Source organism: Scomber scombrus, chromosome 17 (assembly GCF_963691925.1).
Source record: "Scomber scombrus chromosome 17, fScoSco1.1, whole genome shotgun sequence".
Lineage (NCBI taxonomy): Eukaryota > Metazoa > Chordata > Actinopteri > Scombriformes > Scombridae > Scomber > Scomber scombrus.
Genome location: NC_084986.1, coordinates 7,287,635 through 7,399,988, shown reverse-complemented (window position 1 = coordinate 7,399,988; position 112,354 = coordinate 7,287,635). Strand labels below are relative to the sequence as shown.

Sequence of the window (112,354 nt, the reverse complement as noted above, 5' to 3'; positions counted from 1 at the left end):
GTTGAATACTGACAAATAAGCCGTTTTCTTATCTTTTTGAGACATATTTCAATCATAATGAAGAGAATGAACCTTTACTTTATTCAACCTAAGAGGGAAATCTAGGCTTTTCAAAATGAAACCTATTCTCTACATATTTATAAATATTCTTATTATAATTAAAAATGCAAGAAGGCTTCTGATCTAGTCTGAGTCATAGATAAACCTTTAATCACAGGTGAAGAACATAACTAACAGATATCATGTAAAAGAGTCTCAGCTATTTGTGTTGCTATTGTTTTGAATCCCCCAAAAATTAATCTTACGGAAATTACATATTACATATTGTTTGATCTCCATTTCCTCCCCACTTTCTTCCCGTTCTTGACCCTTTGCTGAGCATTTTCCTTTTTCTTGAGTTGAAATGATGAGTAAATCAACCGATTAGTTGATGGATAGACAATTAATTGGCAACTGTTATGATAATCTTTTAATAGTTTCAATCATTTTTCAAGCTAAAATTTCAAATATTGTCTGGTTCCAGCTTTTCTGATGTAAGGGTTTGTCAATTTAAACTAAATATCATTGGATTTTTGACTCGTTTAAACAAAAGAAGACACCAATACTAAAAATAATCATTAGTTGCAGCCTTTAATATATGAAAATATAAATATTTTAGTCAAAAAATGACCTGCATCTTAACACGTCTCCATATATTTAGTTATTTATTTTTACAATGTGACCTTTTCTCATTTGTTTCCTTCTGCTTTCCGCCTGTCTCTGACCTTTTCTGAGTATTTTTCCTCCGGTGCTTTCACTCATAGCACTGTCTGGCACGTCTGCGGAGACACACACACACACACACTTAAAAAGCAGTGTGAGGCACACAGACATCATCTCCTCCATCTACATATATATTAGAGGTTTTGTGGAATAATTAGACTTCCTCTCATATTGAATAAGTGCTTATGTGTGTGTGTGTGTGTATATGTGCAGCACCCACCTGCCCCTCGGACATCAGTAGCCTAGATTGCTATCGCCACAGCTAACCGTGAGTAGGTAATATAATAAAAGTGCTAGCCTACTTTTTAATTTGGCTCCTCTCGCTCCGGGGAATTGGGAGTGTATTACCAAAACATTAAGCAGAAAATTAAGTTTTAATATTTGTCCCCTGGGGGGTCCACGAGAACAGTGCATTATTAAACGCAGAAGATTTAACAGGGTCCTGTTAAAAAAAAAAAAAAGAAAAGCCAGCACATCTGGCACATAGACAGACAGACAGACAGACAGACAGACAGACAGACAGACAGACAGACAGACAGACAGACAGACAGACAGACAGACAGACAGACAGACAGACAGACAGACTTACTACAACATGTAGAGACGACTCGCATCATTTGTTGTGCTCTAAAGCCCATTTTACATAACAGGCTTTTTGAGTTGTTAGTCAACTTCGCCTGCCTGAGCGAAGATAACAAACTGTGCTTTGTTTCAGCTCCGTTTCAGCCGGCGGATTAAAGCTCTGATTCCAGCGTCCGCTCCACCATGTTTTTATTGTTTCTACCACTTTACGATAATCTATAGATTTCACTACACAGAATCCGACTGTTGTGTGTGTGTGTGTGTGTGTGTGTGTGCTGCTGTGGCTGCGTTATCCTCTTTAAAACAAGGGAGTCAGGGCATTTAAACACAATCACAGGAACAGATGCATCACCTCGTTAAGTTAATCCCATCTTTTCTATAAGGCTGATCCCTCCTGAAGCTCAATCTATCGAGCAATTACTGGTTTAAACTGCACCAAAACACGACTAACCGCCTCGCCGGTTCAGCGTAGAAGAGTCCGTCAATCTATATTTATCTCCCAGCATCCTCTATCACTTTTACCCCTCGACCCCGCCCCGCCCCGCCTGCCCTGCCCCGCCTGGCACAGCGGTGATGTCGACATGTAGAGTCCTGCCGGCCATCTGTGCCTGCTCCACCTCGGCTGTGCTCAGCAAAGAGTGAAATAGAGGAGAGAGAGATAGAGAGATGAAGGGCGGGAGGAGCTCTCTCTGTGTGTGTGTGCCACGAAACATCAGCGTTATGTAACCTCTGAGCGTGCCCTGCCCGGCTCCGGGAGCACACACACATCACATCCTAACACATCACAGCTGCACTCGTTTTCGGGGGGCTCGTCTTTTGGAAAAGATGCAAACGCTCCTCTTGCTTCTGCTGCTGCTGTCTAACGCCTGTCTGCTCGTCCACACGCCAAAAATATTCACTCTCATCTTCGGTTAGGTTTCAGTCAGTCTGCCATGTAATTGTATTTTTTTTTAAGGATATTTGGCTTCACTTAAGTGATTTCCTCTTACTGCCTTATGGAGCCAGGTTTAGCTTTTTACGCCTAATCACAGAGAGTGAACAGAGAAAGCGAGAGAGAGGCACTTCTGGGTTAGACGGTGTTCACTTTGATTGGTCATGGATCCACAATTAAGTCTCTTTTAAGAGCTCCGTAGTGCTCGTTTTTTGGGTTCGGGGAAAAACACGTAAAGAAAAAAAAACCCTAATAGCTTCCAAATCACGGAGTAACTAACGCCTCTGTTTGGACCTCTTGTTTTCCAGATAGATTCAGCTCATGGGAGAATTCAAAGCCCTGTAAGATGTTGAGTGCAGCCAAATGAGAATTGACAGTTGATTTTAAAGGGAATTAGGTCCTCTGAATAGCCATGATAATGATGATGAATGCCCCGCACCGTGGAGAAACTGGGAGTTGGACGAGAACCAACGCCTGCCGTTCATGCCGGGGTTTTTTTTGTGTCTGAACCCCCTGAAGTGTTGTCTCTCTGAACTTCTCTTTTCATGTCTTGCTTTTCAAGGCTTTTTCGAGGCTTTTGGATACAGAAAAGTGGGCTCTATTTGTCGTAATATTGTTATAAACTTATGAGAAATACCAGTAATATTTAAATGTCCTATATTTCATCTAAAGGCTGGTTGACAGAGGACCATTTGAACAACATTCAAACACACAGACTGGATGCACACAGGCAGAAAAGGCAGGTTTTTAACATCAGTGCACAAATGCATATTTTATGGCCAAGAGGCACAACCACACAAACAAGTTCATATGTTAAAAAAACAACAACAACAGGATTTTTCTCTCTCTTCCGGTGTTTCGCGATCGTCCTCGCTCACTCAGTCAGCCAGTGACCGCCGAATGACCTCACTGCTGAAGTGGGGCAGCGACCTCGGGGCTGGGAATCGGTTATTTCTGTGCCACAATGATACTGTGCCACACTCTCACAAGATGAGCGGGAGCGTGGCGGATTTGACTGGCATTACAAAAAGGGGAAGAAAAAAAAAAGAGAGGAGGAAAATGGGGCTAAAATGCAGCCTTTTTTAAAAAGAGATAGATTCCCACTGTAGCTACCGGATGAATGTAAAGCAGCGTGGCTTCATCACAGTAAATCAATTAATCTGGTTGAAACTGTCCCGAGCTTCCAAAACAGATGGCATCAGGATCACAGCTAAGTGATGTTATACAGCATGATATCAGAGCTGCTCTCTCTTTAATGGATAGAGTTGAGCAGTCATTCGCTACTGGATGGATATTTTTTTGGGGGGGGGGGGAATTGTCAAATAACATCTCTAAGAACTACTGTGTATGTAAAGCTTTAAGGTTGACACTTAGTGTAGTGAGGACTGTTTAAATCCTGCTACAAATGACAAATAATCTGATACATTTTCATATCAATCAACACAACAAAATAGACTATTGTACAGCGGAAAGAAAACATAATTTCCTGAGATTGCAAAATATCTTTAGTATTAAAAGATGTGAAGATAAACAGGAAGTTTATATGCACATATGACATATATATGCATGTATATATTTTATTTCCCTCCTCTTTTTTTTTTTAGGTTTTGCAGGTTTTTCTAGTGGTGCAGATAAGATCACCCACTGTGTATTTAAAGGTTTAAGGTGTGGTGAGAGATGACTGGTGTTAGAGATGGTACTTGTAGTTTATATGCTGCTACAAATGTCAAATAATATAGTCAATTAAATTCACAGCAAAAAAAAGAGTAAAAGGTGCACAGATAAGCAGGAAGCTAAGCCCCTTTTTCTCCTTTTCTTTTTAGGTTTTGCAGGTTTCTAGTGGTGCAGATAAGACCACCCACTGTGTATTTAAAGGTTTAAAGTGTGGTGACAGATGACTGGTGTAGTAGAGATGGTGGTTGTAGTTTATATCCTTCTACAAATGTCAAATAATATGATATGCATATCAATCAGCAGAGCAAAAAAACAAAAAAAATCATCATACACTTGAACGAAGACATCATGTGTTTCCTGACATTGCAAAACAGTTTTTAAAAAAAGAGCAGATAAACAGGAAGATACGGCCCTTTTCCATCTTTGTTTAGGTTGCAGGTTTCTAGCGGGGCAGATAAGATCACCCACTGTGTTTTCAAAGGTTTAAGGTGTGGTCACAGAGGATTGGTGTAAGAGAGATAGATGGTGGTGATAAATGTTTAAATCCTGCTACACATGTCAAATACGCTAAATTATCATATCAATCAACACAGCAAAAAAAAAAAAATCTTAAAGATGTGCAGATGAACAGGAAGTTAAGCTCCTTTTCTTCCTTTTTTTTAGGTTTTGCGTGTTTCTAGCAGGGCAGATAAGTTCACCTTCTGTGTATTCAAAGGTTTAAGGCGTGGTGAAAGATGCTACAAACCTCAAATAATAATATGACTATCTTTACTCATCAACACTGCATAAAAAAGATGCACAGATAAACAAGAAGTTAAGCCCCTTTTCCTCTTTTAAAAAAAAAAAGAAGGTTTTTGCAGGTTTTTAGCAGTAGGCAGATAGACGATGCTTTCATGAGCGAGAGGAGGGTTGAGTCACATGACCGTTGTTGTGGTAAAAGAGCAAGGATTGCGTGAACGTTTCTTCAAGGCCGGATGAGTCGAGCGGAGAAGGTCAAGGAGGGTAGGACTGAAGGCTGGAAGGAAGTTAATTCAATCACATTGATCGGAGGCTGAAGCCAAGCCTGCAAATCGTTTTTAATGGCAGCAAGATAACAAGAGGAGGGGGGGTGGTTAAAAAATTCAGTGACAGTGATAAATAAGTCCTGATGTGTTATTTTGTCCCTTGTGATTAGACTATTCTGCTTCTTTAGGCCTTTACTCAGTCATCTCAGTGTTACCTCTGTATAAAATGACACAAAGACTAATCAATGGTCTGCTTGGTACCGCTCACACCCATTTCCTCCTCCTTTTCAGGTTGTTAAATCAGCCTCTTGTCTCAGGTTTACAGTCCAGATAAACTGTGTCATGTTACAACTGTGCTGTACAGAATAACCCAGATACTCCACCCAGGCTGCAGCGTGTGAATGGATTTTGTATTGTGTGTGTGTGTGTGTGTGTAAAGGAGACGAGCTTGAGGTGTGCGAGCTGCTGTAAAAGCGCTGATATCAGCTCTCTTGACGGCTGCAAGTAAGTTCAAACATGCAGCAGTGTGCTAAAAAAGAAAGAAGAAGAAGTGCACCATTTAAAATGCTTATTGTGTTAGCTTGCAAATTAAGATGTATCCCAGCTACACACACACACACACACACACACACAACATGGTCTGATAAATCCTACCCAGCGTGACCCAGGCTTTAAAAGAGCCTCTTGTTTTATTTAATGTTCAACACCGTGTTTATTGGCCGGACTGAAAGAGAAGCACATCCTGAGAGAGAGAAGTCGCTGGTCCACAACAACCTTTCTCTAAGTGTGTGTGTGTGTGTGTTGAGACAGTACACACACTCACACTGTCAGAGCACAAGGTTTTCAAACAGTTTTCTTAGCGGTGAATGACACGGCTGATTCGGTCGACCCATCCCTCCTCCTCCTCCCTCCCCTCCTCCTCCTCCTCTCAACCCCTCCCCTCCCCTTCCCTCACCCATCCCTTTTGTCCTCCCCCTCCCCCTATGCAGGGCTCACTCGTTGCCCAGGAAACAGTCCCAATTGTGCTGTTAACAAAGGGAGTAGAGGCTTTCTTGCCTCCCGGGAGGTGGTCCCCCCCCCCTCCGCCCCTCCGCTCCTCCGTCCCGCACCCTGACCTCCTCGAACCCTGCTCTCCTCCTTCTTCCTCCTGCTCTCCTCCCTCCTCCTCCTCCCTCCAAGTGATGCATCACTTGTCGTCATGGCGCCGCGCTTGGATATTTGGAGAATTGGAATGGCAGCAGAGGAGAAAGGAGGGATAAAGAGGGGAGGGAGAGAGAGAGAAAGAGGTGGAGAAATGTAGGAGGGGAAAGAGGGTGAAGGAGGGAGGAGGGGGATGATGATGGGAAGAGAGGTGACTAGGAGGTATTTCTTTAAAAAAAAAAGAGCAAATCAACACAGACCAGTTGGCCACGGCGGGTTTCTTTGTAAGCAATTCATCAATCACAGCATCTCAGCAGCTGACTCAAAGCCTTCATTAAAAACTAATTACTTCAGCATTAGGATCGTGCATGCAGCTACATTTGGGTGCACTTCAGTGGATCGGGGGCCATATTAATAATTAATATCACGCCCATCTTGATCTTATTCAAAAACACGCTGTATAATCTTTAAAAACTGCACAGAGTTGAAACTAAGGTCAATGCTGTTTTTTTTTCTTTCTCTTAGCTCTTCAAAGGCCGACATTTAGGATATTTTAAGTTTTCACCCAAGAGAAAATATCTTAAATAAGACAAGTTCATGTTTCTGTTTATATTAAAGAGCAATATCAAGTAGCATCATATTATATTATGTATTTACATATTTGGATCTTCATTTCAGTTTGTAGTTTTACTCTTTTTACCAATTTAGACCAGTTTGTCTAAGAGCATGAATGTAAGCATGGCAGCAAACTAAAAGTTTGTCTTTAATACCAAATTCATCAAAAGACCAGTAAAATATTTGATCTATTCTAAAATTTTAGGAAAAGCACAGATGTTAATAATAGAAGTAATAATTAAATGTTGCTGCTTTAGTTTCAGGTTCCTGGTGTTGTGTTCACAGTCAAACTGCTTATTTAGACACCTGATTAAAGTCAGTACTGATGTTATTAGTAGCACTTGTGCTTCCTCTATTTTTACCAGTCAAAATATCTGCTGTGAAAAGGGACAAGTTGATTAGAGCTGAACTGTTTTGGAAAAATATCTATCATTTTGACTGACACTGGAATTGTGATATGATAATATTTGGATTAATTGATCAGCCCTACTGTTGATGCTTGCTTATCATTTCAGAATAGAATATTTCCAATTGGACGATTATCAAAATTGTATTAAATCAACCAACATTGTGAATCTCTTACTGAATTAAGTTTACATTCATTATGGTTGGAAAAAATACAGTTTAAATAACAGATAACTAAACTAAGAAGAGCTACAATCACATCTAACCAGACATTCAACCAACCAATCAGCCTGAAATCTCTAACTATGATACTTTAATGGATCCAATCAGATATACACATAGTAAGCAGTTGACTGGTAATTTCAGGTATTGAAGGATTTTAAAAAGATAGTTACTGTACCTTTTCATAAATGTGACCATTTATTGTTTCTTTTTTGACGGTTGAATAAACCCCCCGAGTGTGAGTGAGCGCCAGTTATGTTGCATCATGAGAGCTGTCGTCTGTTTCAATGTCTTCAGATGGGAAGTCCTGCTCAGGCGAGTCCGGATCTAGTTTTTCTTTGGTTTTATCTTCCTCATCTCTTGATTTGTACTCGTGAAGTGTGTTGTAGTGAGCTGTCAGAGCTGTCAGGAAACATTTCTCCCTCCTACAGAGCTCTGACCACCAGTTTCTTGTCTCATTGTGACAGTTCATGGTGATATAGAGAAACCAATCAGGACTGCAAATTACAATTATCTTCATCTTGTATTAATCTGCAGATTATTTGCCCAATTAATTGATTAATCATTTTTTCGCTTGTAAAATATCAGAAAAACAGTGAAAAGTGCCCATCACGTCATATTATTTACTTTATCTTACTGTAAAAAGAGGAAAAGCAGCAACTGCTTCAAATTGAGAGGCTAGAAGCATCAGATATTTGTCATTTCTGCTTGATAAATGACTTCAGTGATTTATTTATTATCAAAATAGTCACCGATTGTTGCTTTAATGTTACTGATATTTAAAAACTGCACAAAACAAAACAAAGCAGCAGTTATAAATCCAATTTACCCCCCTCTATGGATGATTTGTTGAGCCCTCATCTGGAGCTGGTAGAGTGTTAACTGGTGTGTGTGTGTGTGTGTGTGTGTGTGTGTGTGTGTGTGTGTGTGTGTGTGTGTGTGTGTGTGTGTGTGTGTGTGTGTGTGTGTGTGTGTGTGTGTGTGTGTGTGTGTGTGTGTGTGTGTGTGTGTGTGTGTGTGTGTGGTCTATTTCCAGATTGGCATATTATTCCACATTTTCACAGATCAAAAAATCCCATAACAAACTCCCATGAATACATAATGACTGTAGCAGCAACAGCTGGGTTTGAGGTTGAAATTACATTAGCATAGCATACCACCACCTCTTCCTCTCCCTCCCTCCCTCCCTCCTTCCTCCTCCTCCACCTCCTCCTCCTCCTCTAGGCCTGCCCCACTCCTCCTCTCTCAGACTTGTGTATTACACGCTCGATTCTCCTTACACGGCTGACACTGGGGGTGGAAAGCACCACCATGACAAACCCCTGGCCATTCATCGAACCAGCAGATCACCAGCTGTTTCCAGTGTGGCCATTAACAGCAAATCCACATGGAGACACTGGAACTGGAGTGTGTGTGTGTGTGTTTTGGCTCCTCGGTGGCCCCCAAGATGGTGGTTGTTTGGGCTGCGGGTAAAGGTGTGACCACCAGCAGTTCAGTCGTGCCCACACTGGCTCACATGACGGGCTTGACTGTAATAAAACGGCTGACTGGATAGATAGGAAGAAGAGGAGGGGGGATGGATGGATGATGGAGGAGTGTAAAAATAGCAAAATGGGAAGCGTGATGAATAGGCAGAGGGATGAATGCGAGTAGATCACCACTTCTCGTAGCCTATATATTTATTCAAGCATCTCCCGCAGCAGCATCCCGTGACTCGTAGTACACTAACAGTACATTGCGTCCTATCGAGCGTATCGGTAGCCAGCGGGGAATCAGAACGAGGAAGTCGGAAGAGAGAAGAAGAAGACGAGGCAAGGCTCACTTTAGCTGCATTAAGATCATGTTTGACTGGTTAAGTGATGCTGACAGGGCACCGCTGATGAAGTAATAGATGTCACAGGACACTGCAGCCCTGGCAACCAAACGTGGCAACAGGGAGGACGATCAGTACAGTGGCACCTTTTTCTACAGGGAGGGTGAAATTTAGGAGTTCTTTTAGTGTTTTTGGAGTGTTGTTGCTCCAGAGAGTGTCGAACAACACACTCGAGTTTCCTTTCTCTCTGCTTTGATACTGAAAAATGAATCCTTAATGTGAGTTTCGTATGTTTGTATAATCGTATCAAACCTTTTCTAATACTTCCTTATTTCGATTTTGATTTCGTCATCTTTTCTGACAAGAGCTCAAACTTGTCAATCAATCAGTGTTGTCGTTTTCTTTCAGTGATGTTTGGGTTCCTGTAGTTGTTGGGTTATTCATCCATAGGTAATGAGGTTTTATAATATTCACTCTACATGTCGTCTGCTCTTTATTACACAGTGCTGCTTTAAAATCTATTCTTTGATATCATTCAGTGAATTTAGTACATTATATATATATATATATATATATATATATATATATATATATATATATATATATATATATATTGATATATTGCCCAGCCCTATCAAATAATTAATCAATGAATCATGAAAATAATCTGTGTTTTAAGTGATAAAGAAAATAACTTGTTTTTCTTTATTTTCTACTGTATTATATTAAATTCAATTAGATACTAAGTATTTGGTAATTTCAGCTACTGGAAGGGGAAGGATGTTTCATAAGACCTGTAATCAGGCATATGGCATTAGTAGTCTCCAAATATTTGTAAAAAATGTTGTTTTTAATAGGTAAAATTTTGATAAATCACAATAGTCAGTTTTAAAATAATGAAAAAAGCGAAGTGAAGGGTTTAATTGTGTATGTAGCAGACTGACGTCACTATAGGAGGAGTTTTTTTAGCACAGTGTGATTGATGGTGAACATCTGCAGTAATATAGCGAGGTGGATCTCTCTCACAGCAGTCGTGTTTACGCTTCACGCTGCGAGCGCCTTTTTATTACTGTGTCATCCTACAGCTGTGCCCAATGAAACGTGATGACTCCATTTGTACAGAAAATTACACGATCCACTGACCGGTTGATCGATCCCAGTTATGACAGTAGTGTAAGTCACCTAAAAGGAGTCACTTAATGGATCCTACATGTATGTATGTGAGAGTCTGTGTGTGTGTGTGTGTGTGTGTGTGTGTGTGTGTGTGTGTGTGTGTGTGTGTGTGTGTGTGTGTGTGTGTGTGTGTGTGTGTGTGTGTGTGTGTGTGTGTGTGTGTGTGTGTGTGTGTGTGTGTGTGTGTGTGTGTGTGTGTGTGTGTGTGTGTGAATATAAATCCTCTTTCATCAGCCATCTCTCGCTGATTCCCCGAGCACCTTCAACGCCCACCTGTCTGCCTCATCATCACTTCCTGTCTCTCATCCACAGCAGCAGCGATCGTCCCGTCTCAGCCAGCCAGAGGAGTGATATGGATAAGGCAACAACAAAAGCTGTTAGGATGTGGCTTCTTTGTGCTGCGAGGGCTAAGCCTAACATCCATTATAATCCTTTTTTTACATAAAGACATCACATGTGGGTGGCAGGCGAGACTCAAATATGCTGTCAGGGGAAGGGATACGCACCAGATTTTATAAACATATGGTGGGAAACACGTCACCAGAAGATATTCCTCGGATCATGCACAATGATTTCATTTCTAAGGCTGCAGTATTACAGCAGCCTTCAATTCAATTCAAATTTGAATGAGCTTGATTGGTATGACAGGTCACAAATCTTATTTGCCAAAGCTGAACAGAAGATGACAAATAAATAAACAATATGAAAAAACATATCAAATACTAAGATTTTCAATTCATTTTTCAATAAAAAAAAAATCCAATCTTTCCTTGGATCATGCAGAAAGATTTAATTTCTAAGACTGCAAATTCAAATTCAAGTTCAAACAACCTTTATTGACACGACAGTTCAGAAATCTATTCTGCCATTTTTGTATAATGTCGACTGTTTAGAAGCCAATCACAGCTGCTCCTCCTTTAACTCTGCATTAGTTTAATATTTTCACTCTTAACAGCTCCATGAAAAATATAAACAGAGCGTAAGTGTGTTTATTTTAAAATGTATTCTATTAGTTTATTTGTCAGGGACAGTTCGTAATATTAATAAACATTACTGTTAAATATGCCAGAATTAGCCCAAAAAGCCAGTTTTTCTTCTGTTTTATTTATTCATTGTATTAGTTTATTTGTCAGGGACAATGCTTTTTTTTAAAAAGATTTATTTTTATGGCTTTTTGCCTTTATTTTGATAGTAGGTGGCAGAGAGGCCAACTGAAACAGGGGGACAGAAAGAGAAACAGATAGAGAGAGAGAGGGGGGAATGACCTGCAGCATAGGTCCCCTGCCACAAATTGAACCACTCAGCTACCAAGACGCTCGGACAGTGCATAATATTAATAAACATTACTGTTAAATATGCCAGAATTCACCCAAAAAGCTAGTTTTTAATCTGTTGTGTCAGGTCAGGTGTGAATTAGCAGCCAACAAAAATCAAGAAACACTTCAGTTACATTAAATATAAAACACATAAGTGAAATAAGTAGTACAATAAAAGCAAAGCAATAAACAAATAAACAGTTACAGATCAGCTTCACAAGAGCAGACATAAGCAATGAGACAGTTGGTTAAGTTTTAGATATCTCCAATTTAACTTGTCTTTCAGATAAAAATACTTCCCTTCAACAAACATCACTTAACTGGAGACGATGTGTTCCTTTATTTAATCTGAACTCAACAAGCTGAACTAAATGTTTCTTAACTTGTTTAAAAAACCACACGGACACATCCTCCTTAAAATCCACCCCTCTAACAAACACAAATACCCCCCCTGCCTCTCCTCTCCTCTCCTCCCTCCCCCCTTCTCCCTGTCCTTGTCTGTCATACTGACCTCTGTCTTTAAATTTTGGGGGAGGGCGATAAGCGTGTGTCAGGCTGACTTGGGTGTGGCTGTTGGCCTCTCTCTGCAACACACACACACACACACACACACATACACATACACACAGTAATGTATGCAAATTCACACATACAGGAACATGTGATCACACACTCCTGGACACACAGATTTGTATATGTATATATACTTTCTCACTCAGTATTCCTACACACACACACACACACACAAACACACACACACACACACACACACACACACACACGCACACACACACACACAGAGTTTGCATATTAACTACGTTTCCCGCCGCTCTCTTGACGCCTCTTGGCTCACTTTTATATCAGACTATTATTGTGTGTGTGTGTGTATGTGTGTGTGTTAGCATGTATATAATATACTTCCGTTGATACTTTTGCCCGTGTGTGTGTGTGTGTGTTTGTGTGTTTGTGTGTTTGTGTGTGTGTGTGTGTGTGTGTGTGTGTGTGTGTGTGTGTGTGTGTGTGTATTACTGCAGTGTCAGTCAGTCAGTCACAGCGTGGTCCTCCTTGCTACACAAAGGCCTTGTCAGCAGCAGTACCAGCAGCCCTGTGTGTGTGTGTGTGTGTGTGTGTGTGTGTGTGTGTGTGTGTGTGTGTGTGTGTGTGATGGGGGTTGTCGAGCTTGTACTGCTCCTCCTTTCTGGAGATTGGAGGGAAGAATCAGAATGGAGGAGGAGGAGGAAAGAGGGGTGGGGTGGAAGGAAAGGGGGGTTTTGAAAATTATGGGGGTGGAGGGGATTATTAGGAATGGGGCCAGTGTTGTTTTTATGGACTCATCTCCAGAAACTGTCAGACGACATGCTCCACTGCTCTCTTTGTGCCCCACTTTGGCCCACATTTTGAAGTTTGGACACTCAGGACTTGTGTTGATCCAAATCTGTTTCAAATGTGCTGCTGTATTAAAATCACTCTCTTTCTTCTTCTTCTCTCTCTTTGTGTGTAGCCCTTCCATCCCATGGTGAACCTGCAGTGCTCTCCGGACCTCAGGATGTTCCTGTGCGCCCTCTACGCCCCGGTGTGCACAGAGTACGGCCGCATGACGCTCCCCTGCCGCCGCCTCTGTCTGCAGGCAAAGAGCGACTGTTACAAACTGATGGAAATGTTTGGTGTCAGCTGGCCAGAAGAGATGGATTGCAACAGGTTGGGACAACAGCAGTGATTGCTTTTCCCGCTCTGGATTTATTATTTTAGCGGGAACGGCCATTCTACGTTTAGTAATTTAAGCAGATTTTCTTCTTCTGGGATTATTAATAATGTAGCAAGCATGTAAAACATCATTTGATCTGTTCACCACAGAATAAAACAGAAAAGGCTTAAAGGGGTCAGGTTAAATGAGGTACACAAAATTCTGGCTGCATAACCAAAATGTGGCTTTCAGGCTTTGATTTTATCATAAAAATTGAAAAGCACTTCGTGTGTTGTGTTCATGAAGTAATAAGAAGCTCCGACATTGACATTTGATATCTGACTGCTGAACCATGGCATTCATTTCAACCATTATTGTCACAGAAGCCAAATTATAATAATTTATAAAAATTAAAAGTACTCAGCCAAATCAGAAAGTTTCTTTATGAAATATGACAGTAAACTGAATATTTTTAGGTTTTGGAGTATTAGTCGGATAAAATGTCACTTTGGACATCAGGAAATTTTGTTGGATATTTTTGATACTTTAATTCAGTAAATGATACAAATAATGCCTAACTAATCTGTAAATTAACCAATAACCAGCCAATCATTTATTTTAATACAAAATGTTAACAAGGACTAAACTGCATTTCCTAATTGTCACAAAATGTGCTCTGGAAGACAAACGTAATTTCAAAGATTTTGGGCCTCCTGGTGCCTTAAGGGTCTTCCAGTAAGATGCTGGTCACGTAATTTAAAAGTCTCTGGTTCAAGTCCAGATGGTGACCTTTGTTATACATCATGTGACCACCAATCTTGCCCCTCATTTGCTGTTAGCTCTCTCAAAAAACTTAAAAAACAATGATGACACAGTGATAATGTTGCTTTGACTACGAAAAGAGAAAGTGACTGATTGTCAATAATGTAATGTTCACTTGTTTTGTTATAAATACAGTTTCTATTAAAAGCTTCAAGCTCCAAAATGAACCAGATCGTCTCTTTGTCTCCACCCAGGTTGCCGGACTGTGACGAGTCCTACCCTCGTCCCGTAGACCTGCTGTCCAGCTCAGACTCCACCGAATCCCCGATCTCCGTCCAGCGAGACTACGGCTTCTGGTGTCCCCGAGAGCTCAAAATCAACCCCGAGCTCGGCTACTCCTTCATGGGGGTCCGCGACTGCTCCCCTCCCTGCCCCAACATGTACTTCACGCGCGAGGAGCTGACGTTTGCCCGCTACTTCATCGGCGTGGTGTCCATCGTCTGCCTCTCCGCCACCCTCTTCACCTTCCTCACCTTCCTCATCGACGTGTCGCGTTTCCGCTACCCGGAGCGCCCGATTATATTCTACGCCGTGTGCTATATGATGGTGTCCCTAGTGTTCTTCCTCGGGTTCCTGCTGGAGGACAGAGTCTCCTGTAATGCCGCGAGTCCTGGGAGGTTCAGGGCTTCGACGGTGACTCAAGGCTCACATAACAAGGTCAGAAAGTCTTTCCTGTACTTTGAATCCTTTACTGGTTTATTTCATCGAACATCCTGATAATAAATAATCCTCGATCTGGTCTTTCTCTCTCTCTTTTCCAGGCCTGCACGCTTCTCTTCATGGTGCTGTACTTCTTCACCATGGCCGGCAGCGTCTGGTGGGTCATCCTCACCATCACCTGGTTCCTGGCGGCCGTTCCTAAGTGGGGCAGCGAGGCCATCGAGAAGAAGGCTCTGCTCTTCCATGCCTGCGCCTGGGGGATCCCCGGGATCCTCACTGTCACTCTGCTCGCCATGAACAAAATCGAGGGAGACGGTATCAGCGGGGTTTGCTTCGTGGGGCTCTACAACCTAACGGCGCTACGCTGGTTCCTGCTGGTCCCCCTGGGACTGGATGTAGTGGTGAGGAAGACTATAATAAAACAAATAGGACTGCAGAGATTCACTGTTTCCTCACAAACACAAACACTCTTTAGTACTATTGATTCTTGTTGCTTCATGTTTCATTGGGGAAATTTTATTAAATTTTTTTTTCATTTAACCTTTTAAAAATAGATGATATTTAATCTTTATTTAATTAAAACTGTTTTGGCTCCCAGTTTGAAAGATTATAAAACAGAAGATACAACCTCTCAACTGACTGTGATCTACTTAACAAGATGATTGAAAACCAGTAAAAACCAGTACATCTCTCTCTCGTAGGTTGGTGTGGCTCTGCTGCTGGCGGGCATTGCGGCACTGAACCGAGTCCGCATGGAGATCCCACTGGAGAAGGAGAACCAGGAGAAGCTGGTGAAGTTCATGATCCGTATCGGGGTCTTCTCCGTGCTCTACCTGGTGCCTCTGCTCACCGTCCTGGCCTGCTACCTCTACGAGAACAGCTACAGAGCCGTCTGGGAGACCACCTGGGTCCAGGAGAAGTGTCGAGACTATCACATCCCCTGTCCCTACCAGGTAACGCACCCGACTCTGTTATAACCAAGCAGACACACAGACGGAGACGCTCTTTAACACAAACTGGGAATTTAGTGATGAAGAGAGAAGGCAGAGCAGCTGGAAGAAAGATGATGGGAGCCAGATGTGTTTGGATACAAATACATTAGACAGCAGTGACCCTGTGTGTCCTGAATATGACTCGACTGTGTGTGTGTGTGTGTGTACGTTAACACACATTGACGTACTTTCACAGTCACACATGACACTGTGTAGCAGTAACTCTAAGGCTGCTTTTCTTTTTAAGGAGCACAGAAGCTGCAGTTGCCTCCAGCAGCTGTACAAACACACTGCAGCTTCATCTGATAGAGCTGTTAATAATTCAAACAGCTATATATCTCAACCTCCTCCCTCCCTCCCTCCTCTTCTTCCTCTCTGCAGTTCCTTTCAGCCAGGTATCACCTCCCATGTGAGCAGCTGCCGTTGCACATCTGTTTTTACCGCTCCATTTTCACAGTGGAATTTTTTTGTGGTGGTTGAACAGAGAGTGAGAGAGTGTTGCAGGCGTGCAGCTGTGCGGACACTTTGTGAGCAGTTCTGTCTGACTAAGTGTACAATTTTTAAAAAATTCAATTTGAGATCATTTTAAATCTTTGCAGCTGGAGACACATTTGAAGTATATCCTCTTGTAGAAATCTGATTTATCAGGTTTTATAAAATGCAGACGATGCCGTGACAAGATGCTACCGATATGCACTGAGGAGGATTCACATCAGATGTATCGTCCTTAATCTGTCACGTAAACTCTGCATTGTGTAAGAGAGCAGTGCTGTAATCCAGTGTGTGTGTGTGTGTGTGTGTGTGTTTGCTGGGACAGGATGGGGTCAGCAGGGTCGTGATGGTTACAGCAGATCTGAACTCGAGCTACATGTGCTGAGCAGCTGCGTGCAGCACTGTCTTCTTACACTATAAACCACTCTACTATTTTACATGCTTCCAGGTTTCAAAAAAATGTACACACACCCCACCTCCGACACATACACACACACACATAGAGAAGTCCCTAACATGCATCAAAAGATAGCACAGACTCAAAGTGCCTTTCTATATTTATCTTAAAAGCCTTTCCCTGAGGCACGAAGCTCTACTGTGCTCAACAGCCCCTGAGTGATGCTCAACGCTTCCTCTGCACAAAACAAACACACACACAAACACACACACTTGTCTTTATATTCTTGTAAGGACACTCGTTGACATAATGCATTCCCTAACCCCCTACTCTAACTTTAACCATCCATGCTGAATGCTTAAACTCAACTATTTAACTGAAGCTCAACCCAATCTTAACCATAACCTTATAGTCCATGGGCCAGATGGGACCAGATGTCGGTACCACTTAAGGTGGCAAAGGTTACGTATAATTTTTGAAAACACCCATGACTGTAGATGATATTTTGGTATAATAACCTTTCCTGAATCAGAGCTGTATTACAGTTATCAGCTGTTGAAGTTAACCTCCCCCTATACATTTTATTTTATAGGGGGAGGTGCAGATCATCGTTTAGGCTCATGTTCAGGATATTTTTCAGTGTTTCAAAATATTGTGTTTGATATCATTTTAAAGGGGACACTCTATAAGCTTATTATAGTATATTCAAGCTTATTTATAGCTTATTCAAGTCCTTTTTGTGAATCTTTATGACAAGTATAAAGTGGTAACTGGAGAAAAACAAACCTTTAATCACACATATTTAAAAGAAAATCCTAACCCTCAAATTAGCCTTTGAAGTTGTGACGACTGACAAAAATGTCCTCACAATGTAGAAATGTCCTCACAACCCACAAATGTCCTCACAACCCACAAATGTCCTCACAACCCATTAATGTCCTCACAACACATAAATGTCCTCACAACACACAAATGTCCTCACAACACACAAATGTCCTCACAACGCTGGTTTTCAGCTGAATATATGGTTCTCTTAAAGATATAAAGACACACACATACATACAGCCATATGCTGCGCTGCTTTCACTGCGATTAATCAAAAGAACAAGAGACGTCTGTTTTTTACGTCTGCTTCAGGTTTAATAAACTACATTCAACTATTTTTAGCACTCAGGTTTTTCTCTGAGCTTTTTAGCTGCTGTGTAAAAAGACAAGGAAACGCAGCAGAACTTCTGCCATCCATCCAGTCTGTAAGCAGCATGTTGGTCGAGTCTTTCGGCCTCTTATCTCTCTGCTGTAATGAGTGTATCTGTAGATCACTGAGCCTTGGGGGGCTCTCTCTCTCTTTCTCTCTCTCTCCCTCTTTCTCTCTCTCCGCCCGGCTCCGCTCATAATGAGGCCATCATGACTACATCTGTGTATGTCTGCATGAGTGCCTGTGTGTGTGTGTGTATATGTATGTGTGTGTGTTACAGAGGCAGAGGCAGCAGTTAATAGTATATCTGTGGCTCTCGGCATGGCTGCTGTCGGTGGTGCGGTGACTCTGCACGGCGTCATCCTGCTGTTTTGTCTCCTAAACTTAAAAGCTGGAAATAAATGACCTCACTCTGTAATTAGTGGTCATGAGTATCAACTTAAGATATTTACAGCACATATTCAGACAAACATTTTTTGTTCTTCGGGCTGCTGCGGCTTCAGTACATTTTAATTTGAAATGAAGTAATGGACGCTACATTAAAAGTCTCAGCTTTAAGTTTAGAGCTGAAGAACTTCCTGTGAATGACGTGACCATACCTGGGTGTGTTTTATTATATTTTTGGATGATTGCATCGACTCTAACAAGACATTATATTAAATCTAGGGTTAGAAATAGTATCTCACTGTCCTGCAGCTTACTATAAATCAGTCTTCTTCTGTACAAGTTGCCTTTCATGTATGAACACACACACTCACATGCACATATTCCTCCCTGTAGGCCTTCAGTGGGCGTATTAGCAAACTTCTTCCTCCCACGTCTACCGAACGCACTCATGTGATTGATCTGCTCTCTCGATCACACACAAATCTCCAGACTCTAACTGATAACCTTTTCTATCTCTCTCTCTCTCTCTCTCTGTGTGTGTGTGGGTGTGTTTCTTGTAGGTCGAGAACACCAGCCGTCCCGATCTTGCCTTGTTCCTGATCAAGTATCTGATGATGCTGATCGTAGGAATCCCTTCGGTGTTCTGGATCGGCAGTAAGAAGACCTGCTTCGAGTGGGCTAGCTTCTTCCACGGCAAGAGACGCAAAGAGTACGTACTTTAAAAACAGCTCCAGATTCAGGATTTTGTGCTTCACACTTAAAACTTTAAAAGGGGAGTCAGCCATAGTACGGTATTACAGAGACAGGGTTTTAAAAATATGATACTAAATATTTTAGCAGCCAAAAAAGGTTTCTTACATAAGTTTTTGTCCTGGTATTTTTAGCTCAAGCAGAAGGCAGAACATTTTGTCTCTTTGTAGTGATAATTAGATAAAAAAATAAAAAAAACTCCTTTCAGTGCATACTTTGTTCAAATCAGTTGGGAATAACACGACTATTTTTAACGCTTCCAACAGGAAAAACTAATAAAGAAGGTTATATAAAATAATAAAACAATGCAGCCTGTAAACAGACTGACAGCGTCTTGTTGAAATATAATCTCCACTTTAAATACAAGTTAATTAAAATAGAAAGAAAGAAAAAAAAGATACTTGTTGGATTTAACAAATGCTACTGAAGTCCTCCTTTACATTCGAAGCTCCATCTCCATGGTAACGCTTCCACTGAAACAAATGATCATTAACGAGCATTAACGGCCCCCTGTGGAGTCTTCTTGTAAACACACTACAAGTTATTTTTACATTCAGTTTCTCATCAGAACAAACTGGGGGAATCCATCCAAGTTGAACAAATGAGTCGAGTCGTTTTCCTTTTCATGTAAAACATTTTGAAAAGCTGATTTTTATTTTTTGAATATCCTTGGCTGAGACCGCACTTGCAGACTTGTGGACTTTATGAGTGCTGAGCGGTGTCCAAACCACAATTCACCAAGTTGAAGGCAGAAGGAGTCTCAAGTGGACTTTCTGCAATCAATCAATCAATCGATCAATCAAACTTTATTCATTAAGCACCTTTCATGCTAATGTAATTTTAAAGTGCTTCACAGTTGATTGACAAGCTGATAATGAGACAGAACAAGTGTAGATCGAGGACAACATAAAGAAAAGGAATTAAAAAAACGATGAAGGAATAAAAACAAAGAACACATTACAAAGAAAAAAACAAAAAAGAAAAAGATTACTCATAATCCTTCAGGAATCAGCTACAAAGTGAGGATGTAAAAAAAGTATAGTAAATAATAAAGAACTCAATAATTATCATAATAATATCTATAGCAATAGGCTATAAAATTGTGATATTTGATGACATTTGCTTACTAGAACTTGGATTTTTATATCATAATCTGCTACACTAGATGGGCAAATGTTGCTTTTTGACCATCTACAATGTGAAACTCCACAGTTTTAATGTGAAAATAACATCAGCTTAATATAAATATTATATATATAATATTAGTGTTCAGCAGTAAAATGGGAAAATCCCACTGAGCTTTCTAATCACATTTGTTAACAGTAGATTAAATCAGCAGATATCAGAAAAACACTGAATTACAGCATTGAGGAGGAATTTCAATTAGTCTCCATGGAAACACAACAAGTCTTAAGTCCTTCTCAGAGCCTCTGGTAGGCCAGCGCTCTCACAGACTTGATGTGATGACAGCAAACAAGTCACAGCTGAGTCCGCAAGTCCAGAGGGTTGACGCCTCAGTTTAAGTCCATGTGTAATGGCAGTCTTCTTCTTCTTCTTCTTCACATTTATTTGTGTGTTACTGCCACCTGTAGATCAGTGCAGTGATGTGAAACTGGAGGAACAATCATCTTTGCGTCTTTGTGCAGAATATAAATACAAAGGGATAAACTCCACAGATTACATTTTAACCCTTTCATACTGTTCATTTTTACATTTTAGAGCAATAAAAACACCATATACACATTTCCTTTAGTCCTAATGTGACCCATAGTATACAAACATGGAAATAAAATGCATCATACACAGACTTTATATTTTCCATTTTTCTCCTCTCGTTTCTCTTATAGTTCAAACTTTTAGACTTTGAGGTGTTTAAACTGCAGAATTTGATCGTACTCTGCGGCACACAGTGGATAAAAAGTGTCGGGATCGAGGTCACATGATGATGATGATGAAATGATGATGTCGTCGTAGCCGGGTGTGTGCGTGATTGCGTGTGTGTGAGGCTTCGTGTGGCTCGGTGGTGAACACAGGCCCTTCTCTACACTCACTCCCCTCCCCTCCAAATTCAGAGCATTAACCCCCTCTCCCACCGCCTGCTCCACACACTCTTCCATCCTCTTCTACCACACCCGACAACCCACCACCTTCCCCCTCTCCCTCCCCACCCTCCTACGTCTCTCCCTGCCCTACCTACCTCCATCCCCCTCCTCCTCCTCCTCCTCCTCCTCCTCCTCCTCCTCTTCCTCCTCCTCCTCCACACCCTCCCTGCCCTCCTCCTTTCCCTGCTGCAGCGGGATGGTCAACGAGAGCCGACAGGTGCTCCAGGAGCCCGACTTCGCCCAGCTGCTGCTCAGGGACCCCAACACGCCCATCGTGAGGAAGTCGCGGGGCACGTCCACCCAGGGCACCTCCACCCACGCTTCCTCCACGCACCTCGCCATGTTGGACGAGCCACCCAGCGCAAGCACCAGCCGGGCCGGCTCGGTCCGCAGCGCCCGCTCCAAGATGAGCAGTTACCACGGCAGCTTGCACCGCTCCCGAGACGGCAGGTTGGTTTTCCAGCAGTCGCCAAAAAAATGTTACTTATGAAAATGTTGATGATTACAAAGGGGGTACCATCTGATGTCAGACCTTTAAGATTTAGTTCAGGAGGGTTTTTTCCTCATTTTTTAACATTTAACATGTTACTGAATTCATATATTGCTGTTTTTAATTCTTTGAAATCAATATTTTTTATATTTAAAAAATAATCATGATGTGCACATAAGCTTAAATGGTGTCACAGTACCAATTAAGCCCATGCCAGACTTTTTACTTTTGACTTTTTTCATAAAATATCTTTATTCTATATTCCAAAAATGTACATGAACTAATGAATACATTTTAAAATGAGAGATAAATGTTGCTTTATAAGAAATGATCTCCCTTATAAATCATGTCAGTATCCATGAAAAACACCTGAACTTAGATGTTGGTGCTTAATGGGTACACTTACCCTAAGAAAAGTAATCAAATGTAATACGTTACATTACTTTGATTAAGTTATTGAAATAGCTACATTACTTATTACGTTATAAATAGGGAAACTAGTCTGTACTAATCTGTAACCTATTACATTTCCAAAATACCATTCCCAACCCTGGTCACCACCTCCACCTTCCTTTAACCTTTACATACTGTTCAGGTTCAAATTTGACCCATTTTTTCCATTTAAGAGCTGTAAAAACACCACATAAACATTTCTTTTTAGCTGGACTTTTCCTAATGTGACCCACAGTATAAAAATGGGAAATAAAAAATTCAAACATGTTTGTTGTATTCATCATATTCTATAAAATATTCTCCTGGACCATAAAATATGATTGTGAATGTGTGTAGAGACTAGTGAGTCAGAAAATGAACAGTATGTAAAGGTTAAATCATTCAATCCTTCTCAGTCACAGATACACGGCCTCCAGTTTCCGGGCGGCAGACGACCGGATGCCGTACGGTAGCATGCCGCGCCTCAACGACCAATCCCAGTCCAGGCACTGCAGCACCAACCGCCTAGACAGCCTGTCGCGGCACGGCTCCACCCAGAGACTGGAGAGCCAATCGCGGCACAGCAGCATCAGAGACCTGGGCTCCGTCACCCAAGCTGTCCTCGGCGTTCCCGGGAACGGGATTCACAGAGTGCTGGAGGAGGACGGAGCCACGGCCTGACCTGGGACTTCATCTTTTTGGAGTTTTTTTTTTCTTACAGGAACTTAAAGAATGTGCAAAGATCCACGAAAAACTTTTTAAAAACTGAGCTGAAGCACAAATATGATGCTTTCTTTTTTTAACTGTGAGCTAGTCGACATCCAGCTGGGGTCTGAGTGTGGATTGATGCCTTAAAAAAACGTCCTCTCAGCTTTACCTGATCTTTACTAGCTGATCCCCAAAAAACTGATGATTTATGATGGATTTCTGTGGTCCTGATGTGTGAATATATAAAAAAAAAAGAAAAGACAAAGCTTCTTCTGACACTACTGAGCCGACTTCACTGGACTTTCCTTCTACTGTACTGTTTGTATAAAGGACTCTGAACAAGATTTGAGATAAAGCAGGGTATCTTCTTCTTTTCTTTTCTCTCTTTTAAACATTTTTTTTGGCACCTGTTCAGCTTCTTCACGTTTCAATGTTTCAGTTTCACATTCCAGATCAAGAACAGGTCGCATTTCTGAAATCATATTTTGCTGGTTTACTTGTGTGTAAGATTTGTTTTCACTCTCGACAGGAAACTCGACACGTTGGCGAGGATTTTAGGGAACAAACAGCTGATTTTAAGAAGGTCTGAGTCTAGATATATTTCCTGGTTTAAAAGGCTGCATTACAGTAAAATGATGTCATTCTCTTAACTTCTATCCGTCCATTTTCTATGCTGCTTATCCTCTAGAGCAGTGATGTCCAAACTACTCCATAAAGACTAGACTTTTTGTGCAGTATAAACACACATTAAGAGCCTCCTGACCATGTTTTCCAGTGTTTAGACGATGTCACAACTCAAGTATGTTGCAGTAAATCATCTCACTTTAGAGTACCTGCAGATATTTGCAGCCAAGACTAAATTTCCCTGCAACTAAAAAGGCTCATCTGTCTTTGACTCCTATTTAAAATTTCTCCAAAAATTCACACATTTTAGCTTTGAATCTAATAAATAGTGCTGCTGCGTTGTATTTTTTTTTAGGTATCTCTCCACTCTATCACACCTGATTCTGCTAATTAACTCGTTATCAAGCACCTTGATGAACTTCAGCTGCTTGATAACGAGTTAATTATTAGAATCTGGTGCGTTAAGAGTGGGGAGATACCTAAAAACATGCAGGGCAGCAGGGTTGGTGACCACTGATCTACACTAAGTGTGTCCTAACTGGTCCATAAAAGGCCATTCCAATCAATTAACTCTGTAGACTGAGATCAATCGATTAAATGTTAATGATGAATTAATTGAGTCAAGCCTGATTGGTTTGAATAAAAACCTGCAGCCACATTATGGCCCTTTATTAGAGAGTCTGGACATGCCTGCTCTAGAGGGTTGAGGGCACTAGCACCAATCTTTGAGAGGTGGGGTACATCCTAGACAGGTCAACACGCTGTAACAGAGTTAACATGTCATATATCACACCTAGTGGCAATTTAAAGTTACTAATTAATTCAACCTGCATGTTTTTGGTCTGTCCAGTGGATTTGAACCGAGAAACCTTCTTTCTATGAGCCGACAGGACTAACCACTACGCCACTGTGCCACTCAGTTATTTAAGCTGTTCTATTATTTGGCTTTACCCACTTAAATCATTATATCCACATTACTGATGATTATTTGCCAAAATCTCATTGTGTTAATATTTTAAGTCATCCTTACAATATCATATTTGATTTAGTTCTTAATGACCCAGCCTTTGTTTTAAGTCGCTGTTGATGCTTAAAATCTCCTTGTTTCCTTAAAATTCATTCTAGTCAGTTTCTTTCAAAAGTTGCATTATGTCGCTGCATTAATGTGTAGAAACAAGAGGAAAAAGTCTCCTTCTGTCATTGTTTTTGTTTTCTTTTTGAATGAAAGGGCTGAAAACTCGAGAACAAAAAGCTGAATCCAAACTCCTGCCTTACAGTTAGTGTGAATAGAGACGAATAGTTTTGAGTTTATTCGCCCTTTAAAATTAGAGTCAAATTCTGCATAGCGTCCTTACTTGTATAGTTACTGTAAATGTTATAGACCAACATTTTCTTCTTTAGCGGCAACACTTTTTGTGCATAGGATGTAAAAAAACTGAACTTTTGTGGGTTCATTTGTTAAATTTTTTAATAAAGTTTTTATAAAAAGATCAAAGACGATGTTTTTCTTTCTCTTTTTTTTTAACCCTTTATAGGACACTCATTGAAATACTTGGACATTTAAACCCTAGAGAGTTATTGGGGGATATAACATGACTTCTTTTTAGAACTTTTTAATGTTTTATGTTGCAAATAGGGTCCTTGAAGTTACCATGTATCAGGGGTGTCAAATATACGGCCTGCAGGCCAGAACCGGCCCACCAAGAGGTTCAATCTGGCCCGCTGGATAAGTTTGCAAAATATAAAAATTTGAAAAAAGTGATTAGTGCGTCAGAGGTTTTTTCCCACCCTGAGCAGAATACAGTAGATATATATTGTGGTCTTTTATTTTAAATATTCATATATTGAAAATTGTGCAAAATGTCATCAATCAGGAGCAAAATAATCTGTAAAAAAACAGACATAATGTTGAAATTGGACTAATTTCTCTTCATCTCAGGTTGTTCATCTGTTTTGAAAATAGATGGTTTATTATAGTCGAGTTATATTATATATTATTTATAGTTTATTATGCAATGGTTTTACTGGTCCGGTCCACCTGAGATCAAATGATGCTGTATGTGGCCCTTTAACTAACATGAGTTTGACACCTCTGTAGCAGCCGATAACGTAATAACGACTGATAATTTAATAAATGTGCCTGTTTTTTTATGTAATAATCCGATAACGTAATAAAAATCCTGAATAACATTACATTATTGGCCTGGTAAAAAATAATCCTTTACAAGTGTTAAACTTGATATCCAATAAATAAAATTTAAATAAAGCGATATTAGTATATTATGACGTTATCTGTCATTAATATGTTATCGGCTGTTATTTTCTGGGTCATTATTATGTCATCGGCTGCTACAACCCCTGCCATATATGGTTCCTCACCGGTCTACAGGGGTAAATCATTTACCAAAAAGTCTCTATATAAAAACTCCACATGGCTCTACAACCTAATGGGGAGGGGGGTGGGGAGGTATTTAGTTTTTTTACAGAAGTTACCAATTATAGTCACTGATCCGATAAAGGGTTAAACAGAAGAAATAACCACACAGTAACACGCTGGCTCAGTATTTGTAACAGCCCTCCGCTTTATTGAAATACATCGGAGTCAGGTTAATATAATGAGTTCTCCACATAAGTGTGGCAACCAGTTCCATACATTATTTTTTGTTGTTTTTTTTTTTGACCTTACACCTTAAATATTTTTTTTTTTTTAATTTTGTGCAAAAAAGAATCTACATCACCTGTAGTGGGTTATCCTCAGTAAAACGCCCAAACCGTTTTCAAGAAAAAAGGAGCCAAAAAAAAAAAAAAAAAGTCCAAGTAAAACAACAAAAAACCGAAAAAACAAAAAATGATTACATCTATAACATGCAAAACTGTACAAATTATTACAAAGCAATCCTAGAAAACAAAAAAAACAAAAAAAAGTGTGTAATATGATATGAAAGAGCAAAATTATATAGAAGGTACTGTAGATAAGACCTCACTGAAATGCAAAAGGCGTTTTTGAATTTTTCCGAGATTTATTTTATCTTCCTTTTTTTTCTTTTCTTTTCTTTTTTCCACTGTGGCACCTCAGCCGTCAAAGCACCTGTCACCTTTCACCCCTGAAACCATGTTCATCCACACCCCCCCCCCCCCCCAGCCCCTCCTCCTTGGGTCAAATCTACACTACAACCACTCATCTCTGCTTCACTCACTCCTCACCATCTCTGTTTTTTTTCTTTTCTTTTCTTTTTTTTTTTTTTTTTTTAAACACGCTCGTTTTTCATCAAAAATGAAAAGAATTCATTGGTTCTGACATTTTTTTCCTGAGTTTCTTTCCTCTCTCCTTTTTTTAAACTGGGATAACTGGGATCACTTCTTCTGTACAATAAAACCCCCGCCACCCCTCCACCACCTCCTCTCTGAGCTAATACATTCTACAGATTAAACCACCCCCACCCCCACCCCAGCAGGAACTTAAAAAAAAGGAGACTCAATAGCTTAAACAGTTTCTTAAAGAGGTGCTCGTTTGGAATAAAAACCAGCTTAGTCTTTTCTCTCCCTCTCTTCTCTCTCTTTTTATATAAAAATGGAATAAAACAGTTGGAATAGGCCGTTTAAAGAGGGGGAATCGGCAGGAATGACCACCGAAGTATTTAAGTTTCCCTTTCTATAACAAAAAAAGACGATAAACTGGAGGGATTTTGACCCCTCTCTGTGTGTAATTAGAGTACAGTATGCTGCAGATAATACCACATAATAACCACATTATAGTTAGTGATGAGTGTTTTTAAAAGGACAGTTTTCAGCTCAAAAAATATAAATCACATTCTCGCCTTTTGTATGTGAAGTGAAGGAGCAGCAGCAGAATCAGAGATGAACAGAGGTTAACAGGCTTTTTGTTTTTTTGGCTGTGAATGCCGAGTGCCGTAAAAAAAAACGTCCTGCCAAAAAGAGAGAGAGAGAGAAAAAAAACAACAAAATACCCCCTAAGGGGAAATGGAAAAGTTGGGTGCTATTTCATCTGCGGGATCAGTTATTGAAGTGTTTTTTACATTCTTGTTTTTAAGTGTTATTTTTATTTTTTTTTAATGAACAGATCATCAAAACATTCTTCAGAAATAAGCAAAAGGCTGTGAGAAAGACGATATTATAAAGTCACACAATGTCTCCCTCTTTCTTTCTTTCTTTTTCTTTCTTTCTGTCCATTTTTGGTTAAATCGAGCTGATTTAGGAAGGACTGACCTACAGATACCAAAGCAGATCTGGACACACACACACACACACACGTGTTATAACTTGTTGATTTAAGCAGTCGGAGCTCTCGCCTCTCTCGACAGGAGGAGCAGGACAAAAAAAAAGAAAAAGGCATAATGCTGCATAATAATAATAAAAAAACACCATCTCAGTGTGCAGATAACATGTGCGGTAGTGATAAAAATGCGTGTGTTCACTCTACAGTACGGGGCAGTAGTGTTCAAATCCATACACAGTACAAGTCGCTTCACTCTAAATGCCAATGTGTGTGCGTGTGTGTGTGGAGAGAGAGAGAAAAAATAATAATAAAAGAAAGTGTCATACATACAATTAAAAAAACAAAATCTAAAATCAATCAATTAATTAAAAAGAAAAACTGGAAAGTGGTTTTAAAAATGGCTTTTTGTGTGAATACAACCCCAAAATCACTCAAAAAAAGAAAAAGAAAAGTCAAAAGAGGATTTTTCTTCTTTTCTTTCCCCTGTGTAGTTCTCTATAGTATTTTCCTTATCATATATTACTCTCTACTTTGAACCTATGTACATTTTACTGTGATGGGAATCTGTGAGTTGGTCAGTTTGGTTGTACAGCAAAAAAAAGGAAGAAGTGGTACGTCTTAAATAAAACGCTACGACACGACAGACGACATCATCCCAGGTGCTGCTGCTGCTGCCGGGATGATGATGATGATTGATGATGATGACGTTGTGTCGCTCGCACTGGACCAATGAAGAGAAAGAGAGAGAGAGATAGAGAGAGTAGCACAGAGGAGCCGTGACGATGCCTTATTAATGCTGCTGCTGCTGTTTGTAGCTGAAAATATTATAAAGTCACTGCACTTTAGTATCATGAGCCAAAAAATTAACAAAAAAAATAAAAATCATTGCTTTCCTTTCTCTCTCTTATTTTTTTTAAACATTTTTCAATAATGAATGCAGCTTATGACACTCAAAGAGAAAGCAAGAAGAGTTTAAGTGATGAGCTGTGTGTGGCGTTTAAACTCCACCTGTCTGCTTCAGCCGTGAAGCAAAGAAAAACAAAAACAAAACAAGAAAAAAACAAAAAAAAACCTCCCTTTCCTGTCTAAGATCGATAAATAAATTAAAATATTGTCCCCTAAAACCCAAAAGGGTCCTATGTACAAGTACAAATCATTTTCTTTTAATAAGTAATCCTCTTCTTCTTCTTTTTTTGTTGTTGTTGTTGTTGTTGCTGCTGTTGTTGTTGCACGGTGAGGTTTTTGAGTCTCGACAGTGGCGGTGAGAGTGGTGGTGGGAGGAGAGGAGGGCTGGGGAGGGGTAGGGGTAGAGGAGGGGGGGATCAAGTGCTGAGAGCAGAGTCGTGTCAATTTGGACCTCGAACGCATCGCTCGGAGGCAGAAAGAGCAGAGAGAGAGAGAGGGGGGGAGGTTGTCATTCCTATATCATCATCATATGCCCTTTTCTTTATTAACACACACACACACACACACATGCACTCACACACACACATTTGCACCCTCAAACATCAGCACCCACATGTACACCACCACTAATTTATGATAACTTCTCCCCCACCGAAATTTCCCTCCAAAATTAAAAATTAAAAAAAAAGAAGAAAATAAGAAAAATAAAGACGACACTTTCTTCGTGCCCCGACTTGGAAGTACGCTGAGACAGATCGAGGAGGTTTAAGGTGGGACAAATGTTCATCGAGGAGGAGAAGAGGAGATGGGAGGGGGGGACTAGGAAGAGGAAGAGGAGGAGGAGGAGGAGAGGGAGGGGTGGGCAGCGGCAGACAGGAGGTGCAGTTCTCTGGGCAGTGAGGGGAAATATTTCAGAAAGGATTGCGAGAGGTGTAATAGGTGGAGAAGGTTTTTTTTTGGAGAGTCCTGTGCTGTCAGTGGGTTGTGGGGTCAGGTGGGCGGTTTGGCGGCAGGGGGTGGGGGGTAGTGGAAGAGGGGCGGGGGCTCATGTGTCCCAGCCCATCCGGTCTGTGCTCTCCAGGGACAGGGACTTGGTCTTGTGTGGGGAGGCCGGACTCGGGGGGCTGCTGAAGGTGGAGCTGTTGGAGGCCGTGGAGTGACGCGGTGAGTCCGAATCCTGGAGGAGAGGAGAGGAAAAGAGAGGGGAAAAAAAGAAGAAGAAGAGATGAAGAAAATGGGTGAAAATAAAGGGATAGAAGAAAAACATATTAATTAATTAGATTTTATGTTTTAATGTATAAAAATATAAAAACGTCTATATTTAAATCTTATTCTTAATCTGAGCTGAGGTGGATTTTCTGCTTATTCATTTGAGATGGAAAACACCACTTCACCCCCTCCCCAGCCCCCCTACAAACACCTCGTCTTCCACTACGTTCCACTTCATCAGCAGATGAAACGGCTCAATTGACCAGAAATGATCAGCTGGAGGAAAACAAACATGCGGGGGCAGGGCAGATGAGAAAGGGGGGAGGTAGTGGTGGTGGTGGTGAGGTGAAGGGGGAGCGGGTTCACCCTCATACTGTATATCACATACAGTATGATTTAAATCAGTGGTTTATAATTAAATCTGAGAATTTGAACCCCCAAAAAACACACGATCACGATGCTGACGTGTGCGGTTCAGTGATGATGAAGTCAGATTTATACAGGGGGCCAATAATCAATTTATTAATAAAGTAAAAAATAATCAGCAGTTGGAGCTATAATGAAACTTATCATTAGCTGCAGTGCTATAGCCTATAAACACTTTAAAATTAGCTCCATTTCAACCCACTACAACAGTAAAATCCTGCTTTTGCATTATTATTATTATTGTTTGTCTCAGCAATGGTATTTTTTCCTTAAAGACGTATTAAAAAGATCTTAAAAGTCATTAAATTTGTTCTTAAAATCTGTGCAGATACTCTGTAATGTGCATTTATTTTGCTGTGAAAAGAGTATTAAATCTCCTCTGTCAAGGTCTTATAAAGCTTTAAATCTGAGTTCAAGAAATGTAGCAGCAACACTGTTATAATGATCTCATGTGTCCTTTTTTTCCAGTTCAGTGAGTAAGACGATGATGGCACAGCACAGCGGTCGTCTCCTGTTTGGATCTGACACGAAGAGCACAGTCATCCTTTTACTGTGTCCTTTCTAAACATCCACAGCTACGGGAAAAACAGACTGAGGAGCTAATAAAAAATAAAAAAACAGAAAAACCCCCACAGACACTCAACACTTCAACACTTGTCATGTCAGCTAAAGGAGATGAAGCGCACACAGATGAGTCAGTGCAGACAGGCAGCGGCCGCTGCTGATGTGTTTGGTGTTTTTATGAGCACGAGCGGCGCTGCCCCCGCTACACTGAGTCAACTCTTTATCTGTTCGCTCATATTGATTAATCAGACATTAGAGCTGCAGATGTGCGTCAGGATTCACTCTAATAACGCAGCTGTATCACATTTATTTTAATTAGGGCTGGGCAATAAATCAATATTACATCGATATCTAGTATTTTATAGATATCGTCTCAGATTTTGAATATTGTGATATGTAATAAGTGTCTTTTCCTGCTTTTAAAGGCTGCATTACAGTAAAAATTTAATTTTCTGAGCTTTACAGACTGTTCTGTTATCTGCCTTTATCCACTTAGTCATTATATTCACATTACTGATGATTATTTATCAAAAATCCCATTGCGTAAATATTTTGGGAGCGCACCGATAATCATCCCTACAATATTGTCAAAATATAGATATTGAGGTATTTGGTCAAAAATATTGCAATATTTGATTCCGCCCATATCACCCTACCTTAATTCTAATTTCCAGTCTTATTGATAATGATTTTTTTGGAGGGAGTGTTTTGGCATCCAGGTGAGCACAGACTAACACAGAGTACATTTTATTATATTATTTGTGCTTTTGAAACATGGGTGGGCCGCTGGGGGAGCCGTATGGAAGCGGACATGCTCTGTGATTGGCTGAGGTGGGAGGAAGCAGCAGCAGCACCCGGTGACGAGACAGGCTGATCGTGCATCTGATGCTCCGGTGAAGGATGTGACAAACCCATCAGACATCAGACGCCGCAGGATGTGACGGGGGCTGAAATGGTGCAGCGAGGAGGAAGGGGGGGGGGGGCAATGACAACATATGTGTGTGTGTGTGTGTGTGCTTATGAATACACATATAACACAGTTGGCATGTGGACACAGTGCTCCAAAAAAGTGTGTTGGGTGCAAAGTCGTTGCAGCTGTTGACATTACCTTCATCTTACTAAGCAGGGTCCTTAAAGCCCTTTTCAGATCGGGGGTCTTCTCCGACGGTGATACTGCCTGCCACTGCAGAGGAGAGTTCAGACTCAGCGCCCAGCCCACAGACAACATGCTGGGGTGGGAGGATAGGGGAGAAAGGGGGAGGGGGGCGGGGCGCAGCTGGATGAGGGTGGAGAGAGGCGAGACATGGCGGCAAAATGGTGTTGAAAGCTTCCAGGCTTGAGGGCCATGAGGATGGGGAGCCACAGGAAGGATGGCAGGCAGTTTTAGAGGAGGTAGGTAGATGGGGAGGGAGGGGGGGGGGGTTGCCCATAACCGCAAAAAAAGCTACCGCAGTCAATGTTGACATGAAGTTTGATAAGCAACGCAACTGAAACTGTGATCTAAGCTGCAGGGTTAACTAAGTTCTACTAATCAGGAAGCAGGTCTGGGTCTTAACTCGTCATACAGGCTGGTTAAAGGGGGTCACAGTGAGTCCAAAATAAACCTGAAGCCGGCACCATGATGGGGGGCAGAAGGGGGGGGGGCAACGACAGTCTCTCTCTACATTTGCGGGTAAAAAAAAGGAGAAAAGCCAGAGGCCTCACTACCAAAGCGCTGCTGCGGAAGTATGACATCACAGGGGAGCTAACCAATCGGTCGGAGACGTGGGATGGGGTGACGGGGCCTGCACACAGAGGCTGGGATGTTTGTGACGGATGGGATAGAGGGAGGAGTTCTTTCAATGGGGGAACAACGAGATCCGTTTTTTTTTTCATCAAATAAACTTCATCTCTAAATGACTACAATCACATGAAGGCATTCAATTTATAACAGTATGTCCAATCACAGTTAATTAAAGATGGAGTGTGTAATAAAGACAAGATAAGAGGTTTTAGTTCCCTGTAACCATTCCTAAAATTCCTAAAGTCCTCTCTTATTTCTGATCAGAGCACGGGGTCGACCACGTATGGAGCCGTAGAGGACATGTGGGTGTATGTACTGACCTCTCTGTCGAACTGTGAGAGCGGAGCGTCACCACAGTCCATCCCTCCTCCGGACGACAGGGAGCTCTCGGAGGGAGAGGTCATGGTCTGGCGTTTGGATCCGTAGCTGCCCCCAGACAGCTCCCTGCGCAGCGCACTGCCGTTCTGAGAGGACGAGCCTGAGAGAGAGAAAAGGAGGAGGACAGACAGAGGGAGTCAGTCCAGCCTGCGGAAGGGGAGGGGGGTTGGGGGGGGGGGGTTATTATGATCTGCTGTTACTCACGTATGCCCAGTCCGCTGCTGGCGCTCATGGAGCGACCCGGCTCGGCCCGGTTCTTGGTGATGGAGGGGATGCTGACTGACCCGCTGAAGCCCGCGCGGCTCTCCTGAACACGGACGTTCTGGTTTTAAACACGCACAGGAAAAAATCGTGCGCACACATACGCACAAACACACACACACGCACACAAAGGGCAGAGTGCCGTGCAGGGGAGAGGAGAGGAGTGAGGGAGGTGCAGATATACACACAGGTGTCACGCTCACACAACTCAACACTGATGTAACCTGTATGTGACTGAACACTTGAGATCTGGGCAGGAGGATATGCATTTAAATGATTTAAAAAATGCATTAAAGTGTTTTTTTGATGCATAGACGCAACAGGTCAGATGGAGGGAATCAGTGAAGGATTATCACTGTGGATTTATTATGTGATTCTCAGCTGTTCAAGTCAGGTTATAAAATGGGGACGAACATGCTGGACTCTCACCGACAGACTGTTTGCAGGTCTACACACTACTGTTTTATTTATATCTATGTGCCTGTTTGTTAAAAATGCGCTTATTTCATGCTTAGTTTTCACTTATGTAAAATGTGTGTATACCATAGGCAGGTCTTTAAGGATCTGGATCCCGTCTCCTGGTCCCATGTGGGCCACGTGGTTGAAGTTTGTGGGGTTGGAGATCAGTTTGTTCCTCATCTCTGGATCTCGTAGCATCTCTCTGGAAACACACGCACACAAAAAACATGAGTAGAGGCACGAGTGCAGCTGTAGATGTGTGTAGACGGTGCAATCAGACTGAGGCAGCTGGAAAGTGAACGCTTGTGATTCTGATGTTGATGATTTTAGATTTCACTGATATGTTTTTATCCCCTTTTACAGTCTTTCCCCCTAAGATTTCATAACCTTTTGCAACATTAAAACAGACAAAAAGTGATAAATAATGCAATAAAGGACGATAAAGATAAAACTTAGGAAGAGGAAAGACAATAAAATGAACTTATAAGCTGCTGCACATAAAAAATATACATTAGAAACATCTATAAACAAATATAATACATATTAGAAGAGAAATCTTAATAAAGAATTAAAACTACTTCAAAAACTGTCAAAAAAAACTTCAGTCGCAGGTTGTTAAAACATCTTCCTGGCGTTCAGAGCAACGTGCTGCAGGTAAACTAACCTCCTCTGCTGAAGTCGCTCTTCCTCTGGCACCCTGAAGGAGAAGCGTCTCTTGTTGTTCATGCTGCGCACCATCTGCTTCCTGCTGTTGTCTGACGTCTCCGGAACGACCAGCTCGTCACCTTCTGGAAGATTGCAGCAAAGTTTCCATCAAAGTGTTGCAAATGTGCACACAGAGAGGCAGATAATGATATCTATGCTTCTACAGCTGCTTAAGATGCTTTTCTGTTACAGAGCATCATATAAGGAATAAAAGATGAGTTGCATAGTGTTTAAAAGATCTCCATTCAACTATCTAAACCCTCACACAAAACACTAAATTCTTACCGGCCATCTTGTTTCTGAAGTAGATCAGCCGGACTGTTTCCAGGCCGAGCAGATTCAGAGAGCCGTCGATGTTCAGAGGTCGCACCTGCAGAGAAATTACAGAAATACATAATCAATACATTTCCAATAAATGAACTGTACTCCTCTGTTTCTATCTAGGAGTTTATGAAAACTTCAATATATGGATTTTATTTAACTGTTGATGCAGCAAAAGAAACAAAATAATAAAATCAGGTTGCTATTCTGAAGGGGGAAAATATAAATAATTCATTTAATCCACCAGGTGGCGCCAAAGATGCTTCATTTCTGCTGAGGCTGCGGTCAAGTCACATTCAAAGCATTCACCTTCTTCAGAGGGATGGTCTGAATCCACTCCATGGTGTTCACGTCAAACACGTCCACAGCGTTCTCACTGTACAGTGACAGGTAGGGGGCGTTGTAGCCTGGAGAGAGAAAAAAAAAACCAAGTTAAAATCTCTTTGGTTGTGTATTTTTTATTTATCATTACTGTTATAAATGAACATTATTTCTACACTTACATGCAGCGTTGGGCACGGCTGGCCACATGAGCTCCTGCTGACGTGACCTGCGGCCCTGAGAGTCCACGTACACCCCGATGGAGCTGAAGCACAGCAGCAGCTCTTTGCTAGAAATCTCCACGGCGCAGAGGGCCTCCAGGTTCTGCTGGGGGATGAAGGCCAGTGTGTGGTCCTCGTGGTGGAGCAAGTTGACCGGGGACACGTCGCCGTGGACACTGTGGAGGTGATCGATTTATTAGATTAAGATTTCTTTTAATAAGAAGCAGAACATTGAAAACCATACAGGAACGTCTCTACTGTATTTAAAAAAGTAGTTAAGTAGACAGATAAGATGAGTAGGGTACCTGTATCGGGTGAAGCCAGACTGGTAGCCCACATAGAGACGCTCACTGAGCAGACCCATCCACTGGACGGGCCCCGGGGCCTGCACCTCCCGCAGCCGACGGTGGCGCCCTTTGCTCTTATTCACCTGGAGAGAAGAAGAGTTTTTTTGTTAGTATAAACCGTGCAAAAAAGAAATATTAAGTTCCTATGAATGGAGATAGTAGCTTGGATGAAGAAGATAAGAAACAGTCTCTTAATGACTCATGACAGCTTCCAGGTGGAAGAGTGAAACTGTTGTTAAATTGTGTGCAAAGATAATAAGTCAGTCAGTCAGTGTTTTTTCTGACCTCGTAGCAAATGATTTGTCTTTTCATGGCGACGCAGAGGCAGGTGAGCGAGCCGTTGCGGACGGGGCCAGAGACGATGGTCTGGCAGCCCTTTGTCTCAGCTAGCTTGTAGGACTCGGTCTCGCGGCCATCCAGGGCCTGCGTGGGGAAGAGACGGACGTGACGGTTCCTGCCGGAGATGACGGCCAGCAGCTGCTCCTGGAGGATCAGGTCGATGTGGTGCACCTTCTTGTTGTCCCCCACCCGGATAATTTCTAGGAGGATGGAGGGAGAGCGAGGGCATTAGACGAGAAGAGAGGCAGGCGGGTTTTGGAAACAGATCATCAATCAACTCTCTCTAATCGTGTAAACATCTAAAACAAAAATAACAAGAGCTCAGAGAAGGAAAACACAGCGTCCAAGTGGATCTTACCATCTTTGGTGACATGGATGACAAAAAGGCCTTCCTCGTTGCCAAGGGCGACACGCTCGTGATCTGACGGGGCAAAACAAATGAGAAGAGACGGTCATTTCAGAGCCAGACGGTGGACAGAAAAGGGCATCCTGTGCAGAAAATGTTCCAATCTGCTAACTCCTATTTTCATAACAGAGTAGACGCTGAGCTGCGGAGTATAGACGGTTGCTTGACTGTAATTGGTCGTCTTACGAATTCAGCCTTTAGCCACAAAGGTCAAAATAATGTCAAAGATGAGGATTCAGCTGTATGTGGAGCAGCTGAGCTAAGAATACACAAACGAGGATGTATTTATCTCTGAGATGATGGATACAGATTGGATGATAAAGACATGAAGGGGTTTTAATAAGCAGCAGCGTATTTACAATAAATTCGGTTTGGTTAGTGCATTGATTCTTTCTTTTATCGTGTGTGTTTCGGGTCTTTCGTGCCCACCTATGATAGCAGCAGACTGTGTCGTCTTGATGAGTGGCAGCGTGCAGTCGTAAGCCTCCTTGGGGATGTAGACGAACCGCTCCTTGAGCTTGTTCTTCTTGAGGATGCGGTGGAGCTCGTTGAGGAGACCCACCCACTTGTTCCTCTCCTGATCGCTGTCGGCCAGGATCAAGATGGAGGGCTTGTGGCTGCTGGAGGGAGAGAGCTGGGACGCTGTCACCTTAAGGAGAGGAAAGGAGTGGACAGGATGCGAAACGTCACATTAAAACATATTTTTGTTGTTTTTAAGCTGCTGATGCTTTAATATTAGACAGAACTTACTCTGAATATACACGGGATGTCTTTGCGGCTGGCGTGGATGACATCGGAGGCCAAAACAGAACTGACTGAAAATTCTTCGTCCCTGAATGAAATAATGAGATCGAAGGTTAATCTTTGATTTGTTATATCCATTGCTGGGACAAAACAACGGCTAAAATATTGACAAAGGCCTTTAAATTTCCTAGTTTCCCATATCTGACCATCAGTTCAAAACCCAAAGATATTCAGTTTATTATCAGAGAAGACAGAGAATACAAGCCAATATTCATACTTGAAAAGCCAAAGCTGAAGAATGAAATAATGAATTAATATCAGATTTACTGATTAATTTCCTGTCCATCAGCTAATAAATGAATCAACCGACTGATTCAACTCTAATATTTATACTACATGTGGTCGTCTTACCTCATATCTATAACTTGGCTGACTACGACACTCGGCTGTGTTGCTTTTCCTTCTCCCAGTTCATAGAGGAACAGTTTGAAGTCGCACACCACAGCCATCGCCCTCTGCCAACCCTTCTTCACCCCTGTTGGTTTGGGCACCTATGACACATAAAAAAACAACTCAGCTTAGTCATTTAACACTTTAATCAGTACCAAAGCTTGCAATTAAAATATCTTCTTGAGTGTTAGAAATGCAAATATGCACGAAAACAGGTTTGATTCCTGCTTGTGTTATCTGAACATGAGTGTGAGGAGTCATGGCAATTTAAAAATAAATCAATACATCCACCAAAAGCAGTATTTTATGTTTATGTTTAAGTGGATTCAAGCAGAAAATAGAGACTGAAGGGTGACGTTTTATTTCCAGACTAAATAAACATCTCAGACGCTGCGGCTTGTCCCGACGTCTCCAAACATCTGCATTCTTTTCAGCTGACTGTCTCATGTTTGTGTGTTGATGCAAACAACCGAGTCGCCAGCCAGCAGACAACTGAGGCCTTTGTCAGTGTTACTCACCCTGACGTGGCCCTCATACGCGGTACCGATACCCCTCTGAGGGTCGATACCCAGCGGGCCCTTCGTCTGGTCCTGCGGCACGGGACACACAGCTGGAGCCTTGTCCGCACATGTTACATGGCAGGAGAAGTTACACACTGGAGGAGAGGACACCGAAAGAGACGATATGAAGACAAATCATTAAAGACGACAGTGATGTAGGTTTTAAGTGCGTTATAGTTAAAATGACGTCTTACCTTCACAAGTACAACCTTGACGTATGAGTCCCACCATGAGAGAAGTGCACTGGTTACACTTAGTGGGCGTGTTGAATGACTTCACCACAAACTGATGTGCTTTGGGCTTTGGAGAAAAAAACAACAAACTTTTATTAATCTTAACGTGAGGTTGAATGTGTGTAACCGATGAAGTGTGACTGCACAGAAAAAGTATCAAACCTTAGGGGAGGAACGGCCGATGCTGCCGTACCCTCCTGAGCGCATGGTGGGGGTCTGGACTGTGCGAGGAGGATGGTCTATCAACTGCATGAGGGAACACACAAAATATTAAGCAGTGAGACACAGCAGGGCATCTTGGCTATGTATTAGTAGTAACATAAAACTTAAACTAAGAAGCAGCTCAGAGTAAAGTCTTTGACAGCTGGCATTAAATTCACTAAATGCAGTTTTCTCATATTGATCACCAAGGAGTACTGTACCATTTGTTTTAAATTACGACCTTTTAATTTGAGAAAGTAGCAAGACACCTCTGTTCCCACTTTGACTAACAAGCGTTTTTCTGAATGCCATTAAAACAGGCACAGACTGGAGTCTCCGGTTTTCACTCGCAGCATCTCATTCGACAGTGAAAATGTGCCAATGTTCAATTTAGATTGGCGCCTCATGCCAGCCTCAATGTTGTCCCACTTATTGTGTTGCACTGCTGTTGTTTTGCATTGCTCCATAATTAAGTTACTTACAATTCACAAGGGCTGACCTATCTGACAGTCTCAGTATTGTGAGATACTCTGAGTAGCTGTTTCAGCTGAAAGTTTGATTGCAAATAGTCAATTGAACGAGTATGGAAAGTATTTGGACCCATTTTTCTTGCCAGACAAACATGCTGTGTTTGTGACAGCGGCTCCTGAAGCTAGGCGTCACTATTCTTCATCATTTTTCTTATTTTCCTCATCAGGCTTTTTTATTTCAGCATGTAGCAGTCACTGTGGTCTACAGATACTCAGCCAGACTGAGGGATTGTGGGATTGTCTGACCTCTATGGGCTCCATATCGCTAGCCATGGAGGGTGAGCGCGAGCGGGACTTGAGGTGGGCCTTGGGGTCATCTTCCCGGGATGGAGTGTTGGAGGGGGTGAAGTTGTCCATAGAGTCCACCTGAGAATAAAGGAACAAGGTGGTGATGAAGCAGAGGGACAGAGGAAGATGAGAAGAAGAAGAGAGGAGGAGGCAGAGAGAAAGAAGTACAAAGGGTTAGAGGAACAAAACAAATCAAGAGATAAATGTGGAGCATCCATGCTTGGGGGGGGCTGCCAGAATATACCAATGGGGAAATAGAATAAACAGATATTGTGGTCTGGACTTTGAAAGCTTACATAGTCAGACTGACCACAACTTTTATTGTGCACCATGTATAATAATAATAATAATAATAATAATGATACAGCCCACAGACCATGCTAATTGGCAGCACCACAAGCGTATACCATCCACCATGCACGGTGATTCATAGAGCTACACCGAGGAACAAAAAGGAAGACATACACACACCAGTGCACACAGGCAGTATATGTAGCAATACCCGATGGGATTAAAATAGGAAAAATCAAACCAATTAAAACCTTTGATAACACACCCGTCATAAAAAAAACAAAAAAAACAACCTGCCATGCAACCAGACAGCAACAGTAAAACACACACACACACAGAGACACAATATAAAACATTCACGTGACGAGACATTAAGGTACATTAAAAGAAGCTGAATGGGAGCGATCACAGAGCGCAGTGATGCTGTGGTGCTTACACGTCTGCCTTTGCTAGATGGGCCGACGGACGGCGAGCGCTTCAGTGGCAGGAGGAGAGAGGCAGAGAGGTGGCAGAAGACACAGAGATGAGTGAATATTAGAAAAGACTGAGCTGAAAACATCACATTTAAAAACAGAGACAAGCTTTCATTATATTAAACTACTATGGGTGGGTGTTGGGGTGGGTGTGAGTCCACCAGGGTTCAACTGAAGGACAGAAACTGGAGAGTGAGGATGAGGATGGGTGCTAATGTAGAAAAGTACACATAGTGATGAGGGGGGGGAAGAAGGGGAACAGCTGGGAAAGTCAGTATGGAGGCATGGCGACTACTAAAGATCAGTTTCTGGCTGAAAAACCTATAAAACAGAAGATTAAGGGGCTTATGAAGGATTTTTAAAATAGCATACTGTGCACTTTATGGTTCGGGTCAAACCAGGTCCTAGTACTAGAAAGCCAAAGTACAGCCATTCACATACCCACTAGCCTAATAATCACTAGCCAGCTCCTGAATACTGCACTGCAAAAAATGCCAACCATAACAAGTGATTTTAGGCAGTATTTCCTCCAGATTTAAGCATTAAACCATTAAAAAAGTGACATTAGGATGAGTTAATGTCACTCTTCTTCCAATATGATTGATACATCTTGAATTTATAATATCTTTGAGCCTTACATACTGTTCATAAATCATGTTTCTTAAATTCGCCATCAGTCATAATAATAAATGTTCGACTAATCTTATCGAAAAAAAGACATTCACAATCACTATTTTATGGTCCAGGAAAAGATTTGATAGATTATGATGAGTACAACAATAAAAATGTGTATAGAATTGTGTATCAGCTGCATAAAAATGTAAAAAAAATTATGTGTATAATAGGGTGTTTTTATAACTCCAATGAAAAAAAAAATTGTCAAATTTGACCCTGAACAGTATGTAAGGGTTAAACATTTAATTTTAAGTTAGGAAAAATAATATGCACTAGAAAAAATTATTTTTTTCACCTTTTTTAAAAAAGATTTCCACCTTGTTAAAATGACAGACTGGCATTTTTTGCAGCGGATCCACTCTTGGTCACAGTTACACTTGATGCACAGGTTCACACTCACAGACGCATGTACTCACACAGATCTACACCTTTTTTTGTCTTTGTCAGCTAGTACAAAAAAAATAATGCTCACAGTCCTACAGCAATACACAAACATGAACCTCCGACTAAGCCAGGAGGAACTTACGTCTTCCCAAAACTCAATTAAAGAGGATGAGGAGGAGGAATACGAGTCCTGATGTACCAGAGAATGAAGCAAGGAAACAACCAAACAAAAAAACAAACAAAACAATATAACAAAAATAAATAAAAATCTGAGAAAATTCATGGGAACAAAAATGACAAAAGCAACGAAGAAGCAACACAGAATAAACAAACATAAATCGGATTCAAACAAACATAAAGGTGACAATTAACGATTTTAAAGCTTCTTGTGACTACACATTTTCAATCTTCTACTTTCTAACAGATATGTAGTCGCTCACATCAGCAATATATTCAAATAAAAGCCCCCTAAAGATTATTTTACTGATTAACCGACGGATACTTACATCAAACTGGTCGAGCGCTGAGGTGGGGGCGTTGAGAAAAGCCAAGAAGGAATTCTGGGAATCCTGGTGCTTGACACCTATAGACACAGAACAAATAACACAACCGCGGTTAAGTATGTGATATTAAAAACATCAAAGGGTGACTTAAACAAAATGAGTCACAGGACTGCTTCTTGAGAGGTGGTGGCGGTGGTGGTGGGGGGCAGTATTTCATATGACCTAAGTAACAATACGTTTTCATGTACATAGCACATGATTTTATTTCTCAAATATGGGTGCTGACGTAAAACTCTCTAATTTGGGTCTCCGGGTGCAATATAACCCTCTTTACAGTGATAATCTCTCAGGAGAAGTTGACAGCTTAACTATGAAGTTCTCTAATGCTGTTTCAGACCACTAAGTATGTTTTCAAGAGTGGATCTGACCGTGACAACATCAGTGATGGAAAAAGTGTCTTTTTGTTTGCCATTAGCAACTTCTGGGCATCAGTAAGGATAAAATATGTATGTTAAGACTCAAATCAACAACTGACACGTCATTTTTTGTTTCATATTTTCACTCGTACCTCTGCGTAGCCGCATCTCCTCCGTCTCCTTCTTCAACCTGTCGATCTCAGTCAGGAGTTCTTGATTTTTAATCTCGACCTCCTGCAGTTTACTGGAGGATCAGAGAAATACATGAATGCATCAGACATTAAGAACCGGTTTGATCAGACGTCACTTCAGCTGCTGCTGTAAAGTATCCGTACCATTCTGTGGAGATGTTGTTGGCCTTGACTTTGTTCAGCTCGTCCTGGATGCCTTGCTTGGCTCTGATCTCAGCTTCCAGGGCTGACTGCAGCTCCAGACGGGCCGACATGTCCAGCTTGGCAAAGCGCCGCATCTTCCATGGCATGTCCTAAGACAAGAAGGAGGGGTGGAGAAAAAAAGATTAAAAGTTAGCAAATAGTGCAGCTTCATTACTGCGTCAATAGGACATAACATTAAAATGTAATAATCAAATTATCTTGGGAAAAAACTACTAATACATCACAGTCTGATTTATTCACAGTTAATAATTGCAAATTATTTCCATATTAACAATACCAAGGCTTTTTTTTTCATTTAAAAGCATCTACAGTAGTTTTAAACTGTGTATGTTTTACCGTGGCTCTCGCGCCCAGGCTGGTGTTCCTCAGTCCCTCCAGCTCTTCGGTCATCTTTGTGGCCAGAGCCTGCAGGTAGCCTCGAGCGTCCTTTTCATCGCTCACCCTGCAACAAACCCAAAGAAAATACACACATGTGCATTATTATACGTAAGAGGACAACAACATGGTATCACTCCTGATGTACAGTGACCCCAAAAATATTTCCACTTCCATCATTAAGTGCATGCAAACAAACCGAGGCGCCTCTCTAATCCCCGACACTCAGGCAAGAATAAACACTGCCACTCTTAAAAGTATAAACACAAAACTGACCCGGATTCAAATATACAAACACACACTTAAAAATGTGTACTGTGCTTCCTTCTGCACGGCACAATGTTCATGTTCACACCCACAAATAAATAAATTAGGAAGACTGTGTGTATATATATATTTTGTTCAACAATTAATAACTTTGTGACATTTTGTAGCTTATTCAGTATACAATACAGTATTTCCACCAGGGGGCGATACTGATCACTGAATTCTTCTGAGCGGAAATACCAGACTCAACATTTGTATGTGCATGTTTGGAATGTGTGTGTGTGTGTGTGTGTGTGTGTGTGTGTGTGTGTGTGTGTGTGTGTGTGTGTGTGTGTGTGTGTGTGTGTGTGTGTGTGTCTGCATGCATGTGTGTGTGCGTTCTATGTGTGCTATGTGAAGACCGCAGGCTTGTCCAACCGAGGGGAGGCGAGCAGCTGGCAGGGTGTCAGCTGCAATGGGAAGTGATCTGAGAGGAAGGGAGGGTCAAGTAGCTCAAAGATCTTTGGAGGTATGTGAAAAATGCTGCAGTTATATTGTGTGTTGGAGGCCATACACTGCTAGACGACTCAGGAGTGTGTGTGTGTGTGTGTGTGTGTGTGTGTGTGTGTGTGTGTGTGTGTGTGTGTGTGTGTGTGTGTGTGTGTGTGTGTGTGTATGTATGTGTGTGTGTGTGCGCATTTCATGAGTAAGGCAGGCTATAGGCATCTTTCAGTTTGTGATATAGCCTCGGTGAGAAAGTGTACACCTCAGCAAGTATTTAAGACATTTCAGGGAGTTGTTGTGTCTCACCATTGGATGATTTCGGTGATTTGCGCCTCCCAGTGAGCCACACTCTCCTTTTTGTCAGCCAGCTCCCTCATCTCGTCTTCCAGCTGCCTGTTGGAGGTGCTCATCTTCTCAAACATGCTCGTCAGCTGAGGGGGAAAAGCACAAGGACACACACGATGAACAAAGATCATATAAAAAGAGCATAAAGTTGTAAAACTGTCATTAGTAAGTAAGGGACCTGCTACATTGATTAATTCATATATGAACACACGCCATGACATAACATTTGAGAGCTGTGTAATGAGTCTAGCAGGTGAACGGTCGCTGCACGACTACACGCAGACGTGTTGAGCCTCTGAAGTGACGATTGGTTCAATATGTATAGTAAATGTGGAAAATTAATCACGGTATTGTTCAGGGTTATGCAGAGATTTTATGATCCAACTCCCAGATGCTCAACAACACTGGACCATTGTAGGAGGTGTATGCATTCACACACACAGACACGCACACTTCGCATAAACACAGAGAATTTGGAAATGTTCTCCTGAATCCTTTAATACGAGAGGTGTGCGAGCACATTACCGTGGTGACATCATTACAAGTCTCAAACTGCCTTATTGTTTGCTCAAATACCTCGCTTTGTGGGCACATTTTTTGGCGTCTTGCAACTGTCAAGACTGTGATGTAATCTGTGAGCTAAGACAGTAATTTAATATTGTTTTGCAATTGCTTTCCAGACCTGCAGGTAGTTGCCAATAAATGTTTGGAGTATCTGTGAGGACAGTCATGGTCATGAAGTAATGTCAGTGCACTGCAGAAGGCCCTGAGCCACTGAAATAAACATAAATACGCAGCGAAATGAATGCTGGCTTTTCAGCATCTACTCTAGCTCTCCTACCAGATGCCATATGCTGTATTCTTTAATGGTTTCCCTGTGGTGAGATCACCCCATATGACAATATTTAGTTGTAACAGCAGGCTTGTATTACTAATGGAAATGCAAAGACAATGTACCTCCTCAGTAAAACATTGTATAATATGGTAACTGACATTAAAAGGTACAATGTGTAAGATTTGACGTTATGTAAAATAAATATAGGTATTGTGTTAAAGAGGTATCTATTGAAGTTAGCATGCTAACTAGCTAGCTCTGTCCCTATCTGGCCCGTCCTGTATCATAATACCACTTTGAACCTTGGGAGAGACAGTGAGTCATTGTGGTGTCCTCAGTCCAACATGAGAGGAAGAAGAAGTAGCGCTGCCCAGAGCAACAGCCAGTAATGGTGGAGCCAGGCTGAAAGCTGCTGTAAGTTTCACTGTGGGACTGTTAATATGTCTCTTTATTAAGCTTTAATGTTTTTTCAGGCGAGAAAAAGTAACTATTTAGAATCCCAATATGTGCTCACTTTATCCAAATAACGCCTATTTGGAAAGTTTCACTGATGTTGCAATGCAGCAGCCGCTAATTGGGTGAGACATCAGCTGGCCATCTCTGCTGTACTGTGCGGCACTAGCTAGGTGGTCGCAGCACACTGTAGTAAGATACATCTATATTGAAGTATCATCAATAAATTAGGTCTCTAACTTGATTAATGTGTTGTAAAATGGCTGCAATTCATGAAAAAATGATGTTAAACAGCAGAAAAAAAACTTTGAGTTGTGTGACATTTTCTGATATACATCTACCCTCGGGGCACGTGTGTAAATATTTAATTGTTACCTAGAATTATGTTGTAATTTATCTCTGTGGTGCAACCGCTCTCTGATCTATGTAGCTCTTTTGTAATTTACCGCTGGCTTTAATTGTCTGTGTAGCATTTTGATATGTTGACACCGCCGTACAGATTCACTATAAACAGCAAGCTTTACATTTGTAGTTTTGATGGTTTTATATCATTTGAATAAAAAGAGTAAGACTGAGTGCTCTTGAAAATGTAAAATGGTGTAACCACAAAACCACATTTTAGTTCACAGTTCCTGTTCCTGTATTAATTCATATATAAACAAAATACTGGTTACACCAATTGACACTGGGTTACATCACATCATTGACCGAAATACATAATTAAAAATCACTCAAAAAATTAAAACTTTTGGATCTAACTTCATGTCCCTCTTGCAAAGACAGCACTAACAAACATAGCGATATATATATATTGTATATTTATATTTCAGGCGTCCTAATATGACGACTGACTCACTGTTATGTTTTTGTTTAGTTAAAAAGCAGAGCTTGACAATATGCCGTGTGAATTTCTTCTTACCCTGAGGAGAGACATTTTTGCAAGTGAAAATGATTGGACGTGACCTTATTAGGGGGCGTCAATCATGTAGGCGATCACATATCATATACACGCAGCTACTTGTGAACCGTTGGTATTCATCAGGCTGTAACAGATCATTTTTGATAAGTTCGTGCAGTTAGGAGAGTTTGGTGAATCTGACTGAAAGGATTTTATAGAGTAAGCCTCAAGGGGGAAAAATGTAAGAGAGGTCCAATAACTGACGGCTGTGCTGGTAAAATAGTTAAAGTTTCCCATGTCTCAAGTACTGAAAAATAGCTTTATAATTGATGATAGAGTGGCTTGATTTTGCTAAGCAAACAGTGTTGACATTATGTCTCCCTTGAAACATGAGACCAGTCAAACAATAATATTTCCAGATACTGCTGGATATTTTTAAGAACTGTTTGTGCAAAGACTAAAGACTTATCTCGCACTAATACATTCTGACTGCTTAAGCTTTCAAAAATGTGATTTTTCAGGAGGTGAAATAACAGAATAATACATTAAATAGCTACAGTGATTTATGCTATCATTTCCAGTGGCACCCACATCCATATTATCTACATTTCATCGAGATATTTTCTTCTTTTTTTTTTTTTTTTTTAAATCAGCTGCAGACTTTAAAAACAACACCCCAGCAATTTTTTCTTCCATACGTCAAAAACCTCCTACTTCTAAAGATGTTGTTTAAATTCGGGGCCTTCTTGAACTTCCAAGAGAGATTTCCAAATTCAATAGAGCATAATCCAGAGAGTCATTCCATCTGACTGTGTAGGAGGCTACAGGGTGTTTTTATGAGGGATATTGAACAGTGATTTCTTTGGCAAAGCCAGGAGAGAGGGGGTGGAGGGAGGAATGTGATGAAAGCACTTGGGCCGACTGAGAGGGGTTATGGCGGGTTAGGGAATTGTGGTCTTTTTGCATGTGTGTGTTTTAGAGAGATAAACAGATCGCTAAAAAGCTGAGAAAGCAAGACCGAAAAAATACTGATACAAAGAGTGACAGATCCTGAGAAAGAGAAACCTGACTTGTGTGGGGGGTTTTCAGGGTGATTTTTTGTTTTCTTTTGTTTTGTTTTGCGTGTATATGTGATATCTTACCTTATCCAACTCACTGGACAGCTTTTTATTTTCCTCAGTAAGCAGAACTCTTTCCCTCTCGTACTTCTGCTTATACTCCGTCTCAAACTCTTCCCGCTCGCTTTGGCTGCAGAGGAGAGAGAGCACAGTATTGTGAAACTTTTGACACTGTATAAACTTTGACTTTGACTCATTTTAACATACAACAAATATCCTTTAATTTCACATTCAACCTCCGTCAAAAAAGCCCTATCCTACCTTTGTTCGTGTGTGGGCCTGAGCTCCACACGTCTTCAAAAACCTAAATCAAAGGCTCGGTACTAAGACCAGGTACACATTATTCAGCCCAAACACATTAATGCAGTTAGAATCTGATACAGCGATGTGTTTAAAAATGAATTAGAAAGTAGTGAGAATAATATGGCAGTAACACCAGACAGGAAGGTTAGGCTAGAGGCTACAAAAACAAAGCTCTAAAGCTTTCTCCTCAATAACAAGATTTTATTAAAATTTGATTACACCAGCAGTTCTCAAAAAATGGAGATCAGGTGGCCCTGAGTACCTACCAGGGGGTCTCCAGGAGAAAAATAAGTTGTTTCTTGGTATTTAACCTCTGTGTTAGCACATTTAGACAGAATGGTTGTTTTTTGCAACCCAATGAACCATTTTCACCCTCACTGTATTATTCAGAAATACAGCAATATGCACTCAAACCAAGTTTATAACAAGTTAGTCTAATGATTTAAGTTGTTTCAATTAAGAAATATCTAAACTAAGTGAACAGAAATGAGTAAAATAACAAGTTTTCATCTTAAAAACACTATAACCGCAACTGCTTGACTGTTTACTCTTAACTTTAATTTTGCAGCTGAGATAAACATGAGTGTAAAAAAGGGATTTGCTCAGTCGTTAAGCTGTATCCACATTTGTACAGGCTTGGATTGGTTTCCTTTAACTTCACAATTGTAGAATTAAATTAAAGATGCCAACTGTGTCACGGCTAATGGAGTGGGAAACCACAGATGCTACCATTAGTAAAAATGTTTGCACTAATAGCTCTGTTTGGTGCTTTGGATTAAAGCATCAACTTTCATCTTTGAAATGAGACTCTTTAATATTCTGGCATCCACTGTGGGTCAATATGGAGGTATGAAAATACTAGAGAACCCCTGGGTAATAACAGTTTTACCTCTTGGTGGGTTAGGGGTAAAATAGCTATTGCTTTCTATTCAAAAGAAGCAGCACTTCACAGCTACACAGTTATGCCAGACTAGGGAACTGAGCCATTTTAATATAACTGTAATTACCTCACGCAATCATCACTGGAAAAGACAAAGAAAACAACAAAATCACTGTTTATGGAGTTGAATATATACAGCAACACCATTAACCTGCTCTACACCAAAAACACTGAAGTATGAAAAATATTTATCTTATAAAATAATGGTTACAACTGGCACAAAATCAAAGACAAGTGATAATATACCTCTCCCTGCGAGTCTTCTCCAGCTTGTCTTTGAGCATCAGGATCTCTTTCTGCAGGGCGAGGTGTTGGCTCTCAGCGTCCCGCAGCTCTTTACGCAGGGCCTTCAGCTCGGTGCTATGCTGCGCTTCCCTGCGTGCCAGTTCCTCCTCGTAAAGCACCGTTTTCTTCTCCAGATCTCCCCGCAGGCGTCCCACCTCCTGGGACTGGTCCACTGATGCTGGGGTGGCAGAAGAGCCAGCCTGCTTCACCTAAGCAGAGGTGGAGAGAGAGAGAGAGAGAGAGATTGATAAGGTAAGAGATATGAGGAGACACAAGGAGCAACTGTGACTGCGAGAGAAATTTAAGAGACAGTCCATGACATAATTTTTATTTTAGATTGGACATTTACAGTGTAGTCTGTAGGTAGCACTGCTGACTTTTAGCTTTGTTTTAGGGGTTTTCAGACCATTGTTGGCTACAGTTTAAGACAAGATATAAAAAGGGCTACAACTCTACACGAGTTCTTTGTGTTCTTGTTCTTGAGGTACAGAGCAAAAACAGAACCATATTAATACTTAATTTTAAGCATGTGCAAAGACTCCGTTGATGAACAGGTTCATTTTCAGCAGAGTGTGTGTGTGTGTGTGTGTGTGTGTGTGTGTGTGTGTGTGTGTGTGTGTGTGTGTGTGTGTGTGTGTGTGTGTGTGTTTGCACTCTTACCTTAAGACCTTCCAACTCCTCCTCCAGCTGTCGGCTGTACTGCTCGTTCCGCTCTCTCAGCTTCCTCTCTTTCTGCGCCTCTGCTGCCTGCTCCTCCGCCTGCGCCTCCATCTAATCATGGATGCACACATAAACTCCGGTGACTGGGTGAAAGTGTACATCATACACTATTTATTGCTCACACGGCAGGAGCAAAAGTTGGGACCATTTCATAGGTGCAAAACAACAACCCTAAACTGCAGAGCTATAACACAAAAACACACAACTTAAACATTTAAACCACACTTTAAACTACTGCACTGATACACAAGATTCAAATCAGTGTCATTTGATTTTGTGGCTTTATTCCACTGCATTCAGCTGTGTAGGAATATATATATGGAGACTTATTATGATTATTATGCATAATATTACTCTGAACAGATCAAAACTTTCCCACACAATCTCCATAATGTTTTTACAAGTGTGTGGACACAGTTATTACACACTGGAATGAAGCCACTGCTACATTGCTTCCAATTTACTGTGTAAATATTCATGGAAATCTAGTAAGATCATACAGACACAAAGTTTGATTTGTGCACTGACCAGTGAACAGAGAGAGAACAGGGTGTGCTAGCAAACACAGGGAGTCTACTCTACCTCCTTCTTGGCCCTCTCGGCCTTTCGCACCTCAAGGCGGAGACCTTCAACCTTCTGTGTTTGACTCTCTATCTCCTCCTCCTTGTCGCGCAACTGGCGAGCCAGGCGCTGCTTTGACGACCTGCGTGTAAAGTTCAGTCAGAACCAGAGGTGAATAGTACAGGTGAGTAAAACACAGAAAGAGGAGATTTCTTATGCTATTAATTTATTGGTAACTACGTTAACAACCAAAAAAGCAATTATGACATGAAATAATAGAGCATGTTAAACATCATAAAGAAAGAGTTGCTTCATTACTGCTGAGTTAGCGAATAAATGACAACCTGTTATTACAGTCTTTGCATGAAAAGATTATGTTTCTAGACAAACTCAATATGGTTTTAAAATTCCTCAATAGGAAGCTGTGCATGTAAAGAAAGGCAGTGTGTTGGCAGAGGAAAAAGGTGAAACGCAGCAGTGATGTTACCGGAGGTCTGTGAGTCTCTCGTTGAGCTCGGAAAACTCTTGCATTGCAAGCTTTCTCTGGCTGTGGGCATCTTTCAACTCTTTCGACTGAGACTTCAGCTTTTCGTGAGCATCCACAAGGTCCTGTCACAACAGAGACAATGAATGAATGCAGATAAACACTGAACTCCTCAATATGAAGAAGTTTACAGGACTTTTTCGGGTTGGCCAATATTGACTATTGATTGTGCCAGCACTCAAACTCAATACTTTCGTCTGTTTCAGATACTATGACAACTACGAAATTAATTTGTGGGGCTTGAAACATCTTGCACTGTGAATTTTTACACATGCTGAAAACTGCATGAATGAATGTTTGAATCATTTTTCTCATGCCAAATAATACCGAAGAACTTTAATGGATAAAAATTGCATCATTGTTCCAAGAGTCAAAATTACATTATTATTACAGGTTATATCAATTTTAGCTACAGATAATTATTCCAGCACTGCAGCCAGTGAGAGAATAAATATAAAGAAATAATTAATCCAAACAGATATACACACACAAACCTTCTGCATGTCGTCCTTGTCCTGTGTGATGCTCCTCATCTGTTTCTCTAGAGTCTTAACGTGTTTGGATGAGTCCTCCAAGTCCCTACGAGCCAACGACACATCCTCGAGCTGCTTCTCCAGTTGGCCAGAGTCTAACACACACACACACAAAGATTTAGGGTTGGCTTGAATGAACAATGGTGACATTTTATTGTGGCTGCATGTTCTCAGTGTTTACACACAATCTAAATTCTGTTTAGTATTACCCGGACTAAAGTTTGTCTGGTAAGGCAGTAAAAGTAGTTGATGAATATCAGAAACTACAGTTGGTGTAAAAAAAAAAAAAAAAAGTATATTTCAAAATTCCTGACCAGCAATTTGCTTCTTGAGGATGTCGATCTCGCTCTTCAGACTCCTGATCTCCACCTCCTTGTTAGCGGTGACGGGGCCCTCGCCTGTTGGGTGCTGCAGTGCTTGAACTGTCTGTGTCGACTCTGCCGGGTCAGGTAAGAAACATCAGTTATGTTCTTTTTATCAAACATACAAACATAGATGTGAAGGGAAAATACCCAAGATAAATATGCATTTATTTTGCTTCCTCTTTCAGCCTCACCTTGCAGTTTGCGGCTCAGCTCTACTTTCTCCTGCTCCAGGCGGCGGATCCTCCTCTCGTAGGCCTCTGTGGCCAGGCTGTCTTCCAGGCTGCGCTGGACATCAAGGTCCAACTGGTCCTGCCCTGCCTTACCCGGCGCACCTGTCAGCTGTCGCAGGCAACCCCGGTCAGAAATGGTGCTAAAGGGGAGAAGGACGGGGAAAAGGTGAGGTTGGGAAGAGAATGGCATGAGATTAGCGACGTTCAGCAACAGTGATGAAAATTACAGAAAATTTGTTAAGAGGTTAAAAATTCGCATAATGGTTTTAAACAGAGAAAAGAAAATTCAACATGGAAAGTGTTTTTTTAAGGAAGAGAAAAGAGCGAGGTAGGAAATGACAAGAGAAACAGCAGGGGAGGGGAAACAGGAAGGGGAAGTGGACAACAGAGATAGAGATGAGAGGATGTTAAGTCATGGAAGAAGGAGAGGAGAGAGGAGGAGGGGTGGAGAGAAGAAATGACAGGGACATAAAAGGAAGATGGGGAGCGCAAGATAAAGAGATAAAGAGTGGAGGGACAGGGGGGAAGAGAAAGAAAGAGTGGGAAAGGCCTATTATCACTGAGCCTTGAAGAGATAAGAAAGCTACTGTTGGGTTTGTTACTTTCTCACGGGTAGCACTTAAGTGTGAAGAGCTACACTCCTACGCCTCTTTAGATGGAGTGAATAATATTGGGGCAGGGGAGGACTCCTATTTAAAATGACTAATCACATATAAAGCCAACTAATAATACGCTCTCTCTTTCTTCATCTCTTTTTATTACTTTTCCATTATCGTTTTTTTTAATCAAAATTGCAGAGGAAACTAGAGATACACAAATCACCTAATGGCTGTGATGGAAGACCCTTCAAGAATGAACTAATATGACCAAAAAACAATCTTTTATGCCCTTATCTTATTTTATATATTTATTCCCCTTGGTAGCACTTACCATTTACTGGTGTAGGTAAAACCCACAAAGGGCAGGTGGTGGCCAGAGAAGGCGGTGTGGGAAGGAGGGGGCATCGTCTCCTGAAAACAATTAAAAAATAACATTACAAACAAGCATTATTATAATTTTAATTAGCTTTAAAAACAGAGCACATTTACAGGCAACACAAGAGTCTAATTTAGTGTAATTGCTTGTTTTAGGCCCTTACCGAATTCTTGAGGCAGTCGTCGTCCACGTCAAAGTTGGAGGTATCTGTAGGACTGCTGACCTCTGGGATGTAGGGGGCCTCACACATACGGATGTTGTCCCAATCGATGCCTGAACACACGAGAGGTCACAGATGAAGCATAAGATAATTCATGATTCAAACAAAAGAGCAGCACAAATAAAGCTATTTAAGTATATTGTCCTGCTGTACTATTTAACGTTGGACTCACCGATGAAGAACGGGTGCTGCTTGAAGTCCTCGATGCCGTTCTGTCCCAATCGGTGCTCTCGACTGCAAATGAGCCGGCGAATCAGATCCTTTGCATCCTCTGAAACGTCTGTTATCTGCTGTGGAAACTGGAATCGCTCCTGTGGAAATTGAGCGCGTATATGTTAGAGGTAATAAAGGTTGGAGTGTGTATTAAAGGGTAGAGCTTTACATTAAAAACACTGAGATAATTACCAAATATTATGCAATGTAACATTAAAGTGTAGACCTTACTTTCTCTATCCATTACATAGTCTAGTCAAATGTAAATCTCAAACTCTATAAGCTCACCTTGTGGTTCATGATCTTGCCGTAGGTTTCCACGAGGGACTCTGCATAGAAAGGAGTCTCGCCGTACAGCATTTCATACATGCAGACGCCCAGGGACCACCAGTCGCACTCTGGTCCATACTTGCCTTTCCCATCCTCCATCGCCTGGAGGATTTCTGGGGAGATGTAGTCTGGGGTTCCCACCGCCACAGAGGACTGGACCTATAAGAGCCACAAAACAAAAGTCAACAACTGATCCGAAGAACTGCTTTGAGGCAGAATCTCACAAAGCAGCACTATTCCAGTTCAGCCTGAAGGCTAATCAAAGTAATGATGATGAGTAACAGGCTGAAGTCTTTGGAAAGAGGCAAGATGGATGCCATCACTCCAGCAATAGCAAACAATCAAACAAAGACTTATTAAACTTTCAGACCCCCACTTCAGGATGAATTCCCTTGCCTGCTCTGGTTTTTGTTCATTATTCTTGATGTCTGTTCTGTTAAATGGAGCTTGGAGGCCAGTTTCAATGCATTTCAAAGTAATTTTGAGAATGTACCCTTAACGTTGAACCCTGAATAAAAGTCAAAGCAGTAAATAAGGAAGATTCAGGATTCAAAAATAATAATTTTTCAGAAATGACTGTCATCTTCAAGTACCAAAAAGTTCCCAAAGGAAGAGAGACAGCAGATGTTGAGGAAGAGAATTTGGAGAATGTTGGCATCAGGTCTGTTTATTAACAGATGAGACACTTAAGAAATACACTCTTCTCATGATTCATAGCTTCAATCGAGAAGTTTCAATCTGACAAGATGTTCCAAGAAGTGTCCAACAGGCCCTGAATTTATTTTTTTAAATGGTCATATAACCTCGTCACCATGTTAACATTGGAGGAACAAACCGAGGCACTGCTTTGATCATCCATTTCATTCTGTCGGTTTTTTTTATGTGACATCTGAGGCAGACTTTTTTTTTTATCTTTTAGCAAGGAGAATTGTCTGAATCATAAACTGCAGGCACAGCCAAGCAGCTGAACCGCACGCTCCTCCTGGGAGACCCCTGGGGGGTTGACAAAGAGGTCAGTAAAGCTCTGGTATGTTTGCTTTGGACCAAAAGAGGCATCAGCAGCAGTGTGGTAAAAACTTACCGTTCCATCCTCCATGAGTTTGAGACAGGAGCCAAAGTCGGCCAGGCGGATGTGGCCGTTCATATCCAACAAAAGGTTGTCGGGCTTAATGTCCCTGAAAGAAGACAGAGAGAAAAGACAGAGACGGGAGGGGGGATGAATTGAGCAAGCTATTACTCTGAGAAGAATGAAGAAGACGAAGAAAACAAGAACTTTTTCCAAACAAAACACAACTTACAAAGACTTCCAAAACAAATACACAGGCTTAGTCTCATATTACGATACAATTCCCCTCAATTTATCATCAAATTAATTACATAACCTGGGGAGATTTAACTATTTTGACTTGGCTGTCATGCCTCCGGACTAACTTTTTATATTTTCACACCACCTTTTTGGTTATTTACACATTATGTAAATGATTATAAACAGGAATAAAAGGTGCAGATAAGTATTTTTCTTTATTTAAATCACAGCATACTCAACAAAAAAATAACTTCAATTGTTTCAGGATTAGGCATGGGACTGGGGACAAAGGTGACAAGTGAACTTAAGGTTACCTCCACCGATGATGTCATGTAAAGGTTGGGCATTTCAGGGCTGGGGACAGGTGTAACAGGCACCACAGCATTTTGTAGTTCTCTTAATTTGTAATTGTTTTAATTGTTGGAACGTCACTCACGATTTCTCTCATTTTGCATGAAAGGAATGTGGGAGGAGGACAGGGTGCAGTCTCACGCACGCACACGCACGCACGCACACACACACACACACACACACACACACACACAGAGAGAGACATGCAAAACACATGTGCACAATGCAGCCTGCTGAAAATCCTGCTATATAATGACAAAATAATCTACACAAAATATGTTTATAATATATATTCAAAGGGAAATGTCTGCATTTCCTGTTGATGTTTGTTAAAAAAAAAGAAAAAGTCTTTATTTTAAATCAGACCTGCTTAATTTCAGGTGCACCAGTGCGACCAGTGCAAATGTTTAGTTGCGCTTCACAGATTTTTGGTCGCACCCTAGAGCCCTGCCTGTGAAACTCGTTTATAATAATCAAGATATATTTGTGATTCAATTAAGTGTAATTCGCCCTCCCCCTCCCCCTCCAGCCCATTTATCAGCAGCGTGGTAACTCTAAATTGACCAAAAGAAAGAATAAACATTGGAAATAGTTTGACTTGTTTTGGGAATTCGCTGCACTGTGCGTGTGTGTGTGTGTGTGTGTGTGTGTATGTGCACGTGCATGTGTGTGTGTGCGTGTGTGTCATCATGTCCCATGAAGGGGAGTGTTTTTGTCTGGCCCCAGAACAAGACACAGTGACAGAAAAAACACACACACTCTGTTTAAGGAAATATGCACACAAACACACTCCCACCACCAAAAAAAAAAAGATCCCTGAATCCCAAACACACACAATCCAGTTTCTCTCTCTCACTTTTTTTCTCTCCCCTCTACAATATTTCTGTTTGTGAGCAGAGGCGGGCTGGTTGGGTGTGGGGTGGAGGTGGTGGAGGTGGTGGGGTGGTGGAGGAGGAGAGTTACTGACAACACATTCTTTTACAGATATGTCCATGGTGGCCACTGTAAACGCTCTTCTCAAAATGCATCTGTTCTGCATTACTACTGCGGATGATATGTTTACAGTATAGATACAGACTGTGGCTGGATTCCAGTCGGGGGGGATTAATTGCTGCACAGGGCGGGAATTTTCTGTCTAACGGCTACAATGGCGGAGAATTTTTTTTAGAGTGGAACTGGTTCATCAGAATAGCTAAAATACTCTGCATAAAGATGTATTAGTTTTGAATTATTTGAAACTTTATTTTACAGCTGTCTGCTTTATTTAAGAAACTACAGTAGAATATGTTGCAGGAAGTCTTCCAGCATGTTAAACAGGTGGTCACTGACAGGTGGTTTGTGTTGGGTTACTGGTGCAAGTGGCTCACATGGCGGTCTGAATGTAGATCAGTGGCCTAGATGTTACAAGCCAGGCCTGGTCTAAGTCCAGAGTCTGGCTCATAGCGAGGTCGACTCTCTTACTGGCTTGTGCTACATGACTGATTCGAGGAACAAATCGGTGCATTGCTCCATTTTGTCCCCCACTGATCCTCTGATGTCAGTGTTAATATTGAGTTATGAAAATGGCAAAATCATGCTAAATAATGCCTAATGTTTTCTGGCCTGGACTGGTATGAAATGGAGATGTCACTCTATCCCACCACTGTGTCTAAATATAGACTCTGTCCTTGTCTGACCATTCCACTGATTTCCCCAGAGGGCAGACCATGTCCAGCTCTGTGTCTGAGGCCCTCTTATCAACACACTGAACCACGACATGGCTCAATACACACAGTCTGGAGGGCACATGAAAAATCTCTTTACTAGAGTAGGGTCAAAAGCCCAAACACACACACTAACACACACATACACACACGCATGTATGTGTGTCCAGCCACCAGTTGAGGGGAAAATGTGTAACACGCAAGTCAGAATAAACAGAAACTCAAACACTTGATGTCACAGGTTACAGAAGTGGGCTGGTGCTATTTCTGGCCAGAGACGTGAGCGCGGGCTCTGCTTAAAATAATAAACCTGGTGTCCAACACAAGCACACACACGCACACACCCACCTCTAATTCATGTACAAACGCATCCGTAACATAATAATACTAATACCAATTAAAGAGGAATATTTGTAGAGCACTACTCTCAAAGTTCTTGTGTAGTTTAAGGTGTAAAACAATGACGGTGAGATATAAACCTGCAGGTGCAGTACATTAAAAAAGGTCAAAGTCTGCAGCTTTCAAGAGCTTGTTAACAGCGAGCACACAGTCTGCATGTGTACGTGTGCATTATCAGCACATTATCGCAGTCATTGGAGCTACAATAATTACCTTTTTGCTCTATATTTACTGATGACTTTGGCTCTAAATAGCACCATTGTTTCACTATAAAGCACAAGATTATAATAAATACAGCAGATTTTTTTAGATTTGGCTTCAAACTGACTTAACGTCGGAGCTGACTCTCTAGTAAAAGTTACACTGAGGTCACAGATTAAAATCCAGTGCATCCTAATAGACAATCAATGTCACAACGCTGCCCCGGCGAAACAATCAATTTTTGCCAGCGCAAAAGCTCCAGGATGTAAAAAAAGATAATCAGTTTAAGTTGAAAAATTCCCACATTCCACTTCACATTTTCTCTCAACTGAACTACTGAATAAAGACATAAAACCATAGCCCAAATCTCTGGGACTTTTTTTCTTCATCATCTTTTAAAAGTCAACTGATATAAATTAGCTTTCAGGACAGCTTTTTTTTCTTTTTCTTTTGGTGATTGAAGACAGCTTTGATGTTCCTGTCTTCAGCTAGAAATCTCTTCAAAGCCAGATGTGTAGCCTCTGTCATTTTCCAGTAGTGTTAATAGTTGCATCTCAGGGGGCTGAGTGGGAGGGTGGGCTAGCTATCACTCTGCTTCAGACACAACACTAAATCTCTAGCCTATAAAAAAAAACAAAGGATTAAAGTAGCATGTGCACAGATGTGACTTGTACAGACGCATTAAATTTGGGCTCCAAAATGTATAATTAAATTGACACTTACTTTTACCGAATCACTGTTTGCATCGCGGGTTACTTACAAATCTTTTTAAAGAGCGTGACGGCTCACAGATGAGTTCCAGATTGGCTTACCACAGTGAGTACTGTATATATAACATTTTGGATTGCAAACCACATACCGTACCCCTGGTGCATACATCCACGCAACCAATCTGGAGTAACATGAAGTTGGCAGACACAAACACACAAAGTAACTGGTGCGATGCAAACTCCAGGTCAGACTATCACAGAGCGTAAAACTTGGAGATGGAGGATTAAGATTTCTTAAATCAAACATTTTAACGTCTCTCGGAGGAATTTTATCTTGGACGCCGTCATAAGTTAACTGAATCTTCACTTTAACTGTAACTGTAAACTTTAATGGTGTCTGCAGAGTCATGGCCAACAACCTAAGCTTAGACTGCAGCAACATAGGTTAAAATCTCTCGATGGTCAGCTTAAAGGTTCTAGATGTAGGAATAAAACATTTCTTCCCATTAGTGACACTAGTGGCTATTAAGTGAGCAGCAGTCAGCGTCCTGTTGACTATTGCAGGTGATGTCTTTTTCCTCTCTTACACTTCTCATAATAAACACAAACAAAGAAGCTCCTATGGCTGCTAGCCAGTGAGATCTGCACTGCCCAATCTGCAAACATATGCATTTGTCAACCACTGAAACCTGACCCGACGTGCTACTTCATAAAAATCAGTTGGGGGGGGGGGTTCAAATCATTTTGTTAGCAATAACAAAAATGATTTATAAATGTAAATTGCTTCATAATTCTTACATATAGAACCTTTAAGTAAATCAATAAGTCACACATCACAGTATCAAATTTTTAATTTGTCGTACGTAATCTTTAATTTGTTAAATATATTCGTCCTCACTTTACAGAGTACCGTGTGATCACTAGTAAGGCTTAACATCACACTGACAGGTACACGGTTTCTGCATGTAGAAATCTGGATCACCCTGACAGGAAGTGTAGGCATAACAAATCATGAATGACACCCGTAACAGTTGGACTAGACTATGTGAGAGCACGGATGACGATGTATGTGCGTGTGCGTGTGCGTGCGTGCGTATAAAAAGGTGCTTCCATTGCTGGAAGGCCTTAATCTGCTCCAGAGACTTCTGGTCTGCCAAAGAGCAGACAGTGTGAGTTGACCCTTTCCTGTCTGTGTGTGTGTGTAAGTGTGTGTGTGTGTGCTAGACAAAAAGCATGGTGGGGGTAGCGGAGGGCAGTGCTCTTGCTGCTGCTGCTGCTGCTGCTGATAAACCACTTAGTTGTCGGCAAAGCCCCTGTCTGCCCACTCCCCTCTCATCCTTTCTGTCTACCACAAATCTCCCCGACCACTCTTTCTCTCTCAGACACCAAAAGTCAGCAGCACGTTTTGCTACATCTCATCTTTTCTCAAACAATCCCTCTCTCAGACTGCTATAATGAGCCCACTGCTAGTGAGAGCAGCCACTTTAACGCCTACCAACTAACATACATGGTGCTTAACAGGGCAGGAGCTGACTCACATGTAGCCTCAGACTCACGGAAAGACCTGGGGAGGTGGCAGCGCTAAGCTAATGCTAGGCTAGTTAGTGCAACAAACTGGGCTACAGTGTCACAGGGCTCCTGCGGTCTTAAGGAGCAGCGCAGAGACGAGAATAGAGGGAGGTAATCTCTTTTAAGACCACAGCATCCATCTGTGAGGGCCATCTGGACGCCACCTCACAATACACACACATACACACACACACACACAATGTGGCCTGCAGCAACACTGCACAGACAAGGCATGTCCACATGGCTCTAGCCAAGCGTTTGTTAACTAATGGTTCAAGGAACTGCTGCCTATGTGACTTCTGGCATCACTTGATACACGCACACACACACACGCACACACACACACACGCACACACACACACACACACGCACACACACACACGCACACACACACACGCACACACACACACACACACACACACACGCTTTACCACAGGCCTACTATTAAAATATAAGTGTCCAATTCAATCAAATTGGAGAATTAGCCTAACATCCAATATTTTTAACCTTGTGAATGAAGCTCTTTGATTAATAACGGATCTGTGTGTTTGTGTGTCAAAGAGAGAGTGTGCTGTTTTCTCTTGGATCACTGAGCTATGAAGAGACACATGGCCCTGATCAATATTAAAAGACACACGAGACTGCAATCAATAGGGATACACACACCACTGCTCACACAAACACAAAGCACTCCAGAGCAGTGAGACCCTGCTCACAACAGATGTTAATTGTGACAATTAACATCTTATTTTATGTGTTTGCATGTACTGACGCTCAAGTCTTCTTCTCTTGATAGCTATAACAAATCAAACCCTGTCCCTATGCAACCGTCATTCTGCACCAACCCCCATCTCTTCATCTGAATCGCCCTATCTCAAGCAGTGTCTTTTACACACACACACACACACCCTCCCTCTCTCTCAGGGCAGACAGATGTGGTGCTAGGCAGCACAAAGCCATGCTGAGTTGGCCTATTGAAACGTTTGTCAGACCCCTCTGGGAGGCCACGCAGATCACTGACCACTGAATAAATGAAGACACACACACACACACACACACACAGAGCCTCCCTTTGCGACTGACTCCGACACACTCAGCCTCTCATGGGACTTGGCCGAGGGGGGACAGAAGGTTGACCTCGAGGCTCTTTGCTCTTCATTTCTTTCATCTGGGCTCTTTTCAACTTCATCAGCGTCAACAGGAATGTAAATATACATTATAGACAAGCTGGGTATTGAAGCAAGGTCAGCGACTTCACAAAACAAGACAAAGTACACTTTAGGTAAGCAAAAATGACATAATCTCAGCTGTCCAAATAATATAACTCAATGTTGGTCTATGAGACAACAAAAATTTGTCAGGCAGCTGTCCCTTTAAGATCTCAACATTCAACAGTAAACTTATCAACCATTCCAGTTGCACAAATCAGCAAAAAGGCACATATGAGCCACTGATATAAACATCTTGAAGGAGTAAAGTCTTGTAAAGCATGTCTGGGATGATATTTGAATACCTCTGAGTCCTTTTAAAGCTCGAGCTGCTGACAAGGACTGCACCACCCCTGTGAAATATTCCTATCATTAAATATTATGTTTTCAGTTAAATCAACAAGTCTAAAAAATGTCAGTAAATACTGAGAATTACCTATAAACACTTCCCAAAATGCAGGGTGTAAAGGTTTAAATTAATAGTTGTGTCCCACCAATAGAGTATCTTCCTCTATTTGACCTATCTGCAGTGATATTAACAAAGAAAAGCATCAAATCTTCACATTTGTGAGGCTTGAACCAGAGAGTGTTTGCTTTACATGTTTTGCTTGACAGATTACTTAAATGGTTATCATTTATTACAGTAGTTGGTGACCTGGTGGTCGAGGCGCATGCAGATTGGGAACAATGTCTATAATTTGACTCCTTGCAACCCCTTTCCCTCTTTCTTTCTCTCTCTCTCTCTCTCTCTCCCCACATGTCCCAGCTGTTGACTAACTTTCTGTTGACTGATATAGATTGACTAATCCTTATAAGGCTGCGCCTCAAATGAAAAGTTAGGTAGCATCCAAGGATCCTGACTCGTGAAGAACTAATTGTTAATTCCTTCAAAGTGGGGAACGACCAAACCCAAGCTTACAATCTATTTTACTTCCTGACCCATAGCTTGATGAACACTACATTTGATGAATAGACCTGTGCTAATAGACCTATTATTATTAATAAAACCTGGATGTGGACCTGGACACCGGACACAGTAGAGTTAGTTAGAATTCTTCCAGAAGAAACTTATCACACTCCACTAAAATTGTGACTTCAAAGAGAATAAGTCTAGGTCAAAACCTGGTATATGACTAGACCGTGTATGGTTGGTAATTTAGTGTAATATTTGTTGCTAAAGTGTAATGAAGTAGAATATCATCTGTTTCTACCTGCAGATGTCTGGATAATTAGCATGCTAGGCTAGCAGTCCGTAAGCTGTGTGTGACTTTACATCCGTCACCTGTCACCTGCCAAATAAGGTGCTATTAAACCGGAAACACGGCAGCAACACCTTATTTTTTTATACAATCATGGGCAAGCCATGCTGACTCAGGATGGTGCTCCTGTCAGTTTTGGAGACTCTTTGTGAAACGTTTCTGTTGGTAAATATGTGTTTTTAAAACTTATTTCAAAACTGTTCTCAGGGACTCGGCTGTAAATGGCCCATGAGGATATAATTGAAACTGTTCGCACTGATTCATTTTGAAAGATTAACGGCCAATGGGGAAACTCCAACACTGTGTCAGCCGAGCAATGGTGTAACTTCACTCAGTCACTCAGAGGGCTGCTCCAAGACTGATCCAGCCAAAAAAAAACAAAAAAACAAAAAAACAAAAACAAGAACAAGAAAATCATGTACAGCCACAACCTGCCCGTTTACATTTCCAAATAGTGGGCTGGTTGTGTGTGTGTGTGTGTGTGTGTGTGTGTGTGTGTGTGTGTGTGTGTGTGTGTGTGTGTGTGTGTGTGTGTGTGTGTGTGTGTGTGTGAGAGTGTGGGGGGGGGGGCGATCTGATAAATGGACCGTAAACCTTTGAATTATAGGGTTAAGTGCATTGTCCTTTAACTTAGTCGTAAGAGTAGGAAACACACTAAACTCACACTTAGACACACACACCATCACCAAGATAAACACACACCCTCATAATGCACCCAAACACACACACTAACACACTCATCAGACGGGCCCAGCCAGCAGAACACACCCTCCTCAGGGGACCTGCCTGTCCGTCTCCACCCTGTACAGGGCAAGCATGCAAATCTCCCACGAGTGTGTGTGTGTGTTTGTGTGTGTGTGTGTGTGTGTGTGTGTGTGTGTGTGTGTGTGTGTGTGTGTGTGTGTGTGTGTGTGTGTGTGTGAGAGAGAGAGAGAGCAAAAAGGAGGAGTTGGGGGGTTGGTACATGGGGGGATGTAACAGCACCACACCCCCACCCACACACCTCCCACACCCAATCATTACTGTCCCAAAGCGTCCACGAGGGGACTTAAAGAGAACCAGCGGCTGTCCCCTCCTCCCAGTTCCCTTATTTCCATTTCCATCCGCTTCTCCGTCTCCGCTGCCACCGCCAACCCCCACCCACGGGCCCCCCCCAAGATAACACCATGCAATTAGTGGCTCCCCGCTCTTTTTCTTTACTTATACATTTATATGTACACATCTATAACTCTGTTGTCGTGTCTCGGGTGCGTTTCTTTCCTCTCCAAAATCATCTGCAGACACACCCAGACTGTTATCCCACCCAGCTTTTCTCCGGCCCTCCCTTGTTCTCCATCTATCTCTCATCTTTCCCTTCGTCTTATGCGTGTTTCCACCCCTCCTTTTAGACAAAATTGCTGTGTGATGAGCCCCCGACGAAAGCGACGCTGTAATTATGTTAACATGCCGACGTGACCACTTCCTGTCTGGCAGGGGCCGCACTTCCTGCTCCCGAGGGCATCTTCTATTGGCCGACGGATTCTTTCGGCACGTACGTCAGAGAGGAAAATGGTTTCAAGATCCGCGGCCCTGTGAACTGTCTCCTTTTAGGTGGTTTTGTTGTTTTTTTTCCATCCAGTAAGAGATGAGAGAAAGTGACTGTAACTGGAAACTGGACTTAAATGTAAGAATGTAAAATGAGACATAGCGGACATGGCAGCTACATAAAAATAGAGCACAAATTGGATTGCTTATCCTCTAAAGCTCTGAATGAAGGGGGGATGTTGAAGAGTGATATAATAACACACAGAGGAACACAAACTAATATACTGTACAATTAGTCGGCGCTACTGACTTATCTTCAGTGATGACTGAAGACAAACATGTATACACAAACACAAACACACGCTCCACTATTTTCATTTATTTTCATGTAGCTGCAGTCGCTCCCCGCGGCTGGAAAATTGCCCACGCAGCAAGAATTAAGTAAATACGCTGAACATCCATCATCAGGTGTTATTGCTCAGTCTGTTCGTCTCCAAAAAATAATTACAGAGACATGTTTATACCTGACACACACACACACACAAACACACACACACACACACAGCGCCTGCTCCTCACCTGTGGACGTAGTGTAGCTGGTGAATGGAGTCGATCGCCAGCACCATCTCAGCCAAGTAGAATTTGGCCATCTCCTCTGGCAGCCGGTCCTCGAATTTACTGAGCAGGGTCAGCAGGTCACCACCCACATAGTAGTCCATCACCAGGTACTGGAGGAATAAAGGAATAAAAAATAGAGAAAGAGAAAAGGAGAGGGAATTAATGTTGTAGCACAGTACATAATAATAATTCATGAGTTAGTGAGGTTATTAAATAATACAAGAAAGTCACACAAGAAAGACAAAATATAACATCTCTCCTCCTCCATCTTTCGTCTCCCTTCTTTTCTCACTGTATGATTACTACAATGTGGCACAGAGGTTGAACTTTTTTAGGGGTTTTCCTAAAAATAGACGACTGGATGGGCAAGAGGGGTGTATTTTTAAAGCCTTGGGGAGTGTCTCGGGTAAAGCATTTGTTGTGAGAATGTGGAAAATGGAATGACAAGCAGTTTTGGCATTTGAACTCAGGGTCAGGGAGAGAGAGAGAGAGAGAGAGAGAGAGAGAGAGAGAGAGAGAGAGAGAGAGAGAGAGAGAGAGAGAGAGAGAGAGAGAGAGAGAGAGAGAGAGAGAGAGAAAGAGGAGAAGGAGAAGGAGAGACTGTCAGGTTGGATGGAGGGGGGAAAACGGTGGTGGCCTCGGCAACCAATGAAAGTGAGGAAGGGGGCTTGGCTCAATACCAAACAGCTAGCTCCCCAAACCCATTCTTCTGGTCTTTTTTTCTTGTACTTTTGGCACGGCTTACTTCTGTTGCCCAATTTCCTACAATTCTAAGTCATGTTGTGCTTTTGCGGTGAGAGATGAATGTGCTGGTCAGCGCCTGGCAGGTCACCAGGCATCGTGCAGAGGTGGTGTAGAGTATTCTCAAACATGAACTGGTGAGGGAAATGGAGGAAGTGGCAGGTGGAGCTACGCAGTGCCTAACAGTAAAGGACGGGACAGTGGGGAGTACTTTGGAAAGGTTTAAAGATTAAAATGTGCAAATATGTAAAAGGGGAGGGTGGTGCTCAAAAGGAGTCTTAAGGAGTAAAAAATGAACATGTAAATAAAACTGGCAGGACAATTTCTAGAAATACATTTTGATGGAATATGGATGAAGATGAAGAAGAAGATTAATAAGAAGATAGAGGGAAGAAGGAAGATAGAACAAGAAGAACAAAGAAGATGGAAGAAGAAGATGAAGAAAGAAGAAGAAGATAGAAGAAGAAGAAGAATATAGAAGAAAGAAGAACATAGGACAAGAAGAATACAGAAGAAGATCGAAGATAAAAGATAGAAGGAGAAGAAACAAGATAGAAGATAGAAGAAGAATTAGAAGAAGAAGATGAAGAAGAAGAAGGCGTTCCTATCTTACCAGGTTATTGTCATCCTGGAAGGCGTAGTGCAGGGTGGTGATCCACTGGCAGTCCCCATTTACCAACACGTCTCGCTCCTCCCGAAAACACGCCGTCTAAGAAAAAAAAACAAAAAACAATAAATTTCACACTTATCAAATTTAATGTTGTATAATTAGAGTGCCGTAGTTAACCCGAGAACAACAAAACAAAACTGGGATGGGTTTTTTTTTAATGCTTGTAATCCTAACGCCCACATTCTTCTTATTTATCTGTGTAATATACTACGTGACACCACTAATGATGAAGACATTCTCTTATCACCTGACCCTCACGTCTACCGGGAGGTCAGAGGTCAGGATCTTCAACAGAACCGCATACTCGCTCGGAGCTGACAAGGATTAACGATTTTGGCTCAAGGACACTTAACAACAACTTTCAGCCGCTGTGCGTTTACGCTCATTTATGTAATCTGGTTGTTGTCGGCTTTGTGCGGTAACCTGATTTCTCGGTTTTCTTAATTGGACTAAAAAAGGATTAAGAGAAATCCAACTATTCCTGCTTGGTTTTTTTTCCTGAAGAAGCTTCTTTTCTCGCCCAAGTATTAACTTTAAATTATAATCCTTAAGATTCATTAAATTTCATTAAATCAAACCCACATTTATTGTCTGCAAGTCATGCAATTTATTTCTACATAGTAGTTTTTGTGCAAGGTTGCAGACCTAAGCACAAGAGATTCACAGGAAAACAATGCAGGCATGTAATCCAGAGAAATTATTGATTGCTGTTACTGCGGTAACCACCCGTGTCGCCAAATTAACCAGAACGGAAATCTTAAGTATAACCAACCTTAACTGGGTTTTTATTAGGAGAGAATCTGCATGACAAAGAAAGCATAACTGTCATCGACCAGTAGTGTAGCAGTGCCTCCTTATATCCAAAATAATTTAATCCAAAAATCTGAAAAACTAAAACTCTAAATAATGTGTGATGTCTCAAAAATGACCCAGACCTCTCACTGCTCTGTCAGTCCAAAACCTCCAACCAAGTAAGAAAAATAACTACTTCAAGCTGCTCACATCAGTCACTGAAAATATGCCAGCCTCTTGAAAATTAAAGTATAATATATAGAGGGGAAATCTGATTACTAATCAACTTCACATAACCAAATGTGTAACAGTAACAAGGTTGTTTTACTGTTTCCAGATTTTCAGCCTTAAGATGATTTCTCCTAACGACCAGGTATCTTTTGTGAATGTAACCAAAGTGCAGATAATGAAAAGTCTCTTATAAATTCTCTGTCAGTTTCTCAGACTATATTTCCGATTATTTGTACATAAATACACTGAAACATACTGCAGACTCACTTGAGAATACAAGTCAGCATCACTTCCAAAAAAACAAGGAAGAAGCGGAGTCTGAAGAAGGAAACTCGACTGGATGTTAACATGTAAATTATCCCCGAGTGTTTGATGTTCACTCTCCGTGACGACAGTTACATGCTCGGTGTGCACGGTTTACAGTACATCTGCTGCTTTACATTGTTTCCCATGTCCAGACTTTTGTACATACACACAGCAGGGAGCGGTTTTGGCCTATGACGTATGAGGCATGAAGATTGAAGACCCAGGGGACCAACAGGAATGTCAGACTGTCAGGAAGAGGTCGATGAGAAAAACATGCAGCGGCAGCTCCTGCAGCTCAGGCAGCGACATGTTGTGTGAGCATCTATCAATGAAGGCCTGATCTGAGGCTGGATAACCCAGGCATGTGGTTTCTTCTTGACAGTGTTTGTAAATGACTCATTATTAATATTTTCTTTTAATACTGCAGCACTGGTAAAGTATCTGACACCAGTGCTGGAGTGATGCTCACCTCGGCTCGCTTCAGCATCTCCCATTTGTTGAGAATCTTCATAGCGAACACCTTGTCTGTGTTTTTCACCTTTACCACTGCAACCTGCACACAGAGGAGAAGATACGGATTAATCATTTGTTTAACAGCCGACAACAAAATGAGAAGCATGTTAAAAAAAAGAGCAAAAGGAAATTATGAATGTTATTATAACATTGGAAAGAGTTACATCTTTGTCCCGAGGCAACTGGAACCAGAGCTGCACAAATATTATATTCATGTGTGATTATGTGAGCTTTTAAACAGCAACTGAACCTAATTAAAATGTTTTAGTGCTTGTTTCCCTTGTGTGTTTTCTTTTGAGGTCCACTCTGTTTGCCTGCATTTTTTGCTTTTACATTTTTATGGTCTTTTTTTTGTTTTAATCTGGTTTTCATTGTTCTTCTTGCCTCTTTCGCATTGATTGTATATTTTTATTGCCTTTATATATTTTTTTAAGTTTGCATGTTTTTAATGGTGTTTTCAAGTTTTGTGTTCACAAAGAAGTACTTTGAATTTTATTTCTGTGAAAGCTACAATACTAAATACATTTATTATTGTTATTAGTATGATGTTTCACAGTTCCACAAACAATTATTATGCAATTTGGAAAGCAAAATATAGCTAACAAAATAATAATTGTTACAAGTTACAAGCACATAAAAGTCATTACATATTGTATCTGATATGTTTGTTGATATTTGCCTACTGTATATTAATTTGTAATCATCTGTCAATGTTAGAATAGAATGGTATAGAATATGTTTATTGTCACTGAACAGTAACTGTACAACAACATTTCAGTGCTTCTCCTTTTCAGTGGCATATAAAAGAACAAATAATTACCAATTAAAAGATAAAAAAGATTGAAAAAGAACACAATTAACCTTGACTCGAATGTAGAATTAATAAATTAATAAATAAACAAATGAATAATAATTTTGCACATTATATTGTATTGCACACTCCAGCAGGAGAATATTGCATGTAGCATGAATTATTGCGTAGTGTTGTTTGATAGAGACCACTTCCTTAATTGCACATGGGTAGAAACTGTTCATTAGTCTGGAAGCGCGGCTCTAACATAGACCTGTAACACCTCCCCGAAGGCAGCAGAGTGAAGAGGTGATTGGCAGGATGAGTAATCATCTGTACTCCTTTGGTAACATAGATTTCTGATCTTTCATGCCAATAAAGGCTGAATTTGAATTTGAGCCAATAAGAAACCGGTTCAAGGTTCGAATCTGTAACCAGGGACCTTTATTACATATCAGTCGCCAGCTCTCTCTATTTCTCTGCTGTCACCTCTGTGCTAAAATCATTTAAAAAAGTACTTTACACAATATCTGACACGCTTTGTCCTTTGAAGCCAATAAAGTTGAAGGATAAAACAGAAGGAAATCATGAATCAAACTAAACCCTGAACTAAACAATGGCAAACAACAAGAAGAGGAGGAGACGTGGAAGAAGAAGAGGAGGAGGTAGAGGAAAGATGCAGGAAGGATTCAGGGTGGAGGAGTGGATAAAGAAAGATGAGTTGTGAGCTGAAATAGGATGAGGTCAGTGAGAAAAAGGAAAGGATGAAGCAGAGAGAGGACAAATAAGGAGAAGAAGAAGGAAAGAATAGAAGGTAGAGAGGAAAGGATAGTAAGGAGGGAGGAGGGAAGAAGAGGGAGGAGGGACAGGAAGTGACTGGAGATATCTGGATCACACTCCTCCTCTTTCACACACACACACACACACACACACACACACACACACACACACACACACACACACACACACACACACACACACACACACACACACACACACACACACACACACACACACACACACACACACACACACACACACACACACACACACACACAGCCTCACACAGCTGCTGGACACTTAAATATTATTCATGCTTCCAAGTTAAAATCTGCTGTGTGAGGAGGGAAAAAAAGAATTAAAAAAACCTTTGATCACTGCATCCAATGACTTCAAAATGGCCACAAATCAATGGTGAATAGACAGATGTGGACAGATATGAGAGTTTGGAAAGGAGTTGCTGATCCCTAACTGTGGTTGAGCCATGTTAATTTTTTTTTTTTAAAGGATAATAAGCCACAAAAAATTGCAGCTAAATTTATTTTAATTCCCACTCGGATCATTTTATCACTTTAGACCACACACACTGACTTGAATAATTAGGTTAATAGTGGAGATCTTACAAGCTACTAGTGCTACTCTCCCTGCTCTTATCCACAATATTACACAGTGTTAACTAATCACAATGTGAGCGATTACTTAACACAATCTCAGAGAGGTTAATATCTCTCTTTTTTTTACCACCTTACACTGCTTCACTGCCCCCTTTCTTCTTTGTGTTTCTAATACCCTCTTGTGCCTCCTTAACAACACAGCCAACTGCCAACTTTCCCTTCGCTGATAATTGCTGAACATTACCAAGATAAACTTCCTCAGCTCTGGCTTCACATTTAACCAAAAAAGGAGCTCGTATGAGCTGCTGTGACAAACGGCTTTTGCAGAGCTGAGCTGACAACCCGAAGAAAACGAGGTCATGAAAAACTGATTTAATAAATGTGTATATTTGTCTAGAAATCAGCTTTTAATTTTGAGCCTCTTGATTGCAGAAAAATAGACAAGATGCTTCAAAATATGTATTTAAAAAATGCAACATATAAACACAGAGGCAGGAATTTGTAAGTGAACTCCACACACACACACATGAGGGGATGAGGAGTGAAACAAACACAGGCGCCCATGCAACAGAGGGGTCTGTAGTCTATTAAATGAGCTGGGGAATGCTGCTAATGCAATACAATGATAACATTCCTGCAGTGTTTGGATTTCCCCTAGTGATCCCTCACCAGAGAGGAGGAACAGAGGAGGAAGAGAAGAGAGAGGAGAGGAGAGGGGAGCACACTGTTCTTGGCAACGCCTGGCTGTTTTTGCCCCTGCCCCTGCCCCCTCCTCCTTCCTCATCTCATCTCTCCTTTCTTCTCTCTACTGTTCCTTCCTTCATCTTGTCCTCCTTCTCAGGCCTGCGGTCGACTGCGGGGCCAAAGCGAGGCTGAGGTTGAGAGTACAGTTTGCGTGCGTCTATCTGTCTGTATTCATGAATAAAATTGTAGGTGTGTGTTGTTTTTTTTAACCCTTACATACTGTTTGGGTCAAATTTGACCCGTTTTGACATTTGACAGCTGTAAAAACACCCCAAATGTCTTTTGCTGACTTTTCTTATTATTCTTACTTTTTGGTAGAGGTGCTACTCATTTTTTGTCCAATGAGGCTGATCTGGGTCAGTGCAGCCACTGAAGATGATTTGTTAGCTTAAGTTTTAAATGCGTCTTCAAATTTGGATTTATCAGTCAGGAGCATGCATGTAACCACAAGTCGGGTTTTTTCTTAGAGCAATGCAACAAGCTGCACACTAATATTTGTTTTACACTTTACTGTCGTGACATAGCCTACATCCTCTAACCGCTGACCTGCACCAGGCCCGAGCATCGTTTGGCCCCTGTTTGTGTTGAGTGTTGTTGAGTCCTAAATGGGGGAGCGTTCTCATAGACAGCAGGGCCAGCACACACTGCTCCATTCATCCGACGAGCTCCACAACAACACGCACCCGCGCCATTTCTCTGCCCCGCTGCTGACAATAGGAGGATGAAATCAAAACAATCTGCACTCAAGCTCTCTCCTCTCTCCAGCCCCCCTCTCTCTCTGACTCAAACACTTTGTCCTTACTCCTGTTTTCCTGCGTCTGTGTCTGTCTTTATCTCCGTCTCTGTCTGCAGCCTCCATATCTTTTTTTTTTTTTTTTTTAACTCTCTTAGTCAGCTTGTCTGAGACTCTCTGTTCCCACATCTCTAAGTTCACTTTTCTTAAAAGGAAGACTCCACTGGTTTAGCACTGCTCCCTTATACACACTGACAAACTCACAATTTTTTGTTTAAAAAATGATCAATTTGAATGCAGAAGAACCAGAGGTAGTGTCTTATTTATTCCACAAATGATTCTTCTTTGTCAAAATGATGCCTACGCTATCCACAATTTAACTCCACGGCTATTGGTTTGTCCGTTTGTACTCGAAAATCAACTGGAACGTCACCTGAGGTTGGATTTCTGACACCAGCCATAAGGAAAAACTAGAGTTTAGAACAGTGCTGGTAGTTGGTTGTTTATTTAATTTAACCTAAACTCACATGTTCTTAATAAGACTTTGCGTACAGGTGGGTGATATGACGATATATACTAGAGCCAGACCGATATAACGGTCAGCTGATATTATCTGCAATCATCAGTCTATCACAGATTTAATGGTATCGGCACATATGTTGTTCGATATACACCAATTTTTAAAAAGTTTTATAGCCACCATATTATGTATATTTGATACTTTTTCTTAATTCAAGTTTAATATATACATTCATGTACATGTCGCCAATTGGTTGCTCATGTGGGAATGGTGGGTCTCTTTAAATTAAATTAAAGAGAAAGGTCTAGACCTGCTCTATGTTGTAAAGTGCCTTGAGATGACTTTTGTTGTGATTTGACTGATTGATTGGTGTTTTTTGTTTGTGTTTTATTATTTATTCTTTATATATATAAAATTATAGGCCAATATCAGAATTTTTAACTCTCTAATATAATATATACATTGTATATACTAAAATGACAGATATGATAATAGAGAATTTTATCCATATTAAGACAGAGGAGCTCATAAATTTGTGGATTTGTGTCACATACATAAGACCAAAATCCTGCTGCAGATTCAAGAAGTGCTACTTTAATCTGATTAATCTTTAAAGTGAGCAAAGAAGAAATACATGAGACTTAATCTAACCAGACGGCCAGCTGCAGTCTAGTGTAGGCTAACATGACGTCTTACTTTGGACATAAACTGATCTTGTTGCCTGTGTGACAAAGACGTTATTTACCATACTTCCTTATTTCTGTTTATTACACCGTGACGGTAACATTTAAACTACAACACAATACACTGAGTATATCTATATCAGGTGATTACAAAAAAAAAAGTGAAGACATGGGATTGGCGATGCTGTTTGTCCGCATAATTTAATTCTTCTGTCATGTAAAACTCGTACTTGCACAGCTGGCTTAGTGAAAAGGGCAGAGTGGAATTTTACCACAAGGTAGCACCATTCATGGGTCACACCACATCACTGAGCACATACCCGAAACACACACACACACACACACACACACACACACACACACACACACACACACACACACACACACACACACACACACACACACACACACACACACACACACACACACACACACACACACACACACACACACATAGACACATGACTCACACATGCACATACCAGCAGTCCTATGCAGTGGCTCAAGTGAGACCATTTAGTATTTTGTGCTGGTAGTGCAGCTACATGCAGGCAGGTGTGTTCAAATCTATCTCCATCCATCAATCTATCACTTATGGGATTTCTTTCTTTTTTCTGTCTCCCCCTCTTTCTCTCTCTCTCTCTCTCTCTCTCTCTCTCTCTCTCTCCGCCTGTCTTCTCTCTGTCAGAAGGAATTCACTAACTTGTTTGTACAGATGTGTTCAAACAGTTTCAGAGATGACATGTTTGGAGATGTGTTACAAGGCAGCAAATGATCAAATCAGTGCTGAAAACCCCACCTCTTTTTTTTTTTGCAGGACATTGACATTATGTAAATGTCTTCTTGGCGAAGGATCACAATACCTGTCCCTCCAACATTCCCCAGCTTTGACATCATTACCTGAAACCCAGTGACAAATTTCAACCTCCCTGCAGGCACACATAAAAAATAAAAATAAAAAACAAATTTAAAAAAATTAAAAAACCAAAACACGTAAACCCGCATCAAACAGGTTCGCTGGAGCACTAATTTGCTTTGCTGTTCACGGGTTAAGTGTGAAAGGAGAATTAAGAGGTTTTGTTCAAACTGCAAGTAGAGTCATGCTCGTGTAGCACAGACTAGTATTATGCAGTGCTACAGGAATGTAGAGGAAAGTGCTCCACACTATCAAACTCTTTATAGCTCAGGTACTAATGTATAAGGGTGCAAGAGAACAGTCTTTAACTAGCAGGTAATGTCCCCAGGATCATATTGCAAAAAAAAAAAAAAACACTTCTGCCTCAAGGAAGGTTCAGATTTTGAGATTCCTCCTGTCGAAACAGACAAGTAGACAAAAAACATGCACTGCAGATGATGCATGTAAAAAAAAAAAAGAAGAGAAAAAAAAGAAAAGGTAGAAATGCTTCAAACTAACCTAGAACACCTGTTTTCTGAACAAAAGAGTAAAGGGAAAAAAAAGAAGAGAGGGGGAAAAACCAAATTGTAGGTTCTCAGCTTGTATGGTAATGGGATTTTTTTGCATGGCGATGCAGAAAGTGTTTTACCTCTCCGAAGGCTCCTCGTCCAATCACCTTCAGGATCTCGAAGTCGTCTTTGTGCAGCCGCATCTGCTTCACTTTGGAGGTGAAGGGTTTGGCTGTAGAGAGGAAGGAGAGGAGATAGAGGGTCAAGGTTATTAAAAGTTAAATCTGACTCACTATATCTTCAGCACATTAAAGGCAGATTAATAAAGAGCGCCTGTGTCGATATCAGGAGACATTGTTACATTTTTAGGCTTCATTATGGGGGGGGGGGAGTACAGCAAATATTTTAAGCGAGGCGATTGTGCAAAACCATCATCCAGTAAATTACATTGATAACATGAGGTTTATCAGAACCCGGTTTTGCAATTTCTGGAGAAAAAGAGAAAAATCTTCAGTTTGTTGGAAAGTTAGACGAGAAAAAAAAGGAAAAGCTGTTAGTTTAATAATGAGCAGATAGACAAGAGTATCCGCATTGAGTTGAAGTTGGTTTAGAGTTTGTATTAACCAGCTGGAATTTTATCAGCAGTCTCAACCGCGGCTGATAAACTTCCTGACTATCAATTTACATTTTCCTCATGTCAGCAAAAAGACAATCACCACTGCACAGATGTTAGTGAACTTGAATAAAAAAAGTTCAGGCATTTAACCCTCACATACTGTTCATATTCTGAACTTCTGAAACAAGTAAAGACCCCATGAGTCACAGATAAACATGATTAATCCTTAATAAAGCTTTTAGAGTACAGAAAGAGTTTAGTTTTTATGATAAAAATCTATATTAAAAAAACAATATTATGGCCCAATGTTACATAAAACAGAAGAACAAAACTTTAATTATATTGAATGTGGAGAATGAACATTTTTTGAATGATCATTTTTGAAGTTTTGGATAAATATGGGTCGAACATACTACAAAAATGTAGTTCTTTGTATACTGTGGGTCACATTAGGGGAAGTCATCACATTTCAGGTTAATGGAAAAAAGGATTTTTACAGCTCTCAGATGTAAAAATATGCTCTTATTCTATAGCACAAGCGTATGTCAAAAACACAATTCCCCCCCTCTATAAGTCATGAAAGGCTTATCAGAGTATGAGTGACCACCTGGTTCTTTATAGCACATGACACCGGACACACAGAGGCTGAATGATAAAGCTAGCTATTGTTGTGCCTGTGGTTATGGCTCCTGGTGGTGGTGGTGGTGGGTGGGGGAACTTGGGAGGGATCTGTAAGGTTCTGTGCCGGCGTCCTCTCACAAAGCTAGACAGAGATCCCATCTACAAAGTCAGCATTTCCCTCATTTGTGAAGAGCTATTCAACCACTTCCTGGTTTACATGATCTCAGCAGGCCTTGGATAACCTGGATTGGCCGCGAGTTCACCAAGGTCAGCGTATTGGTTACACAGATACACTGATTTTTCTGATAAACAAAATATTTATATTACACTCCCCAGTTTTACTTTTACTAGCCGACACCCATGTTTTTGTTTTTTGACAGCATGGCTTAAGCATAATTAGTACACAAAGAAGCGAGCGTTCATATACAAATACACACAGATGTTTGACTTTTACAAACAGAAGCTCCTTTGGTTAACAAAACACAAAAATCTCCATCTGCTATACAAACATCTCCCTTTTTTTGGCTTCTGCTGTATGTGTGTGTATGTGTGTGTGTGTGTGTGTGTGTGTGTGTGTGTGTGTGTGTGCATGTGTGTGCACGTGGACCACCAGCCAGTCTGACACTCTTAAGACCTGTCTACGACCCCTCACTGGTCAAACATGATGTTAAACTCATCTGGATGCCGTGACTTTTACAGAAGCTTTAGCTGTTGAGGGACTTTTTTCGCCCACTGTGAGAAAAAGGGAAATGCCTGCTGAAATAAAACAAACAGGACAATCATAACTCCGCAACCTCTCACTAACGCTCCCTCCTCCTGACTCCGCTGACAGCTGGCCTGGCCTGTGGTGACTCTGGGAGTAGGGGGGTAGAGAAGTGCCATGTCCTGGCGCACCTTACTACTAGACCCTGAACAAACAAAAAACCATTATCTACTATCTACTCCAGGCTGATTTAACCCTCACATACTGTTCATATTCCGACTCTTCACAGTATCCCCTCATTATTAGTCTCAACCAGATTTCTGCACAACAATCAAGATTAATCCTTAATGAAGCTTTCAGAGAGCTGAGAGAGTTTACACTTCTCATTTATGGAGCAAAAACATGAACTATTTTAAATGTGAACAATGCAACAGTATTTATATTTTTGAATAAATATGGGTCTAAATGGTAGGTCACTCAACATAAAATCAAATAGTCAAGTGACGTTTCCAATTTATCCTTCGGTCGTCTCCATGGTAACCAGATGCTATCCTCCAGCCGGCTTGTTCGGTTACAATATATCACCCAGTACGGGGCTAACAAACAAAGATGTTACAAGTTATCTAAACTTACAGTCCAAAATATCAATAAGGAAGTTCAGTGAAAACTACAGTCTCCATGGCAACGTTAGTAACAGCATCACATAGGTGGGGCGGAGTGGGGGGTTTTATACCTGCTACATCACCTCCGTCTCCATCACTGCATTCATATTGAGTGTCAATGCAGTAGGTTATGGAAGCATATAGGTTATATTAACTTATATTAATTAGTGCTGAATTAATTAACCAGATTGATTTAACTACAAGATTATTGATACACTTTGATTGATTTTAATGTGCAATGAGATGTTTATTTTAATGACTTTTAAACAGTTTGTACTCGTTTTTTTACCTGTTTACGTGTAGAGAGAGAGAAAAATAAGCAACAATGGGACTCGTGCATGGAAGCTCTCTGCTACTGTAGTCAATGCAGTCACTTTAGCTGATTATAATAGACGCGCTCTGCTGCGTCCATGCCCGATGTATTTTGGCTGCCCGATCACACTGCATGGCAAAGTACGACGGTGTTCTCAACATACCAAAATTTTCCAGGTGCGCAACATGAAAGGAAAGGAAAGTATTGAGCGATATTTATCAAAAAAGTCGAGCAAACAAGCATGAATCAGCCTTTATTCATCCCAGTCAGTAAGCCTGAGAACACATAATGTGGGAAAACTACTCAAGTCACTATTAACTTTCCTTTATACCCAATACAGAGCAGAGTGGACCAGGAAAATTAAAGTTATATCAAGTTGGCGATCAACTCTGGTGTATTAGGCGTGGTGAGAGACTTTAAAAGGGAACAGGATATCACCACAAGTTTGTAGAAATCATAACAAACACGGCTGTGACACAGAAGTGAACGAGCATTTCTCAAAAGGCTTTCTTGTGTACCGTTTCTTCCTCTTCTTTATTTAGTATCTATCTAGTACAATTTCCAAACTCAAATACAAATCCAGAGACAGAAAATGATCCTGACCTGCCAAAATAAATGAGATTGTGTCTTAAAAATAACACATCACCTCCCAACAGCCTCCTCTACAGTACAGACAGATGGGAAAATGCACTTTTAAGTTTAATTTAAAGCACAAAATCAACCAAAAAAACATTTTAAATCCATGAAAGACTTGATCTCTGTGCATGTGAGATACTGAGAGAAGTTAGTTCAATAAGGAAGTGTGTCAACGCTAACATCTTTCATTTAGGACAGGCTAATCCACAGGTTCTTGGCTGCTGCTTCCTGCCGCACATCCCATCATCCTTTTTTTCAACTGTATCTCTGCCAGCGCTCTGTCTTTAAGCCACCATATCCAACCTGACATGCATGTATGCAAGGATAAAGATAATATGTCACAACCAAATCCCCTTTGGATTCGTATTTTATTCGTATATCAAAGCCACGCAAAATCGCGCCGGAGCAGCACGATTAAAGCGAGAGATTAAAATCCACTAAATGAAGCCGTTTGATGTCTTCAGAATAAAGAAGAAGAAAAAACACTGTTCTCAAACGAGTTTGTCACACATTAATTGTTTATAACTGGATTCTTGTGTTTTATCTCATCTAATGGGTTCATGATTTTTTTTCATTTTGGTCATTAAAACACATTAAAAAAAAGTCCACATCATTTTAACCCTTACATATTGTTCATATTCTGACTCATAATTAGTCTCTACACCAATACACATTTATAAATTTCCCATCAGTCATTAATGTTTAATTAATCTTTCTGTTTGATTAGAAACATTCACAATCACTATTTTATTGTCTTGGAAAACATTTTATAGAATAAGATGAATGCAACATTTTAATGCTGATTTTCTTTAATAAACACAGGTCAAACTGCATTTGCATATATAAACATGTGTATCAGCTGCACAAAAACTGAAGAATGATGCATTTTATTTCCATTTTTGCATACTGTGGTTCACATTAAGAAAGTATGCAAGGGTTAAGTTTCACGTGCTTTGAAATAGCTGCAACATGAATTAGAAAAGATGTTTTTTTTAAATGTTTTTATTCAAAGTGTTAAATTCTTCACTTTTTGTCATGAGCTTAGGGATTTTATTTTAATAGCCAAAATGTCTTAAATACATTAATGAAGCCTTGCTAAGCAAACTGCAGTAGAGGATCTATACGCCTGCAGGTAGCTCATATCGACGCTCTTCACTGACGACAGCCAGGTCGATAAATGCTATTATCTCAAGAGGAGGGCAGATCCATTAATTCAGCACAGTGCACACAAGCAATGCAGCTGTATTCGCACTAACTGTCCTTTAAGAGTAACACTAACTCATCTTTTTTTCTTTCTTTTTTTTTTTGACGCTGCTGTTGCTTCCTGTTCAACTGTCATCCTGATTCTAAAGTGTTTATACTCGATGTTCAACTACGAAAGCCAGAGCTGTCGGGAAGAAGTTGTCTGAGCTGTCTCCATTCTTCATCTTTAACTGATCTGACACTCGTCGGGTCAGTCGATGGCCGCGTTCGTCGGAAGGCTAAAATACACGTTGAATTCTTAAAATGATACGAGTCGGGAGCGAGCAGGGTGGCGGGGGAGGCCGGAGAGTGAGTGAGTGAGGGGGGGGAGCAGTGTGGGGGGCTGGCTGAGAGAGGGAGAAAACACTGATTAGTAGCTGCACGCTGACTCAGGAGCTCCACTAAACCAGCCACATGAGAAATGTCTTTCATCTCTGAGCCAGGAGCCCACAGGCCCTGTCCACAACAAAGCACACATACAAATATAGACACATACAAGTATGCACACACACACACATATATATACACACACACACACACACACACACACACACACACGGAGCGAGAGATCTAGTTCCCTAAATCTACATCTGACACATAATTGCTGTCTTTCTCCGGCCTTGGTAGTAACACCGCAACCAAACAGATTATATAAATTGCTTTTCTGGAGAAGAAGAAAATCATCAGCCATCACTTCAACAGCAGCAGCAGCAGCAGGTGTTTTATTGAAGCACACAGCAGCTATTAAACTGTTATTCTGGCCTGTAATTTATAAAAGGAATTCAATTGTGTGCTCGCCCATATTTCAAGTAAGCAGGGTCAACCTCTAAAAAAAACACCCTACTTGCCTTCAAGGGTCTGAAATTAACACCCGCCAACGCAAAATGTGGGTAGATTTTCCATTTGACGAGGAAATCTCAGAAGGTTGTCCACCACACTGGCGCGTAAATGTTTATACCAAAGTAGACATGTTAAAAAAATATCTGGTTTGGAGGAAATTACTCATGTTTGTTTGTCCCTACAGTGTAGGCATGCATATGTGTTGTTTTTTTATGTACATCTAAACAGTGCTGCCAAACTACAGAGCTCTTAGTTTCATAGTTTACAGTATGAGACATCAGCAGCTCCCCGCCAGACTGTGACTTGCCGCCAGTCTGTGACTTGCCGCCAGTCTGTTGCCAGCTACCGTTAATTAAATAGCTTGTTTAATGCGTTTTATATTTGTCTCTTCTATTTATGCTTGACCCATTGTTTGTTTTTTATTGTGTTTTTTGGTATGATATTCTGTTTACATGCTGTATGTTGTATTATGTGAAGCATCTTGTAACTTAAGAGTAGTAGTGGTAGCAGAGGTAGAAGGTAAGAAGTAGTGTTCTTATATTTAGTAGTAGTAGTAAAAGTAGTGGTCGAAGTAGTAGTAGTAGTAGTAGCATTAGTAGTAGCAACAGTAGTAGAAGTACAGGCAGAAGTAGTAGTAGTAGCAGTAGCATTAGTAGTAGCAACAGTAGTAGAAGTACAGGCAGAAGTAGTAGTAGTAGAATTAGTAGTACTATTAGAAGTAGTTGAAGTAACAGTAGCAGTAGTAGAGGTAGTAGAAGTAGTGGCAGAAGTAGTAGCAGTAGTAGTAGTCTTAATAGTAGTAGTAGAAACAGGATTTAACCCTAAGATGTGGCGACATGTACGAGGAGTAAAGCCAACCTTTAAAAACAAAACCCACTGATGATGAAGCACATAAAAAACAGAACGTTTTGTCATAAATGTTGGTTTGGAGATAAACGTTTCAAGAGGCTGACTACAGTATGTATTAAAAAATAGTAGTAGTATATTTATCTACCAGTTTCCTTTGGCAGGTGAGTCACAAAGTTAATTTCAATCCTCTCTAAGCTCAGTAACATTTACGCAGGGATCAATGTGTCTTTGCTGTAGCTACGATGGATTCATAACGACATGATGCATCCCTTTTTTTACAACACACTGACAAATACCATACAGTTTGGTCATACATCTTAACTCACTAACTAAATATACAGGTACACCTAAACATACCAACATAGCAACGGTTGCTAAGACAAGGTGTGGTAGGAACCCCTGGCAATGCAAGGTGACTCTCCAAAGCTTTAGCATGACTGAGGCTCTTTGTCTTTTCAGGGGGTTTTGCAATGTGTCGGACGAGTGAGCCAAGATTGGAAAAAGACGACACGTCAGTCACGTTAATGCACTGTTTTCTTTGTGGGAAAAAGACATCCCTCCATCCGCACTGTGAGCGCATACCCACATGTGTGTGTGCTTAAAACACAAGAGGATACACATATACTCACAGTCTGCACTATGCAGAAACACACACACACACACACACACACACACACACACACACACACACACACACACACACACACACACACACACACACACACACACACACACACACACACACACACACACACACACACACACACACACACACACACACACACACACACACACACACACACACACACACACACACACGTGTTCAGCAGTAGGCCTTTAGGATGCAGTGAAACTGGAAAAACATGAGTGACGCCAGCTAATCCACACAGCCAGACTGGTTTAACCCAAAATGCTGAGTGCTTATCAGGCCCATCTTGCTCCATACCAACAAGAGAAGTCAAAGCCATTTTTTTGTGTGTGCGTGCGTGTGTGAAACATGGTAACAGCAGGCAAGTGTGTTCACTTAGCAGCCGGCCCACAAATGATACGCTCAGTCTGGGTTTCTTACATGCTATGTCTCGAGGGTGTGTTCATGTGAAATTTGTCTCAGCGTGTGTATGTGTAACAAGTATTTTTACATGTATTACATGTGTATGGTGTGTGTGTGTGACTCAATGCTGGGTGTGACTACATGACTTCTTAGTGATGAAATGACTGAACGAGTTATTTTTCAATGTTTATTTTTTAAGTAAACAGTAACCTGTATAAATCATATCATTCCAGCCCACCTATTTGTTCATCCCTTCTATATTTGTCCAATATATGATTTTTTATAGATTTGTTTTAATTTATTTAGTGATCTTCATTTCCTCATTACAGTTTATATAGATCAACTCCCTGTGCTGTAGATATGATTAAGTTTTGAATTTGTTCTCTCTAATTAATTGTTGTTTTTTTTGTTATATGGATATTACTCAGAGATCATGTTTACTTTCCCTCATCTGAAACCACACTTTGATGTTTAACTCTATACATGATTTGAGTAGTTTTGAAGTCGAACCAGGTCTTTAAATTTTAGTGCTTTTATTGTGATGAAGTGTGAGTTCGTTGGTTTTATTATATCAGTATAAATCATTGACTTATCTTCAAAAACTTGCATACATTTTCTTGTCCTATATCATCTTAAGGATTGTGAAAGTAAAAAATAAACTATTATAAGCAGCACTGTACTGTATTTTAAGTATTCTAGCTGTTAGAGGATTGTCACGTGTGTGTTCTGTTTTTCAGTACAAAAAGGGTCACACCCACCACTTCAGTGTCAATATTTCAGAAAAACAAACACACACAGTCACCTGACACATGCAGTCAGTCTTATACTTTCACAAAATGTCCCGGAGCAGACGTGTGTGATAAGCTGCAGAGTTCATGAACAGCTTAGCGTCCATATACAGTGTGTCATAAGACAAGTTCAAACAAATAAAAACTTCCATCTTTAATAAAGACTCACTTGGGAACAGCTTACGGCAGGTACACACATTACACTTTGAACTGCAGCGATTAATCACATAGTTGCCAAATATTTTAATAATCTACTAATCATTTTTGGTAATTTATTAGCAAGGAAAATGTCAAAACTTTCAAACTTTCCTGGTCTCGTTAGTGCTTTTTGATAATAAACCAAATATCTTTGGGTTATGACCTGTCAGACAATCGAGGATGTCACCTTGAGCTGTGTGAAGCATTTTTCACTATTTTATGACATTTTATACACAATAACTAACAGATTAATAGATAATGAAAATAGCACTAGTTGCAGCAGTAAGTAACCTTCCCTAACTCTGCTGTGTCTGTGTGTCTATATTACATCCTGGAGTACTGCTTACTTGTGCATGCTACATTTGAGTCATGTATCTCTAAGTGTTCACATATTGCCTGGTGGGTTTTTTTGCATTTCCTGGGAGATTTGGCGACAGTTCAGCAGACAGTGAATCAGTGCGGGAAAGAATAAGTCGACATGAAGAAAGGAGCCACGCTGAGCAGCATCAGTGAATGTATGAGACATGAATAGGATATATTCTCCATATACCTAAATTGATATATAATCAATCTTAATGTTGTGTTAATGTTCATATTATTGTTACTTTGTATTGTACTGCTTTGGCAACACTGTTCTGATAACTTTCATGGCAATAAAGCCCATTGAGTTGAATTGAATTGCATTAATGGCAAAACTTTTCTCTCTTTCATACAAACTGTAGTGAAGCATTACTTCAACTAATCTCCCAATCTCTACATGTAATGAAATACAGCATTTACAGCTCCTGATCCATCACATACAGGAGCTTTTCAGTTTTTCTGTGACTATATAAAGTTTCTGTGATTAGAAACAGTTTTATCCTATTCCTTTAACCTGCATGAAATGTATTTGTGTGTTTTTTTTGGTGGTGTTTCTGTCTTACATCAGCTGATTCTGAGAGCACTGATAGTTTTACAGGAGGTTGGAGGTAGTGTGAGGTAACGGTCGGACAGTTGTGTAAGTGCTCTTCACTCGATGCCAATGTCCGCTTCTTGTCTGAATTTGAGGAATTAGGGAACATAATTGTGGGATAAAAACCATGAGAAACAGAGACGGGGATGGAGAAGGAACGGAAAAAGCGATCAAGTTTGAGCTCGTGGGAGAAAATCGTGACACTGGGCAGGACGGAGCGAGAGAGGGAGAAAGAGAGAGAAAGAGAGAGAGAGAGACAGATGCATCAGCAGTTGAGTCAGTTTACAGTACGCGTCCAACCCCTTACACCCGGTGCCGTGCTCCAACCCCATCCCCAATTCCAGAGCAGAGACCGAACGGAGGGACATCTGGAAGCCATAACGGGGGATTATTTACAACCGCAGTGAGGTAACGACACAAAAATGCCGCTTGCAAGAGAGAAAGAGAGGGAGAGAGAGACGGTGGGGGAGACAGAGTGATGGAAAAGAGAAGAGAGAAAGAGAAGCTTTCCAGAATCTGACATGAAGAGGGAGCAGAGAGGAGAGAGGAAGAGACCCGGGGACGGCCTTCCCTTCCATCTGACCGTGACGGGACCGCTGGAGGGGGTGAACTTATCACACCTCATAAGCAGGCTGGGAGTTTTCCTAGACTGTGTAAACCTTTGGAGAACAAATACTCTGCGTCATAAAAAAAAAGGAGCAAATGACAGGCCTGACTAACTCTTTTCACTACGATTGTGCCAACTTCTGATTTTCCTGATTTTGAATGATAGCAGGTGAATAAATCTGACGAGAAGCAGGAGATCACTTGAGAAATCTTTGAGTTTGGCTAGAAAACACATGCTGGAAAATACTCCCTTACTCCCTCAAGTGCTTAAAAACTGTTAAATATCTACTGTTATATGTGGTCAGCCATTATTCCCCGCACAAAATTTTAAAGAAATCTGACATTAAAACATTTTCACTTTAAAAAAAAAAATCTAATTCAAATAAATGTACCAGCCCTGAAGTTTCCTGTGAGGTCATATAATCACAGGTTTTTCCCTAAATGATGCTGCCAGACTATCTATTACGTTATATGAATGTGACATTTTCTGTGCCACGGTGTCAGCAGAAACCCCAAAAGCCCAAAAATCAAACTGGTTGCACCGGCTCCTGTATCATTTTCCTGCTCCTGTAATCATCCCCTCATCCCATCATCTCTTACAGGAAGTACCAGTAAGGTTGTGTATTAAGACTACTTAGCTGACACATAAGAAATGAAGCATGCATTTGCTATTAATAGGAATAAAAAGCAAAAAGTTAAAAACTCTTCCAGACCCATCATGTCCTAATTTTCTATACACAAGGTTTTGGTGTACCAGAAATAAATGCTGGTTTATTACAAAAGGACTTCCTGGTTAAAACAAAGGGGCCAAATAAATATGACTAAGTGAGGGCTGAATAAATAGCACAGCAAGGTCATCAAAGGGGAAAAAAATGAAAGCTGTGCGATTCTAATAACCGAGCCCTTAAAAGGGAAAGTGATTGAGCGGCCCTTTTAAGCAATTCAGTTGCAAGTAGCTTAAAAATATCCCGTAAATTACCTAAATTACAGATGGAAATAGAAGCAGGCCCCTTTATGTCATAGCCAGAGGTTCTCCCAACAGATGTGTGTAGGGAGGCACGACCAACCTCAATAAAAAGGGTTTTCCATGTCTCGCTATTACGTAGCGTAGATATATATATACATACATATATTCACATGTGCCTCATTCCCACAGGGTGAGCACCACGGGGCACCGGTGGCACCGCAACACATATTTTTGTTATGTATAATGCATGTGCTATCAGAAGTGGGGGGGGGGGTGTACCCCATTAAATCAGTGATAAGCACCGGAAATCCTTGAAATGCAAACTGGGAATCATTTACATAGCACGTAAACATGCTTTGGAGCATTAAATTGCATTTAATGCTAGGCTGCACACCAGCGACACCAGAATTCCCAATGCTGTCTGTATTCAGTAATCCCCCCACCGCCTGCTCTCCCGCCCCCTCCGCCCAACCCCTTCACCACAACCAACCTCAAGTTCCCCTCAATGCCACTTTCCACCCTACATCTCTTCTCTTTCCATCCCTTCATTGCTTTTCTTACATTATCACTCTTCCCTTCTCAGCTGTCCAGTTCCTCCACCCTCTCCTTCCCTCTCCTTCTCTCTTGGTCGTTTTCGTCTGCTGCCTCCGTACATCTTTCTTGTCCCGTCACACTAATAAGAGGGCAGTATTGGTCAGAGGCCTTAAACTAAACAATCTGTGCCCCACGACATTAAACACACAAACAGGATGTTCCCAAAATATTAAGACCACAAACACCAAAGAAAAAAAGAGGGGAGGCTGGGCTTGACAAAACAATAGATCAGATCTAGTGTGTGTTACGACTCAAAGAGCGCTGCAGTGAGAATACACCCAGGCCAGCAATGTGAGAAAAACTGCCTCGGAGGGGCTGGGTTACATCAGTTTTCTGCTATCTGTAAAGGAAGTTTTCCCACTACTTCAAAGAATTCTTCAAGCCTGCACATCGACCTGTTCAACCCACATCGCAAACACGTTGATTTACACAATTCTGTGTCAACACAGCCTCCCGATACCATCTGGAGATAAAAAAGAGAGAGAATATGAAAGGGGCCTGCCAGGCCATGTTACCCAGCTTGCCTGCGTTGCCTTACTGTCTGCCACTCTGTTGGTGGTAGACGCACCAGGTGCTGCATTGTTCCTCTGCTGTGAGCTGATAGTGACAGAACGATGACTGCGATAAGACAGCAGGATGTCAGGAACATTCTTTTCACCATAATAAACCTGATTATATTACAAGATGTTACGGTACCTGAGTTACACATTATAATGCTTTGAGAAACAAAGTTTAATTTGATTTACTGCTTCAGAGCACAATTTGTATGTAGTTAAGGGGGCAATCATGAATGAGTGAATTGAATTGACTAAAAAATGTATCATCACTGTGCAGCCATGTTGCACAGGAGGCATGTGGGGGAAATCAGATGGCATCACTACACTGATAACCATCCTGTGGTAGAAAATACACTGGTGTTAGATTTCAAATTTGTCGCTCCATTTAAAACAGTAAAGTTTGCCAATGAGCTGAGGTGGCATGTCTAAACAGATCAATTTAGATTAATTTAAGCCATCAAAAGTGCCTTTGACAGAGTTTTGTTCTTTAAAAAACAGTCCTATATATAATATTTGATGCTTGCCCGGTGTCTGTCTCCACTTTGGAAGGCGCTGCAGGCTCTGGAGGTAACTACCAGAGACACACTTGACAGCTGTATGAATCTTCTGCTTTTAAAACGCCAGCAGAAACACTTGCTGCTCAATCCCAGGAACAAATGACTTTATGGCAGCCTCTGTGTGTGTCTTCACAGGCCCAGAGCTCCCACATCAGCCTGAAAGGGAAAAACACTGCAGGCTGGTTACAAGAGCCAGAGCTAGGAATACCGGGCATGTGTTGTGGGAATGTTCAGCAACCTCGGACAATATTTTCCAATACCGAGGGCATAAAAATTTAAGCTGGCACGGCGCTCGAGCTACAAGAATGTAGTCGCAGCACACTATGGCAGCTCGTCAACTTCCTGCTGCACCTTATAAATTTCAAAATCGGTCAAATTAAAGTCGCCCCTTCGCTTAAACAAAAGTAAGACTTTACTGCCGGGTTTTGTTCCAGCACCGACATGTCACAACATCCTGACAGATATTACAGCACAAGTTTCCTACTGCCTTTTCTGGGCTCATCCTCTCCCAAATATCCCCCCTCTACCACCCTCTCTCTCTCTCTGGATGTCAGCAGCTTGTGGAAAATGAGAGGGGGGCAGGGGGGAGGTTGTTACTACGCTACAGACCTCCGAGGCTCAACTGGTACAGCCCAGCACTGACATTGCACCATTTAAGGGTTTGATTCCCACTGGGGCCACCCATACTATAAACGGACCCACCCAAATGGAATGAAAGCATTTACTAGGCGTTCGTTTAGAGCTTTGAAGAAAGAGTGAAGCGGACGACAATAAGGAAATTCAGCTGGAAGTGGCAGACGGGGAGGAGAATTTATGACAGTTTTGAGTAAAAGAGATAAGAAGGAGGAGGAGAGAGAAAGAAGAAGGTGAAGAGAGGGGATGAGAAAAGGGGAAAAAGAGAGAGGTGGAGAAGAGAAATGACAACAGAGAGCGAGGGGAAGATGAGCAGAGAGGTAGGGGGAGGGGGGAGCAAAGAGAAGAGTTGAAAGATGAATGAAGATTAAAAGATTTGCCGTCACTGGAGTGCCATTTACTCCAGAGGTGACCCAGGTCTCTCCTATTCAACATTCAGATGTATTCGGCAGCTGGCTCCCTGTGGCGATTTGCGTCATGATGGAGGTAACCGAAGCTCCCTTTTCATTCTCTGGAAACGAGCCCGGCTAGGTGTGTGTGCTCCTGCTGCGTCCGACAGGAAGGACCCGAAGCTACGGCCAACATGGAGGAAACCAGAACCACAGTGACGGAAACCGAGCCAACATCGCACGTTTTCATAGTGAATCATTCACAAAATTTACATTGTTTTGTGTCACTGAGGTTCATGTTTTTGTTGTATTGAGCACATTTGATCCGGTTAGTTTTAGTTTCACGTTTCAATTATGCAGCGAACTGAAGAATTTGACATGACATACCTACATCCTGTCATCATCACCTACGTGGGCAGCGTCTCACTATACTTGACACCGACTAGTTTGTAGACAGATGTGCCTCTGATGTTGGTGTGTAGCCTTCTGTTGCCATTTGAATTAATGGAGACAAATAAATAAAATGATTCCTTTCGTTGCTATTATAATATTATTATTTTGGCATTAGTACCAGGCGGCATTGCCCAGTTGACTTTTTACAAGGTTGTTGGATTATATTTCTCTCTGACGGTAGCCTGCCAGAACTTCCTGTAATTGGTCCTAAAGTCTGAATGACCGAACCATGACTCAGTTCCTCTTTTCATCCCACCGGGGTTTGGCTGTTTCACACCTGTGATTTTGGTTTCAAATCAAACTGAAAAGCCTGAAAGTCCAGACCAAACAATGTAGATGCAAAAAGGCCCTAATATGGCCTGAAAGTCATGGGTGTGGTACAGGTCAATCAAGTGTGACCAATCAAAGGGCCGAAACAAATGACAGGACCAAAAAAGGAAAAAGAAAGGCAGGCAGCTCAAGTGACAAACATTTAATGATGCAGCTCCTGACTTTAATTTCTTCCTGTTAATAAGAAATATTTTTGGTCTTAGATGATGAAAAATGAGGCATGTTCTCAAGAGATCTGCCGAATAAAAAAAATAAAAATAGCTGCCTGAATTACTAAATAAATAATAAATGTGTTTGTGCAACTAAACTTTTTATATGGTTAAAACTTGAATGTCGTTAACGTCAAACTTTGCTTCAACATCAAATATCAACCCTTTAAAAAGAGTTGTGTGTAAATTAAACTGATAAAGGATCATTATAAGCGGTGTAGCGCTACACTAAATCCATAGAACGGTATCTACCTTGGTTCTGGGGTCATGAAGAGGTGGAAACTATTACCGAAACAGTTTAGTTGTGCTGCAGTGAATCAGGACACCTGCTGACAGCTCAGAACTGGTTCTTACGACGTGCTGTGTCACCACATTGGAAATCAAATGTGTTTATAGTCGTTAAAAAATGGCTTCACTCACAGGCAGCGTCACAGAGAGGGGAGGGGGGCTTGGGGGACATTATATCATTTAAATAGCAAAATAATGGCTCATATTTTGATTATAGTGTAGCACTTGGTCAACAACATGAGAGGATTGTCCAGCTTTGCTCTCCCTGTTGTCAATTTGACGACAGTGACACATGAGCATGGTAACCAAGGTAACCAAGCTAACTTGGCTAAACCGACTAGCATTCCTCCATGAGCGCGCTACAGCTAAGCGATGCACTGCCAAAACGTTCTGGGTGGGACTGGCGCTCTTGAATTATTGTTCCGCATGTCGGAGTAAGTGGATTAATTGACTATTTTGACACTAATTGTTTGGGTCGTGGAGCGCACCGATCCGAGGAAAGTCACGTACTGAACCGAACGTCCTGTACCAAAATGGTTTGGGATGAATAAATGTACCATTACACCCCTAGTAATTATATAACCAGAGCTTCCTCCTATTTGTGGATCCACACACATGGATGAAATCAGAACAAAACAAAATCCAAAAATACAAGAAAAGATTTTTTTTTAAATCTGAACAATTCATTGGCAATTTATGTCAAAACCTAAAAAAGAATATATTTAACACCACAACTCTGCTATGAAGTTCACTTTTCCATTGCAAGTGGTGTCCTCTCCTGTTACAAAACAATAATGGGTAGTCTGTGAAGTCAACTGACACTGAAATCTGGAGAAAACCACTAAATTACCACTTTCTTTTTCCAAAATAAATGGAGGGGACAGAAATGCTACGCTATATATATATATATAGATATATATATACACACACACACACACAGTTCCCCCCCTCTGCTGCAGCCATGCACAACAGACACTTTCTAGGCCACAACCAGTCCCCGCTGCTGCAAAAGACTAGTTTGGCTACTAATTATAACCTCTAGAAGAAAAAGGTGTCAGTGCTGGGACTTGTAACCAAAAGTGTCTTGAAAATATGCATCTCGCAACAGCTGGGCGTGTTAGAACGCGCCGCTTTTTCAGAGCTGGAGGAGGATACACACGTGACCTCTACAGTAAAAAAAAAAAAAAGGAACAAATTATTATATCTCAAAGGGAGGATACGGATGATAGACAAGCAGAGATTAGACTAGGGCAGGGAATGAGTGTACTCCATGCTGTTATAGACCAATAAATAGATTAGCTTTTCCTATACAAATATTAGGAGTTAAATGGCCTTTCAGAACAAACAAGATTATTGATATTCCTTCGTGAATCATGCTCAATGCCTCAGAACTACATTGTCCCATTTTCACTAGGTTCAATTAACTGGCCCGCCAATTAAAGGATCCATCCAAGAGTTAAACAGGCAGGGAAAACTAAAGGCTTATCCATTTGGGACTTATCCATTAGCTCAGGCCCCATGCTGTAAGCTGTGAGAACAAACAGCGGCCGTGCAGTAGCAGGCAGACACCTAGATAACAGTTACGAGACTAATGACCTCACAGATAAGCAGATTGACTCGGCGTGGGAGGCTGCAGCGGGGACAAGCCCTTGTTTTGACGAGGATGTGAGACATCCAGGTGAACGCAGACGGCGACTCCCCTCTCGACAGGCTGATAAAACCGCGGGTTGCCACGCTTTGTCTCCTTCAACAGCGACGTGCCAAACTGGTTACAGAGCAAAGCATCAACCTCTACTATGCTATCACCAAACATGCTCAGACTCTACACCTGTGGCTTTAAGCTTTTTGGTTGATGCCACCTCTGCAAACCCTCTGATGTGACCTGAAATGGCTTGGGGGGTGGGGGAGGGGGCACTTAACGGTCTCATGCAAAGCCGTGACAGATCTGAAATGATAAACAATGAAACAGCAACTCCATCCAGGACAGGCTGAATGGTGAGGATTTGCATTTTGGCCAACTGACCATTCGCTAACCCCCTTCTCTCAAACAGCGATTGTCCAATCATAGCTTGGCAACTGCGACCAACATGGCAGGCCTGTCGAGCTGTAGCACTGTGCAACGGGTCTGTGTGAAACTAAAAACACGAGAGGAAAAAGTGTCAGGAATGGATTAAAGTTTGTATTTATCTGCCTTGACATAAGCTACAAACATTAGCATGTACGGCTAACTAGTTTAAAACCTTCACTAGTAAGGCCAAGGAGCAAATTATTGAATAATCAGTTAATCATTAGTTTGTGAGGTTACAGGTTACAGGTTACATAAAAAAAAGTCCCCTTTATATGACTGAGATATCCACAGTATAGTATTAAACCACAGCATGGGAGCTGGAGCCAGAATGACACTGATGATGATGATTAAATTTGACATTTAAAACTGTACAAACAGGCATTTTTATAACATGGTATAATTGCTGCTCCTTGTTGTTTACCGTTTCATCCATTTATCCTTGATTATTGTGTTTTGTGAATGTTATTCTCTTAATATTGCATCGTGTGAAGCACCTCATAGCTTCGGTTTTGAAATAATGTTTTTTTATTATTATTATTGTTATTATTGTTATTATTATAATAGTTTATGGTATGTAATTGTAATGCAAACTAGCACCATGCAGTACAAAAACGATGCTTCTGCTTTGTTTTTTATGTCTACTATGTTTTAAGTTCTCCTTTAGCCTCTGCACGCTTCACACATTAATGCTGATGCTGATCTACAAAGTTCAATTAACTGTGCAACAGAATTACCAAAAGAAAAAACCTCATTAATTTTGCATAGTGGCCAATACTCACTCAGGATAATAAATGCACCATTTAAAGCCAGTTTCTGACCTTGTGAATATCATTATAATAATAAATGGGAATATCCTTGTCACAGGAGTATTTTGAAAACAGATGGGAAGCAATTAAAAGCTAAGCATTTAGCGACAGGGGCTAAACCATCTAGAGAATATAGAATATGGATAGTTATTATTAACTTATATCAGCAAATTGAGTATTTTTGGACTGACAGCTGCAATAGAAATCAAATTATATTTAACCCTGAGTTTAACATGCAAGATAGTGAAGTATGAAGCAATTTCACAGTTTGTTAATAAAAGGGACGTGTGCTGTTGCTCGTCGATGCAACGCCCCGCTGTCCTATTTCCATCCTCGCTGCCCCTGAAAAAAAACCCACATTTACCCCCCTAGAGAAAAAGCCGTTTTATACTTCAATACAATGTTGGTCAAACTGTATATTTACTAGTCTGTTGCTCGCTTTTCACTGTGGTTTAATCCATTTCACTTGTGCCTGTTTTAACAAGACAAAGATTAATCAACTGTTGGTTGATCTGCTGCTTTCAAAACATATTATCGAGTTGTTAATCAAAAATCGACAACTACAACTGACAACTCACCCTGTGGCGCTGACTACTACTACTCCCTAATCTTGTAGCGTGACACTTGACGCGTGGCAGCGTGTTTTTCAGCTTTAGAGTTTGTGTGTGTCTATTAGTAATGAATAAGGTCTAATCCTTTGCTTCATAGGGATAGTGACAGATGCCAGAAAGCTATGATACTGCACTGTGCTCGCAAAGCAAACTTCTTCTGAAGTGACACGCCACACAACGCTACTTTAGGTAAGATAAATGGTTAGTAGACTTCATCACAAAGTTTAGTAGTAGAAGCGCACATCAAGAGTAAAAAAAAAAAAAAGGGGGTTCGCCGAATAACTAAATCTCTAACAGCAGAAACAAAGTCCGCACACTGCAGCTCCCAATGCAGGTATACTTAAGTCTCAAGTCTGAAGAAGAGCACGCTCAAAACGTCACTTGTGATTTCTTATTATACCTGCATTAGGAGCTGCAGTGTGCGGACTATTTTCTGCTAGTAGACTTAATTACTCATCTTTTGTGCGTCAAATCTTGAATTTCGCTTCAGGCATGCTCTAGCGGGTTTGTGTGTTAGTTTGCGAACTTTACCATGTCACTAGCGACTTTCAGCAGAATGAGTCCACGGTTGTTGTTAAGGCAGCTGCATGTATGTGTGTGTGTGTGTGTGTGTTTGTGACGTACGCTGTGACCCACATGCTGATTTGGAGCATTTTGTATTTTATAAATATCAATAATTTTGGAGTGCCTTGATGGCCGGGTTGTTGCCGCGGCTGTTCAATTCCGGCTGGGGGACTGCTTGTGTTGTTCCCCTTTTCCCTCTCTTTCCCTGTTTCCTGTCGGCCTCTATGCCATATACTGTCGAATAAAGGCAAAAATGCCCTTAAATTAAAAATATATATATATATTAATAATCTGAAGACTTTCAAAATGCCTTTGTGTAAAAATCAAATCAATTTAGATGTGGAGGAGGCTTCTATTCACATGATTGGTATCGGTATCACTTTAAGGGTACTTGGATTGGTACTGGTATCGTTAGTTTTAAACGATACCCAGTCCTATTTACTACTATAATATATTAATTAATTAATAAACAGCAAGGAAGAAAAATATATAAAGTAACTACAACACTGATTGGATTTGTTTCGAATACCTGAGGGAAAAAAAAATAAATTTGATTGGGCGTGATGACAATTACTCATCAGATTATTGTGTCTGCATGACGACCTTCAGTAGAGGGAGGAAAACAATGTGAGGCGGCTCTCTATATATAGAGGTGAACAACAGAGACGATCCAGTGGAAGACAATTGAGATGACAATCGCTGCGACCACAGGATTTCCCCCCCCCCACTCACCACCAGAGATCTCTCAGGAGAGGAACAGCCGAGGATGAATGATAGTGGGGGGGTGGGGTGGGGGGGGGGTTTCGTCAAAACCGCAGATGAAATGTACACAGGAACAGCCAGTCTTTCTCCAAGTTAAGCAGTCGCAAATTAACTCCTACTCTCGCCACAGAAACCCCCCTCCCTCCTCTCCTCCTCCTTTCGAAACGGATACCACAAAACCGCCACATTACAATCTGAGTGTAACAACTCGGAGGAGGAGACATGCTCACGTGTGAATGTGTAAACAGATTATCACCGAGAATCCAGACAACACAACGCAGTGATTCAGTGATTCAGGCCTGATCAGGAAGGACTAAGAGGAAGGGAGCATCGGATCAGTTGCATGTGAGACCCACCGGAGCGAAAGAATGGCCGCCATTCAGGTGGAAGATGGACACGAGCGGCACTGACGTGATTCGAGTCATGCTTCTCCCGCTATGAAGACAGGGGGGGGTCAGAACAACGAGTACACAACAGGAAACACGTACGCGCATCATACAGCGGTGCGGATATATAGACAGGGGGTGGGGGGGTTTGGATGGGGCCTAAAAATAGATCAGGTCACCGTCAAATTCGCAGCAGCACCATAAGCCAAGGTCAGCGCTCCATCAGTGTCAGCACACAGGAGCAAAGAGGACGACACATAGAATAAACTGACTTTAAATATTCCTCAGCGAATCCGAGCCAACACTGCGGGCTCATTTAATCTATTTCAACTATTCCAACGTGTCCTCATCTGCTCCCCCCCTTCATCATCTCATCTTCTTTGCCTAATTTCTCACATCTCCTCTTTCATTATCCAATTATGAAAATTGAGCAGAAATGCCATAAAATAAAAGTTTAAAAATGCTAATTCACCAGAGACATTTGACCCTTTTTAAAAAATGTAATGCAGTGTTAATTTGTTTTGTGCACAATTATGTAAAATGTATGTCTCCGATGAAGTTCTCCGACCGACTTGAAGCAGTGTGGTGTGAAGAGGCTCGCTCAAGAGTTTCTGATTAGCGCAGAGGAAACAATATGTCAGCGTACGTCTGGTATCGGTCTATTGACATTTAGGAAATGTCCAATTTACACTTGACATTTCAGGTGTCTCACATCCAGATAAAAATCGATATAAGATTTAATACAGTTTCAATTTAGAACTTCACCACATCGCAGTTCACAACTTCAATTCAGTTTTATTTATATAGCGTCAAATCAGAACAAAAGTTATCTCAAGGCACTTTTCACATGAAGCAGGTCTAGACTGTACTCTTTGATTTAATTTAAGAAAACCCAAAATTCCCCCATGAGCAAGCACTTGGTGACAGCAGCAATGAGAAACTCCCCTTTAACGGCAAGAAACATCTAGCAGAACCGGAGAGAGGGACATACACACAGAGAGAGGCACAGTAACAACAATGACAATAGTAATAGAAGTATCACTAATGATAAGAAGAAGTAGTGCATCTGATTGTTATCTGTCTTACGTTTACCAGCTACATGCAAATCAGCACCTGTCGTTTAATAAACACCAAAAGAAAAGATAGTGTGCACTTTAGCAGCTTAGTTACTATTAGAACAGCTTGGCAATACAACAACCAACATAAACTCCATATTTGACTTCAGTGGATAAATTACAAGTGAAACTAAAGGTTAATCATCTTCACACTCTCTCACTAACACTCATCATTTAGTGGTTGAACTGATAATAAGAGATCAGATAAACGCTACGACAGCTCTGAGCATATTCTGGAATAGCAACACGTTGAAATCAACGGATTCGCTTTTCTCTCTCGTCTAAAACGTCGAGTAGAACAATTTTAACACAATTAATTTCAGCGCTGCACATCCTCTGACCGGAAACAACTGTGTGAATCGTTGTTTACTGATGTAGTCACACTTGGGACGCTTACAAATGTATCTCGGATGTTTTAACATCTGGATACAAGGAATCTGAGCCGGACTGCAATCTGTCTTGATGCACATTCGACAGCTGTCAGATCTGCCTGAGATACATTTAAGTGTCTTCCTCTTTCCGAAAGGAAATGGGGTCAATGTTGCAATAAGAGCAATATCTTTATTAGTGCTGACATCTGCTGAATATGCACATTTTTGGGGGTTTCAATTCAAGGCATAAATCAGTTGCAACATACAAAAAAAAAAGGAAATGTGTGATTAGCTTAATCTCTTTTGATTCTTACAAAAATCAATACTAGCTCATATTGGGGGTGAAATTGCTTTGAAAAGATGCATCAGCACATCGTGACTGATGTTGACATGAGGGCAAATTTGTTTTTGCCATTCTGGGATTCGGCAGAGCCTCGCTGGTGTGATCTGTGCCTGCTGCGGCACAGCTCGAAGCGGCTCATTTAGCCACTGGAGTGTGCGGTCGTCATTTAGCCTGAACAAATTCAAAAGGGGGCAAATACCTGTATTTTTTCATTTAGCATGAAGTTCATGTTACAAGTATGCCGGCATGAGATAGAGGATCAAGTTGCGTGTGTGTCTGTGTGTGTGTGTGTGTGTATGCATCCGAGGAGCTTTGCTAGGGATGCAGCTCAAGGACCTTGCTGTCAGGACGTTGCTGTCTGGGCACGTGTGGCTCTTTTTGCACACGCTAACGCAAAGTATACACATGCAAACATGCATACAGGACAAGTATCTGCACCCCCACACCCATATTCACAATTACTGGTTCATGTCCTGCAAAGTGAGACACACACGCACACCAGCCCACCCTTCTCTGTCACTAGGCAAAGCTGGGATACAGCAGTCTGGGAAGGAGCGAGGGAGGGGGGGGGTAGAGGCAGGAAAGGGAGGGGAGGACAGGAGGAGAGAGAGCAAACAGGGGAATTAAAGGAGGGAAAGAAACTGAATACAGAAGAGGAAAAAAGAGAGGCTTGATATCCAGACAAAGTGAAGCAAATGAGCAATAAGTGGTGTGCAGCATTACAGCGTATAAGAGCAAATGAGCACCAGGTGAATGAAAGTGAGTGACAGCGACCTAAACAATGAAAGAAAGAGATAACAGAACGGACTGATGGACTGAACGACAGACAGACAGACAAACAGTGAGAGAGAGAGAGTGAGTGAATGGGGCGCTCGCGGACAAAGAGGGAGACCTGGCCTCATCTAAACAGCTGCTGTTCTCCCCTAACGTTGCACCTCAGCTCCAAATTCCACAAGCAGCCCGGCTATGAGGGGCTGCAGCCTGAGTCAGCGTTTTTCACATATATACACACACACACTAATACACGCACATACACGCACAGCTGAGCCCTCTGCTCAAAGCAGAAAAAGGGGGCTGCGGGGAGCTACGGCACGCACAGAGGGACATAAGGCAGCCACGTCCAGAGGTTTGGAGCTGTCTGTGCATGTAAACTATAAGCTGTGGTTATCCAAACTCAGGTATCTTATCATTTAACCACAATATTACTCTTGTACATAATGATACTATTTGTTTACTATATTCTTTTACTACTATTTTCTTTTTATTGCTTGTGTACTTATTTATTTAGATAGTAGTTGAGAATTTCTTTCTTTTTATGATGTAGCAGTGAAGAGTGATGGCTGTAATGGTTTTACAATAAACCCCACAGGTCCATTAAGTTCTTGTAATTTTCAGTTTCAATAAATACATTTAAATAATGTATTGCTATGTTATATTTTCATGTCTTAGGTAAAATAGGACATGATATTGTGTGATAGTAGCTGTTTTTTCTCCAAATACGAGTGGTGTAAAACCTAAAAATTACACTCTCTCTGCTATCTGAAACATTAATCAAGGTTTAATCACCAGTCAGATCGGTTATTGATGCTTTCTAAACAGATCTGTCACTTCTTGAGGGGAATCTTAGACCAAGTCAAAATTGACCCATAACAGAATATGAACAGTATGTAAGGGTTAAAAACACCAGTATCACAACAAGAATCGATGCAGTAAAAGGTGACGCTGCATTACGATGTAAAATCTAACAACATCTAATGATACGAGTCGGGGGCAGAGCTGTTGAAGTGAGCCATGAATCACGGCCGTATCAATAAAACATAACAGAATCTGAACTAGGCAAACTGCATCTAAAATTTATGCTATTTCGTCCTGTGCTGACGCTGACAGGAAGTTACACTCAGACACAACAAAACAACCGGAGGAGCAGAAAATAAGTGGAAAGTAGGAAAGGATGCCAAATAGCGATATCATATATACCCAAAAGTTTAAAAAAAAAAAAACATCTAAAATCAATGAAAAAAAGCATTATTTTGCAGCTAAGATGCCCAGCAAGTACAACCCTAAAGCCAATCATGAGTAGTAACGCATTGTACTTTTTTTTAAATAAACTGTACTTCTACGAGTAGTTTTCAGAATACTTTTTACTCTTATTTGAATGTATTTGCAATAAAACATATGCACTTCTACTCTTTTACATTGGGCTACACCCTATTTTGCTACTTTTACTGATATTTTTAGCGATAAGTAACTTTTATATTCACCTGAGCTCACACAGACATGGATCACACTATATTATATTATAGTACTTTTACTTCTACTTGACTTTGCTTAACAATACATTTACTTGAGTATCGTCTTTGTTCACTCCACCCACCACTGACTAAAATCAGAGACGAGCAGAGAGAAGACTGACTGGATTCCTTGGGCATCTTCCCGTGCTACCACAGCTGCGATTTCGTGCCAAAACTGCCTGTCAGAGGAACATCCTGTGATGGAGGAAAGAGGAGAAGCGGGGGGAGGAACCAGAGGCCAGAGGAGATCACATGCTGCAGTTTTCTTCTTCCACGTTATTAATGAACCTGTGCCCCGACGAGGCTCCCGAGGGATCTGGTTTTAAGAGCAGCTAATAGGTTTTATCCTGGGGTCGGAGACAGTGGAGGGATGGCCAGCAGGCACACTCCCATGCTGACAGATTTATATGAGTAAAAACTCTTGAGCTTTAATTGTGTTTGAAATGTAAAAGTTATTCACCAACTATAGAAATGTGTCTCCCATATTGAAGGATTTGGTATAAGTAAAGAAAAGTCAATTTGTGGAAATACTGCACAAATATTGTAATAATGTTTAAATGGGAGCTAATAGAAATTGTATGGAAGCCAAATTGTGTCTTTGGTCGCTGCCCAAGCAGTCTTAGATCCTAATCCTGAGATTTAACAGTAGTTAAATTAAGTTTTCTCCAAACTTGGAGTGTTCTGCATTTTTATTAAGCTGCTTTTCAACTAAAGTGTATCGCAATACGTACAACATGAAGTACACAGCCTGCATTGAACTTAAACTTTCATCATTAAGAGGGTTTTTGCTTTTCAAAAGATAATACTGAGCAGCAGAAGTGCTTCATGCTGCAGCGGTGCTTTAACAAGTTTCTGGTTATGTCACAAATGAGCAAGTTACACAGCAAACATTCAACTTTTAGTATTTAAAAAGGTGCTGTATGTAAGAATTATGAGGCAGTTTACATGTTTTAAATGGTTGTTTTACTTCTAATGTGTGAACGGGTTGTAAATCAACTTAAACATATTTTAAATCTGACTTCAATCAATCAGACTTTATTTGTAAGATAAGATAAGGTGTACCTCTATTGATGACCCCTTGGGTGAAATTCAAAATGAAACAGCAGTACAGTGGGAAAAAAGTAGCTGTGTAAGGGTGAAAGTGTACTAACAATTGCATCAACGATGAAAGAAAAATAGGACAAAATAGGATCAAATAAATAAATAAAATACTATATAGAGTAAACTGTATAAAACTTAGTGTGAATAAATCTGCAGTATATAAATGTGCAAATATGCAGAAGTACCAGAGATGGACATACAGAATATACCCTCATTCACATAAAAATAATAATTAAATGTGCAATATGCAGATATACATGTGCAATATATAGTGATCTAACACACAGTGCTTTATATAAACACACACACTCCCCGATCCACACACTAACAGTAAATGACTGAATGTTATAAATAAGGACTCAATAAAAACAGGAACTGAGGAAACACTATCATATCTCTCATGAATCTGCATCGAGGAAATACCAGAGCTAGGATAAAAATAAAACATTCAGAATAGCCAAACAGTTACTTATGTACACTCTTGCCTCTCTCTCCTGCTACAGCTCCAACAGGGTGCAACACTAGCAAACCTTAGCTTAGAAATGGAGTCCGCTAACATAAAAAAAAGAACACCAGCAACCGTCACACCACAGAGTCTGATACAAAGTCCACCTAAGCCCCAAAAAAAGCCAATGTGTCCAGGTGTTATTAATGACACTGGCAATCTTTCTGATTCTTATATCTTACATTTCCGAATAGCCACATTTGCCTCTTTCCCTCGCTACAGCTCTAGCTAATGTCAGCTTAGAAATGGAGTCCGCTAACGTCCACCCACAACACAGAGTCCAACACAAAGTTCACCTAACCCCCGCAAAAAACTAAAGTTTTATCTAGTGAAGCCCGTCTGTCATGGTGTTAATGTGAAAATCGCACCTTTAAGATCAATTTTCAGTGGATTATCCCTTTTTCTCTCTGCTGTTGTAATTACTATGAATTCAACTGTTTTATGAATGAAGAAACAGTTGATTAAGTGCGTTTTTGCTTTTCTTTTCTCCTACTTCATTTTGATTTGGCTTTTTTTTTTGGCCTTTTTTTACATCTGTATCTCAGTAAGACCAAAAACCAGCAGTGTGTGGACTCACTTCCATTTACTGGCTCACGCTCCTGGTTCAGTGAGTATGGGAAGAGACAAAACTATGCGAGCGAGAGCCTTCGCCAGCTGGCTGTGGGACCCGTTTTCGTCTGAAACGGGCGGAGGGGGCGAGGAGCAGCTCCCCCTTCCCCTAAATTCAACCGTTGACAACATTAAAAAAAAGAAAAATCTTTTGAGAAAACAATGTTGCTCTGTCTGTGGCGTTCATGTGTGTGTGTGTGTGTGTGTGTGTGTGTTTAGTTGGTGTAGACTTCGCTGGCAGACGAAAAGGAAGACTTGCTAATTGCTCCTTTGAGCTGAAGAGTCATTTTAGGGGAGAGCAGACCAACATTTTTCCTTCAGTATGTGCAGCATGAAACACTCAGAAATGATTCAAGGCGTTCAAGCAGCAGCACTGAAGCCTAAACTCATCTTGCATGCTAATGTAAATTAGCTTGATACGAGTTAAAAGCACTCCTTGAGGGTTGTATTATAACGAATGCAGATGATGGCATGCTAAATATAATTCATGCTAATTCTTAACAAGCCAGAAATTATGACATAACTTGCATAACTTGCCAAACTAGCTCCATCCAACAGAGGAGGACTTATTCTTTTAACTCTTACATACTGTTCAGGGTCAAATTTGACCCATTTTTTACACGTGAGAGCTGTAAAAACACCCTATAAACATTTATTTTAACAAGATTTGACCTAATGTGAGACACAGTATTCAAAGTGCATATTTTTTAATATTTTGGTGCAGTTGATACACATTTTTATATATGCAAATGCACAATTTTGACCTGTGTTTATTCTATTAAATGTTCTCCTGGAGCATAAAATAGTGATTGTGAATGTTTAACTGATTCATGGGAATTTATGAATGTGAATTGGTGTAGAGTAATTTACATCAATTACAGTATGTAAGGGTTAAAAGGGGGGTGGAGGGGGGGGGGGGGGGGTGGTAGAGAGAGAGTATAAAAAGAAACACTATAATGAGCCAAAAGCAGCAAAAAGCAGAGCAGGTTCATTTTCATCTGATGTGCAAACACTGGCTGGAAAGTGATGGACAGACAGCTGAGCACAGAGGTCAGCCAAAGCCAGCACACAGACACAGCAGGGGAAGAATAAAAGGAGGGGGAAAAAGGAAGAAGAGAAGAAAAAGAAGAAAGGATGAGAGGATGAGAAGAAGAGGAAGGCGAAGAGAGGAGGAGGAGGACAGACCATTTGTAGTCAGATCCCGAGGGTCCTGCGAGGCTGGCTAATGACCTGTGCTACAGAGCGTCCTCAGGGAGACGTGGAGAGAGGAAGCCGCCCCCCCTTTTTCTTTCGACACTTTCTGATGACACATCACAATTAGCAGCAGGACGTTTCTCTGCCTACAAAGCTCCCAGACAGATTGACTGAGTGCTATTTTTAAAAAAGGCCATCTGTGAGATATCCAGATGCTGATAAATGCCACGCACAATTTCACATGTTAAATATCGAGTTCATCCTCAGCTTCAAAGACACCTAATCAGTAGTCATGTTTAAACTTATATGTAGTAAAGATAAAGTTATTGTCATTATTAGGCTGTAACCAAAAGAGCCGGTTTAATCTTTGCAGCTAGTTATGGATCCACCATGTTGGGAAAAAATTTAAATAATCGCACATGAAATGACTGACAGCAAATTGCATGAAATGATGACACTTTTTTTACTGTTTAACAGACAGTTCTATTATCCACTTCGTCATTATATCCACATTACTGATGATTATCTATCAAACATCTCATTGTGTAAATATTTTGTGAACGCATCGATAGTCATCCCTACTATATTGTCAAAATATTGATAAAGGTATTCAGTCAAAGATATCGTGATATTTGATTCTGCCCATATTGCCCAACTCTAGTGGAAGATCTATATTGAGAGAAAATGACAATAATTCGTGAGCTGGGATCCTCAGTAGTTCATAAAACAACTTTATCTACTGCACGATAATAGTTTTTCTTCAAGGCGAACGTCTGTCTATTGAATTTTTGGGGGAAAACATCTTAATTTCTGGTTTGTCAAACAGTTAAAGAGGTAAACTGTGGTCTTTTTTGGCCACCAGTAGCGCTGTGGAGCGATGTTTTAATGAGTAGGCAGCCATTTTGTTTGTATGAAGCTAGGGGTGAGCGATATGACTACAATCTCATATCCCGATATCAACTCCTACCCCAATATAAAACATTAACTCACTGAATTAATAGTTCGATGACAACTAAACTTGTTACGAAGAAGACTAATTTAACAACGTAATCCACACATAAGACCGACAAAAACTAATGTGATTTGAGTCACAGTGATACAAACGAGAGAAAAATATGACACAATAGGTTTTCTCTCGTCACACAATATATATAATCAGCTCTTTATGACGCACACCCAGTAGGTGGCGATCACTCACAAAAAATAGAGCAACGCGCCCTCAAAAGCAGCGAAGAAGACGAAAGACTGCAGGCAAGCAATAAAGGATGTAAATACTGCACAATTTAAACATGTTTAAAATAAATCAGCTTTTCAAACATCTTAAACATCTGCTGAACACGTTTGTTCGGCTTCAAGGATGCACAATGTGTTTGGTCCACATGGTACCTTTAACTGCTGTTAACTAAAGTCTGTTAAATGCTGTTTTAAAAAAAGTGTTTAAATCATATAGATGCTCAAAGTTTTATTAAATCATCCACAACTGTATTTTTTGCTAATAAACAACAATGACTTCATTCCCAATCATCAAGTTTTTATCATTACATTGCCAGTTTGAAATCATTCAAAAAGTTGTTTCAGGTGCTTTAAATGATCGTCTATAAAACAGGTGATATGTTTATGTTACTTTCTTTTTTTGTAGTTAGCTTTAAACAAGAGAAAATGAAACATGGTAAGATGCTGCTAGACGGCTTCCTTTAGGACATTAAGAGAAGAGAGGATGTCTGATTATGAATACATTCAAGACAATGGAAAAAAGAACTGCGTATGAATGAGAGAGCAAGAAAGTAAATGCATGACTCAAAGAGCTTCTGAGTGTTTTTTATCTGAGCTGTGTTGTGTGTTAAAGGGAAATCCACCAGCGAGGAAACAAACACCACAGCGGCGACCTTGCAGCTTCCCAACAACACCGAAAATGTTGGATACAAGAGAGCCGCAGAGTACACAATGACACAATGAGATACAGCTGTCCCGCTTCCTCGTATGACATCATGTACCCGTTTGGTCCGCGCTCGCTCACTTGTGAGTCCTTGTGGTTCCTTCCTGTTCCCAGTGCCCGCTGCAAACCAGCAGACAAGCCAGACAGGAAACTGCACAACGACCACAGAGGTAAGGAGGATGTCCTGATAGAAGCCAGCCCCATGCACGATACTCTGGTCCCATATTTATATTAATACTTAGGATTATAATGATGCAGACGAACAGTGACTTTCTCAATGTCACTTAAATTTGAGTTTATCTTTAATTAATGTGACATCCAGATAGACAGATAGATAGACCGATAGATATATAGACCGATAGATAGACAGATAGATAGACCGATAGATAGACCAATAGATATATAGACCGATAGATAGACCGATAGATAGATAGATAGATATAGATAGATAGATAGATAGATAGATATATAGACCGATAGATAGATAGATAGATAGATAGATAGATAGATAGATAGATAGATAGATAGATAGATAGATAGATAGATAGATAGATGGATAGATGGATAGACAGGCTTACTAGCACTGGACTGTTTTTCCAGTGAAGCTTATTTGCATAAAAAGGGGCAAATTTTGTGCTAAATATAATCATATTATCTAAATTACATAAATGCAAATGACATGAATACAAACAAAAATGAGCAGAGACGTTATTTGCATGGCTGTAAACCTTTAGGAGCATGCTCCCACTTGACGGTTTCTTGTTTGTGCAGGTTTAGCGTCCACAGAAGCCGCCAAATCTCTTTGTGAATTTGCCCCTTTATGTACTGAATGTAATGTACGGGAGGCCTCGCCCACTGCGGTCATGTAACCGCGCCCACCCCAAAACTCCTATGTCGTCTGTCCTGAATTTAGTTCCTCCTCCTTCATTCTCATCTGGTCACCCTATTTCAAAGCGATAGCCTCGACCTCACTCGCTCTCACTGTGTACAGCGCTGTTTGCTCTTGGTGGAGGGGTATGGCCTCTGAGCAGGATTTTAGACCATGTGACACAAAAATGTTTCTTTGGACACGACACAATTCAAAAGTCTCCAAAGGCGTAGTAGCAGCTCCTATAGCGGGAATAACAGGGAGGGACTCCAGTCTGCGCACTGCGAGATAGCCTAGTTAGGCAAAACCAAAATAATAAGTGTGTGTGGGGATGATTATGTGTGCCTCTACATTGTGAGTAGTGTGTGAGGCACGCTGCCAATGAAAGCCTTGCAGGGTGGAGCACACATCAGCTGCAGCTGAACAGCTGGCCACTGCGGGCCAACGCTGCGTCTGGATTGAGAAAAGGTCAGGCTGCCTCCCCCCATGTTTGCCAACTGTGGGCTGGCATGGCCACCCGTTCTTATTCAGCTGCCGCCGATCCGTTTCCCAAAACAGGGAAGGGGATTGGGACAAAACAAAAAAGCAGGAAATGATGGGGAGGTAGCAGGAAAACAGGATATCTATGAGAAAGAACTGAGAAATGAAGTGTTGTATCCTGTTTAGAGACTCAAAGATAACAATTATACCACTTAATAAAGATTAAGTTGTAATATCTTCAAAAAGTCCACAATTTCAACGTCAGTGCTTACATTTGATACACTAATACTAACCCACATGAGGTGTGGGTCAATGTGAAACTGAAAGAATTACACAATCACGCTCATTCGTCAGCCGCTGACTGACAATGAATTGTTCTGTGGAAAAAGGGAGTAGGTGTAGTTCATCTATATAGAGTCATATTCTTTTGAGGAATGATGCTCACCCTTCCTGATAACTCTACTTCATCGAGGCACGTGTACAGAAGTATAATGACACTTCAATTTTGTAATCATTTAAATGTGCTGAACACCTGGTGAAATTACAGATGGGGAAGATATTGACATAAACTGGCTGATTCACACTGCAGGTTGTAAAAGAATAAATATAATCGTTGGCTTGAGTTAGTTTAAATTGTTACTGCTGTGGTAAATATGAGGGAATCAGGATATGATGGCGTACTTTCCCGTCTTCATTTCCCCCTCCCCTGTGGCTGCAGGTCATGTAAGGGTCTCTATTACAGCTGAAATGAGGTCACCAAACAAGGAGGAAAACCAAAACCCGATATAAATGTTTGTCTACTTCTTCTTCTTCTGAGGGCTCGTATACATTCTCAGGGAAGAAAAAAGGGGGGGGGACATCGGTGCACCTTTGTCACAGTTACGCCGCTGCAGAAAGGAGTCTCTCAGAGTGGCAGACAAAGACGAGATCACTCACAAGTTGGAGACGTCTAAGGTTTCATTGGACCCATCTTGAACCATTTACTGTATGTAGGATTAAACCGTGTTTTGAGTACGTGTTAACACAATCCGTCTGATCCAATCTGCTTTTTATAGGCTACGATCGGTCGTGTATGTGTACTCTCTGTCTCTGTTGTTACAATACAAAAGACCGAGCTGTAATGATATTATCTAATTTCTTCAGCTAACATTTATAATTGTCCTAATACTACAAAAGGTGTTGAATATATATGTAACAGGTGCTCTTTCTTCTTTGACCATCTGGCGGGGCCGGCTTTGCCAAGAAAAAAAAGAAAACATTGGGAGTGGCGACACTCCATAAAAAACTTTGGGAGACAAGACAAGACTTGACCTCAATTATATCGTATTTTGTTGATGGCTACAACAATAAAGGTGTGGTTTGTGCTATCTGGTGGACGTGCATTGTCACGAGTCGACGCCACAGATATTCATCTTATCCCATCCCAAAAAAACACTAAATCAGTCTGTGGTCGGTGGTCGAATGTTATACACGCCTCATCCTAAAAAAAAACCCACTGTGACTGACTGTGACATTGCATTATAATGTGAATCCTCTGTTAGCCTTCATCAAAGACCCTCTGGGAGTCTTTGATTATAAAGACTGTCTGCTGGATCTTGTGTTACTCAATAAGGTCTGCAACAAAGTAAAAGTTGAATGTCACTTATTAAAAGATGTCTATTGCATGCTGGGCGACCTCAAACAGTTAATTTTGTTACAGTGAAGATTTCATGATAAACTGTACCACACCTACAAGTGTACATGCATGGAGAGCAGTGAAGCATCAAGGACGTCTGTTTCGTCTGCCTCCATTTAATTCATGATCATGTTTGCTGAAGTTAGAAGTTGGTACAGTTTTTAGAAGATAAAGCTATAAAATGAGCAGAGCGTAGCATGTATATAATGAGTGAGAATGCTGTTTAAATAGTCACCTACTTATTTACTTATTTGGCAAATAAAATGAATCATGCATTGAGATAACAGGCGTATCTCCTGTCTGTACTGTAGTGATAAGTCTTTTGAGTGAAACTAAAGTCACTAAGCGCGACCTGATTAAAATAATCACTTCACTTTGGTTCACAGACCTCCAGCTTCACGTAATTCTGGGTAAAAACTAACTAGAGTCACCGGCCACTTCATTAGGGACACCTTTGCAGTCTAATACAATCTAATAATAATAATAATAAACAACTTTGCTATAAATTCTACTTTTATGAAGGTTAAACATGTTCAGTTTAAGGTGATAATTCTACTTTATGTTTATTACTGAGGTCGTACTAAGTGGTGGTGGTGGTGAACAGAGGTGCATTATATTGACTGGTGTTCCTAATATTTTGTCCCTCTGTTAATGGAGTGGACAAAATATTAGGAAGACCATTTAATATAATGCGCCCTAATACACCACCATCACCCACTATGACCTCAATAATAAACATAAAGCAGAATTGCTGAATTTTTTTATTTAGCACCTGTACATTTTAAGAAAGGTGTAAAAGACTTGTTACTATTATCTTTGTAAACAACCCACTAATCCTAATTTAGTTTTATTCTTGCAATTATACAGCATACATGTAAATCTGCTATCTTGTGAAATCTTTATCTCTCTTTTGACCTTCCTTTTAATAATTTCATTGATTAATGTAACCCTTGCACTGGAGAGTACCTAGATAAAGCCACCCTGAGGTTTTTATTTGCACTTCTCCATCACATCTTATGTTGCTTATATGAATATAAAATGTATTATTTGTATATGTGTAATAGGGCTAATCGAATTATCACCTTCCTGATAATATCAACAAGAACTGAAAATGTATAAACTTAATAAAAGTACTATTTAAAGCCCATTGGATTGAATGAGATTGCACAGGTGTACCTAATGAAGTGGCTAGTGACTGTATATTAATTGTAGAAACTTTAAAAAAAAAAATGTCTCAACCTCCTCCTCTCTCACCCTCCAGGTGGAAATATAACAACAAGCAGCAACACGGGACCGGGACTTCTTCCCCAAACAACAGCAGCTTGGACACATGTGTATAAGTCGAGTGTTGTGTCTGGCCGAGCTCAGTCAGTGAGTTTCTAGTGTCAACACGGAGGAAAATGTCAGGATGAAGTCACCACTTGGCGCCCGAGCGTAGGGCACCTCTCCTTAAAGGCCAGGGGCACACCGGCATTGTTGCAAAAGGGGGGCCAGCTGCATCAGGCCAAATAAAAAACTAAAAAAATAGAGAGCTGTGAAGTAAGCAATACGTGTGTCATGAATAAACACATTTTTGGACAGACAAGGAAAGTACCTCTTTGTTCTTCTACACAGGCCAAAAGAACACACAAAAAATCACCAAATCCAAACCACTTCCAGCACTCTAGCAGCCAGCATAACTCCATTTTTAGCTCCAGAATAGGTTGTCCAGATGGTGGCTGGTGGGGTAGACAAACTTAGCAGCCGCAGCCAAAAATTTACCACCATTTGACCAGTTTTAACTGCCATCCTGTGTCCTGTCTGTCTTTGTCACTGCCACGCTATAATGAGACTGTTTAAAACTACTTCAAACAAACCAGCACATATTCCAAATGTCATTTCCCCCCATTTATACACTGTGTTATTTTTTCTTCTTTTATTAATAACTGCAGTTATTAAAATGCTTCAACCTCTTGTTCCTGCACTGATGTGAGGACACTGATTTGCTTACTTGCCTTGTTGCAGCCACTCTCTCTCTCGCTCTGTCTCTCTATTTCTCTCTCTCTCCCTCTCTCTCTCTCTTTCTCTCCCTCTCAGGGCTTTAAAAAAGACAAGCAGGCCAGCCAGGCATGCTCCGGCAGCTAGCTGGGCCTCTGCGCCAGATAAAAAAGGTGAGTTGTTCACATTCCTGCTTCATGCACAAACCAAACCCCCGATGTCACACACACACACACAGTCCTTCTGCACAAATGATTGAGTTGTTTGTGTGTGTGTGTGTGTGTGTGTGTGTGTGTGTGTGTGTGTGTGTGTGTGTGTGTGTGTGTGTGTGTGTGTGTGTGTGTGTGTGTGTGTGTGTGGTCCTCTTGCCTCCTGTGTTTTTTCTAACCTTGCTTTAGCCAGACTGCAAAAAAAAAACTAGACAACCAGAGCTCCTTTTCCTGATTATTATAAACTAAATAACTCCTGAGAGGAAAACTTTTAAGAGTGTGTGCAACTGTGATATCTATCATCTGTGCAGCAATTGCACACAATAAACCACTATTTTTTATTCAATTACAACACTGTGAAGCTGATAAGAGCTAGGATCAGGTTATCAACAAGCTTTCACCTACACACCCTATGAAAAAAAAAGGAAAACAAAGTGTTTGAAGCAACAACGAGAAAAAAAGAAAAGAAAAAGCTGAGAAAGGGTTGAGGCAATGACAGAGAGGCATGTATGAGTGCATGTTCAGACGATTAAATGGTGGCCTGGAGGATAGGACTTCTTTATGAGATCTTTCCTGGAATCATATCAAAACTTTGAGTGGGCCTGTTAAAGCTCTTCCTCACTACTGTTAATGTCCTTCTGTGTATTGGGTCACCCCCCCACCACCACCCACCCCTCCTTCTTTCTCATTGTCAACATGGCACCAACCTTTGTTAAAACATGTTCTTTGTTTTTTTCTCCTCCTTCCTGTTTTAAACCTCAATATCCTATGATATATTTTTGAGCATATGAAATTGTGAAGTTGAGTTTAAGTAGTTTTGGGGTTTTTTTTAAAGGGGGGGGGGGGTGAGAAGAGTGCAGGCCAACTGAGCCCCACTACTACTATAAAAGGAATGTGATGGGGAAGGGAGGGCCACACTGCACCACCAACATTATTAGCCTATCATCTTACCAAAAAAAAAAAAAAGGGAGAGAGAGAGAGAGAGGAGGAGAGAGAGAGATAGAGATAGGGAGGGTGGATGCACATGCCAAAACAAGTGAGATTAAATAAATAAATATAAAATATTAAGACACTGCTTGCTTACCCCAGTCCAAAAACTCCAGGACATTTTTCTCCCTCCTGAGTGGGGAGTTGTTGCACTCATCGTAGAGACACACCAGGACATCCAGCAGAGTCTCCACACTCAGACACTGTCCAGTAGACTGAACTGGCCCGTCCAGGATCAGCTTCTCCAGCTTCTTCAAACGCACCTCTCCAGACATGATGATGATTATTATTATTATTCCGTAGGCTTGTTGGTTTCTGAAGTTATGATGATGATGATGATGATGATGATAGAGGAGGAGGAGGTGGTGGTGGAGGAGGAGGGATGAGCAAACACCTCCTCGGCCTGTTAGTTAGCGCAGAGGGGCCTGTTTTGGGGGAAAAAAGAAAGAAGTTCTCCTCTCACCTTGAATGTACCTCAAAATTAATAAAAGTTTAAGCAAGAGGGGCGACGCCGGTGTTAAATCCGCGTTATAGTCGACCTAGTCATGATCTTCATACCGACATCCAGTATCTAGGAGGTGGATAAGACGTGCAGCACTTCCCCATTTTTGTTTATAATAATGCCTATCCAAAAAAAAAAAGAAGAAGTAGTCACAATTATACAAACCCCCTGGCTGCTTTTAGAGGGTTTTGATGCAATCCCCTAGTTAGCACACTTTTTTTCCAGCAGGTCTTTTGGGGGAAGGAAAAAATGGAAGATAATCGCAGTCGATGCAAGGGTTTTTTTATTTAATTTTTTTTAGCAGATCCCCTTGAGTTGTTGTAGCTGTTGCAGATATTTAGGATTCTCCATTATATTCTTGCAGCAAAACCTCCACACACACACACACACACAAAAATGCAAGGCAGATCTGCAATGCTACAAAGCCCCAGCAGCAGCAGCCCCTCCTCTGCTCCAGCAATGGAAAGGGCGACACAGGCTTAGTTAGCAGCCCTTGCTAAAAAGCTTTAGCTGTGTAGCTCTTTAGCCTGTGAGCTAAATGCCATCATTGCTCCCCTTTTTCTTTTCTCCTCCTGACTTGTCATATGCACCAGTATTAAAATTAAAAACAGCTCCTCTTCGACTGTATGCGTGTGTTTTGTTTTTTTTTAATCCAATCCAAGTCAAGTGGTGTAAAAAAAAAAATTATCCTCTTGTTTTCGCAACTCAATGCTGGCAGATATGTTCTTTAAATCCCATTTCTTCGTCCTGGAAAACGTCTCTCTCTTTCTTTCTTTTTTTAGTTTTCTTCACAGTTCAAAACCCGACGATTAGTTTTTTTTAAAGGACAAGCCGCCTCAGTTAAAACACTGCGGCTCCTTTTTTTCTTGAAGGTTACAAGAGGGAGCTCGTTTCACGTCAAGAGGAAAAGCTGTAGTCTAAGTCTTGCTTATTCCAAATACGGGACACACAGCCTAAATTCTCCCCCCCCTCCCTCCTCTCTCGTCCTTTCCTTTCCGTTTGCCTTGCCTGCCTCCCCCGCCGGTCGGTCGCTTCTTGCCGTCTCCGCACAGTCAAGCTAGCAGCAGCCACAACCAGAGACCGTCTGAGTGGAGGAGATGCTCCAATAGACACCACTACCAAAGGGACGCCGCAAAGGATTATGGGAAGCAGTTCTGCTAAACTATGAATGAGTTGACAAATGGACGCTACGCTCAGAGGACGCAGCTTTAAAAACACACAAACATGAACTTTTAAAGCACTTATAAAATACTTCACATGTTTTTATCTATTTAAAAATACCTCAACCACCACGATTAACATTTTAAATCATGTTATGTTTGGTGTTTTTAACCATCCACCATCTTTGCTACGCTCCAGCGTGAATGACTCGCTTCGTTAACAGCCAGCAGCCACTCTCCCTACTCTTCTACTATCTCTGGGTGCTGCTGCTGCAGGCAAAGTCCCAGATCATCATCATGGCGCCCGTCACAGCATCTGCTGTGCGGAGGGAGGGGGGGTTTGGTGGTGGGGGCTGTCAATATTGTGAATGGAAACTGCGGGCTGTCTGTCAGTCTGCTGGTGGCGTGCTGCGGGGAGAGGAGAGGGCACATTTTCTTCAGAACTGAAATAACAATGACTGCTGCTGTCCCTTTAACTGTCTGCAAAACACCCAAATTCATGGAGATGTGCCCACATGATGAGGTCTGCAACAGTGCAACCTGTGCTGAGACCTGGTAGCTGTTGCAGTATAGGTCACATTCACACAGTCTTTTATGTTGATTTAAAGGACAGGTTCACCATTTTCTCAAGCGTGTCTTAATGCAACAGTCAGGTGGCCAAATGAACACTGTAACAAGTTTTCCTCGCTGTACTCATTCCTCCTGTTCATACTGACTAATATAAGATTCCCTTCAAATGTGTTTTCAATGTAAGTGATAGGGGGCAAAATCCACAGTGTGTCTGCACAGTCATTTAAAAGTTGATGTGAAGCTTACATTGATATGAAGTGGATATATGTCACATTTAAAGTCTTTTTAGCATCAAATTACCTCTTTGTGTTTCCCTGTTGGGCTGTGGTGGAAGTATAGTAACAAATAAAGGGACTTTGTCTCTAAAAAAGACTAACATTGAAATGTATCTACTTCATTTGACTCATTTGTATGGCTGAAGCTTTATATTAGCTTCAGATAAACTTTTAC

The 112,354-nt window shown here is 41.1% G+C and overlaps 2 protein-coding genes across 8 annotated transcripts; one reads left to right on the top strand and one right to left on the bottom strand.

Moving 5' to 3' along the window:
* Window positions 1–13,138: 13,138 nt before the first annotated feature.
* fzd3a (frizzled class receptor 3a) lies at window positions 13,139–22,721 on the top strand. Of its 3 annotated transcripts, none has more exons than XM_062437267.1 (7): window positions 13,139–13,335; window positions 14,338–14,800; window positions 14,905–15,204; window positions 15,505–15,756; window positions 18,827–18,939; window positions 21,398–21,568; window positions 22,463–22,721. In XM_062437267.1, exons 1-7 carry the CDS (start codon window positions 13,151–13,153, stop codon window positions 22,719–22,721), a joined length of 1,743 nt encoding a protein of 580 aa, XP_062293251.1. In that variant the 5' UTR covers window positions 13,139–13,150. The 3 variants fall into 3 exon arrangements, with proteins under 3 accessions (XP_062293251.1, XP_062293250.1, XP_062293249.1); XM_062437266.1 differs by having other exon boundaries at window positions 18,827–18,975; window positions 21,311–21,568; XM_062437265.1 differs by having other exon boundaries at window positions 18,827–18,975; window positions 21,089–21,568.
* A 3,186-nt stretch (window positions 22,722–25,907) lies between these two features.
* Window positions 25,908–111,123, bottom strand: cdc42bpab (CDC42 binding protein kinase alpha (DMPK-like) b). Of its 5 annotated transcripts, none has more exons than XM_062436646.1 (43): window positions 109,770–111,123; window positions 73,901–73,992; window positions 67,449–67,532; window positions 65,594–65,689; window positions 64,201–64,349; window positions 54,473–54,566; window positions 53,350–53,550; window positions 53,021–53,159; window positions 52,792–52,901; window positions 52,584–52,663; window positions 51,615–51,793; window positions 51,373–51,495; window positions 51,020–51,153; window positions 50,469–50,590; window positions 50,003–50,123; window positions 49,361–49,471; window positions 48,662–48,909; window positions 47,197–47,302; window positions 43,830–43,954; window positions 42,735–42,840; window positions 42,339–42,487; window positions 42,156–42,247; window positions 41,591–41,667; window positions 39,989–40,027; window positions 39,220–39,339; window positions 38,405–38,488; window positions 38,204–38,309; window positions 37,968–38,104; window positions 37,411–37,550; window positions 37,006–37,087; window positions 36,685–36,904; window positions 36,208–36,270; window positions 35,796–36,049; window positions 35,469–35,593; window positions 35,125–35,339; window positions 34,931–35,028; window positions 34,586–34,670; window positions 34,260–34,383; window positions 33,680–33,797; window positions 33,080–33,197; window positions 32,818–32,975; window positions 31,823–31,897; window positions 25,908–29,692 (listed from the first exon to the last, which is right to left on the bottom strand). In XM_062436646.1, exons 1-43 carry the CDS (start codon window positions 109,945–109,947, stop codon window positions 29,561–29,563), a joined length of 5,409 nt encoding a protein of 1,802 aa, XP_062292630.1. In that variant the 5' UTR covers window positions 109,948–111,123; the 3' UTR covers window positions 25,908–29,560. The 5 variants fall into 5 exon arrangements, with proteins under 5 accessions (XP_062292630.1, XP_062292631.1, XP_062292633.1 ...); XM_062436647.1 differs by having other exon boundaries at window positions 52,584–52,660; XM_062436649.1 differs by lacking the exon at window positions 31,823–31,897.
* Between the last annotated feature and the right edge of the window lie 1,231 nt (window positions 111,124–112,354).

Excerpts from the sequence above, each read along its gene's own strand:
- fzd3a (XM_062437265.1), top strand. The coding sequence starts at position 13,151 with ATGGTGAACCTGCAGTGCTCTCCGGACCTCAGGATGTTCCTGTGCGCC. Across the intron at positions 14,801-14,904 it reads CTCAAGGCTCACATAACAAG|GCCTGCACGCTTCTCTTCAT; the intron begins GTCAGAAAGTCT and ends TCTCTTTTCCAG. Across the intron at positions 15,757-18,826 it reads ACATCCCCTGTCCCTACCAG|GTCGAGAACACCAGCCGTCC; the intron begins GTAACGCACCCG and ends TGTTTCTTGTAG.
- cdc42bpab (XM_062436646.1), bottom strand. The coding sequence starts at position 109,947 with ATGTCTGGAGAGGTGCGTTTGAAGAAGCTGGAGAAGCTGATCCTGGAC. Across the intron at positions 65,690-67,448 it reads AGATGCTGAAGCGAGCCGAG|ACGGCGTGTTTTCGGGAGGA; the intron begins GTGAGCATCACT and ends TTTTTTTCTTAG. Across the intron at positions 36,050-36,207 it reads CATCCATGTCACCAAAGATG|AAATTATCCGGGTGGGGGAC; the intron begins GTAAGATCCACT and ends CCATCCTCCTAG.